The sequence below is a fragment of the Phyllopteryx taeniolatus genome, chromosome 12 (assembly GCF_024500385.1).
Source record: "Phyllopteryx taeniolatus isolate TA_2022b chromosome 12, UOR_Ptae_1.2, whole genome shotgun sequence".
NCBI classification, from domain to species: Eukaryota; Metazoa; Chordata; class Actinopteri; order Syngnathiformes; family Syngnathidae; genus Phyllopteryx; species Phyllopteryx taeniolatus.
In genome coordinates, this window is record NC_084513.1 from 14,161,779 (window position 1) to 14,300,779 (window position 139,001).

The 139,001-nt window shown below is 40.5% G+C and overlaps 5 protein-coding genes across 12 annotated transcripts; 1 reads left to right on the plus strand and 4 right to left on the minus strand.

The window, feature by feature from the left end:
• Positions 1 to 975: 975 nt before the first annotated feature.
• On the minus strand, positions 976 to 55,868 carry LOC133486501 (FERM, ARHGEF and pleckstrin domain-containing protein 1-like). 5 transcript variants are annotated; one of them, XM_061791775.1, is made up of 28 exons: positions 55,595 to 55,865; positions 51,143 to 51,349; positions 24,558 to 24,662; positions 24,417 to 24,459; positions 24,223 to 24,301; positions 23,006 to 23,103; positions 22,663 to 22,777; positions 20,691 to 20,838; positions 20,529 to 20,624; positions 20,290 to 20,453; positions 20,144 to 20,212; positions 19,992 to 20,067; positions 19,299 to 19,497; positions 14,495 to 14,664; positions 14,033 to 14,122; positions 12,181 to 12,314; positions 10,948 to 11,029; positions 10,619 to 10,856; positions 9,115 to 9,245; positions 8,954 to 9,022; positions 8,223 to 8,312; positions 7,875 to 7,957; positions 7,664 to 7,776; positions 5,891 to 6,054; positions 5,736 to 5,774; positions 3,552 to 3,659; positions 2,098 to 2,249; positions 976 to 2,017 (listed from the first exon to the last, which is right to left on the minus strand). In XM_061791775.1, the coding sequence occupies exons 2-28, from the start codon at positions 51,320 to 51,322 to the stop codon at positions 1,936 to 1,938; spliced, it is 3,117 nt and encodes a 1,038-aa protein (XP_061647759.1). In that variant the 5' UTR covers positions 51,323 to 51,349; positions 55,595 to 55,865; the 3' UTR covers positions 976 to 1,935. The 5 variants fall into 5 exon arrangements, with proteins under 5 accessions (XP_061647759.1, XP_061647758.1, XP_061647761.1 ...); XM_061791774.1 differs by having other exon boundaries at positions 14,483 to 14,664; XM_061791777.1 differs by lacking the exons at positions 5,736 to 5,774; positions 5,891 to 6,054 and adding an exon at positions 4,141 to 4,268 and having other exon boundaries at positions 14,483 to 14,664; positions 55,595 to 55,866.
• A 1,550-nt stretch (positions 55,869 to 57,418) lies between these two features.
• c12h3orf38 (chromosome 12 C3orf38 homolog) lies at positions 57,419 to 61,535 on the minus strand. 2 transcript variants are annotated; one of them, XM_061791780.1, is made up of 4 exons: positions 61,381 to 61,535; positions 60,486 to 60,661; positions 58,625 to 58,869; positions 57,419 to 58,150 (listed from the first exon to the last, which is right to left on the minus strand). In XM_061791780.1, the coding sequence occupies exons 1-4, from the start codon at positions 61,427 to 61,429 to the stop codon at positions 57,784 to 57,786; spliced, it is 837 nt and encodes a 278-aa protein (XP_061647764.1). In that variant the 5' UTR covers positions 61,430 to 61,535; the 3' UTR covers positions 57,419 to 57,783. The 2 variants fall into 2 exon arrangements, with proteins under 2 accessions (XP_061647764.1, XP_061647763.1); XM_061791779.1 differs by lacking the exon at positions 61,381 to 61,535 and adding an exon at positions 60,963 to 61,161.
• A 437-nt stretch (positions 61,536 to 61,972) lies between these two features.
• On the plus strand, positions 61,973 to 71,139 carry zgc:152951 (uncharacterized protein LOC569013 homolog). 2 transcript variants are annotated; one of them, XM_061792009.1, is made up of 11 exons: positions 61,973 to 62,216; positions 63,778 to 64,017; positions 64,109 to 64,235; positions 65,384 to 65,536; positions 65,678 to 65,866; positions 66,992 to 67,065; positions 68,058 to 68,255; positions 68,351 to 68,488; positions 69,296 to 69,385; positions 69,510 to 69,653; positions 69,773 to 71,139. In XM_061792009.1, the coding sequence occupies exons 2-11, from the start codon at positions 63,778 to 63,780 to the stop codon at positions 69,899 to 69,901; spliced, it is 1,482 nt and encodes a 493-aa protein (XP_061647993.1). In that variant the 5' UTR covers positions 61,973 to 62,216; the 3' UTR covers positions 69,902 to 71,139. The 2 variants fall into 2 exon arrangements, with proteins under 2 accessions (XP_061647993.1, XP_061647992.1); XM_061792008.1 differs by having other exon boundaries at positions 61,974 to 62,197.
• A 624-nt stretch (positions 71,140 to 71,763) lies between these two features.
• LOC133486603 (zinc finger protein 654-like) lies at positions 71,764 to 84,967 on the minus strand. Its single transcript, XM_061792007.1, has 11 exons — positions 84,515 to 84,967; positions 83,222 to 83,367; positions 81,785 to 81,866; positions 81,563 to 81,698; positions 81,259 to 81,461; positions 80,907 to 81,043; positions 79,761 to 79,902; positions 79,080 to 79,364; positions 75,934 to 77,016; positions 74,658 to 75,391; positions 71,764 to 73,569 (listed from the first exon to the last, which is right to left on the minus strand). The coding sequence occupies exons 1-11, from the start codon at positions 84,683 to 84,685 to the stop codon at positions 72,561 to 72,563; spliced, it is 4,128 nt and encodes a 1,375-aa protein (XP_061647991.1). The 5' UTR covers positions 84,686 to 84,967; the 3' UTR covers positions 71,764 to 72,560.
• A 1,680-nt stretch (positions 84,968 to 86,647) lies between these two features.
• On the minus strand, positions 86,648 to 115,378 carry htr1fa (5-hydroxytryptamine (serotonin) receptor 1Fa). Of its 2 annotated transcripts, none has more exons than XM_061792011.1 (3): positions 115,153 to 115,378; positions 89,722 to 89,831; positions 86,648 to 88,896 (listed from the first exon to the last, which is right to left on the minus strand). In XM_061792011.1, exon 3 carries the CDS (start codon positions 88,893 to 88,895, stop codon positions 87,702 to 87,704), a length of 1,194 nt encoding a protein of 397 aa, XP_061647995.1. In that variant the 5' UTR covers position 88,896; positions 89,722 to 89,831; positions 115,153 to 115,378; the 3' UTR covers positions 86,648 to 87,701. The 2 variants fall into 2 exon arrangements, with proteins under 2 accessions (XP_061647995.1, XP_061647996.1); XM_061792012.1 differs by lacking the exon at positions 115,153 to 115,378 and adding an exon at positions 109,650 to 109,705.
• Between the last annotated feature and the right edge of the window lie 23,623 nt (positions 115,379 to 139,001).

Genomic DNA, 139,001 nt, shown 5'->3' on the forward strand with positions numbered 1-139,001 from the left:
GCAATGAGTTTCATTAGCTCTGAGTCAATGTACTGCGCCACAAAATCCAGTGGCAGCCAATCACTTTGCACATCTTGCAAAGAATCATTTTCACCCTGAAATATGACTATTTACACTTGCAAACCTTTCTAAATCTTTCTTAGTTTATTTGACTACATGCGTAAGCAGATCTGCCACTTGAAGGAACTAATTACAGGTGTGCATTCAACTAAATGCTAACCACACGGCAGTTTAGCTAACCACACGGCACAAACAATACCGTTACATAATCACAATGTCCTCAGACAAGTACATAAGATTTGTTTTACTTTGCAGAAGTTACCAAAATGTGTCAAATTTGAATGTCATATCAAGCTAGAGATGTTACACGTATACACTGAAGTATCGTCTCAATTTTCCTTTGGGAGCTGCTGTAGAAGTCTTTTGCAGATATTGACGCCATTTTATTTTCACTGAAATGGGTGTAATATTGTGATATCACCACAAGATGGTGGGAGCAGTGTCCCCAAATGTGGCTCATAGGTCAAAGGTTTAAAAAAAATATATTTTATCATGTTCCTGAGAGGCAGAAATGTAATGTCATAATGCAAACCTGAGTTTGCGGGGTCTCCGAACTTTATCCAGTGGAGTCAACTTCAGCATTCATGCATGCATGGATAAAAGATGCAATTCAAAAGCAAACCAATATAAGTATATATATATATATATATATATATATGAATGCTGATTACTACATCACCCAACATTAGAGCAATCCACAGATACGATGCAAATATTGTCCCTGTAGGGTGCGAGCAGCATTGGGATCATCAACTGAGCAAAGTGATTGGTCAGCAAGCGATAGGACGTGGGTAAATCATTAGCGACGGAGGTTTCTGCAAAAACTTGATCAATGCTGACACCTACAGGTCACAGTTGTAAGCACACTCTTAGAGCGAGTGACTCCTCGATGAAAGATGACAAGTTGAGCCCGAGTACTTTTTAAAATTGCTTTTATTTCGAAAGCCAACCCTTGCTGGAGTCATTCTTCAGCACAATAAAGCTGTTGCATTTCATGTTTTAACACAAAAACGATTTTAAGTTATTTGGACCCATAAAAAGAGCTAATGCCTGAAGATGGGAGGCCATCTGGTTAAATGAGAAGCAGAGACGTTTGGAATTGAACGTTTCTATTGAGTTTTCAACATCATCTTTAAAGCTTTCTGTTACATTGTTTTGTCATTCTGATATGGTTGTGAACATTTTATTAAAAATGAAAGCAAAACTAACAAGTATTCAACAAGGTAACAATTGTCTGAAAATGCCACTGGCACTGACAACTGCTTCTTTGGCTCATTATTAAGCAAGCCTCAGTTGTCACCTTTTGATATTACAACAATACCTTTTACAGAGTAATCATACTTTTTTTTTTTTTTTTTAAATATGAAAACAAACCAGGCCAGTTGCTCAGCATTGAGTTTTAAAGGGTGTCCTGTTTTACATTGACTTGAATTTTATGGCGTACCGCAACAGTAACATTCTTCAGAGGTTTATAAAAAAAAAAATAATAATAATAAAAAAAAAAAAGCATTACAAAAGTCAAGGAGTGTGATATAAATGTTTGGCACCACAAGTGAAGTTTCCTGCAAAGTGAACGACAAAAAAGGCCATCGAAGAAAGTATACAGACAAGTTTCTACGGTTAAAACAAATGGGGGGGGGGGGGAGAGCACAATGAGGAATAGGAAGTGGGTGTGATTATTAGAAAACAGTATAAAATGACATCCTGTAAAAAGGTTTCAGATTTGAGCTGTAAAAATGCCTGAAGAAGAAATGCAGTCTCTGATGCAGTCGAAACCAGCGGACATGTCACCATTAGAACAGTAAAAAAGCACCAGTTTGTGCATGGACACACCGACGGATGTCACACGTGTGTGAAGAGAGGACGGAGTCCAGCTCAACGAGTGTGGGACTCCTTGTTGTTCTGCACCCGAGCGTGACTGGAGGGGGCTGTTGCACTGCGGATCACCTCCATCCACCTGCGGCCAACAAAATAACCCCAACTCAGCCCTCTTAGACATACAGTAAATAAATGTAAATAACATTCATTCCAGGTTACCTTTCGAAGGTGTATTCACTCTCTGACCGGAAGTAGTAGACGTGGGACTTGAAATGCAGTTTAAAGACGTAGTCCTTGTGGATGTTCTCCGACTCGGACGGAATGGTCACAGAGTAACCCAGCAGGGGAAGGCTGGCCAGAGGGTAATCATCCTGAAAGGAGGAGCAATACTGCATTAAAGCAAAAATACATTAGAATTTCATCCATCCATTTTCTATAGTGCGTGTCCTCATAAGGGACGCATTAGAGCTGGATGTCTTCAACGACCCTAACATGCATATTTTTGGAAGGTGGGAGGAAGTCGGAGTGCCTGGAGAAAAGCCACATAAGCATGTGGAGAGCATGCAAAATCCACACAGGATGGCCAGAGTCAAGATTTGTACCTCCAGCGTTTCAGCTGTGAAGCAGATGGACCACCATGCTGGCCTAAATTGTAATTTCAATCTTACAAATAACTTCAACATCACATGGACACTGACTTACCATCTTGATCTTTTCCCCATGTAACACATGAATAACCTACTTTAGTGGATTAGACCATGATTCTCAAAGTGTGGCACAGCCACCATAAGTGGAAGGTAAAAACAATCACTGAATTTAATACAAACAACATTAATTGAAAAGATAATACATATTGGAATGAATGAAAATATCAACTGATGCCAAGGAAATGAAGGGAGATACAAATTTAAGTACAGTTACACTTCAGTTGTATTTAACTTAATTATGATACATTTGCAGTAAATCTTTCAGAACCGTTTGTTTTTAAACATTTATTTACATACAATTTGTTTTAACTTATGTGCAATACATTTTAATACAGTCATTTAGGTACACTTTTTTTGCTATATTTAAGTGTTATTATTCAAACTGTTGAATATTTCACTGGCTCACAATAATGTTTAATCTACTTTTTAAATTTGACATAAGACATCGCTTTTTCTGACAGTATGTAGCTGAAGGTAAATTTGCTGTTCAAAGGCCTTACTTTAAGGAAAGGTGTAGTTCTGTAAAAAAAGAAACAATTATAATAAATAAATGTGTAGGTAAAAGTTTTTCAGTAACCAAATGGAACCACAAAAAAACAACTCCAGTTGAGTTTACATATTTTTCCTCAGGAGGTGCCAGTGAGCCACAGGAGTCAAGAATTTTTGTTCTTTGTTTGTTTTTTAGTTTAAGATTTTGGCAATTAAGTGGTGTTGTTTTAAAAATTACTAACAAGTTTAACTGCTTATTCTTGTATTTCTACTAGTTTGCCAACATCCACTATAAAACCGAAATGTTTTGGATCATGCACTGATAGCGACTGAGGTCAAGTGTCTACAAAGCATTTGACTTTTAGCAGAGGTGCAATGCTTTCATGCAGGAGAAGGAGAAGGAAGAAGGCGGATTAAAACTTGGCTGACAGTGAAGTGAGGGGTGTAGCAAGGGTATGGAGAGAGCATGGTCATCACCTGGTGGGACTTGTAGAAAAACAGGCTGAAGTTGGTGAAGACCACCCACAGCTTCTGCCAGCCATTGCTGTTCTTGAACTTTCGGAGTAGATTTCCCGAAAGCTGGTTCTAGGAAACACAGCACACACAACAAAGTTGAAATATGAGTATGAAAATCTGGGTCCGTTAGAATGAATATGTACTGTATAATTTGACTTTTTGTACATTGACATCATTACATTTAGGATTAACTAAATATAGCAGCAGTTTCATTGGATTTCTTCATTTTTGTAAATTATTATTATTATTATTAATTTATATTTATGTGTATATGTATGTCCCTTTTACCAAGCCACACCTATAGATCGAATTCCATGCTTACACTCAAAGGCCACTTCGTTAGGTACGCCTGCACAAGCCAATAAGATCCTAAGCAAGAGCTGTATCAAAAATATCCACCTTTACAAGTAAAAAATGCTCAGTTTTGATTTACGTTGTCAGAAAGGTATTGAATTAAGGTTGGGAAACACTGCATTAGGTTGTGCAAGTGTCCCGAATGTTGTGGCCAATTAACCCAATGAGGCCTGTGCTGTCTGCCTGGCTCTTTTACCTCTAGACTCCTGCGGGCTTCGCTAAAGGAGAGGCTCTGTACTCGGTACCAGCAGATAACGCACAGAGGTACTGGTCCCTGGCCACTGCGTGGCCCCACCTTATTCTCACTGACTGGACTAGGGCCCTCTAGCGTGGGGAAACGCACAGACGCGTGCGGGGGGAAGGTAAAGAAACGACAGACAGGGAGGGAGGACAGAAACACAGACACTGAGTAGGTGAACCAAAAGCATGCAGTGCAGTGCAAGGGTCAACAGCAGGAAAGCCGGCGACATCCAGGCATGGCTGTGAAAAGGACGAGTTACGGGGAGCCACAGAGGAAGAGCTCAACCGACAGCTGCAGGGCTTCACAGAGGATTGCTCCCAAAACATCAGTTTTGGTAGCGAGAGCTTAGTGACTTTCTGTTTATTTATAGACCCTCAGAGATTGCAAGTGGCTCAGAGTGGGGGAGTGAGGCTGGAGAGAAAGGGGAAAAACAAGGAAAGCCACATTTGTGAACATAGAGAGGGATTTCACGCAGCGTGAACAACATCCTCACAGTTTGCCGGTGGAAAACAGGCCCATGAACAATTGTTGCTCCTAATCTTAGTTTCATCTTCAATATGTTTTGATGGCAAACTCAACCATTCATGCCTTTACAGCCCTTGTCACAGTCATGCTCCCCGGAAAACTAAATGGAAGCATACAATTCAAAATACATATGAAATATAACAAGTTAAAGAAATATCAAAGGGAATTTAGAGATTAAAACAGGTGGGCAAAGTAGGGGTCACACATATGGCCTGCTCTGATCTTATATTAATTCTATGTTCGACTAATAATTTAATTTACCACTGTATATTTACGTCAACAAGAGTCCTGTAATGTTTTTTGCATTAATTTAGCTGCATTTCCCCTTTCTTGGTTTATTATATATATATTTTTTTAAATTCATTTCTCCTTAAATAATAGGTTAATTTATTTGGCAATGCAAATAAAAAAAAATGTACGTGCATTTGTACTTTTAAAAAATTAGTTAATTATAATGTCATTAATTACAACTAAAATAAAACAATATATAATCATTTTATTTTCATTTGTTTCACCTCATCTACTGTATCTATTAGTGACCCACCTGTTTTACAAAAATCAAATGTCCCTTTGAGCAAAAAAGTTCGCCTGAACTAATTCCAAATGGATTAACTGTTTAACCCAAGACCTTTTTCCATACAGTGTCTGCATTTGTTGTTTTTGCTTTTTATCATTATTCACTCACACTAACTGTGGGACTTTAATTGCTTCAGCATTCTTTTAGAAGCCTTTTAATATTTTTCATCTATTAAACCATTGCAAAAAGTATAGCTTTAATCTACTGTAAGTCATCTACATGTAATGAGGACACTAACAGGAAAAATAATAAGCCATAATAGGATCTGATGTAATTCAGAAACAGTAGGTTGAGATCAATCACCTATAGTACATCATGATAAATAATCAAAACCTACATTTTTCATGTCTGTGTTATTAATAATGTATGGCAGGAGCAAGTAAACTGACTTTCTGTCAAAAAATAGATTTTTTTCATTTTTTGCCCTATCCAGTAAAAATCAACTAACCTTATAGACTGACCGGTATGTGTGAGGATACTGTTCCCACTGGAAAATCACAGCGTGAATCAACAGATATCAAACAGTGAGAAACATAGAAAGGTGAGCGAGGCGGAGGCGAGAGAGGCAGGAGGTTAGCACGGAGCTCGACGTTTGTCCGGTACCTCCACGGCTATGTTAAAATCCACCATGGCCACGCTGGTGTTCCTGTGCCAGCACACGTGCACCATGGTGTTACCGCGGTGAGGGGTGACCCTCTCCGGGGAGGTGTGCGACGCCGTCGTGTCGTCTTCGGACTCCGCCTCCACTGAGAACTCCTCTGGGAATTCTGGGAAAGTCGGGAGGATGTTACTGCGAGACAATTGAGCGGGACGAGGGAAGGATTTGGGGAGAAGGAAGCTAGAGTAGACAATGTTTGGTTATTTACAAACTGATTTTCTTATTTGTGGTCATCACTGTGATTGAAGACAGACACTTGTAAGAAGATTGAGGATACTCAAAGCTGTCAAAAGGTTATGTTTCTCTCTTCAGTTGTTTGTTAACCTAACAAAAATAAAAAGTAGGCAGTTTTATTCTGCCTTGTTGACTACCTAAGTTACGCAACAATAAAGCAGAGGTCAGCAACTTGGTGCCCCCCAAGGACCACATAAGTAGCCCACAGCCTGTTCTAAAAATCGCTTACCAGTGATAGGACATTGTGATTTTGTAGGAATGTTGTAGAAGTGAAAATGTAAACACTTGCAGAGATTTATAGAAATAATGTTGCATATTGAAATTCATCTATTTCCTAACTTGTTAAATTGTTGATAGTTGTGAGAAAGTGTCAGTGTCGTCACGTAGATAAATATCATTAACGATTAATAATGATATAATTAAAGGTAAAATGAGCGAATTTGTTATTTCAGAAGCGTATATTAAACTAGTAGCTCTTAATCATTACCCAAAATCTAGCTCTCATTTTCAAACCGGTTGGTGACCCCTGGATTAAACATTGTTACTACTGGCTTTGCTGACCGTGTTTGTGTTACTGTTGAAACCTGGATTTTCATCTTCAGCTTTTATATTGATGAAATGACACCTTTTTGACAATTTAAGGCCTACCGTACTCGTAACTGTGCTTGGCGAAGCCAAAGTAAACTGAAATTGAGTTGTAGGTGAATTGAGTGTGACTGAAATACGCTATATTATTTTAACCAAGTAAAAAGCAAATGCATAATAATGGCCTGGATTGTTAAGAATTTGATTAAAATTGGAATGAAACAGATTGTTGATTTAATGGGTCTTAAAGCAAATTGAGTGCACTACTTGGCTGCAACCAGCAGAGGCGCTGTTGATTCAGACTAAACGTATTCAGTTTGTGTTATGAAGAAGAGCAAACTAAAGCTATGGATAGTTCGTAAGTAAGGCAATACAGTGCTCTCCTGCATATTTGTGATTTGTTACTTGTGAATTCAAACATTTACAGATTTGTTAGGGGGAAACTCTCCTCTGTTACTTGCTAAAAGACTCACCTAGTTTTGTGGTCATTTCCTGTTTTATAGAAACGTAATGCTTTCCCCCACCTTATGGCATCTATAGGGAATTAAAACCTGTTTGGTGGGGGTGTAAATTACTATTTTCACGATCCCTACACAATAGGGCTTGGTCCTGGGGGAATACTGTACCACACTCTCATTGAAACAGAAGTTCAGAACATTCAGAAAGATTCTCCCATCCTATTAAAAATAATATTAAAAGATTGATTATTCCTTTGCACCACAGTTGATCGAGGGCATTTACTCAAATGTCCATTCCTAATAAAAATACATTTGTGCATCACATCACATTGCACATATGTCTGCCCATACACACAAAATGCAAATATTAGTCAGAGAAAAATATTGAGGTCTGGACGTAATAGCGGGCTCCGTTCATGGTAATGTTGTACGTAAACTTACTGCTGTCAGTCAACGTGCAGCTCATCAGGTCAGATGAAGGCCCGTTGTTGTTTTTTGCCATTTCTACAGCCATCTCAATATCCTCCATCCACTTCTCCATTTCTGACAAAGAACTATAGAGAAGAATACACAAAATACTTAAGTATGGTAAATGCATCATGGTGCATGTGTGCCGCCATGAGATCTTTGGGTTGACCACTTCTGATCTTACCTGGCTGCTACCACCACTGACTGCCGCTGGCTGACCAAAGTGAAGGCGTGAGGAACACCCCACTCATCTTCACTCTCTCTGATCTGGAAAGAGACACACAGACATTATAGGGTGGTAAGTAGGACAGCGAGGACCAAAATAGACGGAAAAGGAGAGGTTGCGGGAGGGAGGATTAAACATGATGTGGTTATCCTAGAAGCACGAGTGTGTTTATGCATGTGTTTGTGTCAATTTGTGTTTGTGTGTGTCTAACAGAGCTCCTATTCTGCTGTTTGATGCTGCTTGTTTCCACTAACGACAGACTGGTGATGATCATTTGAACCATTTTGGGTCCAATTTGGGACTCACTGTCATGCCATGGAGCGGCAGCTGTCCGTGAACTTTGAACTGGTTGGTTGCCGTCATCCCTCGACTGCTGTACAAAATGACGTCGTTGAACTATAACCACAGAAGCACAGAGATGGAGGGGGGGGAAAAAAAAAAAAAAAAAAAAGAACAATTAACACTGTAAACCAAAATTACATAGGGTACTGTTGCACACTATGTGTACCCTTTGGTTTGTAAATTATTTAACTTCTATTAATAGTGAGCCTGTCTTTTCCCCTATGTCTTCTTTTTAACCAATGAATTGGCCAAAAGTAATAATTATTTACATTTTATGATAAGGCTCCCTTTTAACAATTACACTAGGTTGTAGCTCATCAATAGATAATTCCAAACTTTCAGTTATTTGAATTTTCCAAATAGTGAGCCCACACTTACTGTCCAAATGCTTGTAATCATTTTGTGCGGTTGGTGATTCTTTAAAGTGGTTTATCTTACTCTAAACCGGTAACTTCCATAGGTATGCAAAGCACTTAAAAAAAATATATATGAGCACTTTTCAAACCTTGAAAAAAGATTTAAGATTTTTTAAAAACCTGTGGGAACGCTGAACCATCCGAAATTTTAGAATTTTTTGTTGTTTTAACAAGAAAGTATGGAGTTATGTTTTTTTTTGTTTTTATTTTTTAAACACCACCAAAGGCCTTATTAGAAACGCTAAGATTTTGATCTAACATAAGAAAGTGAGGTGTTACCAAGAAAAACATTCGTTGCTGTAGGCCTTTTCCAGACAGTTTGCTAAGGCAGCCAAACCTGATGAATTCCTAACACACAAACAAAAACAACAACAACAAAATAATTTCAATCATGAGCAAAACAACAACAACAAAAATGGATTAAATAAATTCAGACTTACCCGACCAGGAACAACAAGATTGTCTACACCAATCAGATCCTTCTTCAGCTCCAACAGTTTCTGGAAGTTTTCCATCTTCACGATGCTGCCCTGGAGCTGCTCTACCACCTCGGACACGTCTGCCAGAGCAGCTGCAAGTAGAGTGAAAGTCATTAAAATAGATATTTTATATATCCACAATGATGGGTTTTGTGTCCCAATAAGTTCAAGAGAAACACAACGACACTTGTTTCTCTAGAATTGAGCATCCAGTTCAAGTATTTGATGATTTTTGTAGAGTTGTGTGATCGGGTTGGATGTGTTGTATGACGTGATTGATTGTTTTTGGGCATTTTTTTTCCTCCCTCACTTTTTTTGTACATTCACACAACTTGTTTTGTTGTAACTTATTGTAAGAATGACTAAAAAAAAATAAACCATTCATATTCATTCATTCAGTATTTAACTGTCCTCCAGTTTTCTACATTAGAATAGCTTAACAAATCATTAAATAATTTAGACCTCAAATATCTCACAAATAGGTTTAAATAATTTAATACCTACAAGTTTATTTTTGTTATTATTATGTACTGATCATATTCACCCTCCTCTTTTATTTTTATCTCTATCTCATCCTCAGGCCAAAGCCCTGTCTAATTAAAAAGTATTGATTTTGACGCTATCTTCTGGCCACTTGGTGCCAAGGAACAATGTTGAAGTTAGGGGCGGAGTGTCATTTAGTTAGGGCATTAACCTGTGTAACATAAAAGTAGTGCTTTGCCACCTCCTTGTGGTACACTATATTATTTATGTACAATATTATTATGTACTGGGTAGAGGTTGAACGACTAACCAGCAGAGTAGTTAACGCTACGGTGATTTTAGTCAAGTTAATTAATCAATGACGACATTTTTTCAGTTGTCAACTGAAAACTAGGCCGTGCAAGTGTTTGCCTTCAGCCTCAAAAACAAAAGCTCACTCTACCCGCTGTCTCATCCAATCACATTTAGACACCTTCACGGCCTCACAGACAGTCGGAACTTGTACAACTCTTAACACCAATTCACATAAGACGATTGCAGCGTCGCGACTCACCACAGTACTATAAAAAAATAAAAATAAAGGAATAATAAAAAAATCCCAATAGGCGGGAATGCTTTGCAATAATGCACTGTAATGACACTGCAGTTGTGTTACATGGCTTCTTGCTAGAGTTTTACAAGTTCCGACTGTGCGGCCGTGAATGTGTCTGAGCGTGATTTGTCATCGGACGTGTCAGGGTGTATGTGAGAATTAACCATTGCGAGGTGGTGAAGTCGACGCTTTGACTAGTCGTTTATACCCCCTATTACAGATCATAGTGTAATCACCTTCATTTCGTATACTGCAATCAACCTTACATTCCCTACAACTAGAATATTTGTTTACAAAGTAAAAACTATAAAATATACAAATACACATTGAATTAAACTACTGCATTGTACCGCAAGTGTCATAACTTGTGCTAAGTATCGAGTGTGCTACCTCTGCAGTCCCTGAAGTCCACATGTGTCGCCGGGTAGTGTTTGCACAGACGCTCCAGAATGTGCTTATAGTGCACGAGGCGGTGCAGAGGCCGCAGGATGAAGACGTTGAGGGGCACGTAGCACACCTTCTGAAGCTCAAAGTCCCGGCAGAGGCCTTCTAACCTACGTGACGTCCTGCACGCCTTCTCCAGTTCCGTCAGGATGTCACTCTGCTTATGTAGGTTGGCTGTCAGTGGCTGTGGATGGAGTCACATGTTAATGAGGCTGTAGTCATTCATATGGAGATGATACGGTTGAATTAATCAAAAATAAATAAATTAAGCTCACCTTCAAGCCTTGCAAGCTCTTCAGCATGACATCTCCAATGCGCTGGTAGTCTCCTTTAATGTGAGCATTAGATCGCCCTTCCCTAGAAGAAATATATATCAGCACTTTTAATTAGTCAATAACAGCAGTCCCTCAAAATCCCTTGAGGGTTAATCAACAATAAATCAAGAAATAAAACACTTCAAGCTGGATGAGTGTTTTCAAGACCCAAATTAGCCACAAGGTGTCGCCTTGAGCACAAACTCAAAATACAATACTGCACATAAATCACATCATCAGTATCAGTCTGTATTGTCTTGCATACATATCTTTACTGTCTTCATGACTTAAATAATATTTTATTTAAAGTTTTAAAAAAAAAAACTAAAATATTAATCAGGGCAGCACGATATTCTGGTGTTTGGCATGTCTGTCTCATAGTCTTTGGGTTCTGGGTTCGAATCTCGGCACAGGCCTTCCTGTGTGGCGTTTGCATGTTCTCCCCGTGCTTGCGTGAGTTACTCCGGCTTCCTCCCACATTCCCAAAACATGCATGTCAGACTAAATTGTCATAAGTGAATGTGAGTACTCTCAACGGTTGTTTGTTTATATGGGCAGGGTGTACCTCACCACTCGCCCAAGCTAGACTCCAGCTCACCTGCAACCCTAATACCAACAAGCATTGTAGCAAATGGATGGAAATATTAATCAGTAAATTAATCAGTTAGAATTCATGGTAAACCACTTCAAATTCATTTTATGTGGAAAGAGATGACATTGACCTCTCTCAGGTCCAACATTAGTGATGTTTAAAGCGTCTTACTTTCTTCCATTTTCATCTGTTAATGTTGTATAATGTCTTGGTGTCCAATAACCTTTGTCCATCTATAGTAGTACAGGTTACTTTGCGTGTGTCACATCCTGTCAGCAGATTAATTTATAATGTCATTTGGTGTTTACAGTTGCAACAGAATACAACAAGTGTAGGAGTAAACCCCCCCCCAAAAAAAACACTGCAGTTCTGACAGACACGCTGACTTAACACATGGCCATGAGTCAGTATCATGTGTTTTGGGGAAAGCACAACATCATTAAAAGAGATCAGACAGCCGAAACTCGATGTCTGCCTCATGCAGCATGCCTGTTGCCATGGAGATAACAGCTCCTGCTGTCATGAAGGCAACGATTCAACTAAAACCAAAAAACTTTTTTGTGGGTTTTTGTTTGTTTGTCAGGGTGTGAAGTGAGTCTCACCACAAAGCCAGCCTCTGCTCCACCTCCCTGAGAAAACCCGTGTGAAACTTGTGCAGCGGCTCAAGAGTGGAGAAAACAGCCTTCTTGAGAGAGTCCGTACTGTCCTCGTCTTGTCCTACGGCGTTCTGGAAAGACTGAAAAGCCGCCCCCCCCCCCAAAAAAAAAAACCAAGAAAACAGTGAAGAAATAAAACTGACGTTTCTCCTGTCAATTCTAAATGGAAGCAGTCAGAAAAAGATTCTTTTATAAACTGAGAATTTAGAAGTTGAAAGACGAATGAGTGTAAGCTGTGGAGACATAGAGTTGGGCCTAAAGTAATACACTTATAAGAATTTGTTGAATGGGTATCTTCTGGCTGGAAATGAAAGTGGCAAAAGACTAAAACATGCTAGAGATATTAATGAAAAATATTGCCCAATGTCATAAGGAAAATTATTCATATCCTGCACAATTTTGAGGCACCACCATCTTCTACACCCTTCTCAAGGATCCTGGTAATTTAATAAGCATAATCTAGAACATTCTAATCAATTATACATTTAGAACATTGCATACTGTATGCTTTGGACTGAGAAAGTGTCTGAATAATTTAGGATTTTACTTAATTTGTTTTACTTTTTGGCTTCTTTTGTGTCATTTCCAGCTAAGACATGCAAATTAAAATCCACTTCAACACAACATTTGAATATAAGCTCTTTCATTACATTATTTTTAAATAATGTTCATAAGCACAGGGGGTCGAGATAGTCGTTACAGTGTCAGCCTCACAATTCTGAATGGTAGGTTTATTGAAGCCTCTTAATTGTCTATAGGTGTGAATGTCAGTATGAATGGTCGGTCTTCTATATGTGCCCTGCGATTGGCTGGCAACTAGTCCAGTGTGTACCCCACCTCTCACCCAAAGTTAGCTCCAGCTCAAATGCTATACAAAATAGATTGGATGGAAGTATATTAATAATTTTGGGTTTGACTGTAAATTCTTTCTGAGTTCTACCTTAATGAAGAACCAATAACTTAACTCACTAATTCTTAAAACAGTCATTTGTTCGACTGGAGCTCTTACAACAGAGTGTAATAAGAATTTCCTCTTGAGGGATTATAATCAGTATAATAAATTGGAAATTCAATTACATACAGGCATGAGAAGAGCTTTATTAAAAGGAGACAAGTTGGGAAAGGGGCTTTAGTCTTTGGGGGTGAGTTGCATCAGCAGTTCAGATGACTCCACCAGCTACGACTGGAGGGATTTAGAGAGATGGAGCGAGCGCATGGCTGGAGAGAAAATAAATAAATAAAAATGTTTAAAAAATGGGACATGAGCCAAGCCAAATATTTATGAGATACAAGAGAGTTTTTGCTGAAGATAGCACGGTAATAAAAATGTCACAGAAGACAGACTCATGCATGTTGAAGCACACTTTAGAAATATACCTCAGGCCATACCATTAGGAACACCTGCACAAATTAATGCAAACGAGTACAAGATTAGGTTATTGTGTTTACATTATTGAGGTAGGCACATCATACTGAGTTTTTTTTCTTCAGTATGATTAGTGGTGGGATGTAACATAGCACAAAACCTTGACACTGTATTTAGCTGTAATTATGTAGATTTTTTTAGGTGACTGCACTTTACCATTATTTTTGAGACAACCTGTTACGATGTAATGGATACAAAAATGTTATCTATTACAATCTGCCTGTGTCACCGCCTGCTTCAATGTCCTGGCGGATGCTCTGCCACGGAGCAACTAACCCGGAGAATCGATGTAATCTCCCCCAGAGGACGGCGCAAGGAGAAAACAAACTGTAAAGCGACACGTCAGGCAGTGGTGCCCTGGACTCGTCTTACCACGGTCACCACCTCCAGGTCCTTGACGTACGTCCTCTCTGTGGTCAGCAGTTCCTTGGCGATGAAGTAGGCCCTGTCTGTCGGGAACCTCTGCCAAGGCATCAAATACACACAATGGTCAGCAAAGAGTTCATGGACGTGAACTATCAAAAATTAAGATATGTAAAAAATGACCAAAAAAAATAAAAAATCGTAGGTATATTCTCTTTCAAGTGGGAAGTCACCAACTTTGAATATTTCCAAAATTCCTTAACTAAAGTTCCCAGGAAGAAAAATTCCAGAAATAATTCTTAAATGTTTTCCACTTGGACCCAATCCTGTTGTCCATGTAGTGGACATTGGAGAAAATCTAAATATCCAGAATCCAGATTAAGCAGGTAATTATCAATCTGATGTGTGCAGTCTTTACCAACTGCTGGACTACCTGCTTAATTTGTGTAAAGCACAAACCTTCCGGCGCACCTCGTCTTCATCATCAGTGCGAATGCTGCAGGCATCGTTGAGGAGTGGGCTGGTGAGAGGCGAAGGTTGCCGGACGTCGGGACTGTGACTGCCCACCTCCAGAGACGTCTGGCCATTAAGCAGACCGTGTCCGGAGGAAGTGAACAGGTACGGACTGTTTGTCAGTGCTCCTATTGGGGGGGGAGAGCAAGAGCGAGAGCGAGAGAGGAGTGAAAACTCAGCAATGGAAAGACGCATGATAAATTATTTGTTGTGGCTGCCTTGTGTTCACTTGCTTAATTAAACTGAATGAGTTGTAATCCTGTACGGCTCATCGAAAAACGAGCCAGCGACAGTTATTGACGGAATCTATTTGAGGAAGCTTCGTAGTTTCCCTTCGCTAAAAAGATAGCTGAGGCATATGCCTTCTAGAAGTGAAACATCAGAAGTAACTCACTCTGAAGTCCAGACAGCACCACAGGCTTAGTGCAACAAAAACATACTGCAGAAAGACTACACTAACAGGACACAACAATAGGTACACCTACACTATGAAATTCAATACATGACCTGTATCAAATATTCCACACTGCATCATACTAGGAGTACTGTAGTAGGAACTACAATAATATACATATTTTTGAATGCATACACAGTGTCAATTACATTAATATTATAGTCTTTGAAAAGACAGCATGCAACAGTTATTGCATTTGATCAGTAAGGTTTCATCTGGAACACCACAACAGTGAGCGCATTGACTCAACATTGGTCTGGGATTTACTGTAAACACTGTCGCGGGAAAGAGTGGAAACCACAAACCACGACAAATCTACAGAAGATTACTGCTAATAAGTGTTAGAGATGCCCTACAAGGCATCTCTAACATTCAGGGCAGGAACGATTACAGAAAAACTACAGGAAGAATGAAGGGAGATGTTTTACGCAAAAAGAAAATTCTTGGATGTGACTTAATAAAAGCCATTTTTATTGACTTTAATATCAACGTGAAATTCATGCACATCTTAAAACAAGCACCACATAAACAACAGAGAAGGTTGGGAGAGAGTGCAGAAAAAAGGAGAAATTCATGAAACAACCTTTAAGATTGTGAGACATTGAATAACAAAATGTGTAAAAAATTGCCAGACGCTTAAATTACAGCGCATGCAAAAAGCAGTAAGGACAGTGAAACATGAAGCAAGTCCCCAAAAACCTGGCACACTGCTCAAATTTTATACTTGATTAAAAAAAAAAAAAAAGAAATGATTCTGTCATTCCAGGTCTGTATGGGAAGGTTTCCTAAAACTGCAGTGGTCCAGTAACAAATAAGTAAGTTCCGCATTTACAAGAATGCCAAAAATGAGCTGAATCACAGCAGAACCGGGAACCTCCTTGTTTGGTTAACACACAATGAAAGACCCGTTGGGTTTATTGGACATGCAAGTTACTGCTTGGGTGTGGAAAACAAAAAAGAGATACAACAGTTTCATGCAAACGGACAAGTGCATAAAAAGGTGAAAGTAAAAGGACAACAAAAAGAAACAGGAGACAACACAAGGTCAACATGCAGACAGAAGCGCCCTCAAACCAGAAAGATTATAAAAGATGGAAACAAAGTGCATCGTGTACAATGAAGCTACTTGGTGTACCTTGAGATGATTGGTTTATACTCAATTCAAGTACAAACAGTGTGGGGAAGTTTAAACTATGGGACAAATTAACCTTCACTTCAGAGAAGTTCGGACTGATCAGGCCACCACTGGTATCTCATGTGACAGACACAGATGGGACACTTGATAAGGTACATTTGCACAATCTCATGAGATCCAGTAGAAGAGCTAAGTACAAAAATATTTGACACCACTGGAGCTACGAACGAATGTGTGGTGATTTGGATTCACTCGCAAGTCAGGTTGGAAAAAAACCAACTCCTGAATCATAATTTTCGCATTTGATTGAAAATGAATCATACGACGCATTTTGTTCTGATAAGAGCTGCAATCCAGCGAAGTTGCATAAATTAGGGTTAGGGTTAGGTAGCAGTTGTAGCTGATCAGGTGGCTCACAGAGCCGTACTATCCCCCTAGACGATAATCTCCGTGGGACAAGGCGTCCGATGGCCGAGAGGGACTCCACATATTTTCACGGCAGATGAATTGGATGAAGTTATGCAAGACTCATTCAACACATCGTGGCAGATAATTGACGAGAGCTATCCAGCTACTGCTAACTAGCAGCTGAGCGCAATAGCTGGCTTAGTAGAAGCGTATGTTTCCAGCCAGCCTGGATTTAAAGATTTTACGGCGCCAAGACTGGCGTAAAACAAACCACGGTCATGATACGGCAAGGGATCTTGGTTAAATTAAGCCATTTTAAACTAAAAAGAAGCGTTGCAACAGCTTTTCCTGGAAGAAAAAGCAGTTGCTAAAATGTGCCAGCCAAAATGTATTGTGCGTCTTTTCTGGTGTACTGACAAAAATCTGCGACCCCTCAAAAAACTTCAAATAATCAAATTGGATTTTTCATTTGTTGGGACAATGACACGTCTTTATTTCGGAATAGTACACGGGGTAACGATTTGATTGTGATTCGCTATTCATTTGTTACTGTCAATACAAATAGCGTTTGGGGAGTTAGACGGTGAGTCTGAGTTCTAGTCACCATGTACTGTAGGTAAATATAGGAACACTGGAAACACTTTGAGTATATTGTACCTGTTTTGTAAATGCGTAGAATATTATTGGGTGGGATTTTATTAGACTGGGCAGGTGTACCTAACAGTGCCCGGTAAATGTATGATTCTCCTCTGAACTGTAAGCGTAAAAAAGGACTTGTATCTCTTGTATCTAGTGCCTCGTCTGACCACAATTTAACATGGACATGTAAAAATTGTATTGTATACGTTTGTAGATTGCATACAAACAATCAACATGATGCAACAATATTTGCACCGAAGAAGACGGCGAAACTTGGACCCCATGCACTGCTACTTTCGTTTTTTTGCATTCCCAAGGTAAATCAGTGCGATAGTTTACATTATTGGTTCTGCAAGGTACTGGGTAACATTGCACAGTCACATGCTAGTCAACAGTGTAGACTACCCCATGATAAAAATGACATTACAGAGTTAGTGCCTAATGAGCACAAGGCTCACTTGGAGCCAAAAAATATCTAAAGATAGGGCCTTTTTTTCAGATTTTTCGTCCCTATTGGAAGTCATAAGGCATACTCGATAAACTTCATATTCAACAAGTCTTCCAAAATTGTTGCAGACTTTGTTCAGAGGACAAAAACAAACATTTGTGCAAAAGGTCTCCAGGGTACACAATCACGTTAAAGCTTAACATGGCACTGATTTTCTGGGACGCTTTTAAAAAACATCCTTTATTCATACAGGCTGAGAACGGGAAGTCTCCAGTAGAGATGGTCCTTAGCAAATTAGTACAAAAAAAGTGGAACCTCTCAAGACAAACACAATCCATTCCAGGATGACCTTTGACCTTAACACCTACAACTTTTGAAAAACAGTACAAATTCAGAGGTTCAACAGTACTTATTCCACTGATTCCTGACCACTGTGCCGGGGCGGGAAAAGATTCAGTTTCACTTAATTGGTCCAAAAATGTATTTGTATTAAGTACAAATAATATATCTTTGTTCATCTATCTATATCAGAAACCTATAGTGCTAGTCAGAACAATTAAATGGTCTTCTACTAGATCGCAGAAAGTACAATTAACCTATGTATATACCAGTTGCCAATCATATAGAATAATATATTGGCATTCAATTAAACAGGCCCAGATTTCAAACTGAGTGAGTAAATTTGTGATTAAATTGAGATATCATTATTATCTCAGTATAGATACTTTTTGTGACATTTCAATTTGACAGCGTGCTGATGTAAAAATCTGTGCCTTGGCTCAATAAAGGTTGGGAAACACTGTTCTATTAGACTAGCCATTGATTATCTGAAAGCCGTCGTCGTCGCTGAAGGTGTGGCATCCGTCCTCGTCTGCCTCCTCATCCAGCTGGAGGCTACCAAATGAAAACTTGTTTCTCGGTATGGGCCATGTGGCCTCAGCCACATCCCCAAATTTAAGTTGGCTGTTGCCATTCCCCCTATTGCTCTCGACCTCAGACTCACTGGACTCCGAAGCACTAGTGTTACAGCCTTCGCTCATCTGAACTGCCCCTACATGTGTGACACCAGCCTGCCGTTTACTCCCTGGACCGGTCTTAGATCTGCCTGGGGCTGAGAGCCCGTTAGCCAGCATGCGGCACTCAAGAGCAGCCATTCGCTCCGCATCGGACAGGTCGGGTGGGGGTCCTCGCCCGGGAAAGGACATTGCTGGATTTGGGTCGGCGTGAGGGCGGCGTTTGGCTTTGTGGTGTTTCCGAGAGCGATGAGAGCGGCTTGGGTTTGATTCAGTACTCGTGTAGCCATTTTGCTCAGCGTGACTGAGGAAGGTGCCCATAACAGGAGTGACGGGGACATTTGGTGATCTCTTTACTTGTTGGACCACAACCAGGCTGCTGCTGTGTTTATCTGTACTTGTCTTATGCATGTTGGGACCATCCAAATCATTACGCATACCATGTAGCGGTTCAGAAGAGCTAGAGTGGTACCTGTACTGCCTACTACCCTCAAACTCCTCCTGGTAGACTTGCACCGGCCCATTTATACTTCCAGAGTCTGACCCGTGCTGAAACACAACCTGCCCCTGAGTCCAACCAATCGAGTCCCTGCCTGTATTATAGTCCCTAACTTTGTCAATGCAGATGGAAGAGCAGCCGCCTTTAGCAGCTCGAGAAGCTGAACCTGTTGCCAGATGTTCAAGGTGAGCCGGCCGAGTCAAGTCTCTCGCTTCCGCATTCCCGGGTGGCGATTTGTCCTCATGGCCATTGTTCTGGTGAGCCGGGCTCACTGGAGCTTCGGGTGTTTCTTGTGAACTCACCAGCGCCGACTCCTTCCAGTGGTGCTGCGAAGGAGCGTCAACTCTGTCCCCGAGAGCACCACTCTGAAGTAGAGATTTAGCTCAATTATTGATAGTAAAAGCTTGTACAGTGAACCCCCACTATATCCTGGTTCATCAACCGGGTCCCCGCAGATTTTTAAGCAATGTATTTTTTTTTTTTTAACAGAATACAGCCAAGTGCAAATTTAGAGCAGCAAGAAGAAGAGGGCGCCCATTCAGTGTAATACAGTACCATGTTTTTCTGTTTTAATATTTGTTGTTCCCACAGAGCAGAGAGAATATATGCCCTATATATATTGTCCTCTATAAATGTGTTTAAGCAACTGGGAGGGGTAAAATTTTTTATTTTTTTAAAAAAATTTAAAAAAATCATATGGTCTATTTATATACTGTAGTGGTATATAGTATATAGCTGGTGGTTCTGGAACATATCTCCCACGATAAATGGGGGCTCACTGTATTTTTATTCATTATAAAAGTACCCTGAGAAATGGTGAAAACATGCAGGCCCATGTGTCCACTGTAGACAAACTCACTTCTTTTGGCACTTTTTGGTAGCGTGGAGAAGGCAAAGGAGACAGGCGGCTGTTGTGTTGGACTCGACTATGTTTCCTAGCAGACAGGATGTCAAAGGTCAGTATTGAAAGAAACACTCTCGCCGTGATGAAATATGTCAAATGCTTTTTACCTTTCGAATGGGAGTTTTTTAAACTCGGAGTCCCTCACAAAGTCAATCACCTGCTTCTGCGTGCGGCCGCTGTGGAGACATGCAAAGACACATTCAGTGGTGAGTAGAATTCTGAGAGGAAAAGTGCAGCCTTGAGCTTTTGTTACCTGAATCTGAAAGAGGAGCCTCGTGTGAACAGCACAGGCTTGGGCTTGGGTTTGGGTTCCTCAAAGAGTCGGAAGAAGGCATGGTATTCAACACAGATCTTCCAGAAGAGTTTACAACAGTCTCTGCTGGCCATCAGGAACTCCAGAGTGTCTTGATATGAACTCTGAAGAATACGCACCCCAAATGCTTAGCAAAAGTTGGCCTTTCTTATACAATTTGTTTCAGCGGAGAAACCTACATTTCCATCAGCCCTCAGCTTGATAAGGAAACGTTTCCTCTTGAAGCTCAGTTTACGTACTTTAGACCAGTTGAAGGAGTTTATCTTCGTGTGTCCCTACGGAGATTAATACAATCAAGTGAGCGTGGGCTCTAAAAGACCACCTAATCAGGTAAAGTTTACCTGAAAGACCATGACGCCCGTGTGTGCCACAGCAAGGCTTAGACGCGAGTCTTCGCGGTCTTTTGCTGGGTGGAGACGAATCCCATACATTTCCAGCCGGCGTGCCACTTCTAGCAACTGGAAGTCGGATTCGGCCGGTGTATGACCACTAACAACACAAAAGCCCAACAACATGTACTTACGTACTTGTTTTTACTGAAGAGAAACTAAACCACTGTATGGTTGAGACACAGTGAGGGCATTGTCATGTACAGTGAACCTCGACTATATTGCGGTGCATCGTTTGCGGCCCCTGCTATATGGCAGATTTTTAAGCGATCATTTATGGGTTTTTACAGTATACATGCAAGTCCAAATATAGTTTTCCTGTTTTAATATTTGTGGTTGCCACAAAGCAGAGGGAATACAGTATATGCCTATGAGTACTGTTGCATGCTGATTGTACAGTATGTGGTGCTGCTCCATGTGTTAAAGTGGCAGTTATTTGACTGTTTATAATTACTGTAATATCAATGCTATTATCTGTTAGCCTGTCTATGGCGATTTGCATTATATGTTAGCAATAAGCCAGCTGACTTTCAAAATTATATGGTTTTGTTGAACATTATGCAATTTTTAATTCCGTTTTGTTTTATTCGTCAGTTTTATGGTAAAGTTCAACTGGGAGTGGCAAACAGCTTGAAGCAAGCACGCTTTTGCTTCTTATTTGGAGAACCGTCGCCAAGGAACGCTTTTAAAGTGTGCTTTAATAAAAGTAAATGTCTTTAGAGTGAGGGGGAAGGGTAAAACAATAAAACAAATTTTGATATGGTCTATATTGCAGATTGTGGATGGGTCTGGAACCTTTCCTTCGTGATAAACGAGGGTTCACTGTCATCCTAATAATCCTTTGGTCGATATATTGAACTTGTAGAAAATGTTCAGGCAGCTTGCAAACACTAGACTTTAACACAAGGGTTACCAAAAGCACTGCATTCAATGTGGACTGTGAAAAGTGTGAAAACTTGAAAATTTGAAGCATAGTAAATAATTTATTAGATTTTTGCCAGACCGCTAAAATCATGATGGCACATTGTTTTCAAATAAGAAGAATGGTGTCGCCATCTACAATCACCTAGTACTGTACTTCACTAGTCAATAATATTGCCTCTTGTGTTAGCTCTAGTGTTGTTTTAGTGCTAGTGTACTATATATAGAGAGTTGTGTGCAGAGCTTGTAAATAATGTCAGACCAATTAATTAAATCTCATGCCATCCATCACTGATAAGTACAATAGTCTGAATGCATGCAGGTCGATTGTGTTTATGTACAATTTTGTGAAAAGTTGTCGAGAGGATTAAGTTTTCTAAATTCTTATCAGCAAAGAAGCGTTCCTTCCGCCTGCGTTCGTTGATTAATGAACAGCTTATCTTCACGTGGCACCACAGCTACGAGAACCGCAGCTTTAGTTATCAACTAGGAACGCCTCCGTGGGGGAAAAAAGCGAAAGTGAAAAGAAAGGAGTACATTAAAAGGAGCTCGTTTTGAGGAGCAGCCATTCACCCGCATAGAGTCCATCAGTTTGAGGAGTCGCTTTTGGCTTCAATTCAAACTGTGAAAAGGGACCCTTGACTTCACACAACACCCCAGAACCCACCCTAAAAATCTGAAGAGTGCTGACAACAGCTGTGACTTATTTGGTGCATGAACACAGAATTTCACTGAGCAGCAGACAAATTCAAATCCAAGTGGGGTCGGTAGGGATAAAATGCCTCACAAAGACTCTAGAGAATATACGACCAAGTCGTGCACATCACATTTTCTTGTGCAAGTCAGCCATTCCATTTGATACAAAACATTTAATATTCAATTGAAATATCTTTTTTGAAATATAAAAATTAAAAAAAGAAATCTTGCCAGTATGCTAAAACTTGGGTAAATTTATCTGTTTAACCATTGACCTTAAAAATAAAAAGGGCAGCACCATGCTTACATATTCATTGAGTGGAACTCCATCATCTTGTCAATCAAGGGCATCTGATCAGGGATGTACTTATTATTTAGGAGGTGTGACCGGCACTGGCTTTCCTCAAAGTCACCAATCTCAGCTGAAAAGTAAAAATAACAAGGATAAGTCAAAAAAGCAATGGAAACAATGCCAAAAGTGGAAAATGTGCTGCAGCTCAGAAATGTCATGTTTCTGAGAAAGCAACATGCATAGGAGGCCTAATTGATGACACTCTCGAGTCAGAAAGCCTACTTTTGTCTGTCGACTTATTGGTCTCTGGGATAAAAAAAAAAAGAAAAAAAAAAAGGGGGAACTCTTCAGCACTCACACTGCATAATGTGGGAGACCATCAGCGCAGCACTTGTGTCATTGCAGGTCAGACGCCCGCTGGAAAGATCCTGTTTGATCTGGAGGGCAAATAGATACCTAGAAAAGAGCATAGGTGGTTCCATTTTGAATGGTTTTCAGGTGATGTTTAGCATCAGACAACCTCAACAGTCGCACAAAACCTCCCTTTGATGCTGGTTGGCTTCCAATTTGTTGAACTGTCAATGAAATTGACATTTTGACATATCTTGGTGCCATGGAACTATGTCAAAGTGAGTTGAGGAGCTTAATTTGGACAAAAGTAGTGCTTTGCCACCATCTTGCAGTATATATGGCCAATTATAAACCTTTTTTGGGAGGAAGGCATATCATCTCCCCACAGACTTCCGCTATTTGCGCCGGGGCTCAGTCCCTATCCCCCTGCACAGTAGAACTTAAATAGCAATGATAGGAGTACTGTGTGTCTTTGAAGGAGAGTTTCATTACATTACACTACTGCTGACTTTGCCTTGTACCTTCCATTCTTCCTTCAGTAATAATTATTAATTTAAATTGCCATGCAGCACAGCATTCCATCACATATTCGCGTTTCGCTATTTTCCAATTTGCCTTTTTGCATATTTCTGTTAGAACCTATCCTCTGTTATTGGGTGAAAAACTGACCAATTCTTTTTTTGTGCTCTATCTAATAGAAAAATATTGCATTGGCACCATCTTGTGGCATCTTCATGTCAAGGAACTATGTTGAAGTGAGGCAAGGCGCGTCATTGATTGATTCATTGATGATTGTCTAACAGGAAGGTTTTGCTACCATCTTGTGGCATCTACAGGTATACGCAATTATAAACCTTACGGATGTTTGCTATTCGCAGCAGGGCTTGATACACACTGTATTGTACTGAGCTGCCAGGATGAGAGTACCTCTCTCCTATGGCTTATGCCTATGAATATTTCCATACGTTTCCCTAAAAAATAAAAAAATAAATAAATAAAAAAAGTCCATACTCAAGTTAATCCTTCAGATGCTTGTTGAGTCTAAAGTTTTTTGCTACTCCAAAATATTGTTAGAACTACAATTTGTACAACTTTAGGAACATCTGTCATTGAAAGTTCCACTTTACATATGCCTCTCATTTCTTAAATAGGCATATTGCAAAGTAGAGTAAATGCCAAGTTAATGAGGCGAAGCTCGTATTAATAATGTGGAAAGAAACCCACCGAGTCAGCTCCTCCAGCAGCTGGGCATGGTCTGGAGGAAAATATTTCACAGCAAACCGCAACGTCGTGTGCTTCGGTCCTGTTAGGAACATATGAAGTAAGAAAATAGAAATTGCCAGAACTCTGTTAAATTTGCACCTTGATAAAAAGCTCCCTGTTGGAACACGAAAAAAAAGAAGAAAATAAATACTTACGTCTCAGCTGTTTGATAATAGGCTTGATAGGATCCAACCAAACCTGTGGAGAAGATAACATCACAATGTAAGTGGTCTTGTGAAGAGACATTTCCTGGCTTGATAATTATCCAGTTCACTTTATTTGTCCTTCTCGCTCACCATCATCTTTTGATGGTTCTGAAACTCCAGGCCGAAGTAATCGCCCTCGATGAGATTCATGTGGGTGCACACCAGGTCGAATAACACCTTGCCTGAAGCTTTGACCTGTGGTCAGAACACAAAAAAACACACACACACACACACATTGTGGACATGAAGAGTAGCGTTACATCCAATGACATGATGACATTTTACACAGATATTTAAATAACCAGTGTTGGGCAAGAGCGGCTCTTAAGGTAGCGACACTACGAGCTTAACTACATTTCTCAGTAGCGTGGTTGTAGTGTTCACAACATTAAATAGCTTTTTAGTTGCAAAGCTATACTTCCATAACCACATAGCAATAGCGTGGTAGTGTTCACGGAAGCTAAATTTCCCCTGGCACTTTTAAACCTGAAGATGCATCTAAGTTTGACATCACGCTAGCGCGCAACTGGGTGCAAATGGTAGAGGAAGGGGCAGAGGTGTGTACATCTCGTCAACCTCCATGGGTCATACCTTAACAAATTCCCGCTACTTATCGAGTCCTCACAGAACATTTATATGTTCTGATGATTAGTGTGCAACCCCAAAAGGAAGCTCTTGTCAAGATCCAAGTCCAGCACAAATTTAAGGACACACATTTCTGGTACAGTATGTGGAAATCAACAACAATCCCCAGCCAAACTAGTCATCATGACTCACCAAACAGCAACAGCTAACATAGCACTAGAATAAAACGGTGTGTGCGTGCGTGTGTGTGTGTGTGTGCGTCTGTGTGAAAGAAATTAAAACAGAAACCGGTAGGGAACCTGAGACGACAGATGAGGCTACTTTTCAGCGCAACTTTGGGTTAGGTTACTCAGAAATATTTTTTTGTGCAGGTTATTTTCTCAACAAAACTACATTTTTGTGGTCTTTGTAAATAATTAATTGGATATTTGATATCCTAAAAAGCAAACTATAACATAGGAGAACAATGCCCATATTGGCTTCTACAGTATATCACATTTTTTTCAGTTAGGTTTCTTCAGTTAAGTTGATAGTAACACAGTGCTGTCAATGCATTAGTTCAAGAAAGCTCAAAAGCTAAGATTCATGACAAGGCAAAGATTTTAGAATTAAGTGTTCATTTATAGTCTACCCTAATAGCACAATTACAAAACCTTTAAAGAGGCTCCACCCAACTAAAGTAGAGTTGATATAGTTTAGCTACTTTTGACATGTTGTTGTAACTTAGCTAAAGTGCTTCACAAGTCTACTGTTCACAAAAATCAATGACATCCTCAGCTAGTCAAGCTACATTTACAGTAGAATAGCGTAAAATTTAGTTGGCCAAGCTACTAAATTTTCGAAGTAGCTTGTCCAACACTGTTAATAACAACCAACTAGACTTCAATTGCCCCGTTGTAAACCAACAATACAAAAGGAACATCCAGAAACAAAGGAGAATTCCACTTTGGCGACAGGTCAAACCCCTGGAGGTTAATGACACAAAGCAGAAAACAAGTCTAAACTCCTCCATGAACTCCACCCCACTAACAAAGGCAACACTACAAAGCCAACTTCTCGGGCTATTGCCGCACAAGTCGCCTACAGTTTTATGACAAACTTTCTGTACGGTTCCCTCCGCTGTGATGACATGCAAAACAAGGCAAACATGGACACTAACACTTCTATGGCAGTAAGGTAAACGCACCTCTCGTGGGACACAACAGCAGCATTTCGTGACTGGTCTGCACAAGCACAGAGTGAGTGAAGATCCCCCTGACTCTGCTAATGATCTACTTTTGTGTGAGGGAATGTTTCCAGGAAGCTGAGTCTCCTCTAATTTTACACCTAAAGACAGAGTTGCTGAAGTGGAAAAAGAAAATCCCTTGTAACAGCTCAACCAAGTCTGATGTCTTGAGGGTGTTGTGCCAAGTTCCTTTTAATGCTCCATCAATTAAAACAAGCGCTCCATCAGTGTAGTGTAAAATCTACACTTCCACACCCAAAACTATAATCTTTCTTTAACAACCCCCACATTCCTCCCCTCACAAACCTCTCCACACCCGATCGATAACACGGTGTACAAACATCAGGGGCATGCTGCATTGGAACATGGTGTAATGAAAACCGATGAATTGATTGTGGATTAATTATGTTGTGAAAAAACAGACAAAATGGGAGTGCACTACTTTGCTGGAACAGCATAGACGTCACTGATTCATTCTCAACTAACTTGTGACCAGAAAAACAACAAGATGTACATCCTGCAGAATTCACTGAACTGTGTAGCATTAACCTGCTTTGACACTGGCATAGAAACAGCCGTTTAAAACATTCACTTTGCATGTCGGAGAGGAGCTAAGTTTGTAAGATGAGTTTGAAAGGATATTAAACTGTTTGAGAGGCACAGTTTGTGGTATACTTATGATTTAAACTATTAATAAGGAGGGCAATTATAAATATTTTCTGTTGGCATCAGTTACTCGTTTTTCTTTTTAACTATTTACAGCAGGCTCAGTCCATATCCCTCACAAATAGCGGGGCTTTAGTGTAAACATTTTTGTTGTTCCACTACGGTGAACATCATTTTGTGAGCAATCCTAAATAGGAAGAGGCTCGCTCTATTATTGCCCAACTATTACTCTGCAAAGTTAAGGGCATCCTATGCAGACAAGCAGCTGCTACCATCTGATGATAAGGGTTGGAGGAGTATGGCCCAAACAATCACTGGCAAAAAGTCTACTGTTCTTCCTCACAGACTGCTGCAAGCAAAGTGGCGAGACATAATCATATGTCTGAGCATAGGCTTGGGAAAATACAACAGAATGACACTTAATGCTGTGGCGAGCAGATGTCGAAGACGCGGTGGGCAAGTGGGCTACATGTGCTTGAATCACCGGGCCAACCACCTGCCATCACTCACAGTCAGGATGCCAGTGAGTGTGGTCTTGGTGCTTGCAGGTGTGCCACACATTGGCACTCCTCAGCACTTGTGGGCGGATTTTTTTTCCCAACCAACCGGGCTTGTTTGACACAGTCTGTGACAGAAATCTATTTAAGTGACTAATAGTCAAGCAAGGCATTCTCTGCTGGCCTGAATAGAAGCGCAACATTTACAACCTAAATTCATATATTTGCTCCATGAAATTTTATTAATTATTCCCAACAGTCTATTCTCTTCATTTTATAGCATATCTCTTGGCTGCACTGCTTCCAACAGTGGATATTAGACCCCGCCCCCCAAATCAGATTTCAGCCACTATGTGCTGCCATGTCAATCTAATCTGCCCCGGCCCTTCATAATCAGTTGTGCTGTTTGACGCAACTTAAACTATATTAGCAATGGGGGCTGTTTCTTGAACCAATCAGATTTCACATTCATCCTCATAGGGTCAGCCCTCAATGACGACCACCTTTTAAGGTCCTCTGATTCGTTAGTCAGAGCAAAACTTGTCACAGCCAATTTCGACTAGCAAAACAGGTCTGTACTGATCTGCACTCAAAAATAGATGAAATAATCAGCATCTCTGTTGAATATGATCTATTTGTTCCACTAACATGTGTATGTGTTCACTGTGATGGGTTAAATGCAGAGAACAAATTTCGTGTGCATGCATGCATGTTCATGACAATAAAAGATGATTCTTCTTCTTCTTCTTCTTTATGTTTTTGTATTGATTCTGAATTGCTCCAGATGATGTACGTGCCACTGTTGTGTGCTGTTACTGTATATTACATTTATGTATAGTATTGATGGTTTCTATAATTCTATAATCTATTATAACAATAATGGTATGAAAAGGTGGCGTAAGTCTCCACTAAAGGCCCAGCCACAGCAGGAACTGAACCAGCAAACAAGTTGAGTCAGGGTCTCACAGTTTTCATCTTCTGCTCATGCACATTTTCACAACATTTGGCCATCTAGAATGAAGAAACTAAAGATCCAAACCATCCGGATGGTGTGAAATCAACACGCATATGCTCTCTTTGTGCAGTCATTGATGTTCCACTTTCATTTTATACAAGCTAAATTTCAATATCGGAACACAAAGAACAAAAGGTGAAAACAATAAAAGTTAAACGGTGCTTTTGTCAGACTGAAGCACTCTCATATCCTGCCTTGTAAATCTACTGTCATTGAAAAATAAAGCAACATCCAATCCATCCGTGCGTGAGGGTGCAGGCCGATTAGATTTGGGGGCCTGATTAAATGCAGCTGTTGCACTTCAGAGACACGGTGCAACCACTCTACACTGCAACATTTGAAACAATAAGGCTGTTTGGAAAAGCTCTTCACTCAGAGATTGACGGTGGTCATGCACACACTCACACATCATTCACTCTCACGTCTTGATGCGACAGTATAATATCGGTAGTGGCATATCAACATGTCTTGGATTCACATCTTATAGCATTTGGAACAAGGATTTTTGTAACAACGGGGTGTAAGAATCTCTAAATTTGCACCACTCCTGTTTTCATTTGAATGTTGTACAGAGCAGCAGTTTTAGAGTGTGGTTATTATGACGTCAGACAAGATTGCAGGTCCATTCATTCTTCGCGTGAATGCCGGTAGGTACCTTGATGATGCAAGATGCAATCTGGCCAGTTGGTGCTTGGGAGAATGTTTAGGATTCGATTTTTACGGAAGCTGGGGCCCCTCCACATTTTGTTTTTGTTGTTCATGAATGGCTGAATGCCCACTTCCTAGGAAGGTGGACGGGTCGTCATGGTCTGTTATGATGAACCAGCCAGGAGTGCAGACTTAACACCATGCGACTATTTCTCTGGGTTTGATTAAAGGAGCAAGTCTACTGTACCAAATCAAAGAATTTGGAACAACTTGAAGGGCAAACATGAGAAGTTATGTCTTCCATCCCACAAAGGTTTCTGGCAAAATCAGTTAACGCGATTCCTGAAGAGCTTGAAAAGTTGGTTGCAAATTATGGTGCCCTTCTCATATCCACTTTTTATAACGATTCATAAACTAAAAGACAAATACAAAAATATGAAATACGAAAACAAAAATAAAATAAATAAATAAAATCACAGTAAATAAATAATTGAAGCCCCTGTAAAATGAAAGGAAATGTCTTCTAAATTGTACATATAAATTGAAGCTTCAAAATCATGAAAAATAAACTATCTGCTCTAAAATGCTCAATGCACTGAAACCAAACCCTGCTTAACATTGTCAACTGTCAATCAAATACCATTGCTACGACCCAGAAACATGGATGCTACTTTCTTATACCTACACATAACTATATGTTTGAGCCACAACAAAATATTGGCTTAAAACCTTTGGTGGTTGGAATGTAACCCACCAGGTCGTTGCGAGGCTTTCGCATGCTGCAACAACGAGGCGCTCTAAGAGAGTCACGGGGGGGGGGGGGGGGGGGAGTGCTGTGCGTGGCCACCCCAAAAATCAGGAAAACTAAAATGGTAAAAATCTGTTTAACCCTATATCTCCACAAATAGGTACAACATGGGGTCACAGGGTCTTTAAGTATTTTAAAATAGTTTCTTCAATCAACATGTATAAAATAATTGTCACCAATACAGTATACTGTACATAAGATGCACAAGTTAGCCTCTGCATCTTTATTCTGTGTAGGACGGGGGGAGAATGTAAAGGGTATCAGCTCGGCTCATTAGGTTTTGACATAAGGGCGCTGTTTCTGTTTACGTGTATCACCACTTGAAATCATGCTCGCACCACTACACTGACCTCCGCATGCCCCCTCCCCCGTTGATAGAGGATGTCTAAACAAAGATGACAGCAATGTCTGCATACACATCCACATGGGCTTACACTGCAGGGCAAACTACACCAAAAACCTCACCCAAACCCCCACCTTTAGTCAGCAGCTTCTAGCAAATACCAGCCATGAAAGGTCAGGTACATCATACTGTGTTGCTACTTTTCCCCTCCAGGAGATGTTGGTATGGCCCAGTTCACCAATGATGTGCCAGCCTTGGCAGGGCTTACCCACACCACCCCCGACACTCGGAGGATGTCTGTATGGCAGGGGTGGTAAGCACACTGCCAATGCCTGTAGGCTCAAGGGGGAACAAAGAGAAGCTTGTCACAGGGCACTAGAGGAATAAATGATGGCATTTGAGTCAGCTGCTTATCCATTGTCGGGGAGAGTATGGGCTGGGATATAAAAACTGGACTTTCCGAGTATTCCGTGGCCTTTCTGGCTTGGATCTAACTGATGGAATAACGTAGCGTTCGTCGCACAGCGGGAGGCATAGACCTGTGAGGAGCATCATAAGAAGCTCAAGGTCAAGGATGACAGTGATTTAAAGGCAGGGATGTGCATTGACGGGATGCATCTCGAGCAAAAATATTGCCAAGAACATTGATTGTCACCACCAGTGCAGCAGACAAATCTGGATGCGATTGAACTTTATAAGTCAACCGTGGCGTTTGCACTCTCAGGGTTGGGTTCAGATTACTCAAGTGCTTCCAGTAGCAGGAATATTCATTCCCACACTGTAGTGCTTTTATAGAAAACATATGTGAATACTACACTGACTTCCTGGCCCCATTTCCCATGGGTTCAGCAGTACCCCAACTATTTACCACATCATATATGAGGCATCTCTGCACAGTGGGGTCTTGGCACGTACTGTATGAATGGATGTGCATGCATAGGTATACACACGCTGTAAGGGTGGGGTAGGACAGAGAGGTCAGTGGCAGTGAGAGCTAATTGTGATTCAGGTCATGCACGGCTGAGGTTCCCGGGGTGGCTCAACTACAAGCTGCAAGCTGACAGAGAGAGAACGGAGGGTGCAAACCTGCTGATAATCACACGCATAGACTCTCGCCCAGCATGTATGGTTGCTCTGTCACACACACGTTTGTCAGGTGTACGCTCTACAACAACAGCTTTACAGGAGCCCTTATCTTAATAGGAAAACAAAACTGGGCCAATGGGAGAACATCCAAATAAGGACATTCATTGCTTGGAAAACCTTTTGGTTTTTTACTACCCAACAACAAAAACATTTAAGGAACGGTGACGTGGGGGCTCCCACAGCTGTCAAGAATCATCCCCTCACAGGAGTCCTGCCTTAAGGTCCCGAGAGGACAACCGTGAAAATAATGTCCCCGGGATTCCATGGGGGGGCTTCAGCCACTATCCACAACCACCACCAGCAGCTAAGAGCCTTACATGGCTACAAACGTATCGATTCTGCATGAAGAAGAATAATTAAGCAGGCATCCTGAAGCATCCGTTAAGCTTGAATAATGGTCCAGAGCTTTGTGCAGGGACTTCCCGCTTTTGGCTAAAGCTTCATAGATCAGGGAGATCTAAAAGTTGTGGGTGTGCATATTTACTGACTGACTGCTCTAGCAGAAAGGAAAAGGGAGACTCCTTGGCATGCTTAAAAAAAAACATTGTGGTAGTATCTCACACATGCACTGATGTGAGACGCCAGTAAATGTTTTCATGGTCGAAGTTAACTGTGCCTTACTCATTAGAGTAAGCAGGAGGGCAGAAGAAGGTTTTAAGACAGCCGGAATGACCCAAACGACTGGCCTCTCCCTTTCATCTTCCCCAATCCTTTTCAGAATGCGGCAAATTCTGGACCCCCTGCCGCTTGGTCACCACAGCAAACCCTAACCCCTGCAAAGGATTAAAGTCACTCACAGAGTGCATGCTTCGCTTCACATTTAAGGACAGTAAATAAAGGCAGACTGAGAATCTGATTGAAATGTGTTAATCATACGCATTTGGCATTCGCAGGGATTCCCAGATTTCTAAGATCAAGGCTGCAATTCAACTGATCATTTATGTATTTCAATAATATGGAAATGTTATCCTTGTATTGTCATTGTTAATTCATGAATTAATGATTACACAATAATATGAAATATCATGACTCCAAAGGTGTGAATAGTGTCTATAATAATTTCTTGAACATGACACCCACAAAAAATTCCAAGCAAATATAAGAGTAAGGATGGGAATACTGAAGTCTCAACTAGTTTGCTGTCTAGAGAAGGACAACATGGCGTCCACTATGGGAAGCCACTATGATAGCTCCTTTGGGCAGCATTATTCTGCTCAGTGCAACATCAATAGAGGAATCAAGAACACCGCTAATACAATTCAAAGAATAATAAAGAATCCATTAATTGATCATTATTTTTCCCCATAGTCAATCAAGAACACAAAATTTAAATGCCTATCCCTACACGAAACCTTCTTTGATTAAAAATCCTTCTAAAATAAAACTGAGACTTGATGAAAATCGTGACTGGAGCTGAAGTTAGGACTACAGATGAATAATACAAGCATGAACGACTATCAGCTGGCTAATCACAAGATTAATTGAGTGAAAAGGAGCGACAAGCCCCTCTAGGTCAGACCAAGGAGAAGCGATGACGTTTCAACAACACACAAAAACTTTTTTTCACCTCAAAACCTGCCGGACCTTCAAATACCAGAGCAACGATTCGAGAAGATTAAAAAGCGACATAAATGACATCAATGAACGTGTTGCTGACGAATGGATCGAAAAACAGTCATCACAAATGGTCGTCTCTCAAAACAGCATGTTGCTAGACGTTTGTGTTCCGCCACTATATTGTGAATGAGTACAATTCTGCTTCGTAGTAAGGTTCAATACTATCAGATGTTTTAGTACTAATTAGGCCACATCCACTTGCTTCAACACGGAGGATGGATGGGACTTTAGGAGCTCGAAGAATGGATGGTTTGTTGCTGCTCGCCCTGCTGCATGTTCCTGCTTTTAACCTTAATCTCCACCAGTAATAAATAATGACAGCAGCACATGCTGCTCTCCAGGAGGGGCCAATCTATTGGCCTCCTCGAGATTAGCCTTAAACGACTTAGCCAAACAGAGTGGCAAATCCAGAGGCTCTCTGCCCTGTGATGCACACTCACTTACCGTAACGATGCAGAGTGCTCGTGAGTTGACACATTGAACTTGATCACTAATGTGTCACACAGCAGGGTAAAGAACTGCAGCAGAATCTGTAGCTCCTTCCAACATATTTTGGTAGCAGTTACATATGGCAATGGAAATGCAAAAAAACTCAAATTCAAACTGAATTTAATTTTTAGGTTTGGTGGACATTGGGATTAACTAACTCAGAGGCCAAACATCAATAAAATCCGATGTAACGTTTTAATCTGTTTAGGATTAGCCTCTATCAGGGAGGAGCATGCTACAGGTTTCCTAGACAGAATACTGTAATGCAACAAAATCAACAGTACAGTACTTGCCTAAGGAATTTCAGGTTCACTTTTGCAAGATAAAACAGCATTCACAAACTACCCTATTGATCAATTTTCTGGACAGATTAATCAATTTATAAACTGGAGACTATCCCAGTTGATGGTGAGAAGTGGGGTACACACTGAACTAATCACATGTCAGTCACGGTGCTGATTACATGTGCCTCGTTTTCACCAAGCGGGATGATTTAGTTCAGTTCAGTACGGTACATGTTTAAATTGGTCAAAATGATCAACCCAAACCATCCCACTATTCAGTACCTCTCCATTGCAGTGCTGGTCACACTGAAACACTTTGGTATGTTTGAGAATTCAGAATGTTGTCGGAGAATTGTCCACCTCCTTGTATTACAATCGAAGGAAGTAAACGGCCAAAATACAAAAACGCTGTGGATTTCTTTAGACAGGCTATCTAAAAAGAATAATATGATGTCACACAGACTTACTAGCTGAGATGGCTATCACTATCCCGCCTACATATCCAGTACTGGAAACACAGCACTGATCAGGTTTTAAGAAACTGTACTGCTTGGTGAAAATATGGTCATCATTCAAAGTCACATCAACATCTGCTGGCAATTTAGAAATTCCACTTAACCGTTATAGGGTTGCAAAATTCCTGGAATTCCTCGAAAGTTGGAAACTTTCCATTGGAATTATAAAGAAAGTATGAGAATAAATACGGATTCATGGGAATAAAACCGGGAATTTGACCACTTCCCGTGGGAATTTACCAGAAACTTTCCAGGAATTTGCAACCCTGAACAACATGTTTTTTGAACTATTGATGGAAGCCAGAGTACCAGGAGAGAATCCATGCCAGCACAGGAAGAAAATGAAAACTCCACACAGAAATGCCAGAGTAGAGATGGCTGGTATGCTTACCAATATGCCACTGTGCTGCCCGAAGCCAAGTAAATATATTGTGATTTTAGTTGCTCTCACATTTATAATGAATTGCCAAAGTACATAAAATCTTAAGATGAGAACTATGAGCCGCCTTTAGGGCAGCCTTGTTGCCTGGCAACAATGCTGGCTAAGTGTAGACAGGGAACGAAAATGTGTGGAGCGCACATGTGTCAGCCTCACAGAAGCAGTCTGTAAATCATCTGTAAATCATAAACTTTTGGACAAAGGGTTTTGCCACATCTGTGGAGTGAAATCAGACTTTTTTTTCCCGGGGCAAATCACTACTGACACAAAGAGCACTTGTTGGTAGAAGACCTGCATTGAGGAAAATATGGGCTGAGGCCACCTTGTGCTGAGCGAATAAGCGCTCATTTTCCACAGAAGTGACAGGGACACACATTACGCACAGGGGTCGATGGGAAATTGTGCAGCGACATAGGCCGGCAGCTGTTGCTCCATGTCTGTAGCCCACCACTTCTGGAAGGATTTGGGACCTTGAGACATTTCAGAGAACTGGACGTAACCATGGCAACATTGAAAGAATTTTAGCTCTTAATAAATGAGGGGGAACAAATGTGAACTCATTTGGAGGAGCAGGAAGTATGCTTAAATGTAACTATTATTTTCTAGTCAAATGCCTCTGTTGTATTATTGTTGGGCGTTGGGTGCAATTTGTGTCCCTGCGTGACATAATGATGCAATTACTGTGACCACATGCATGGATTTTGGAGGATAAAGTACAAAGGACGCTAAGACCACATCCTATTTTGAGTATTCTCAGGCACATCCAAAATCACTGGCTGAGAGGTTAAGCCGACTAGCTGGGCTGTGATAGCACTACAAGCACGCACAGCAGGCACACTGGAAGCATGCTTGGCCATGCTGAGGTTTAGGCTTTACTCTCAGGAAGAAGCAATCATCCTGACTAATTCAACAACACATCAACAATAGATGAAGCAATGCTATGAGTTCCTCTGCTTGTAAGAGGTTTGAAGAAGTACAAGTTGAAGTGTTTTGCTTTGGATGCAAATGGATTTTAGTCTCGTGAAGCTCGCTCCCTTTTACGCCAGGTCTCCTAGGTTACGGAAGAGTATGCAGCATGGTTGCCCTGTGCGGATCATTTGTCCTGGCGTAGATTATCAAGGAGAGAGAATCTCTCAATGAATGTTCTGAACTCCTGTTTCTATGCTGTACTAAACAGATTCATGCAGCACAGGAAAATTATCGCCTATGGAGCTAAATCTAGCTGACGTGACGTTCTTCTTAGGGCACTCAATTGTGCTTTTAATTGCTTCAAGACACAACTAATCAACTCCATCGCTGATTGAGGAGTATCTGTAACATTTGCACAACCATTGTCCCAGATTATCGCAGTACTCGTCACTTTAAACCGCATACACTCCTTGAAGTCTCAGCGCCCTTTGCACAATGGTCATTGCACCGGACTATTGCGATATTAGCCATTCGAACTGAGGACTCTGCATCTTTTTGCACAATTGTTGTTTGTTGTTGTTTTTTGTTAATGTCTTTATGTCTCCAAAGTGTTCTGTAAATTGACTGTCTGTTGTACTAGAGCGGCTCCAACTACCGGAGACAAATTCCTTGTGTGTTTTGGACATACTTGGCAAATAAAGATGATTCTGATTCTGATTCTGATTATTATGCCCATCCCCAATTGAGATGCATTCAAAGTTGTATTTTCGTCATTCAAGTGTGCTTGAGTGTATTACTTCAAAGGGAAACGTAATACAATAAAAAAATAAATAAATAAACGTGTTCTTAAGTAATCACTGACCATCATTATTTGTCCCCACAGAGCTGTGCAGGTGCATTGAGCATCCATCACACAGTCAAAATAGCCCTGTCAATTTATAGCGAAATGACTGCTTCCTCTATGGCCTGACTCGCATTAGCCACACCTGCAAAAGATCCAATCAAAGAGCTGTACCAACGATTCTGCCTTCACAAATACGATAATGGTCAGTATTGATCAAGACTCATAATTAAACAATGTGTTTATTATTAATATACACAATAATGTATAGTATCTTATTATTATTCTAGATTGTGCAGGTGGATTTACAAATATTTTATTACTCAATCTCCACCTCGTAAAACATCATGCCAGGCCTGGGATACTCTATATGCAAATCCCTTCATAGCCGGTAGTAGCAAAAAACAGAGATAAATAGATAGACAAATAGAAACATAGATATAGATGGATAGATAGATTAAATGGATGGATGAATAGATGGACAGATTAAAATATTAAACATCATCTATAAAGGTCTTTTTTTTATTTTTTAAATAGAATAAAATAGAGGTCATAGTTCCAGTGAATTTTTAAAGTCCAGAATAATATACATGCTGATCAATTTGCTAAATGTTGACAGTACGGAGTTGAGGGAATAAATATTAGTCTTTCCCTCCTAGGGTGGAATTAAAAAGCCACATGGCATGTGGGAGGAAGGATTTTTTCAGTCTGTCAGTGGAGCAGGGCCGTGACAGCAGCCTGCCATTGAAGCGGCACCTCTACCTGGAGATGGTGCTGTGCAGTAGATGCTGTGGGTTGTCCGTGATGGACAGAAGCTTGTTCAGCATCCTCCTTTCTGCCATAGGTGTAAGGCTATGCAACGCTGTACAATTGCAATACATTAGGGCGCTCGCCACCACAGACTGGTAGAACTTCTGCAGCATCTGTTTGCACGTTAAAGGAAGCCAGTCTCCTGAGGAAGTACAGGCAGCTCCTTTCCTGTGCATTGCATTAGTGTTAGTTAGTGTTGGCAGTGCAGACTAGCCTTTCATCCAGATGCATCCCCAGGTAGTTGTACATCAGGACAGTCTCAATTTTTGGAAACCTTTCCTGAAATATGCTTCCACCTCTACGCGAATTCTCCAGAAAACCACAAGTTTCAAAATACACCATAAATAAGAACGTGGCCTTCTTCAATTGTAGGCGCATGGTTCACATTAGATTGTGCAGTATAATTACTACAATTATGTTGTAGTCATTTGAGCTTAGTTTTACTAATCGAATGCATGTGCAACATACTGTTACAAATATCCACATTCGGGACCACTCTCTGTTTGTAGAAAAAACAGCTAAACTCTAGTTTGGATTTCAATCAAATGACTAACACCGTAAATGACAGTAAAAATACAGATCTGTCTTTCCAAACTATATTGCAGAAAAACTACAGTCACTGGCCACAATTTTAAGTACACCCGTACAACTTAATCAGAGATGTTTGCTTTTACAAATATTTATTTCCAATAAAAATACACATTTTGGGATCTTCCTGTGTGTCTGAATTAGGTGGTGATTGGTGAGCAGAGATGTGGAAATTATAAAGTACTGCTCTTAGAGTGGCAGACAAGACACTCCCCTCAGACAAATCCAATGAAATCTATTAAGGATCATTGCCTGGATGCCCCCTAATGACCGTGCTTTGATTCTTTGAGCTGGACTTCCTCACGTCGGAAAGAACTTCAACAGTTGGAAGAGGGAAGCTTAAAGAATGTCAAAGAATTTTTACTGACAAAAAAGTAAAGTGAACCTGAGCTTAGCTGCACTCTTGCTGCAGTACAGAAGAATCTACTACTTGGCTATTCTCTGAGGTGCATTACACAACTGTCCTCACTTTAATACCAGCTGCAGCTACCGGTTTTCATTCTTTATTCGTCACACTCGGAGGGGGTAATCGCTATTGTGTGTGTATGTCTTTCCTCGCTTTCAAATTTTCTTCATCCCAACCTTCCCACTCCCATGTAGCCGCCATTTCCCGAGAGCCCCAGATTCAATTACAGCTAAGCCTGTGGCAGCACCCAGGTGTCCAGGTATAGAAATGACAGAATTTCATATATATAGGATATATATGTTAATAAAATACATTTTTGGATTACCACTGACTGACAACATTTCAGTTTTGATTACTACTTAAAGAAACAATGCATCATAATATGACTTTAAAATAACATCTTCAATGGATGGTGTACTGTACTGGCTTGTAATAAGCAAAAGTGCAACTCACGTCATTGCCATGGCAAGCCAGAATTACATGCTGTTGTGGTTGGTGGATCAGCCAAGACCGATTATATTTGTTCACTGTTAAAGTCATTCTTTACATGTTTGCAGTGCTTTGCCGCACAGAAAAATTACCCAGCTAAGGTGTTGAAAATACTACAGACTTACCAGTTTAATTTGTTCCGAATTACTATATTAAATCAAATTTCCCCATTAAATTAATGGAAATGCCATTAGTCCCAATAAACATTACATTTTTTGAATAAGGAATAATAGCACTTTCTTGTAAAATATAAAAACACAATAAAAGGGAATATAAAGAATGTAATGAGAGTCAATAAACTGTTTTAATATAGTGTAAAGGTCACAGAGTTTGGGAGATTGCACCAAACATCCATGAGTATTTGTGTGGCTTTAAACGGCGTGGCCTGAGAGTGACGTCAGGAGCTCTGACTCCTGCTCCTGTTGGCCATTTGCCACACGGTTAGTTCAGATTATTGCCTTCACCATGCTCCTTGTGAGTGTTTTCATTTTGTATTTGTATGTTTGACCCATTCAATAAATGGCTGAAAGTCCATTGCAAAAGTCGCAGTCCCCCCCCCCCCCAGCCTCCCCACTTCACTTGAGTGGCAGCAAGGTGACAAGAAAAGTGCAGTCAGTGCTCCTAGGTACAACAGGCACAACATGATCTGCATAATCTTGCACTGTTCCGTTCAGACATGCTAATTATTACCTGAATCTCAATGAGAAATTCATAATTTATTAAAGGGGGCCGTGCCGCTGCTCAGATGCAATCCCAGACGGCTTTTATTCCTTATTTGCGAGCAGGACAAGATCACAGACAACCGGGGCCAGGAGGAGTCAGCCACACCCGTCAAATACAACCCTGCTGCTACGGAGTCAATGGGAGACCGTGCCGCAGTTGAGGAGCTTAATAAATGGATCAGAGAGATTTCTCAAAGGGGAAGAAGGTCCAATAGAATAATGCATGAACGGGCTGGAAATGTCATGGCATCCACATTGGTGCATCTGTCACAATGGAGATCACAGGTTAGGTTTCTTGGTAAACATAAACCCACAGAGTGAACTGGATCATGAGGATTTTCCACAAAAGGGACATCCATGCATGGTTACCATAGGAACAACATGAGAGATTTCCAAGTATAATACTTGGCAGGCCTCCCCCCCAAACATGCACGGTATACAAAACAAACGCTGTATAGAAATGTTTCATTAGTGTCTCGGCGCACTTTAAATATTCTGCTTTAAATGCCAATACCATGGAGGCTCTTTATCATCTAAGGTGGATTTTCACAACACTTTACAAAGTGTTGCAAACCATTTTTGACGCTTTTAAAGCATATTGCTGGTAATATTTGTTGACTAGACCTGCATATGAACTGTACTAGGACTATACCTTCGTATGACTGTGATTTTACGCCTGCTAATAGTTTAAAAATAAACAAAAAATTTTTTTTTCATAAACTTATTTCAACAACAATGTTAAAAAAAATCCAATGAAAGTATTAGTCATTCATACAAAAAAAAAAGATCAAATCTTCATCCGTTCGTCTATGTACTTATTGTCCATTAGTGATGGTGGTGTCCTCTTCTCGTATCTGATATTGAGTCCACTTTTCCCTTTTATTTTCAAATGGTATCTCTTGTAGTCTTATTTTGTATGTAACATTCTCCATTACAAAAAATTCTTCCACCATATACACCGACCGCTCCTTGGTTGGTGGTTATACTTTATACCATAATCTCGCAATTTATAGCTGATAGCAGCACTTCAATAAGATACTCATCCACATTGTGCATTGAGTCTCTCGATAAGTTCCCTAAGTAACGCATCGTGCGTTTTTGGTATGTCGTATCCTATAATACTTTTTAAACTATTTGATATTTTGTCCCAACATACTTTTATTTTTTGGGGCAAAACCAGAATATGTGCATAGTCTGCAACGATTTGTCCACATGCTCTCCAGCATGGTTGATGGATAGATATAATTTCTTTCTTAATCTTTCTTAATTTAAAGTTGTTCTATTGAGTGTTCAAATGGAAACTTTTTACTTACAACAATTTTAGCTGCCCAGAGCCATGAGAGTACACAATACTAGATCACCGCGCCCGCAGTTATTTAAAATGAATAACTTAATAATCAGTAACAGACCAATTTGTTTGTATATCGGGTGACGTATTTCTTTGTTAATTAAACAAGCTATGAAACAACCCCCCAGGCCTCCGCTTCTCCCTCTTCTTTGAGTGCAAGAATCACTGATCATCATTAATCTCCAAGCCTCCCATAAAGATTAAAGAGTGTTCCCAACATTCCAAGCATCTTAGTATTCTCATCAGCTATCAACCACCACGCTATTCCCACTCTTGCTCATCTTCGGTGGCTCCTGCTCTTTGCGACGAAATTACATTGCCAGGATATGAGGGAGGGGGAGATAAGCTACCCGCCCACCCCCACCCACACCCCACCCACACCCCCACCCCAACCGCTCCCCCGAGTGCAGAATTTCAATTTACAGCTATGAGAAAAAGGCAAGCATGAGTTCATAGATCATGTGAGTAAAGTGCAGACAAACAGCTGTTGCAAGGATGACGCAAAACTTCCTTTAACGCGTGTAAATTCACTGGAGAAATGCATGCCACCCCAAACGTAACTAAGTCAACCAACAATCATTTAAAAAAAAAAAAAGGGAAAAAAAGTTATTTTAATTACTGTTACCTTTGGCCTCTCGGTCTCTAAAAGACTGTTATAAATACTGTATAACCTTTGAGAAGGTGTGCTTGTACCCATGCCTATGTTGTACTGTGGGTAACTGGTTTTTTTTTGGGGGGGGGGGGGGGGGGGGGGGGGTGTTGTTTTTTCACACTTTTACAGTTGTGTTAATGTTAAAAAAAAAAAACAACTGTGAGGTGCATTTGTAAGGTGGCTTTTGTTGCGCATTCTTAGGGCTGGGGCTATCGAATGTTTTTAGAATTTGACTTGTTGTTTTTCAAGCCAGTTCTGCTTTGTAGTAGACACATTGCACTTTAGCTTCAAGAGTGAAATGATCCCAAATTTTGGACATTCTCTGTATTCTACCCACTATTACCTCCTGGCTTGCCATAATCGTGTAGTCTTATTTCTCCAGGAAGAGATGCCCGAGTCTGCAGTAACATTAGTCCGTGTGGAAAAATTATCACTACGAAGCTTCCAGGTAGAGATTTTGCTCTAGTATTTTTTTTGTAATTGAATTGAGTTACTTGAATAATCATTACAGCTCTACGCCTCATTTTTCATTAAAATCAAAATCATTTAAAGAGTGTTCTACTGTTTTAACTTACAATGACAACTTCCTTAAAAATCCTACTAAAAACATTGCCCATTCAGTAATTTTTTTGTTCAAGGTAAGAGTCTCTTTCTATGATTTCCTCCAGAAAATAAATAAATAAATTGGAAGAAAATGGTTAGGTAGATTTTCCTATCGTCATGAACATTCAATTATTTTTGAAATTTTGCTGGAGCATTGGAGAATAGATGTACAGAATAGTCTCATCCTAATGCATGAGAGATCATCAATATTAACAGCTGCCATTGTGACAAATTATACTGTACAAGGTGGAGATTTAGGAGAATATGATAGCACTTATTTCACATGTTCCACAGGACACACACGCTGCCATGACAGCTGACAGCAGCGCCTTCAATAAAAGTGACACCGTAGCGCAGCTCTGTTATGGAATATGCTTTCCATAATTGGTTTGTGGCCGAGTATCCCCATGCTAACACCCCTCTCTGCGCTATGCGTGGAACACCTCCTAACCCCAACACACGCTCCTCAATTTCCACCACCACTACTACTTGCATATCAGTGGAAGACTCTCTCCACTGACGCTCCTCACCCACCTTTGCTGTAGCCATGGTAACCCACACACAGGCCGCCTGATTCCGTCTAACCGTTCAACGATTCAGCCGGCATTTAATTGTGATCTACTGTATGTTCACAGAGGGACTATAAAGCCCTTCACGGAACGTTACTGGCCGCTTTTCTTAAAAAAAATGAAATAAATAAAAATTACAACAGCTTGAAAGCTGCTAGACGCTGTCATGCTGGGAAAAGAATAAGAGCGACATACATCTATTTTAAGAGTCCCCAAAGTATGAACAAATAAAATATCTTCAGTGACTAGTGAGACATGGAAACGATTCCTGGATAGTTGCAATCCCCAACATTATTGCCATATCAAGATTCTCTTGATGTCTCCCTTATGAGGCTGCAATCATTTTATTGGTTGACATGGGGGGTATAATAAGAGGAGGGCATTTATCAGCACACTTTCACCGTTCCTTCATTTGCATTCCTCATTAAAGGCAAGCCCACTCCGCTGGTCGGAACGGTGTTCATCACCATCTCCTTAGATTTAAATCAGCCTTGCACTTTCATTCACAACTGCAGGCCGACAAAATCAACCTGAAACCAACCATCTGCATTAAGGTACTGAAATGATACCATTACTCGTATTAGAGAATGGGAGGGAAACGCTAATGGATTTTGAAAACTCTGTAACATGATACAAAAGAGAGTTTGGTGAATGGCTGCTTCCCATAGCTCCTCAAAAACTGCACCAACCAATCAAATTCTCTTTCAGCCAATGAAACCTTGCAACAACAAAAATCTGCTCCCAAATCATGTCCACTGTGACTAAATCACTGTGCCAGTTCTACGCCTGGAGCAATGTAAGCGAGGAGAAGCAGACTGCATCCCCACCACGGCGACCAGGTTTAAAAGGATTTAGCGTGCCGCTCCATGACAAGAAAAAGAAACATTCAACCCCACCCCCAAATCTGAGCTCTACCATTTCTCCAAGTCAACATGTCATACTTAAAAATACACCGCATGAAACATGAGCTACTGAGAACCTTTGGTAGTCTGAACTAATAAAGCAACTTGAATGAAGCTGGTCTTCCTGTTGAGAATTTGGAGTTCCAGAATTCAAAACTATTTAGGGGTATATCTTGAATACCTACATATCAAACATATTTATCCATTCACACAATTTCTATTGCATTTGTCCTCATTAGGGTTGTAAGTGAGCTGGAACATATCCTAGCTGACTTTGGGCGAGAGGCAGGGTTCATCCTGGTCTGGTCGCCAGCCAACTGCAAGGCACATATAGGCAAATAACAGGCAATTCAAAGTTTTCAATGAACCCAACGTCCAAGTTTTTGGAACATGGAAGGAAACTGGAGTCCCCAAAGAAAACCCACCCAAGCACAGGGAAAACTCCACACAGGAAGGTCAGACTCGAGATTTGAACCCAGAACCTCAGAATTGTTATGTGCTAACCACTGCACCACTCGCTTTTTCAAACACATTGAGTGTAAGAATTCTTCCAAAAATGTGCAGGCAACGTCCTAAGATTCTTCATTTGTCACCTGCAGAATCAATGAGTGAGTGGCTTTGACATAAATGAACTGAATAAATGGATCAAACTCAACTCCGTTAGTGTTTGAGCGCGTAATTAATGTTGCATTAGAAATGTATGTAAGCGGAGTACAGTCCAGTGAATCCCCCCCATACTTGCTGTTTGGCACTAGTGAATTTTCCCATTTGCAGATTTGTTGGGGGAACCTATCCTCTGTTATTCTCGGAAAAATTCACCTATTCGCTGATATTGTCCTCTGGCCAAGCAGTCATTCGGACATTTTTTTTATTTATTTTTTTTTTGCTTTAACTTAGAAGCGAAATTTGAGATATGAGCGCTGTATGGTGGCAGTGAACTCAATCCGATATATATGCAGAGCCTATTTTCGCATTCGGCAAAAGAGGTCGAAGCACTTCCTCCTGGCTCAGGTGAATGGCAAGGGGGAATGCACCCGTAGGAACTTTTTTTTTTTTTAAAAAGCTGTCACCACGGAGCCACCAAAGATGACAATACCCAATGTTTAGGCTTGGTTCGTATTTAAATATCATATCATATTTCTATAAATAAATGATTTACATGTATTTAACTTTTATCTGACGACGCCAGCCATAAATATGTATTTTTAGCAAGCTCGTGTTCAAACTATCACATCAACCTGCTGCTTTGCTAGTTATTGCGGCATACACAGGAAGCCCGCTAACTTGTTATTTGGGTTTGATCACGCGACGTTCCACGTGTAGCAGACTGAACTCACTTCACAACAAGCAGCAGTTTGGGAAATAGTGAACAAGTCATCAACAAAAAGAGGCTTTAAGCTGATTAATGCCACTCCCAGTTAAAGTTTACTGTCAAACTATACATAAAACAAAAATTTAACAACCACATAACTGTCATAGCATTGTCTAATAGAAAGAAAAGTGCTTTGCCAAAATCTTGTGGTATTTATAGGCAATTAAAAACCTTCTTGGGCAGAGCGTCAATGTTCGCTATTTGCGGCAGGGCTCTTTGCTAACCTTAAATCCTGCAGATAGCGCGAGATCACTTTTTTGTACTTTTTAGGTTCCGCTCCAGTTTGCAGCAATCATAGAACACACTCATGGGACAAGCATACTGAGGAGCGAGTTGAAAGAAGCCCTTCATGATACAGTCAGGTCCTCATCGCCATTCAGCTGGTAACAAGGCACACTGCAACTCCTCTAATTGGGTCCCATCACAGTGAATGGGCGACAGTATGGTGACTTGATAAGCACACTTTTGACTATAGTGAGAGTCCTACTGAAAGCCAAATAGGCCCTTTATTTATAGTCCTCTGCTGGCCTGGGTGGTCTCTGCTCAATTCCATGCTGTAAGCATACTAGTGGTGATGGGAATTTGGTGGCTCTCTTCCAGCATTTGATTCAAAATGATTGTTAAGCTAGTGATAAAGAGCAAATCTTTACTGTTGCATTGGGTTCGTAGAATGTGCTAACAGCTGTCTATCCATCTGTATTCTTGACTGCTTAATTTGAGGCAAGCCAAGGGCTGCAACCTATCCCTGCTGACTGGTGAAAGGCTGACTGCATCCTGGACTGAGCGATTGTGAATGAGTATTGATTCATGGAGAATTTATCCCACACCAGCTGAACAAACGTTAGCTATGAAAATTATTACACTTCGAAAGATGAACTCTATAACTAATAGGAACTTTTTGGACCCAACATCCTATACTATTCTGTATATGGTGTGACAACCAAATACAGTAATTGTACGAAGCATATTTATTGTGTTCCCTCCAGGGCAACACGAGCTTCAGTTTTTCTTTCCAAGCCTCTATAGACAGATTAGAGTATTATAGGCTATAATGATGGATTATCCTCTGATAACATCAACTGAATACAAACAAAGACAGCAAGAGGGGACATTGAACATCTCGATACCCTGATTTACAGTATGAAGTTGCCAATGAAAAGGCGGCGAGATTATCAACATCCCCTAAAAAGCACCTGCGTTATGCGCAGCCCAATGTCAATGTATGGTGGGTTTCAGGCAAACCAATTATTGTTGCTTTCAATTGTAATTGCAGAAACACAAAAAGTGACAGATTGTAGAGCAATAATATGACTGTGATGGCACAAAATCAATTGTCACAGTACATGGAAATGCCAAGAGATGAAGGGTTACTTTACACACCAAACCCAGGCTGTAATGTGCAAAGCAAAGGTCACGCACACACCTTGCAGTCCACACTGGCTCGTTATGGTTTAATAGAATGTAGATGAGTAGAACCTATTCCATCCTACAAATACGCTAGAAAAGGTATGATTTACTAGGTTTCGAATGGTTGGTGCATGCGTTGCTGATGTCACCAGCATTGAGAATTCCAACACTTTCCCATTTAATGTAGCTTAAAAGCGTTTCAGCATCCCATCCCCCGTGTTATCGCACTCCGCACAGGCAACTTTGAAAACGCCTTGAGCAAACATCTGCGTCATCACTGATGAGTCTGAGTGGATGGGTTTGAAGTCTGTACAAGCAAAATAGTTCACTTTTAGCAAAGGACTTTGAAGAACAAACAAGAATTGCAATCAGTAGAGTGGAGACCAATACCAAATCTAAACATATTTGAATTAACAAATTGTACACCTTCTTACTGTAGATAGCCAGTGTAACTAAAGTTCATGAACTAGTTCATATTTTGGGCGAACGTGAACTGAACTTAGTTCACTTCTGCTTGATGAACGTAACTGAGAACGTGCTCATTCTGGCATCAAAAAATGGTTTTTGAACAAAGTTCATTTTCATTCAAGAGTGCCAGGTTTTGTTAGGGAGTTCCTTGACAAACCCGTCTGAATCCACTATATACGAGCCTTCATACAGTTTGTCGGCAGATAAACGCCGTATTTGGCAACCGATGCAGTGCGGCCACGGCTGCCATTTATGGCAGGCACGTCGCAGCAGCGTGAGAATGCGAGGTGCATTCAGGGACATTGCTTAAATGGGAGAGTATGTGTTCTTTGGTGGTTCCTTTGAAATACCGTACATAATCGGAAATTATTTGTATCGTAATGATTTAATTTGTATGATCACACTGTCATGTTATGGAATTTATTTTGTTTTGTCATATATATATAATATATAAAATAAAATATTTTGTTAATACTGCATAATCAGCCAGAGCTGCTAGGAATGCAAAGTTATCAATGTCCTTTCACCATCGTCCCTGTCATACTATGTTGCGTGTTTTTGTTTGCACATTAAGGACACAAGACCTGTTTTTGTTTTAATTCCTCATTAAAAAAAAAAGATCATTCAAGCAACGCGTTTTTCCTAAATTTTTGAGATTGCAGGGTGAAAGCTGCAGCTGGCTACTAGTGTGGACTGAATGGGTGGCAACAATGGGAAAATTAAATGCCACTATTTTAAGGGTAATAGCCCCTCAGCAACATACTGAGAAAAACAAAAAATAACTATTAAACAGTTCATTTTTGGAACAGTGAACTGAACTTTGAACTAGATTGCGTAGAAAATAAACTTTCTCAACACTGTAGATTGCACCCTCCAGCATACATTTTTCACTTGGACATTCAGGAAAACTGCACTTTTTGCAACCTGTGAACCTTTATTCTCATCCAGACCTGAATTTAATAGGTTCTTCCTTGGCTCATCTACTCTACTGTTATTCATGTCCGTGTGGCCAAACGTCATTACCATCTACATACGTGTGTTCCCAGTCAGCAGGGTAAGTAGGCCACAGTATGGTATGTGACGAGATGGCCCCTTTTGTTTCTCAACCATCTGATACCCTGCCCACTCAGCTGGAAACCTGCCTCTTTGAACTGCTGGGAAAAAAAAGAAGTGTAGACATTTGGTATCATTTACAGCAGAGGAGGTTTCGACCTTATACCTTCCGTAACTCGGACTATAAAGTCACGGGAGCAGTCCTGGCACCTCTCTGTTACTTGATTAAAAATTCCATTAATAATTGACAAAGTATGCTGTCGAGCAGCGCGTTTTCAAGTCTGAGGTGTGCCACCTCTGGGGGCTGTCAGTGGCCCAGCAGCTTAAGAACAATAAAGAAAAAAGACCTGACTTTAGCTATTGATTTTTACTTTCTGTAGTAGAAGAGGATACAATGTCTCGGGCAAAAAGAAAACTCCTCAAAATAGGCTACATGCATAAATTTGTTAATACTTCTCGTTGTCCTACAAGGAAAAGATTAATAAAATCCGAGGGAGTCAGCAGGTAGTTACAGTAAAGTTAGGAGTATGTGTTTGTCTTCGTTGTGAAGACGCCTTCAGGCAAAACAAGATAGGGCTGAATTAATTTTTTAGGACATAATGTGTGTTAAATTGACTGAATAAAACTTCCATTTGCTTGCGCAGCTCTGTGACAAAAGCTTTATTCAGGTCAACGGCAATCTACACCATAACGGTTAGTGCACTGCTCTCCATTTGGGGACAAGCTCGACAGTGCTGGAGGTGAATTTAAATTGTACATGTTTGGGAAATGGAAACATTGGCTGACAAGAAGTAAAAGAGCACGAGTGATCTTTATTTATATGTAGCCTGAAGTGTTTTATTTCCATTTCAATCCATTAATTATGTCAAACTTTTATTATAATCCCAACTATTGGTCTCCTGTGTAATATTTTGCTGTAATAAGAAGGACAAGGTGTCATCAAATTTCAGGTGATACTTCGGCTAGTTTAAACTTCTAAACTTTTCTTCTCTCGACCAACAAAAGGTACCCAGTTATCTGGAACGCACTGATTTTGCATGAAATGTCATTCAGTAGTGTAAATTGAGTGATTCCAAACCCAGTCTTAGTTGTGGGGATGAGGCCCAATCAAAAATTATTGAATGTGAGAATCTTGCAACCATCATAATCAATAATAATGCAGATGTTATAGGCAGCAATCGGCACAGTCAGCTAAAGACAACCCCACAAGTTTCATATGTGCATTCACGGAAGAGCTCATAATCAAATATGGTTTATCTGAAGTTCAAAAACGGGTATACATTTTATTTGAGCACAAAATGAACCACGCATCAGTTGCAGACAAAACCACTCCGTTTAAAGAACAAAACCAACAAAACATGCATTTCACACAAAACAAATAAAAACATAATTCAATTCAATTCAAATTTACTGTAAATGAATGTGAATGCTATTGCCTTTCTTTTGGGAAAATGCCACTCTCATCATTTTCACAACAAAGTCTGTTCATTTTCTTTGTTTTTGTGCCTAGAATCCTTGAAATTGCTAAGATACAGTACGTTGAGTGCACGTTTGCCCATACTTGGAAGTGGTTGAAGTAACATGGATGCTTTTCCTACTTGTTGGTCTATTGCGGTCATGGATATGAACAATGGATAGACACGTCCCTTTGAGTTGCGTAATTAACACGACGCTAAGCTAGTAGGGGCAAAGTGTCAACGCATTCCATGTTTGTGGATGGCACGAAAACCCAAATACCAAAAAAGCCTGCACATTGTGCTGCTTACAGTTGCTCACGACGCCATACAATCACAACAAGGGAACTGGGAAACCCCTTTCCATAGATAAGAATTTTTTGGGACTCCTTTTTCAAATGTTTTGTATTAATAGCATATGCTTTGACATTCACACAAAACGTGAAGCTCAAGTGTTCATTCATTGCCTTTGATGGGAACTTGGCCACCACGTAGGCAAGTCGTTTAGCCAGGCTGCTATAGCACGCTGGTGTATCTAGTAAGAAATGACAACACCTTCAACCACATTCATCAGCAATGCCAATATCCGTTTCATTACTCAAAAACAACATGAGTCCTGCCAACTTACATCTTTATCTTCAGTGCTGTCCATACATTGTGGATCTATTTTTATCCCTGCTCCTTTTGAATGCGTACCCTGTCTACAGTGAGGAACAGAGCTCAAATGGATCTGAGTGGGTGAGACGATCTGCAATTTGCTTTCACGTTCTGTGGTTGATCTGCTGGTTTTATTCTACAGAGCACCACATTTTGTAAACGCAGACCCAAACAGCCTCTTGCATGTTTCTCACGTTTCCGTTGGAGTTTTTGTAGGTTGAAATGCCAAACTTTTTAGGCGGACACAGGTGACACTGCATGACATAGCTGTTCTTTTAATAGAACATTCATCCATTTTTTTATACCGCTTTCACTAAATCGGGTCGGAGGTAAGCCAAGGTCTATCCGTAAGGTAAATATAGATTTCTGCCATGTTTTACACAAGTCACTTCGAAAACTTTGGTTGTCTGGGACCGCACGAAGACTGTATGTGGTCATGTGACTGCCTGCCTCTTTGATTGGTCAATTGGCGTTAAACACAACGAGTAGTTATGTTAGATTGGTTATGTGACGCAAGAGTTCCTGACGAACCAAACTAGATCGTGCAAGCAATAACAAAATCCTGTAATAAAAATACAAGTAAGGGGAATATAGCTGAATGAAACAGTAAAACTATGTAAAACTAAATGTATGTTGCATTAAAACTGTGACAAGTACAATTTATCCAAAACGATACTTGAGTAAATCTCTCTCTTTACTACTCAGCTCTGATCACACGGTCTAGTCACATGGATCACAAAGCAGTCAATCGGTGTCTTCATTTAAAAGCTGTGCATTGGGGTTTAGCTTGCATCACTCATGCTGTAGAAGCGTCGACTTTCTGCAAATCCTGTCCTTTATGTTTATTTATGCAACTGTCAATCCATAGCTAATCAACATCAACATGAACAACATGATTTTCCACAAGAGAGCATTAGCAAATCCTCACTCCACCTGCATGCCAAATAGACGGGGCACTTGAACATAACGAAGGTAGTCAGCAGAAGCTGTTCGAGACAATTTAATAGATGAATTATGACATGTACACACTAATACGATCCCTCCAGTTTCATTAATGAATTGAAAACATTAACATCATGCAGTTGCCATGCCAACCTGTTACCAGACTCTTCGGCCCAATAAAAGCAGGAAATGTTTTGGAAACTCACCGAGATGTCAAAGAGCTCCTCTGTGTCATCCAACATATGGACCCTGACGGTGACATGCCTTCCGGCGGGCATGGCCGGGGGTCTGTGAGCCGGGTCTAGTGTACTGATGCCAAGAGTCTCCGGGGCTCCGAGACGGTGCCCTGCTCTCGACGTTACGGGCGCCGGGTCGGGATCTGCCATGTTGCCCTGCGCTGCTTACTGCCCACCCTGCACAGACAGCAAGAACGGCATCAGGGGTGACGTAGATATGCAGTGAGCCACGTAACTCCACCCCCTTGTTCACATTAACACAGTAATGACAAGAGCTGGATTCGTGCTGGACTGTTAATGGTCGCCTGTGTGAGAAGCGATTAGTGGAAAGAAATATTAAACGTGTTTCTGATTTCAAGGCACAAATCAGACTGTGGTAATTTGATTTGACATTGAAATTACACGGCTGCGGTGTCAAGATCTGAGAGTCAATAAAAAGGCAATTGATTTGGGAGGCTTGAAGTACAGTATAAAGCTACAGATATATAGTTGGCGTCAAGGGCATTGCAGCAAACACAGCAGACCAGTAAATCAGAAAGACACATTCCCATAAGCATCTTTATATTTAATATCAAAATCAAAGGTTAGGAGTGTGGAGTTTGTTTGTCTCCTTTGAAAAGCTTAGTTGTGGACAATCCCCCCTATGTTTTTGAAAACCTGTTCAAGACGCCCACAAACCCCCTCCTCCTTGAAGCCATGCTGCCTTGCTCAATGCTCTCCTCAGTGCACATTCCATCCGGCAAATGTCATCCCGGGTCCTTGCCAGGTGGTGCATCCGGGTTCTGCGCCCACAAGTGTGGGGAGGCGCTCACCGCCGCAAAGGTGTATGCCTGCTGCAAAACGTTTAGGGCCCAAAATGGATAATGCAATCCAGCAGAGTGCATCAAGAAAACAGGCAATGTTTTGAGGTGACACAGAGTACATAATATTTTTATTTGGAGATATGAGTGATTTGCGTTACGAGCGTAGTCAATGAATGAATTAAACTCGTACCTCAAGGCACCGCTGTATACATATTGCAGTGGTTTACCTACTTTTACACATTTTGGGGAATTAATGAAGTTACAATTTTATTTGGCAGTACAGTGATCCCTTGTTTATCACGGGGGTTAGTTTCCGGTCCACCCCCACAATAAGTGAATTCCGCGATGTAGCATCCATATTTTTTTTTTTCCATTTACAGAGTTTTAATTTTTCATTATTGTTTCCATGACTCTTATTCACCTCTACTCATAAACATTTCATTTTCCCTTAAACACTGTTTATACTCTTAAGCACACATATTAACAGTATTTAAAATGAAGGACTAACCATTAAAGTTGATGTCGATTGTACTGCGGCAAGAGCACTGCGGCTGTCACCCAGATATTATTTCCGTCCTTCTTTATGAAGCAGACCGAAGATTCATTTATGCCATAATGGCTATAGACAGGCATAAACCTTTATTCAACTGGTCGAGAAGTTCCATCTTTACTGCGAGATAGCTGCTATTGCTAGCATCTTGCTCCGCCGCTAACTGCCAGCCAGCAGGTACCTTGTTTGGGCGGCATTGTAGGGCTTGACATAAAGTATTGTAACGTCTTCCAATGATAAACAGCGAGACGATAAACAGCATTACCGTTGAGACGTACACAGTCAACAAACTCTCTCTCGGCTTCAGAGACACTGAATTATCAGCGCTCAGCACAACTGAGCTTTTGTACTGTACTAAAAAGGTGTTTCATTCCCTGTGTTTCCGTGAATTGTCATTTGTTTTTTTCCATGATTTAGCTAAAAAAAAATGCTTAGTTCACCACAGCAATTAAAACAAAAATGTAATTATCAGCAATATGAATATGATTTTTAAAAATCCACGATGCACTGAATCTGCAATAGGTGAACTGCGATATAGCGAGGGAAAACTGCATACAGTTCTATGATATTTGATAAATTGCATCCGGTAGCATTGTAGTGATTAACAAGTCTGCCTTACAACTGAGAGGCAGGGCTCTCGATTTGAATCTTAGCCCTTGGGAGGAGTTTGCATGTTTTGCCTGTGCCTGAGTGGGTTTTCTATGGGTAATCCAGCTTCCTCCCACATTCCTAAAACATGTATGTTAGGTTCATTGAAGACCAATTTATCCATAGGTGTCAATGTGAGTGAAAGGTTGTTTTTCCTCTATGTGCCCTGTGATTGACTCGGAACCAGTCCATGGTGTACCCCACCTCTCGCCCAAAGTGAAAAGAAGAAAGAAAGTTTGACCCTAGAACAGACTATCTCAATTTATATAGATTATTATTATTTTTTATTTTTTAAACACAAACAAGTCAGAAGTTGGCCCGCATTCCACAGCAGATTGAGATGTTTTTTGTTCTTCCAAGGGTAATTGGAAGGTTAGGGAGTTATAAACCTTAGAAGGTTTATAACTCCCTAAATATGCTACAAGATGATGATAAAGGACTACTTTTATCCAAATGAAGCTCCAAAACTCAGTTTAACATAGTTCATTGGCACCAAGGTGCCAAAAGATGGCAGGAAAGTGCTACTTTTGTCTAAATGAAGCTCCTCAACTGACGACAACATAGTTCCTTGGCACCAAGATGCCACAAGATGTCGCATAATCACGAACCCAAAAGAGCAAATAGGGGAATTATAATGGAGGGATAATGGATCAATAAATGTAATTTAAATGTGAATTTTCTAATGCTGAACCACGCTTCAACTAAAACACTTATTTACATGATTTTGGCACTCTCTCTCTCTCTGATGAAAGAAACGTGATGCATCCATCCATTTCATACAATTTATCCTGTTCAGGTCACAGGTGAGCTAAAGTCCAACCCATCTGACTTTGCGCAACAGCCAGGGTCCACCCTTTACTGGTTTCCAGGGCTGGACGCATATAAAGAAACAAGTGAAAATTACAAGCCCACCTAAGTACAATTTTAATCTTCAAATAACTTAACATCCATCCATCCATTCATCTATCCATTTTGTACAGCGCCTGTCCTCTTAAGTGTTGGGGGTCAGTTGAAGCCTATCTCAGCTATCATTGGGCAAGAGGCAGGGTACACCGCCAATGAACCTGACACGGATGTTTTCAGAATATGGGAGGAAAGCAGACTACCTCAAGACAGCCCACGCAAGCATGGGGAGCACATCCAAACTCCAGATTCAAACCCAGAACCTTTGACTACGCAGCAGACATGCTTGTACTCTCCAGGTGTGACGCAATCACTGAATAAAAATAAATGCAATGAAAAACGAATATAATCAGCTTGAATTACACGCAAATGTCTCATGTTGGGCGCATATGTACCAGTAGCCTGATAAACCTGACATGTGTTCAATGCAAGCAAACAAACATTTCAGATCAACACTGGTGAAATGGATGTCTGAGGAAGTGTGTGACACACACACACACACACACACACAGCCTGCCATGGTATTAAATGAATCACCTGGTCATGAGTCAAGGCCAATGACTTCCTCTGAATAGGTCACTATGCAGAGACCTGAACAGTTTGTCATTGTACACTGGTGGCACATTGTTGCTCGGTGTCATAAAGCAAAGTGGCCCTGCATGAAAATTCCAAAGCCCGTGGAAGTGTTTTCCATGGAAAATGACCCTGCCTTTGAACATGCTGGCTTGAAATTCCCCACTAGTGTGTAATATGGAGCTGTAAAAAAAAAAAAAAAAAAAAAAGCTGCTGTCTTAGAGACTCTCCTGGGCTGGAACAGTGGTTCTTCTGTGTGTCGGGGCAACACACAAGGGCTCCTCAGTGAGGGTCAACACTGCACAGCTGGAATGCTTTAGTGACAGCTGGATGGCCACAGGGCCTTCTGCACCGAAACAACCAGCTGTGCCAAAACTGCAACCACAGGAGCATCCCTCACTCACACCGGGGGTGTGGTTGGATCGTGACAAATTCCCACTGAGATTATTTGCCAATTGGAATTCTGTCATCAAGAGAGCAGCCAAGCAACACCAAGTGGATATCTATAGAAGCGGGGGATGCAATTTAAAGCCTCCGCGGGGATAGCGTGGGATTGAATGGAGGAATCCACCGGTCCGATTTTCTAATGTAGGTTAATGGAGCAGACTGGTGCAAAGCTCAGCATGCATGTTTGCATGCACCATGTGCAACGCGAACTCGACTCACCTGGTCAGACAGTGCAAACTAGAGTACGGCTATAAACGTGCATTTCCGTGCATGTTCGGCTTCGGAGGAAAGGCGACACGGCCGCAGCCTCCGCAAAATGTATTAATGTCACGCAAAAAAACCAGAGGTTCGTTAATATGGTGAAGATTTGCCTTAACTGTCTCCCACGAAAGCCACAGGATGACGGAACAACCACGGACGACTTAACCCTAATCTCCCCAAACAAGTTGGATCACTTCCTTCAAGAGCACACGGGACTTGGCGAGCTCGAAATCTTACCCGTTTTCCCCCTTGGAAATGCGTCTTGTTAAAATTCCACACCTTTGGGTTCCCCGGCCGAGTTGGTTACATGGGCGGGCCAAAGGTACACGCTCACGCAAGTCCAGGTGACTTTTTTTTTTTTTAGCTGCTGCTCGGACCGGAGAAGAGACTTTTTGCGGTCGCCATGGCGGACGTCAGAGAGAGAGAGAGAGAGAGAGAGTGAGTGAGCGAGCCGGCGGTCGCAGACGAGATTACAGCGAGCAGAGAGCCCGATTTACTCCGTCTGGTTTCGGTGCAAAGGAAGGCGGTGCAGCCGGGACGAAGAGGCACACTGGAGGAGCTACACCCCCACCTAGAGGCCAATCTGGAAACGTCACTTTTAAAACTAGAAAACCCTATGGAGTGGATTTAAAAAAAAAAAAAAAATTGGGGGGGGGGCATTTTATTTTAGGGGGGGCTTATCAGTTTTAGGACCCCCCCCCTCCCCGAAGCCCCCCTAAAAAAAGGCCAAGCGACGCCCATGCTACACATCTTTGTTCAAATGCCAAATTTTTGTTATAGAAAACTGAGAACAAGACAGATAATTTAAAATATTTTTCCACCACTATTGTGGCCTATAACCTGCGCAACACAATAGACAAACAATCCCCACTTTTTTGTGTTCCATAGAGCTCCATGGTGTGTGCAAATTTAATGGCTTGGAAATTCTCTTGTAAAATGTGACCATAAACAAATGTCAGGAAAAGCCTGCTAGAAAATCTGAACTTTATTTGGGCTTCATCAGAGGCACTTTTTAAATGGTGGCAGGTGTGTGCTGACTTCCATTTAGCATGAGTTCAAAGCAATAACCCACAATTGTCCCAGAAGCATTGTGGCTTGTCAATATGTATTTCAGCAAACTCCTGTCTCAAACTATTTCACTGATGATTGTGAGTTTTCCATTCAACATTTCATTTAGAAGGGTACCAACAACGCTGCCTGTGCCGTGTGTGCAATAAGAACACTGCACCTACTGTGAAACGAACAGCAGGCTCAGTTCTGTTGTGGGGCTGCTTTGGTCAATCTGGCACAGGACGTTTTAAACCTGTGCTGGGCACAAATAAATGTCAAGACTATCAAGGCATTCTGGAGTGTAATGTGCCGCCCAGTGTCAAAAAGCTTGGTCACATTTGCAGGTCATGTTCCTTTCAACAGAATAAAGACACCAACACACAGCTTATTAAAAACAACAACAACAACAAAAACCAAGAACGGCTAAGAGTAGAACAAAACATCGGACTATTCTATCTGAAGAGTCCAGATATAAATACTACTGGACATCTGTGAAAGAAGCTGAAACATAGTCTGGAGAAGCCACCCTTCAAACCTGAGAAGATGGGAACAATTCAATCATAAAGCGTGGACAAAAGTACCTTTTGAGACTTGTTAAAAGTCTCACTGAGTTACAGAAATCATTTGATTGCAAAAGGTTGTGCAATCACATTTTTGTACAGGCCAATTTCATTAGTCCTTTTTTTAGTTTCATGTTATTTTCATGATAATTGTGGGGTTTTCTTCCATTAACACACAGGTACCAACAATTTTGTCCACGTGCTCAAAATTGCCGTGATGTCTTCCATGATTTCAATGTCATACCATGCTTCAACATTCCCTGGCTCGGCTCAGCACACTAATCAGGCTCAGACACATTCCAGAATCACCTCAATAGTCCAGCATTTGTCATAGTAGCCATGGAAGACTTCCTGTTGTCAGCTGGCTTATGGAAACATCTGATAACGTGATTGTTCGTTGGTGACAGTATAACTCTGGAACACGATTCAATTTCAGTTGAAATCCGAAGAATCAATATACAATAATTGCTTTATTTGATATGTTACATATTTACATGTTAGTTGTCATGAAGGCACAGATCACACAACTTAATATGTTCCACAGTAAAATAACAGACATTTCTAACAGAAATATTGTATAAAAGCTGGTAAAAAGCAAACATTTTAATGCTTTAAGTAATATAACTGATATTGTGCATCCGAATCTATTGATAAACACACACTGGCATCATTCTACAAAAGGAGTTCTGTTTCCAGCTCACTTTTTAAACACAATATGCCTTGGGCAGGTTCATGAATAAAACAGTGTTTTTAGTCAACCCCCTTTGTGTGAAAACTGTTAAACATGATATAATAAAATGGAAACAGTCTTAAACGTCATAAAGTACAGAGCATCTGTAGTTCAGCGGAGTTGTAAGTCAGGGCTGGTGCCGTCATCTGCGTTCCAACCAGAGCATCCTGCCCTCTGATCTTCATGTTGACAAACTTGATCTTCCAGCTGTTATTCTCCAGCGGTGAGCGAATGAGTCCAAATATTTGCTCGAACATGCCGAGGCAGGTCGTGTCTCTGTGGATGGTCCCGGCAACGCCCACCAGAACCAGGCCGTGGGGGGAGGTCAGCGCCTTGAGGCCATGCGGCTCCAGGTTGGGGCTGAAATGGAGACGCTCCTCCTGGGTCAAGGCCAGGAGACGACAGCTGACCAGTTCGGCACCCAGGAACTCTTCCGTCTGCTCATTGCCAGCTCTGAGAAAGACAAGTGCAACTTTATAATACAGTGGTGCCTTGAGATTACTTGTTCCGTGACCAAGCTCCTAACTCAATGTACTTGTACAGTGGTGCACCTGGTGGTGTAAAAAGAATTAAACAGTTTGTGAATCATGATTTCATGCTTTAATTCAATGTAAATTGTGCTGCTCCTTCTAGTGTGCACGCCTTGGCCACCAGGGGGCAATATAACACATACATACTACACAGATTTAATGATGAAACACAAAAGAAATCGCAACTCATTATATACATATACAATAAACAGCTTGAAGAAAGCACTTAGCCTCGTTTTTGATGAATTGTTCACTAACTGCTGCTTGTTGTTAAGTTCAGTACTACTATTTAGCGTTCAAAGCTCAAAATTTTGCTTGCAACTCAAACTTTTAAGTCAAGGTACCACGCTGCACTAGTTATTGAGATGTACTTGTATATCAGTATTGACAAGGATACCTGGCAACAAGGCGGAGCTTCACATCTGGCCAGAAGTGTTGTGGTCCCCAGTCTTGAGGTTGCTGGCCAAGTGACGGGTTTTGACTGTTCAACAGTTGGAAGAACCAACTGCAGAACTGCTGCCCTAGGACCAAAGTGTCACAGCAAATTTCAGCCTTCACGTCTGCTGTCTTCACTGCTGTGTTTGGCAGTGGTCTCTGTTCGGTGTCATCTGTCGCTCCTGGATTACGTTCCTCAACCACCGTCTTAAAGGAACCACAATGATGATTTTTTTTTCACCTACTAAAATAATTATGTTATCTCCAACAAAAAAATCAAGTCAAAATATTCAATATATTATGTATATAAATATACAAATAGTTGTCTCTGGAGTGCCTGCCAACCCATCGAGTGTGAAATACAACCAAGTAAATCTGCCTACAGTGAAACCCCGTTTATTGCAAATTCACCATACGATTTCAAAAAAATGTTTTAACCCTCACGCATGCTTTAAACACATTCAAACATGTTAAAACACACTTTGCAAACACATTATTAACATATTTGAATACACAGAAAAATTGCAAGCATAAAATGTATAGAAAACACTGTAGCGTTTGTGTAAATGCATGTGCCTCTAAAGGGTGGGTCCTGGTGTGTGACATTGGCGAATCTGCGTGTGAGTGTCTGGACGTGAGCTGTGGCCGACAACAGCTCCAGCATCTTTCTATATTTAGTGAACGAAAGTGCTGTAGCTCTCCTTTCCAACATGGGAGAGCATCACAATAAGTAAATATTATACTTTACACCGATCTGATCGGACTGATCGGTATTGGCCGATAATTAGCATTTTATGCTGATCGGCTGATCAGATTTAACGTCATAAATCACTGATCCTATCAATGACATCATTGATCGGCTCCGCAAAAGACATTTACTCTGCGTCGCCATCGTGTACAGTATATTTGAATCCAAAAGCTGGTATATTTTTAGCCTTGTCTCGTGTCTTTTGACGTAGTACTGTAAATATCTGACAGCCAATAGTTATTTAAAAAAATATATGTCGGCGGTGTGGGACAGACAACTCGTAATGCCCGGATCAGACCACAAGACAAATTTGTCAGACTGCTGCAATAAAATCTTATATTCCGATACCACCACATCCTGTATTTTACAATCACTGGGCTTTATCTTGACAACTCAATTGCGACCAGATACACTTGTTACCATGGCCACGACAACAACAATCGATCCTGTCGTGTGTATTATAATAACAAAATGGGGGGAAATGTGTGCTGGTGGTCACCGGTGATCGGGAGAGCACATTAATTCAAGGCTTGCTTGAGATATGTTCTCATACTTTTAATACGATACCGCTCGTAAGCAGGCAACAAAACGTAATGTAGCTTAGCAAGCTAGTGCGAGCACTAACGGTTGAACCAGCATTCTGTTGAATCATGCTCTAAATTTTCGGCGTCTGTGAAGTAATTTAATTATAATAAAGTAATTGTAATAAAGAATGGAGTACACAAGTATATACAGTAACTGAAGTCATTTAGACACATTGCTCCATCTTGTGATCGGATCGGTGATCGTTTTTTTAAACTCGGTGATCGCCCCCTAAAATCCTGATCGTGTAAAGCCTAGTATATCTACTGTGAAAGCCTATTAAAAAATTATTACTTGACTAAATTTTTTAACAAAAATGTCTTGTTCCTTAGGGTATTTTGACAAAAGCATGTCACAGACATGTTACTGAGACACCTTGGAACGAGTTTAAATTGCGAAAAAAACCGCACAATATTACTCCTTTAAAAGGAATGACAAAGTTTATTTCACGAAAACGATCAAGATCAATAAATCCTTCTCCTACTGTTCCCACCTGCGCTGTTGACCAGAGCTCCAGCGTCCTCTTCACCAACTGGTGTTTCTCGCTACTGGGGGGCATCGCCACCCCCTCTTTAGCCAAGTATTTGAATATGATGTCTCTGTGAACCTTCTTCCTTTTCAGCAGTTCCTCTGCATCTTTGGTGAAGGAAAGGATTGTTTCTCTGGCCTCTGAATAAAAAGAAAAGAAAAGAAAAGAAGAGGACAGACGATTACACACTTATTTTCAGTGCAAAATCGACCCTGGAAAGAAGTAATATTGATATTGTTTGGGATTTAACGTGATAATAATTTTTCTCGTTCCTTAGAATCAACCATGTGAAGCTGATTAAAAAAAAAAAGAAGTCCAGATTTGTTTTTAATAGCGTCTTCTGCAGTAAAGTCATTTCAGCAGTGGCTATAAAACGAACGAGGGTGTCGTTACATTGAAACCTTAACACACATTGCTAACTATCACAGAGAAGACATTTACCTATAACATCTTCCACCACAATCATCTTATTGGTAACGGTGTCACTCAGTGAAAGTAGGTCCACTTTCGACATCAATTTAAGTATTTTTAAACATCCGGACCGCTCTGGTTCTGACAGAGGCGACATCTTCTTCTCCACAAAGTAAGCTAGGAGCCTAGCACAACAACACTGCTGAGTGCGACGCCATACATATCCGGGCAAGACAAGTTAGGAAACCATTGTTCCGGGATAAAGTCTGCGATTCATTTTCTTGCAAGTAAAAAATTCTAACGTATAAATGCTTTTGTATCAAGAAAGAGTTTATCTGATGTTAAGGGCAATACAAGGAGTCATGTCTAATAAAAGAGCCACCAAATGGGTAGGTCTGAGGTTGTCGCTACATTAAAAGAAAATGTAAAAATAAATACATCAAATTACCGTTCACCAGCAAAGTTATACTGTAGTATAATATATAATATCCATCCATCCATTTTCTGAGCCGCTTATCCGCACAAGGGTCGCGGGAGTGCTGGAGCCTATCCCAGCTATCATCGGGTAGGAGGCGGGGTACAGTTCAGTACACCCTGAACTGGTTGCCAGCCAATCGCAGGGCACATATAAACAAACAACCATTCGCACTCACATTCACACTTATGGGCAATTTAGAGTCTTCAATTAACCTACCACGCATATTTTGGGGATGTGGGAGGAAACCGGAGTGCCCCGAGAAAACCCACGCAGGCACGGGGAGAACATGAAAACTCCACACAGGTGGGGCCGGGGATTGAACCCCGGTTCTCAGAACTGTGAGGTAGACGCTCTAACCAGTCGTCCACCGTGCCTAATATATAATATAATAAGTAAAAGTAATATTTATTGTAACTATCTTTTTCTTAAACTTCATCTTCACAGCATTAGTTAGAGTATAATATTTAATATATCAACAAAGATAAAAGTAATATCTGTGGTTAACTATTTCTCGCTTTTCGGCGTGTTCGGATGTTGGTATTTAGATTTACGGGTGCTATTGAACGCATCATTAAGATGAGTAAGCTAGCCGCAGTAGCTGTTTTCGGTTAATTGTTGACGTGTGTGTTGAGCAGTAAACGTTCGATTCAGCATACAGTAATTCTGTTCGCTTTAACCTGGAAAAAAAAAACTTATGTCAATTTATTTGCTCAAGAGGACCAATACATTCGATTGTGTCAATTAATTATTAATAATCGCCACCGGAAAATTCGAACACGATTTACAGGTAATGGCAGTATTTCCAGGTATTTGACGTGTACTAACATGTAACAGCTTGATACTTTGCAAATAGTTGCGCACTTATGTATTACTTATGATTATGTTAGCTATTATCTCTAAGTCGTGCACGAAAACACCATCCAGCGAGTCTTAAAAGAATGTTGAACCCTAGACCTTGTACCTAAATGTTGGAAATTGCTTTTACTTCAGCTCTGCTGCTGTCATGAAAGAGAGTGTGTAGAGAGAAATCATTGCACTTGCCTGTGTGCTAAAAAATAAGCACATCTTAATCCGAATAGAATAATGTCCTAAGTCAATAAGAAACACCAATGTACTTGCTACAAATTCGTTTTTTCCATCATGTCTATGTAGTTTCTAAATTCGTTCAGGTCATTGTAATGTGCAAAGGTTGAATCGAGGCAAATGGACTCTTCTTGTTTGTTGATTTTTTGTTTTTTTTTCCCTTCTTGTTTTCTGAAAACGTTCAAAAAGGACTTAGGCAACTATTGTATGCTGTTAGGTTAACAATATGGAGTGCAGCCCGACACAATATTTGATTTGACTAATGTTTACAGACAGTTTGTGGCTGTCTCCATTTCTGTCTGATAAAGTGTTGGATAACATCACTGGGAGGTGGTCGTATTATTAAAATGCATATTATTCTCCCACACTAGAAGAAATAGAAAGTCAGTGGAATGTACCAAGCAATTCTTCACTCAATTTATATAAGTCATATTACCTCGTTAAAATAATACAACAAATATTGTGTGTGATGCCCAATCGAAGACATTTTCAAGACCATACTAATTTTAAAAATTACGTAGGCACTTCCAAAAAGGGAATATCTTGTTGACGGTTCGCCGTTTGACTTCCAAGTTGTTCTAAAAAAAATCCCCTGGGGGTGCTCAAATGAAAACCAGATGAACAGGCAATGCTTCATTATGAATTATCTTATCTACCACATGTAAACAGAAGCAAAGCAATGCAAAACTTGTTAGAGCGTCTGCCTCACAGTTCTGAGGACCGGGGTTCAATCCCCGGCCCCGCCTGCGTGGCGTTTGCATGTTCTCCCCGTGCCTGCGTGGTTTTTTCCCGCGCACTCCGGTTTCCTCCCACATCCCAAAAACATGCATAGTAGGTTAATTGACAACTCTAAATTGCCCGTAGGTGTGAATGTGAGTGCGAATGGTTGTTTGTTTATATGCGCACTTGCAATTGCCTGGCGACCAGTTCAGGGTGTGTCCCGCCTCTCGCCCAGAGTCAGCTGGGATAGGCGCCAGGACACCCGCAACCCTAGTGAGGATACGCGGTATGGAAAACAAACAAACAAAAAAGCATCTGCTTAATTTTTTATGAACACTTCAGCTTTCTGCTTTACTGTATTTTAATGTTTGTCATTGTGGTAGTACTTGGAGAGCTGAGTATTTTTCAGGTGGTATTTAGTGTAAAAAGTTGTGGTATACAGTAGGCTCACCAGATTTTGGGCATTTGACTTTGGAAGTGCCATCGTACATCAATGTGGAAACAAAAAAAGAAAAGAAAATTAAAACAATGTTCTCTGCACTGTTGTTTCTGTTTTTGCTGTAGATGGAGGAGTTTATAAATAGTGACAAGGGACGGGTAACCATCTATTCCATCGAAGGCTGCCCACAGTGCCGGCAGGCTAAAGCTATTCTGGCTGGTTTGGGAGTTCCGGTATGTGACGTTGATCTCAATGAGCATCCAAAGCTACAGGCCCCTGTGAAGAAGCTGACAGGACGGATCGCAGTCCCTCAAATATTCTTCAACAACCTTTTTATTGGGGGCAATGAAAAACTGCAGAAAATGGTGAGGAGACAAAACGTTTGATAAAACAACACATTTTGGCTTGTGAACTCGGTCGGCAGAATGGAGTTGTTGATCCTTGTCCCGTTTAAAGGCTCCAGAGGAGCTTCAAAAGTTGGTGAAGATGGTCAAGGAAGAACCTCTTACAGCCGACACGCTACCGCTACCAGAGGGGAAACCATCACAGGGTGCTGCTATGGACACTGATTGTGGTGAAAAACGTATGTGGCACAATGTATAGTTTTGAAATAAAGGAGTTGTGGAAGTTTTGGAATAAGGGGCATACATAACTAAAGGATGTTACATCAGAGATATGTACACATTTGACAAGAATACAATGCAGGTGGGACTTTTGCCTCTCAAAATGATTCGAACTATGTCTTTATGGCGCTTCCTGCCAGAGCTATCATTGCACACTTACAGTTGTTAGAATATTAGCCAAGTGGTTAGGAAACTTGCTGGCACATGTGCAACGTTTGGTCGTTTCGAAATTAAGTGTGTTAACAGTGTGTTAATCTCCTGTAAACTAAAGTTTCAAGGCTAGTCGAAAGTGCGCTCTACAGAAGGACATTGTACAGGGGTATTCGCAGGGGATAGGGACCGAGCCTGACATTGACTAGTGAATTTCGGTGAATAATCAATGCTCCCCTCAAATGTATTAAAATTGACTATATTATTAGTTTAAACCATAACCATAAATAAAACTGTGAAAGCATTCCAAATGCTTATCAATGTCTTCAAACATTACTGTAGCCTTAAAAATACAGTACATAAACAACTTACAGCTAAAGATTCTGATAATGATGATGAATTACTGGAGCGGTGCAGTCTGCTGTGAAGCAATTCACATTTGTTTTGCAATATAAGAGAAAATTATCAATAGGTGAGTTTTACTGTTAATAAAGGAGGATAGCGGCCATAACAACGAATATTTGGGGGTTCACTGTAGTTACAGTTATATGGTCTTTATAGAAGTGAAATGATAGCGCCAAAATCATAGTATTATAATATAGTTACAGTTGTCAGGGCAATGTGCTTCTTGACAATATTGTTTTTGGTTCAGTTAAAAAAAATAATACAGTATAGGACACTACTGTATACGGTATGTGGCGCCTCAAAACATTGTTTCCTGATAAGAACACCAGGGGTTGCAGTTTTTGCATTGCAACAAGTCGGTATACGTGCGAGGGTCAATTGCCAGGTGTGCGAGTGTGGTCGCTGACTGTATTTCTTCTGCGATTGTGCAGTTTTGCTCGGTGTGCAGCGAGCCTTACTATGTGAGCATAATGACATGGAAGTACAGTGTATGAATGCGAGAAATGACCTAAAGTGTGCAAGTGTAAAGTTTCTATTGTTGTACTCTTGTCAGTTATTGACTGTGAGAAAGATGGCTTGGCTGACCTGGTTGCGGAACTTAAAGATGCCAATTTGATTGGCACTCAGAGAATGGGGCTGTCTTTGTACAAGAAGAGCTTCTCGAAGGACCAACTACTTGCCTGGCTGCAGAACGACAAGGGCATGGGTAAGCAAGGCTAAAGATCCGTAGTAAAACTGTCCCTCTTGTTTTTCTATATGTAATTCCAGTCTGAAGCTCATGTCCACAAAGGCGTGGTCAGTCCAGTTTGGTCATGTCGAGCCTTGACTGTAGCCCTATGTGTGCTAGACCAGGGTCAGGCCCTGGGTGTTGGCCAGGCATTGTTGCTGAAGAAGTACATGGTCATTGCCCGAGACCGTGGGGAGTCGGATAGCAGATTTGGAGCAGCCAGCAGGGACACGTTGTACAGGTTGATGGAGGACGACCCGCATTCAGCGCTGAACGCAGGACAGACGGCATCCTGCACCCCCGCCGAGGGTAGGTCGGGGTTCTGGACCGGCTGTGGCCTGTGTTCACGTGTACCTTTTATGCTCAAGCTGACTGTCCTTCAACCTTTTTCAAACTCTCTTTTGTCGCTGCTGCTTGCTCACTTCATAAGTGTCTTTTGGATTGCCGTGTGTCACCTGGTAGCTTTGGTGGTAGGAACTAGATTTTGAACGATAAACTGTTTGGACGAAAGTCTTGGGACATACTGGTCATCACTCTTCATTGGTCACTCAGAAGTTGGGGTCAACCCAATCAACTAGCTGAAGAAATAGGAACATTACAGAAAGAAACAATCAAAATGATTTTTTATATAGAAATGAGCTAGGACTCTGTCTTCTGAAAAGTATTTTCCCATGAGTTTTATTTTTTTAAATTGAACTACATTAGCCTACTGAAAAAAAGAAAAAAATTCTACAATATTCAACTTTAGTTACATGGATCTCATGGGCTTTACTCACTTCTAGTAAAGACAAAAAAACAGTGACATGAATTCAGAGATAAATTACATAATATTCAAGAGCACTCAATCTAACACCTGTGTTCTCTAGGTTACATTGTCTTCTGTAGGTTGAGCAATGTGAAATAATAATGCAAAAAAAAAATGACTTGATCCTGTCTGAATCATCAAAAAAATAATCAACCAAAATGCCTCAGTTGATCTAAAATGATCGGCTATTCGAACGTGATTGAAATACTGTTGGTTAAAGAATAAGGATATGTCCTAAAGTGCAGTGCAAGTGAAGCCTATATTTTACCACCATTCTGCTTTGGTTTGCAGTCTCGCTTTGTACAGTATCTTTTAATTAACGCTCCAAACATATTTGAGTGTTGCTGATGAGTTTGTTGTGTTTTTAACTGACTTTCAAACTAATCTGTGCTGCACAACAATACTGTCTCTTGAGTGTCAGTGGGAAGTACTTTCCTCTTGCATTTCATTAATTTTTTTTAAAATACTGCCTATCATGTTAAGGATCACGGGCGAGCTGGTGCCAATCCCAGCTGCGTGAAAGACAGTGTCCACCCTGGACTGGTCCCCAGTCAGTCACAGGGCATTGTTTGTTATCATGTCTTATAAATAAATGCATGTTTTTTGTTTTTTTTCTCTTCCTCTCTTAGCGGCTGAAATCTCCTTGCTTTTACGTGAGCTGATTCTCAAGTTGTTCTCGGAGCATCTCTCTGCTGACGGCAAGGTGATGCGTTGCTTTTGTTAACTCGTTGTTTTATCAGCAAGTGGTCCTCGCTTTACGACAGTTTTATCCACTTAAATCGATCAAGCCATTTTACCATATTGCGCACAATATTTGCGCATTTCAGGTTTATAGTCCTTGATCATTGGCCGGAATAGGGATACACCCCTACGTTTATTATGCCAATGGCTTTCGCTGTCGAGGTTGCTGGAGCAACAAACTCCAAGTAAAATTACCCAGCCTGAATCTATGCGAGACACCATATTATAATTTCTTTGGAGTTTTTTGACTTGAAAATGTACTTGAGTAACTAGCTTAAAATATCACTAAACCTGATATTTATTGTAATGTGTCATTTTGTAAATAAAACTGTCACTACATTATTGTATATTATAATAGCAATATAGTGTCAAGACATCGTATTGAATCAATTAAACATCAAAAATGAAATGGAGAAAAAAAAAGCTGTCAATATTTTGTCACGCGAAACTATTAAAAGTGAGGGTTTTCGAAAAGCTGATTCATGAGAGATTTAAACATCGATCTATGTGTAATCACTAAAACATATTGTTTTATATCAAGAATATATGGGGCCAGTTCCAGTTCAGACAGGGCCACCGCCACTTGGCTCACGGTGGGCCCACTAAACAAGGCTTAATGTCAGATCCTGAAACGAGCAGCAGGTGAAGGTGTCACTTTGTCCAAATACTATTGAAGAAAAGAAACATCTTTTACCCATTCCGATGTCCTTCACACTTTCATTAAACTACACACATATATTGAATGATGACACACACACACACACACACACACGAGAGAGAGTCAAAGTGATGGCATTGTACCCTGTGAGCTATCTTCATAAAAATGGTTTCTGTTCTTGAATGGAAGTCTTCACTTCAATCACATCTTGATTGTTTAATTTTTAAATCCACTGTGTGTGAAAGTGCTGAAAGGTAAAATCCTTTGTTCCAATACTGATATTCTTTCTCGTTCAGTCGGTGGACTACAAAGGCATGTCAGAAAACCCAGCGTTTCGGCGCTACTCTGAACTTGCCATTCAGCTGCAGAGGGTCAAGCTCCTCCCGTTGTCCCGGGAAGAGACGCTGGCCTTCTTCATCAACATCTACAACGCCTTGGTCATCCACGGTTACCTCCGCATGGGGACTCCCACCAACAAGTGGCAGCGATACAGAGTAGGGCCTGAACCCTTTTAACCGCCTCATTATTGCCTAGAATCCTCCAAAGCTCCGACCCTTTTGTATCTTTTTTTTTCTTCTTCACTTTATAGTTCTTCAACTACGTCAGCTATCTGATTGGTGGGGAAGTCTTCACCTTACAGGATATTGAAAATGGGGTTCTGAGAGGAAACAGGAAAGGTCTGGCGCAGCTTCGAAGACCCTTCTCCAAAACAGACCCACGACTACAAGTATGCCGATAGAAATCTCAGATTATTTGATTTACTGACAACAGACGACAATCGAAAGCAATCTGTTTTGTGACACTCCCTAGATTTCAAGTTGTTAGAATTGTTGACTGTCATACAAGTGGACGCCAAAGAAACTCACTGCATAATAAAACTAAAGTCTCAAAGTGTGGTACTGTACTTGTACCACTGGTGGTATGAGGGCTCCCTCTAGTGGTACACAAAATAATCACTGTCAAAGTACAGTTCAGTTGTATTTAACTTTTGAGTAAAAATTGTTAAGAGTAAAAAGGTGAAAAGTTTGAGATCCACTGATCTAGTTGATCATCTATGTATTACTATAGCGGGGTTGGCAAAGTATGGCCACATATTGCCCGCTACATTCTTTCACTTGGCCCGCCAAGTATTTTTTTTCAAAAACATGTTAATTAAAATTATTCATAAAAAAAAGATTTATCTCATCAAATTATTGTTTAATTGATTTATTGTAAATAATAAAAATATAATATAAAAAGCACGGCACGGTGGATGACTGGTTCTGCCTCACAGTTCCGAGGACCCGTTCAGTTCAAATCCGCCCTCGCCTGTTTGGAGTTTGCACGTTCTTCCCGTACTTAAGTAGACATGATTTGCTTTAGCGGACCACATAAAATGGTGTGGCAGGCTGGATCTGGTGTGAGAGCTGAGATTTGTTCACGGCTCGCGTGATGTCACACATTTTTCCACTGAATTTAACTTTTGAGGTTCCATTTGTCCTATAATAAATAAATTGGCAGGGCTTTAGTTTCACTTCTTCCTTGATGCCCCTAGGTGGCGCTCAAAGATGTAGAACCGCTCATTCACTTTGCCTTGAACTGTGGCGCTAAAGGCTGCCCCCCCATCAAGACCTACACACCGCAGGTATGTTTCCAGTGCTTTTATCTCAACCACTTCAACTAAACAAGTCTGTTTAGAATAAAAAGTAAAGTAAACTTGACTTAGCTTCTACACCCAAACTAAAATTTGTTTTACTTAATTGGGGCAGGACATTGACTGCCAGCTCCGTACGGCAGCCGAGGCTTTCTTGGAGAATGACGACGCCTGCGTGGTAGATTCGGGGAAAAAAGAAGTCCGACTCAGTCAAATTTTCAAGTGGTACAAAGTCGACTTTGGAGGAACTGATGAGAAGGTAGATGACGACAATATCTAGTGCCCTGATCTCCCACCATTGATTTTCACAATGGCCCCTTTAAATTAGCCGTGGAGGCTTCAAATTCAGTTCTTGGTGCTCCTCTGTCTTTCTTTCAGCTGCTGAACTGGGTGCTGAAGCACATGAGCGACTCCCCCAAGAAGAGCAGCTTGAAGGGGCTCCTTTCTGCAGGGAAGACCAAAGTCAGCTTCCTCCCGTACGACTGGAGCTCCAACAGCAGTCACTGAAAATAGGCTGACGTCCTCTCATAGCTCTTTTATGTCCTGACGATGGGCTTCCCTTCTCTTCTTCCTCTCTTCTCTACCGTTTATGCAAAACCCTTATCAACGGTGGGAGGGAACCATTTGCACTTTTCCGTCTAATTGTACTGCTTTTTCAGGTGTTACACACGCAACACACTGTTGTGTCGCAATATAATTCAGAGAATTTGCACATAATATTTTAATCCTAGACATATCATCTGCATGATATTTAATCATTTTAATGCAACATCAGAAACTCAGGAGTCTTGCATAACCTAAAATGGATAACTCTAATTAAACAGGCTCATTTTCAGAATTTTCTAAGAGTGGATCATTTTCAGCCCCAAAAAAAGAATTTTAGTGTCAAATTAGCTGTAGTTTTAACACAAAGGTTAAATCAAGGTCTGATTTGTAATTATTTTTTAAAAAGGTGGTGCTCTTTTGTAGGACTGAGCCACAGAAGCACAGAGAGGGGAATTGCTGTGCATTCCCTCACCTTGATCTTCCAAAATGTGTTGTGAAATACATATCAGAACTTCCATTCACAGGATGTCTACTTTGATTATTCCTAAAACCTTTGTATGCACGCACACAAAAATACAAAACACCTAGTGTCCATATAAGGTGATGTGTCCCAGTTCGGTTGGACCTGAGCTTAAAAAAATGGCATAATAATAATTCTGTTGTCTTCTATATGGTAGCTCTCTGTTCATTGTGTGACCCGTGTCCATTGCATCTTAAATAATCATTTATAAATAAGCCTAATAAGTAGTTTCCAGTTATAGTTCTTAAATGATTGATGCATTACTTTAAGGCTAAGGTTCACTTTGTGTCGACCATATATATATATATATATACATATATATATATATATATATACATATATATATACAGTTATAGTTCTTAAATGATTGATGCATTACTTTAAGGCTAAAGTTCACTTTGTGTCGACCATATATATATATATATATATATATTTCTTTGCTTAATGGTCATGATGAATCCTGTTTTACACCTACAAACTGCACCAAAGCCATAGCAAAAGCAGCATGTTGAATCCAAAATGCATGTAGGAATTAATGCAGCCTGAAATCCTTGAATGCACTGCCTATGTTTCTGCCTTGTTCTTGGACTGTACATTTTGTAGAATAGTTCTTATATTTCTTCCAATGCAGGGAGGGTCATTATTAAAGGACATTGTGTTCAGCCACTTCTTCTGCATAGAGATGTTTCCTACTCTCATTTACTCAAAGTGATCATTTATGATATGCAATTAATATACTTAAAGTAGGCAGGGCTGTTTATATTGAGAAACCTGTACATTTCCTTCACCCCTGGTATCAATCCATCCATTTTCTGCACCGCTTATCCTCTATAGCACAGGTGTCAAACTGCTGGCCCGGGGGCCGGATCCGGCCCGCCACGTCATTTTATGTGGCCAGCGGGAGTATGCATCAACTTTGTTTCTCGCTAAAATACCAAAATTGCAAATCGGCTTCACTTTTAAAAATGTTGAGATGTTGCAAGCATTTTTTTGTTACCAACCCCCCTTTTAAAATAAAATTGATTCATACTGTAGTTGAACAGTTTTTACTGGCTTCTGATTTCAAAAGTAATTATTCATTAATTTGTGTATATGTAATAATATGAGGCAATCATATGGCTTTGCAGCCAGAACGGCCCTCCGAGTGGAACCATAACTGCGATGTGGCCCACGACTAGAGTTTGACACCCCTGCTCTATAGGGTCACGGCGTACTGATGATGCAAAAAAAAAAAAAGTTTAAATACATTTTGTTTAGGAATTAAATATGCAATGCTTAAATAAAACAAATATACTGAATTGGCTCTATTTGTTCATGTTTAATTAAACAGATTTTAGTCACTTTATGTAACAAAAATAGTTTGGCATTAAACCATAATTCTTTTTTTTGTTTTTTTTGTTTTTACATTTGTACACATAAATAACCTAGTCTCATACATAATAAAAAAAAAAAAATATATCTAACATAATGACCTTGAAGATTTGTACACAAACAACAAAGTGGCCCATTTAATTTTGTGTGTTGAGTGAGTGAGCTAACTCTTCTTTCCTACGTAGTGAAATACTGAGGCGGTCTGGGCAGATTTGGATCATTTCATATCGTTTTGTGATTGCTTGAGTAAATACCTCCATTAAATTTTCCATAAACTTAATCACTATGTGTCAGATCTTGAAAATAAATACACATGATATTACTCTCAAGCCTTTTTGATTGGCACGCTCTGCTCAAGGGTGATGCATTTGGAAGACTGTCAGAGAAGAATGAATATTAGTACCCAAAACAGATGAATTTCTTTCAATCAATTTCTACAACTTAGACTGACTTTTACGGACTAGCTAGCAAATGGCACAAGCGATCCAAGAGGATGTGGCTCCTTGGATATTTTGATGGTTCAGATGACGAACAAGCACTGAGAAACAGTCAGAGCCTTATTGGCCCACATACTGTATCTGGTTGGTCAATGTCTAGACTGAATAAGACCAAAAAAAAATAAAAATATCAGTGTGTTGCACTTCAGTTTCAGTCCTCCTCGTATCATAACCAAAGTAAAAAGAAAATGTACATATTTTTGGTCAAACGAACAGGTTTCGATAAGGCGTGTTAAGTTTCGTCTTCAGAGTCAAAACCAAATAAAGCGGAGCAGGTGTTGAGAGCTTTGTGTTTCTGGAGTTCTTGTATGCTGCTGAAGGAGGCGAGACACTTATCGCACCTATGTCTGATCTTCTGTTCATGGTTACTTTTGCTCTTGTGTGTCTCGTTCCTTGCCCAATGATCCACCTGGCTGTGAGAACTACAGGGCTGACTTTGCGGGTGAGCGTCCTTGTCCATGTCTCTCCTCTTGCGCATGGACAGCTGAGACTCGTCCATGTAGGTGGAGGGCGGCAGCCTGGTGAAGTGCATTTTGTAGAAAGGCGCGTAGGAAGGATCTTGAGGGTTGAAGCTCTTGTGCTCGGCGATGAGCGGCTCCTCCAACTTCCGGACGACCTCGGACATTGTGGCAGCCTGCTCCAGGTCCTTGACGTTCAAGGGATCCGGAGGTGGCTTGACACAGGTAAACCTGAACTTCTTTTTTCGATGGGGTTTGTTAGTGCTTCGTTTCGACACTTTGCTTTGTTTCGCCTCCTCGAATCCGTTGACAGGCTTTTGGCTAAGCTCTGCCGCCTTCAAAGAATCCGCCCCGGTGTCCGGCGCCTTCGCCTCACTGACTCTTTCGCTGAGATTTCCGACAGTAGATTTCTCAACTCTCAATCTATCCTGTTTCATTTGCTTGCTCTGTAGCCATATCTCCTCAAACTTCACCCTCTGCTTCCACGGAGCCTCGTCGCTTTGCCTTTGCTGCCGGTTGAGACCCAGCTCCAGCTCGTCCCTCTGAGGAGCCGGGACGTAGTGTCTCCACTCGTGGTCGAAGAGGCTTATTAAGTTGGAGAACTGCTTGTCGCAGTTGGCGAAAGCGCACACGGGACTGAAAGGGTCATGGGTGCTCATGTGCGCTTTCAGTTCCTGCAACGTCAAGAAGCGCTGGTCGCATTGCGCGTGGTAGCAGAAGTGTGGCAGGGAGGGGTCGTGGCGCCTTATGTGCTCCTTGTAATACTGGACAAACTGGAGGTTGCTGTTGGAAAGGAAAGCAACAACAACAATACGGTAAGAGCACCAAAACACTCACTGGTACAAGATCAACAAGATGGACGAAATCAATTCAAACACATACCATTGAAATCATTAACAGGATGGGAAGTTTATTTCTTTTTGCATTGCCAAATAAATTAATGCACGGTCGGTGATTTACTAAAAGACTGTACAGCAGAAATGGCAAAATACTGACACTGTACTTAAGTAGAAGTACTGATGCTGTGTTCAAAAAAACTAAACCCAAAAAAACCTGGTAAAAGTAGCAGTACTGATTCAACCACAGTGGTGCCTTGATATACAAGTTTAATTTGTTCCGAGACCATGCTCTTATCTCAACACATTTCCCCATTAAAATGAATGGAAATGCAATTAATCCATTCCAGTCCTTAAAAAAAATAGGGGTGGGGTGGGGAGGAATCTAATTAGAGGCTTGTAATTAATTACTCAAATAATCACATTTTAATCATATAACAATATTTGTGCTAAAAAGCAACATGGTTTAATTTAAATGGATTTTAGAGCTGTGTCACAGGAATATTATTAACTCTGGAAAAATGCATTGAATTGCATTTCAATACAAAACAGTACAAAATCAAGAAAATATCCCTGGCCAAAATTAAAACAGACCTAAAGTCAAAGTGCCATTTTAGGATTTTTTTTTTCAAAACAGTATTGCCTTTAAATGGTTTCTGTGTGGTAGTTGGAAAGTTGGCTCACATGTCAGAGAGCTGAAGTGCTTCAGTGGTATGAAAACTCCCTTCTGCACAATTTGTACAAAGCCTACTTTATTACAGTATTTTAATGTTGCCGATTATGGTGTCACTCGGAGAGGCAAGTATTCTTTTAGGTGGTACTTGGTGTAAAACGTTAGAGAACTGCTGATGTCATTTACGATAGTGATGAAATTTCTTTTTATTTTTCCTCCACAGAGGTTTGAAATTTCTGACTTTCCTGTTTTTTTCCCAGCATAATTCCCAGTTATGTTTTCACTTAATAAGCAATTGGCACATTCAACATGTTCACCATGCATAACCTCTGCATTGATGAATGAAATAGTTCAATTCTTACCGAAAGCAGAAGGTGCATTTGTGCTTGGCCCAGATGAAGGTCTTATCCAGCACCTGGTCTTCGCTGAGGTGACATCTGACGGCATGCTTGGTAAAGTTGCTTCCGTGTTTCAGGAACACCCGATCGCAGGACAAGGAAGGGCACAGCAGAAACTTGTAGATCACGTTATAGCCGTTTTCTCCTGCCTGGTCCACTTCATCCTCCTTTCTGGTCACAGGAGCTTTGACGACGACCAGGCCGTCTTGAATGACGACCTGGTCGTCCTTAAAGTCTAACTCTGTTGTGGTGGTGTCTTTATTCAACCTCTTGGACTGGGCCTGCATCTTCCTGATGACAAAGCGGAGGTTTCGGATGATTCGATCTTCCCTACTAAGGCTGGAAACTTTGACTTTGCAATGTTTCCGAGGTTCCTCGTTTGAAGTCTTTTTTTCACTGTGAGCCTCAGCCTGCTTACTCCTCGTCCCGTTTGTGGTTCCAGCTCCCTCGGCATCAGAGTCTTTGTGGTTCTTGCACAGTTCCTCTATGTGATCCCAAATGTGCTTTTTGCCTACAACGAAGTGTTGGAAGCATTTCCCGCAGATTATACACCTGTTCCGCCTCTTGAAGTGGGCAATGGAATGCCTCAACACATTCAATCCTTTATAGTTTTTCTTACAGGAGCTACAGTAGTAACTCAAATGAGCATACTTTTGTCCTCGTTCAGACTTTTCCTTCCACGTCCTCACCACTTTCACCTAAAACAAAAGACAGCTGATTAATATGATATATAGAGAATAGCCATACAAAATTTAATTGAAAAGGTACTTGGGGAGGGGGCATGTATTGTATTTTGTGTCAATGTATTTTTAATCATTTGTTTATAATTTTTGTGCCTTGCATCAAAATAAGTCTTTACATGAAAGCAGTCTTAAAGCAGATTTAAAGGAGCAATTTGTCAATTTTAAAATACAACCTAGTTAGACAAACCCAAATTAATGAAATGATGATTTTTCTTTCATGGTGAAAATTAGTTCCTATAGTGTATAGTTTTGGCTTTAAGTGACGAGGGCACAAGTTTATGAATTGACTTTGGATGGTGACAGGTCACATCATTACATCTTTGAAGGCAGATGTGAGAAATGTCAGTGATTAGGATTGCATGTTGTCATCTTAAAAATACTTTGAATTAAAAAAAAAAAAAAGAAAAGAAAAAAAAAAGAAAAAGAAAATTAAACTGCTGACAAGATAAAACATGGGTCCAAACAAATTTGGGGATGGTAATAGTAAAAATACTGACCTTTCTGTTTGATTTTTTAGTGTCGTCAAGGATTGGCGGCCCTTCCACAATGTCATTATTGAGTGCGTAGGATTCTGGAGGGTGCACTGTGTCACTGTCACTGTTTATAGGCTTTAGATAGTAACTGTGCATCAGTTCTATTGGAGAGCTCTGTAATTCCTGGAGTGGTCCATCAAGCTCGGGGTCAGCTTCAACAGCTGGGCTAACAGTCTGAGGCTCAGCAAAAACAGCACAACTATGGGAACCTTCCGCCAGGGTTTGACCGCAATCCTTTATGTCCTCGGGTTGTTTCTTCATCTGTGGACTCTCACGGTCATTCTCCAGGTGAGGCATTTGCTGCTCTGTGCTTTCTGTTTCAGATTTCTCTACAAGCCCAGACTCATCCTTGGGGAGGGATATTTCATTATCAGGGTAAGAGAGTTCCCATCTCTGGGCAGGCTTCCTGCCCCGCTTTTTCCCTTTCACTACGACCACCTTCTCTTGGATGGTTTGAGGCGCCTCCAGCCTGGGAAGACCTTGCAACCATCTCTTCTTCTTGCCTTTCCTTTTAAAAATTTGGCTCTTCACACATCGGGACAAATATTCTCTCTTTCGATTGACGGGGAGTTTGACAGAAGTACAATTTTCCCTCTTAGTGAGATTGTGTCTTAGTGAATATACAGATTTGCTACACAAAGACGTGGGTTTGAGATTGTACATGAACTCTGGATCATCACCTTGGTCCATGTCCTCATCAGACAAAAGGTGGACTTTCCTTTGCAGTCTCCTGCGCCATTTTCTCTTCTTCACAGGAGCATTACTTGACAAGCTTACCGTCTGGCTATCAGAAGTATGTTCCAGTAGAGGGGGCTGTTTCTCAGATTCAGTCCCAGCGCACTTGCTGGGCAAGTCTTGAGCGCAAGAATCATTTACGCAGACATTTGCCAGCTCCTCATCACAGCAGCTGTCCTCCTCCTCTTCTCCCGTCATATCATCGATAAGAACATCCTTCATAACGCTGTCATTTATCAACTCCAAGCAGCGGTTCCTGAGGGCCAGGATGCTCCAGAACTCTGGGTCAAAAGAGAGACGTTCTTTCAGCATCTGAAATATGAAGAGATGCAACATATTTACAAATATAACTTGATTCCAACTATGGGTGCAACACGTTCCAAAAAACCTGGGACAAGTGGCAAAAAAAGACTGAGAAATTTGAGGAATGCTCATCAAACAACTGTTTGGAACATCCCACAGATGAACAGGCTAATTGGGAACAGGTGGGTGCCATGATTGGGTATAAAAGGAGCTTCCCTTAATTGCTCAGTCATTCACAAGCAAAGATGGGGCGTGAGAAAATAGTCGAAAATAGTTTAAGGACAATGTTCCTCAACGTACAATTGCAAGGAATTTAGGGATTTCATCATCTACGGTCCATATCATCATCAAAAGGTTCAGAGAATCTGGAGAAATCACTGCATGTAAGCGGCAAGGCCGAAAACAAACATTGAAAGCCCGTGACCTTCGATCCCTCAGGCGGCACTGCATCAAAAACCGAAATCAATGTGAAAAGGATATCACCACATGGGCTCAGGAACACTTCAGAAAACAAATGTCAGTAAATACAGTTCGGCGCTACATCCGTTACTGCAACTTGAAACTCTACTATGCAAAGCAAAAGCCATTCATCAACAACACCCAGAAACGCCGCCGGCTTCTCTGGGCCCGAGCTCAACGAAGATGGACTGATGAAAAGTGGAAAAGTGTTCTGTGGTCCGACGAGTCCTCATTTCAAATTGTTTTTGGAAATTTTAGACTTCATGTCGTCCGGGCCAAAGAGGAAAAGAACCATCTGGACTGTTATGGACGCAAAGTTCAAAAGCCAGCATCTGTGATGGTATGGGGCCGTGTTAGTGCCTATGGCATGGGTAACTTAGAAATCTGTGAAGGCACCATTAATGCTGTATTTTTTTGCACAATTGCAACCGGCATTACCAGATAACTAGCAACCCTTTACTGCTCAGTGACATTTTTTTTTTTTTTTTTTGCCAATGTCTTTATGTCTCCAAAGTGTTCTGTAAATTGACTGTCTGTTGTCGTACTAGAGCGGCTCCAACTACCGGAGACAAATTCCTTGTGTGTTTTGGACATACTTGGCAAATAAAGATGATTCTGATTCTGAAAGGTACATACAGGTTTTGGGAGAAACATATGCTGCCATCCAAGCAACGTCTTTTTCATGGACGCCCCTGCTTATTTCAGCAAGACAATGCCAAACCACATTCTGCACGTGTTACAACTGTTTGGCTTCGTACTAAAAGAGTGCGTGTACTAGACTGGCCTGCCTGCTGTCCAGACCTGTCTCCCATTGAAAATGTGTGGCGCATTATGAAGCGTAAAATACGACAACGGAGACCCCGGACTGTTGTACAGCTGAAGCTGTACATCAAGTAAGAATGGCAACGAATTCCACCTACAAAGCTTCAACAATTAGTGTCCTCAGTTCCCAAATGTTTATTGAATGTTGTTAAAAGAAAAGGTGATGTAACACAGTGGTAAACATGACCCTGTCCCAGCTTTTGTGGAAGTGCTGCAGCCATAAAATTCTAAGTTAATGATTCTCTAAAAACAATAAGGTTTATCAGTTTCAACATTAAATATCTCGTCTTTGTAGTATATTCAATTAAATATAGGTTGAATATGATTTGCAAATCATTGTATTGTTTTTATTTATGTTTAATACAACGTCCCAACTTCATTGGAATTGGGGTTGTATATACAGAATATACAACGCGTCCCAAAAAGATTGTGAGTATTCTAATTCATCCAAATCATTGTATTTTCAGGGCAGTGAATCGATCGCAACAGGACTGTCCGAGTTGTCTTAGAAGACGTTCACATCCAAGAGGGTAAAAATATATATATTCAGTGCATTGCAATTCTTCCCCCCGACGTCAGGATAGAGCGGAGGGAGGCCTCTGCCAGTCAACTACACTAATACGGGTGGAATCGCCCAGGTTAGTAATTCCATTTAGATGTAACAATGCTCATGGAGGCACCTAAAATCATGTTTGTTATTCGTTAGAGGCTAAATTATTGCATCTCTTTTCGAGGGAAGATGTGTCATTTTCTTTGGGACACGGTGTATTCCTTCTTTCTCCTCATCCCACCTGCAGAATTTTGAAGCGGACGTTGGTTGGGACAAAGCTATGGTGAGGATGAGTCTCCTGGTCAGGATGTTTGTACAGATGGTGCACCATTCGGTAAGCTTCCAGGCTTCGCTCCAGGCAGAACACGAGCAGGGCGCATGCTCGACAGATCTCCAGGTCTCCCGGCAGGAGGAAGGTAATGGTCTTGGAGACCAGAGACTGAGCGACACTGTCAGCTTGCACGTCACACAGCTGCAAGGCCATGGCACAAAGCTCCACGCAGACGTGCACTCCGTCGCCGCCCAGCTGTCCCAACAAACCCCAAGAAGACAAATTGTGCATTTAAAAAAAGTTAATTTGAAATCAGAAGCCATGGAAAACTGCATAAAGCAAATATTTAAGTATACAACATTGAATTAATGTTAATGTTAAGAAGGGATTTGGTGGGAAATTTTTTTTACGATATCTGTTTCAAAGGGAAGAAAAATTGCAATTTTCAGTACAGATTTTCTGCCAAAACATAAGGAACAAATCCATTATAAAATTCTGTTGCGACCAGATCTGGCCCCAGGGCCTTGAATTTGACACCTGTGCTTTAAGCGATACAAGTGGTGCAGGTTTACAGTTTAATTTGGATTCCCACATTGAGAGCACTCCCAAAATAATGAAGTATGTTTGGAGCGGCCAGGATCTCAGTCGCACCTCGTTGGTGACAAGTTTGATGAAGGGAAAGATGGCGCGGACATTCTTTGCAGAGGAAGCCAACTGCATGCACTCAGTCAGGAAGTCCTGTGTCGACGGGCGGGCTCGAAGATGCAACCTGCTCCAGATGAACACTAGGTCCCTGAGAGAAAGCAGTAGACCACTTTGATTCATAAGCATAGCTGTTTTAATATCATAATGTATGAACTAATCAACTATAAACCCCAATACTGAAAAAAGTCAAAAGATGTATTTATGCATGAAAATCAAATGTGTACTAGTGACGTAAAAATGAATAACTTCAATTACAGTGGAAGTCAGACCCCCTTGAAGACGTACAATTTGTAATCCAACCAGTGTGAGCATCTTGTGGATTAAGTCTGCTTGACTTGTTCTCCCCATTTTTTTTGTAATGCCAGCACAAAGGGAACATATGAAGACAGAGGAAAAGTATGTTGAAGAAAACAGTCCACGTCTCTGTCCTGGCTGTCTACAGTAGTACAGTATGAGCAATAATACTTGATCAATTTCATATATACAGTGCCGAATGAATATCAGTTTCCTAGTACATGCCAACGGAGCAAACACAAAGTGCATGATGTGTTCTTTCTCTGGCTTCCAACTGCGGCTTATTACATTTAGCAATAACTATAAAAGAACATCAGGTTCTTTTAAAAAGTCAAGGTTTTGGACTGTATGGGCTGATCTTGAAAAGGCAATACGAGCAAGGTGGCCTACAAACTTGGCTTGTTGAAGGATTTCCAAAACGTTTGACCCAAGTCATACAGTTTAAAGGCAATGGAACCAAATACTAATGAAACGTATGTAAACTTCTGATTTTGAAGAAATATTATAATAAATAATAGTCTAAAAACATCCTTCTCTCATTATTCTGGCATTGAGCAAATAGAAATAGTTTTGGTAATCCTACTTGTCCTAAAACAGAAAAGGTTTAGTCTGATTTCGTCAGTGAGGGAAAAAAGAAGAAGCTAGTATGTCTTTTAATATAGCGCGTGTAAACATCTGGTTTCAACTGTATAAAAATGTAGTCTGCATGTTTATATGGTAAATGGTTGCCTCCATTGCAGACAAATACAAAATAAATAAAACATTTTTAAAAAAAAGCTCTGCATTTCTAAATCTTACCATATGTAGTACATGTCACCCTTGTGTAACTGCTGGGTAAGGAAGGCTTTGCACAGTGACAAAAGGAGCTCATCTTTTTCGACTCGCTCTGTGTTACAGATGATCTCCACCGCATCCCGGCCATCTAGCTCTTCCATCTAAAGAGGAAGAGGTACATTATTTTAACCTCATCATCCTAACAATTCACTATGCGTTACCATTATTTGAAATTATTGACTTTACATATACTGTAGTATAAATTCAAAATCACTCCTATGTACATATTATTTGAGGTTGGCTGCCTTTTAGTTTTAAATGTTTACTTTTTAATCACACAACTAACAACTTGACATGCAAATCCGGTACTCAGTACCTGCTTGTGCAGGTGTTCATGCAGTGAGGCCTTGTAGAGACAGGTTAAGTAAGCTTGATGGAAGTACAAATGTTTTCCAGGCTTGTGCTTCTCCAGGCAGACTCTAGCCAGGGCCATAGCTTCATGTATTCTCTCACATGCTTGCAGATAGCGAATCCGCAGTTCCAAGAAAACAGGGAGCTCTGAGCTTAGGTAATCGTCAACTGTGCAAAGAAGAAGAAAAAAAAAAACAGTAGGATATACACTATTGCTATTAACAACATTTTTGTTTTGCGTTTGGTAACAAAAAGTAATCAAATTTTACCCTCTTTGGAAGGCAAATCTGTCTGATTTAGGATTGCTTGCAACACCCGATTCTCCCATGGACCACCAGCTTTTATGATCAGCTTTGCATGCTGAAGATATACATTCCTGTGCCTTAAAAGCTCAGCATGACATGCCTACAAAGACAAAAATGTACAATGATGAACAGGTCCAACAAAATGTTGATCTACTACTAAAGGGTAAGAGAGGCAAGATTTGTAACCTGATAGGAGTCTAGGATGTCTTTTAAAGGCTTTTCCCCAAATTCCTCTATGCTGAAAAACAGCAGAAGCTCAAAGATACTCCTGGAAGACAAGACAGTTCCATTAGAGAAGTGAGCTAAAGCAGTGGAAGAGCAATGTTGCATGGTTTTATTAGAAGCACAGAGAACCCCCACCTATTGGCAAACTCACCTACTAGTGCTCCCCCCCCTATGGGACAACAACTATTTTCACCCATCTGCGTACCTTTGTGCTTGTTCTGTAATGAGCCAAGATGCCGCCAAAAAGCGAAACGTGTAGATCACTATTGGCAGTGGCGGAAGTTAACAGGTGATGGCTAGCTCAAAGTCAGGTACAGTAAAGGGTGCCACACATCGAGCGACGGGGACTAATTCGTCACGCAGTGTGCGTGGTTTGAGAACTGTTTTCATGAGTGGCTGATCAGTTGGCCACTGTTTTGCCGCAATTCAAATTTTGATTCGCGGCTCACAATGTCACAACTCAAAGCCAATAAAAATGCACGAGTTTTCACACACACTGAAACGACATTTCCAGGTTTTTATGCAAGCGAGATACAGAACAGCCACCTCGCTGTCCCAAGCCAAATAATTGGCATATATAAAGCATCAAATACTGTGTTTTACATCAAAACTTAACTATATTCATAATGTATAATGTGCTTGTGGATGGCAAAGCAAAGCTTGTGACAAAAATGTACACGAACGGCACGTATCTCGGTGGGTAAATTCAAATGAATGGAGTCAGCAAGACGCCTTTAAAATATCCACACTTACGCTTTTATTCTCACTCGCGGCCTTTATCTTTAGCGACCCGCCTCTTCCTTAACTATTATTCTATCTTTTTATGGTTTAAGAAATGTAAAAGTACAATATACTGTCTATACAGCATCAAACGCCTATATAGGCCTTGTATTCAGGGTGTCCATATATCCAATCGCTCAGTGTGTGAGGTCTTTTCAGCAACTCTCATTTTTATGCGATGGTCCGGTCCAGTTGGGTTCGACTGCATCGCTCAGTCTACAGCAGGCTTAAGTGCCCAACTAAAGCTAGAGCGTTTGTGATACACTGCATGTATTTAAAAAATGAGAATATCTATGCATTACCGAGTCAAAAATGTAACATAAAAGCTAAATGTAGTTATTGATATTTTTATGGGTTGTGAAGCTGCAACATCATGCCAACATCTGGTGCCTCTATTCGAAATCAAATCTCCTGTAAGCTCTTTTATTTTTAAAGGTAATGTTGGAAGATGAGATTGAAATATAATAATTGTGGTATATTGAGGGTTTAAACTCAAGTGTTAATACTGGCAAGTCTAAAAAAATTCTAGGGGGCTATTGATTACTCACAGAATTTTGCTATTTGCGTCAGGTCTTGGTCCCTAAGGGGGTTCACTGTATAAGTAAAGAGAGCACTCACAAGGCCAGACGGCTGAGAATATTGTTGACGTGCTGACAGTCATCGGGGAATTTGGCCGTGGCTTTTGTGAAACCGCACAGTGCTGTCCGCAGCACCTTCAGTTGAGGAAGAGGAACCTGCCATTGGCCTGTGTAGGCTTCAACCAACTGTACATCGGGAACATGAGAATATCCACAAACATTAATAATAAAAATATTGCAATACTCCCTCTCACGACGAGCTCCACTTTCCAACAACCAGCACAAGAAATTGTCACATTCTACTCTGTTAAAGATTAATCCTGTATTGTCAGAGCAGTACATGTATTGTTCAGCCTTAAAAAAATAGCTTCAACAGGTGACCACGTGTTAAAGTCAAAGATGAAATTGCTAAACTAGAGCAGTGATTCCCACCCACGGTTCTATGGCAGATTGGCGTGCTTAAGTTTCACTTAATTGGTCTGAAAATGTACTACAAATAAAAACGTTTTTTTTCCACCTATGCCAATGACATATAGTAGTACAGACAGAATAATGAACTGTTTTACGAGTAGATGGTAGGAGGTACAATTAAATCTGTGCATCCACCTATTGCCATTCATACTACAGAACACTAGCTTTGTGCTCAATTTACCAGGCCCAGATTTCACAATAAGCAAATACATTTGTAAGAAAACTAAGCTGGAATCATTATTACTTTAGTATATATATATTGTATACTCTTTGTGACATTGTTGTTTGGTGGTGTGCCGTGAGATTTTTTTAAAATGTAAACTATGTGCCTTGGCTCAATTTTGGTTGGGAAATACTGAGCTAGTCAATTTTGGTTGGGAAACACTGAGATAGTCAATTTTGGTATCTGTCACCTTTTCAAGTGTGTACATATGTCTGAATGCAAATATTTTTTTTTTATAAACGGAGTCCAATATTTTAACCAAAATTGTTATTGGCGACTAAATAGAGCTTTATACAACAATAATACAATTCCCAGAATTAAAGTGACACTGCTCTCTGCAAGGCAACATTGGGTCCATGACGTTTGTTAACCACTCGTTAGCATCAAGCTATCACTGTAAACAACCAGCCCGTGAACCGCACGATAACGTTACTTTTTGGGGGAGTAACTTAACCAAACGTTTATCTTTAGTCTGTGTTCATGTAATATCTCAGTTTCATTTCTAGTGCCTATATGACAGATTTAGCATCAACTGTAGCTAACCAGAAGGCTAACGTCAGACAGGAAAGCTAGTGATGTTTGACCAGCGTCAACACAACGATACGCGAAGAATATCGAACGTAAATAGTTCCAACGTACCTCACAAAAAGCAGCGCAGTAGTCTTTGCTTTTTAGGGCGGACACATCGCTGCAATAACGACTGCACAATGAGTCTAGAGCTAATTCTAGCCCGTCCGTTTCTATATCACTTTCGCTGTCCGCCATACTGGCTACCGCATCCGGCGCATACTCCGAGTTGCCAGGTCGCATACATGACAGCCTCCAATCTGCAAACGCTCATACCTGGCATCCCAACAATTACAATCAATGTCGTGACTAACAAACAAAGACATCTGCGGCACTGACATCTTCATTAAAATACCGAAATTAAGCACAGCTACTTTATGACGCGCGTGTATAAGTAGCACACGCAACAAAAAGTAGTCGTGGTTCATCACACGACTTTAAAAAAGTCTCGAAGCAAATTTTTAGCTCGTTGCTGGGCCGTTTGTCGACATCGGTTGAAGGTGACATCTTCACTTCCGGTCAACACAAACACGCATCATGCAAAAGTGTTCACACTAAAAGCCGTGTTGGCCAAAAAGTACAAACTTTTGATAACTACACAACCTCAGGTTATCACACATTTTCACGACAGAAGTTAGTTTTCATTCAGATGGCGTCCCAGTATGTGTTACCTGAAGTCAGTTGATTTTTGATTTTGACACTACAAAATAAGCCCTTTTTTAATTTTTAAAGGATATGCACACACAAGCCTGTTTTAAATATTAACATGAAAGTCTTGTGGCGGGTTATCCATTAGTTTGGTCAAAAAATACCAAATTCTTGACCTTGGTGTTAAGATGCCATCCACCCGTATGTAAGAGAAACCCCATGATTTTGAATAGCTAGCCTTGCTAATGTTATTTTTCATCTAACATATACTAGCTCAGCAACAGTAAGAAATGTATTACATATATATTATAAATGTATTTATCAGATTAAATTGCTGTAGTGATAGCTAACTAGCTACCTATCCAGAAGAAATGAACAGTTAAATATGAGTGTCACAGCAAAGGGTATGAATACGTATGACTGTGTGATATTTCAGTTTTTCTTTTTTAACAAATCAGCAAAGATTTCAACAATTACGTTTTTTTTTTGTCAATATGCGGTGCTGTGTGTACATTAATGAGGAAAACATTTACTTCAATGACTTTAACAAATGGGTGCAATATAACAAAGAGTGAAACATTTAAGGGGGTGTGAAAACATTCCGTACCCACTGTACATAAAGAAAGTTACAAAAAAATCTGTCAATTGCACTGCATTATTTCAATCAGCCACAAGGGTGAGGAATAATATCACAAATGGGCACCACAGGTGCACACTTATAAGAGCCAGTGTAAGAGTTGTGTAGTATTTAAATTGTATATTATACAAATATATTGCATTTGTTGTGCTTTACAGTGACAGAACTACATTATACATTACTGCATTTTAATGAGAGGTGGTTAATGAGGTGTATAATCATATGTTGGCCGTATTATTAAACTTATATGGGTGCAGCAAATATATTATTATTATTATCAATATATATTACACGGTGCACTTATATTCCATACAAACCAAAAACATCCTGTTAAATTAAAATCTCTATGAGTGCAGCACAGTGAAGCTAGTGGTTAGCATGCGTGCCTCACAGTCCTGAGATTCAGGGGTCGAATCTGGGCACCGGCCTTCTTGCGTGTAATTTGCTTGTTCTTGAATATGAGTGTATTTGTTTGTCTCTATGTGCCTTACAGTTGCACCCTGCTTTTTTGCCTAGTCAGTTGGAGAAGCTTCAGCTCACCCTCAACCCTAATGAGGACAAGCCCTATACAAAATGGTTTGATAAACTAATGACATTTTCAGTCAACACTAAGCAGTGATAATGTGCAGGCGTACTTAATGAAGTACCCAGTGACAGTACTGTACAATACTGTAGAAAGAAAAGTGTTACCATAGATGTGTTGGCTTTAACAGCTCATTGGGTATATTGAATAATAATGACAAATCACAAAAATTGTATTATTTTTTTTTTGCGCATTTGCTTTTAACTAAATAATAGGCAAACCATCTCTGTTAGTTATTATCAGAGTCCATTCAGGTAGACTAATGGAATGCTCTGCTTCGTAACCAAATCTGTACTCAGAAAAAAAAGAAGCAACCTTGATACAAACATTAGTCTGAAGAATGTTTATTGGTGATTAATGAGAAGGTGACATACGACAAATTAACTTTATACAACGACCACTCATAAAGTCAGTATATGAGACACCTTATCGTTTCCTCTAAGATCTCTCTCATACGGTACACTCTCACACTTGACTAATCTCCAATATTTCCATCAACGTATTATCTGCCCCCTTGGAGGCAGTAAAGAAATACAGTAGTTGTTCCATTCCAAGTACTTGAGTGGGTGTAATGAGGATTTCTCCAAGAGTGATTTTCACATTGATTAAGTTAATGCGGGATAAGTGGTGGGAATGACCTGGAATTAAGTAAGGGTGCTAAATGGGTCAATGGTAAATAAATAAATACTTCCAGGACTATTTGAGAGAAACATACAGTACAGTTTGTGTAAAAATAGTCAAAAACATTTAGAATTGTGAGTTTTTTTGGGCTCCAGATACACTTTATTTTCTGTTTACAATAATAATATAAATATCTCTTCTCAGTTCGTCTTTATGCTGTACATAGGCTTTTCCAAATCATCATAAATTGCCCGCATCCCAGTGTTTGAGGGATATCAAATTAGTATACATGTTTTTTATAACCAATCAATGCTGTATTCATTAATATGAACCTTCAACTCTTGTGCATTTTTTTTCACTTGCTGTCTTTCAGCCAGCAGTTTGGGCAAGAAAGAAGGGAAACCATTAGATGGACAAGACAGCTATTTCAAGATCTTTAAGATGGATCACCAGTGCTCAAAAAGTTGGCATGGAAAAGATCAGCTATGATCCTTTTACTAAAAAAAAGAAAACAGCATGTCAGTCGTACCACTCACTCCAATTAACACGAAATATGAGGCTATTCTATTTATAACAGGTAATGGGTACTGAACACTTATTTGATGCAAATCTATTTTCTTATGCTTTGAGGCTGCTTAAGTGCCCCGTGGAGTGTGGCTGAACATGAGAGTCACTCATTTTCCACTTCATCTCTCTCTAAGGCAAGTCAAATTTCAGCCTTTTCCTCAACTCCAGTCACTCATTTCTACCAATCCGGTTACAAGTTACTATCAGAGGTAACTACTGCACCTAACCAGTCTTTGGAAAGCCTTTTTGAAATCCTCATTAAAGATGGTGTAGATGAGGGGATTGATGAGGGAGTTGATATATCCCAGCCACGTCAGAAAGTCAGCCATCTCCATTGACGTGCTGCAAGAGCTGCATGTGTTGACGATCACCTCCTTGACAAAAAAGGGCAACCAGCAAATGACAAACGCTCCGATAATCAAGCCCAGTGTGGATGCAGCTTTGCGTTCCCGTGAGCCTGAGATGCGTGGTCCTTGGGAGAGCTGGCTCCTCCGTGACTCACTGCGTGAGTCATGCCGACGGCCCTTGCAGTGGAACTTTTTGATAGAAATACGCACCCGTTCGCGAGGCGGCTCCTCCGTCGAGGGGTCGGAGAACGATTTATCTTGTGGGCTGACGGGGTCTGGACTCCGAGGTCCCCCATCACCGACGTCTCCAGCAGTGTAAGTGGAAGGGATCATGCTCCCGTTGGTCATGCACGAGTGACGGCTCGCCCTGCTGGCCTCCCGTCGCATGTAAAGGGTCTGAGCAGCTCGGTAGATTTTAAAGTAGAGGATGAGGATGAGCAAAAGGGGGATGTAAAACGCCCCGAGGGTGGAGTACAGGGTGAAGGCGATGTGATGGTGGAGGATGATGCATTGATCTTCCTGATCTGCGTCCCCTGTGTAGTACCGCCATAAAAGAGGAGGAAGCGAAATAAGGATGGACAAGAGCCACACAACGGCCACCATGGCTCCTGCCCGGGCCCCCGTGCGTTTGCGCGAGTACTCCACGGCATCTGTGATGGCCCTGTAGCGGTCTATGGCGATGGCAGCCAGGTGAAGGATGGAGCACGTGCAGCACGTGATGTCCACACTCAGCCAGATGGTGCACACCACCTCACCCATGACCCAGGTTTCTTTCTGAATGTATATGATACTAACGGGCATGACCAGAACGGCCACCAGCAGGTCAGTCACCGCCAGTGAGCAGATGAGGTAGTTGGCAGGGTGATGTAACTTGCGGGTGACGGCGATAGCTGTGATCACCAAGCAGTTGAGGAACGTGGTCAAAATGGCCAGCACGGAGAGTGTCACTGAAAGGATGATCTTCCTGGGAGGCAGTCTGGTGGTCTCCAGTGCATCATACTCACCGCTGCTTGTAGCATACACCGCTTCAGTACAGTTGGGAAAATCCATTCTGAAAGCAGAAATAAAAAATAATTATTTATGTCCATTTAATTATGTTAGGACTTTTTGTCATGAGTTGAATGGATGGGATGATTGACTGATTTTTAATTACAAATTTTTTTTGTTGATCAGCCTAACAATCCTAACACCAAGGTTAATAACAGTTTAGATTCATCATTTTGTAGCGCTTCTCTTGTTTGCACTGCTTCCGCTGAATGTATGTGGATCTTTTTAGGAGTAAGATTTGTTACATTGTGTCAATGTAATGGGCGCATCACGTGCTGACTTGAATTTGGTCTTAGTCCCAGTTCAAGCTTTAGAATACAATGAAAGAATGCACTGAATAAAATAAAAAATACAATTAATAAATATCATGAATAAATGAATACAGTGAAGTAATTTAGAGACAATATAGTGTGTGCATGCCTGCGTTTAAAACTGCCCCTCTGACAAAAAAAACCCCAGCCTGGCACCCTCCAGTAAAAATGGTCTACATCTGCCACTTTTTGGGAGGAAGCTGGAAAAGAACTCACACAAGCACGGCGAGAACATGTAAAGAGCAGAGATTGAAACCCAGAACTTCAGAACTGTGAGGCAGACATGTTAACCATTATATCACCGTGCTGTCCACCACATTTCAACATTCCAAAAATGTTTTAAACTTTTGAACTTCCCATAAAATTTAAAAAACATTTGTTTTATGCAAAATCTCTATTTAAGGAGAATGTTTGTTTTTTTTCCTTCTCAACTATGTTCAGGGCCAGGATCTGAAGCACTTCATGGCTGGCAGTAGTTTGAGATGTGTTATTTCAAACTCAAAACTATACACTCCTACCCGTGAAGTGTCTACCGCGTGACCCGCAGTGATTTTTAGACAAACGTCCTGCACTGATCCGTCCTCCGTGCGAGCTCTGCCATTACATCACCTCTGTCGCTCATCAGCACCTGGAATGGACAGCAAGAGAGAAAGATTGTGAGAAAGTGAGAGAGGTTAAAAAAAAAAAAAGCGCTAGGGTAAGGCGGCAGAGATTTTTAAAAAAGCGCTAGAAGGCGGCAGAGATTAAATACAAAAAAAAAATGTAAAAAGAAAAGGTAAGCAGCATTTTCAAATCAAGAAACAAATGATTCAGCCAAGGATGACACATAATTGAAGTCACAGAAGATCCATCCATCCATTTTCTATACCATGTATTCTGTGGTCGTGGACAGCTGGAGCCGATCCCACCAGACTTTGAGCGGAAGGTAGACTACACCCTGGACTGGTCGCTATTCAATCACAGGGCACACGGACACACAACCTTTCACATTCACTGTCACGGTCACTAAAATACATTTTTTTATTTTTTTTAAAATTGTTTACTGTTACTTAAAACAAGGCAAAATAAAATGTTTTGAGCCACATGCTGCTTCACCATTTCTAAAGACATTACCTTAACCCCACCAAACAGTTTTGAGATTAAAATTGTTAGCCAAATTGTCGTGTATAATTAAAAATGTATATTTCTGGATCTTCATTCTGGACCTGCAGTTTGCACCTTTCTGTTTGTTCACTTTCCAATAATTAGAGTTTGAATCCAAATCCTCAGGTAAGAGTGTCATTGCTGCTCTCCCTCACACTGGGCATAACTCATCCTGAAGACATGAGTGGGAACTGTTGCTATAGAAACACGAGAAGTAGACCTACAGTACTTTTAGTCTGATAGAAGCAGAGACAGCAAAACTCTTCGCAGAGACCATTTGATTCCCTTCTGCAAGACGCAGGGGTAGATCGGGTAGGGGGAACGAAGGGTACGAGTTTACCTGAAAACCTCTGGTAGTGCCTCTTGATAAATAAATACATGTGTCTGCGCACCATATAAAATATAAAACAAGATTAGTCATCCAATTGTGTAGTATGACAAATGACACCGCCCCAATTTAAATATATCAAGATGACTGTTTTAGAGAGATAGATTATCTGTCTGTCTATCAATCGATTGATCTAATAGCTACTTCATCAATACGTCATCCAATTTTATGCTATGGGTGCACACTGAAGGAAATATTATTGGAAGTTTTAACAAAAAAACCCACACTAGAGTTGCTGAGAAGACTCAGCCACAGTTGATTATGCTTCATTGACTGTGAAATTATTCTTTTTTTTTTTTTTTGGTAAAACCATTTAGGTTTTACAGCTTTCCTGGAATGAATTGCTTCCCTGATGTGAAAAAAAATGGCTGTTTGTTTCAAGGTCTTTAGAAGATATATTTTGTTTTCCATCCTTTGGATGAGGCTATTAGAGCTACCCATATGTATTAATGAAGATTACGTTTGTGCAGATTGACATAAGGTGCAGTTGGAAATGCTTGTGCCCGAATACAAATATAATTATACTGACTCTATACAGTCCTTTGACAGAATGCATGCACAGTGTCAGCATGTTGCTGAAGAAATCATCTGCTTTTGTCTTCAACTGTTCTAAACTGCAGACATTTTGTTCAAGGGCATCTGAAGATAAGATGCACTGGGCCAGTGTAGAATTAATTTCTCCTTTAGAAGGAGCAAAAAAAAAAAGGCTTGTGCAAAAATTCACAGAACAGGCAAAACAAATGAATTTACTGACTGTAGTGGTGAAGGAAATATTCCGGTCAGGTATATTACCATTAGCATAAGATGAGCAAACCTTTTCAAGCTTTCATTTGTTGAATGGGGGTATCCTTTAGCTTGAAATGACAAGAAAGTAGAGAAAGACTAGGCATAAAAATCACAATTTTCTTTTCTTTTTAAAATTACTGAGTCAAAAAAAATGTTCGTTTTGATTTTAAACTTATTCATACCATTTCTTAATACAGATAAATAAAATGTAAATGTACTTGAGTAGAATGTTATAGATTATGTTATAAACTACCAAGATCCTGTAGATTGTTTTCCTCAAAACATCAGTGATACGAATATTTTTTTTAAATGTAAAAAAAACTATGAAAATGGAGCATATACTTTTACTTATCACTCTGACCGTCTTCAACTTTTAAGTCTTTTGCCATTTTGTCATTTTTAGCAAAAACATACCAACATTTTATATATTAACGAGCATTAGTATATTCCATGTGATGAGATTTCCTTCATTAAATAGAGAGAAAATTAATGACCAATTAAGTTCTTAACTCCTGTTGCAGTGTCATGATTGTATTGATCAGAATAATGCTTCGTGGATGAGTTATCCCATAGCGTAGGTCTGTGTGGATGTAATTGAAATTTTGAAAGCTGACATTATGTTGTACTTCTTTAAACAACAAACTATAGTTGAGACAACCTAAATTAACTAAAAGGAGCCACGGTTACACTGTGTAGGGGAGTTCCATGTTGAAAAGAAATCATAACAAACTAAAGAAAAGCTGGTGTCAACATACAATGCATTTTGTTCAAATACCAAGCAAGCTGAAAAGCGAGGAAAAAAAATAAAAAATCCCTGCCAATTGTTTGACTTTTCAAATCATCCAACCTCAACCTCACTTGCAACACAAATGTCCCCCAAAAATATGTAAGTAGTACAAAATCACAAAAAGGCGCAAGGTTGTACAATAATCAAAAAGAGGGTCAACTCTTTGACATTTAATCTCTTTCTCACTTTCCTCATAAGAGCAGCAGGAAAGCTGCACTGAAATCTGCACATACAGGATAGCGAGAGTCTCTGTGTGGTTGTGAAAGAGGAGAACTGTGCTCTGACTGACATGTATTTGCATCTCCAGACAGCTGCAAATAAATAATGTCCGGACGATAAAAGGGCACAGAAACACTCCTTTGGCTTTGTCTGCTCTATCCGTTTAATATTGAAATGAGGGGACACAGCAAAAGGCACCTTGTAGGGTGATGAAATAAATTGAAAATCTTTTTTCTACTTTCATGATAGCGCAATTTATCACATGGATGTAAAAGGGAGACTTTAGTATAAAAAAAGCAATGTAATTAATAAATGCACACAAAGCATACACAGCATGTATTATTATGTCATTTCCAACTCTCCAGACAAAATTAGCGCTCTGCCGATGAATGAAAATTTTTTATATTTCCCTATCAAAACAAATGAATAATCCACCAAGATCTTGATTAGCAAACCTCCGTGGAAATGAAGAACATCCATCCATCCATTTGCAAGGCTGCTGATTCTTCACGGGATAGTAGGGAAAAAAAGAATAATGGCTCCCAAATATTATTTAGGAATATTTCTTCAACCAGCTCCTTACCTCTGAAGTATTTGTAAAGACTACCAGAGTAGAACCGTCCTGACCTTGACAGAGGCTATCTCCTCCTTCTCAATCATTCAAGCATGCAAAGATTCAGTGTACAAATTAAAAGTTGTTCCTCTGCCAAGCTGATCATTTAAAACTGTGAACATCTTCTTGTTCTTCATTTCTTTTCATGACAAATGTATGTGCCACCGCATCGCTGCGGGGGCTCGCACACATGAATGGAAGTCAAGCAGGTGCATTGACGCTCGCATGACTTTGAACATAATAAGGTGTTTAGCTCTACATGAGATTTCCAGCGCCCATGAAAGTGTGGCAAAAGTTGAATATGAGATTTTGAACAAATTCAGCCATTCCTTTATTATATAACTTGTGCCAAAGTTTGACGTTTGCTCGATTGGAATGAGTCCAAATCCAAGGTTTTTGCATTTTGCTAACTGGTTTACTGTATTACAAAATGCTGTACCTTGGGGAAAATTAACATTTGGTTGTGGAAAGACAGACAGACAAATACTGTAGGGTAAGGTTTTGCATGCATTACATATCAGCATGCTCATATCAGCATGGGCAGTGCACTCACTAGAAAGGATGCCTCCCAAGTGGAATAAGGTGACAGCTTTGATGCATCCACCAGCCAGTTAAATATCTGTTTTGTGATTCAGGTCTCCAGGTTGCGGTTGGAACATGACCTCAGTTATTGTTATCCTAATAGTGAGACCAAAATTATCGGCCGCTGCCGCAAACAGATTCATGAATAACAGTAGGTCGACCTGGCTGTGTGCGACAAGGGCACATTCCTCTGCAAAAAGCAATTAATGCACGAGACCACTGTCCCTCCTTTCAATCTGCGTGGGTTGAACACTCTACCATCGTATCTATTGACACGACTGCAGTGCAGTACATTCTCATTATTGTTCCAGCCAGTTTCTATCAAGCTTGTCTTCATTAGATACACGGATGTGCTGGAATTGATCCCAGCTGACTGAGCGAGAGGTGAGGTACACCCTGGACTGGTCGCCAGCCCAATCACAGCAGTTGCAGGCTCATCTGCACAGATAAAAAGACACAGGTCCTCATTTCTGTGGAAATACTATGACAGCTGCGCTTTCTATTGCAGAGTGGCTCCTGACAGGACACATATTACCTTTTACGGCCATATTTATACATTTGACATAAATGATGTACGCGAAAATGAATACATTAACAACCTTTGTACTAAAACAGTGTATTTGTCAAAGGGCATGCGTTAATTTTATCTAATCATTGTTAATTTTGTGAATAAATATTTATAGCCTAATTTGAATCAGTAAAACATGTCAATGTATGCAAATCACAGATAAGCCATATGGGAACCTGAACCCTCCCATGCACATTCTCTGACAGTGGGAGAGTTTTCAAGGCCACTGGTTATTAATAATTCATAGCTTCATGATTTAGCAATGAGAAGATGACTACCTTTTTATTGTAGAGCTTTGAGTTTGTTTACAATCAGCAAACATTATTCGGTAATTCAAGACCAATATTTGAAGCGTGTCTTCAACATTTCAAACTGGGCATCAATGCACTCATCAAGGGCAAGTCAAAATGGCTTAAAGCAAAACAAAACAAAAAAAGTAATAGGTTTTTTCCACCAACACCTGAGAAACCTTGACTTTTAATCCTCTGTGGTAACTACAAATCATCAGTGGGAATGTGGGAAATATATTGCATAAATGACCTACCAAAAATTCTTTGTGACATTCATCCATTTTGTATGGTGCTTGTCCTCATTAAAGTCGCAGCTAAGATGGAGTTTATCCCGGCTGGCTTTAAGGCGGGAGACGGGGTACACCTAGGACTGGTCGGCAGTCAATCGCATTCCACATATAGACAAGGAACTATTTACACTCACATTCCCACCTACAGACAATTTGGACTGGTCAATGAAGCTAACTTGCATGTTTTGGGAATGTGAGACGAAGGACCACTGTGTTTGGCTAAGGTGTGAAAAGATGGGGTTTGAGGTTATCGTGCGAATCTACAGCTGTCACATAACTCTTGTAAACGATGAACAATGGCGAAGAGGACTATCGGTGCTTACTTTCTCCCCAATAAACCTGTTGTGCCAGAGGAGACAAATCCTGATGAAGGGCCTCTTCGGAAAGTGAACTCTCCTAACCTTCACATCACCCCGTCCTTAAATCTTTGTGGATTATGTCATCAGGTCAAGGAGAGATGAAAAGGTGCTTCCTTTTGAACATAAGAAAGTACAACACTGTTTAAAATTTTCCCTAACCTATGTAATTGCGCAACAGCGAGTATTTCTGACATAAGTCTCTAGCTTGCGTTCTTCCCTTTTTTCTGTCCTTTTTCTCTCTCACTTGAAGTTTTATCCCTCGCCCATGTTTCTGTATTTCCTTTTGTAAAGGTTGGTCAGGAGTAACCTATGCTAAAGGTGGGTGAAAGGTTGCATCCAGGCACCTTTCCTAAGCATTTTTTAGAATTCGAACGACCTACCCTCCAAGTACCCCCTGGTCATCTTGTTCGGATAGTAAAGGAAATTGACTGACTCTGACTCGAATTCATTAAACTGCTAATTCTGCTGTCGATCTTGCAACATGTGGAAACATGAAATTTGCTTTAAATACTGACCGAAACATTAACTTTACATTTTTAGTATCTGAGCTGTATAACATGTTTATTATTTTTATCTTGTGTCAAAACTCTATATTCGATAAACTGTGAATTTAAAAAAATGGCAGTTTCTGTATTTATTGTCCGAGTATTGATCAGTAATACAGTGAAAATGAGAAAATTTGAAGATTTACTTCGAAGTTGCCCTAACCAGGATAAGCGGTGTTGAAAATGGATGGAGGGATGAACTTCTAAATTGATTTACAGTGTGTGCCCCTTAATACTCTGCTTATGCCTCTATAATTGAAGTTAGGGGCCACTGTGCTTCTAGTAAAAAAAAAAAAAAAAAAAAAAAAAAAAAAGTTAGTCTGGAGCATTAAAGCCAGCTATAAACAGGCACTGTGGAGGCTGGGATGACTGCCAAAGCAATGGGACACCTGGACTCGCTGTGAAGTAACACCGCTTAGTGACTGGCAATCAAAACTTTGAAGAAAAAAAAAAAAAAATCATACTTTATCTTCGATTTTAAAATGTGGCCACAAATGACTCTGTAATAACCTTGACAAGCCCAGCTGTTTTGATGCTCACGTCTCTGTAAATTACATACAGCACTCAGCATGTCGTTGCACATTTAATGTGACCCTCTTGATTAGAGCATGCTGCCCGTTTCTTTTCTGTCATTATTTCTGCACCATTTGCTGATAGCCCCATGCAGTTTCCCAAATCAGTGTGTGCTTTATTTCCTATTCTTTAATGTGAATGATCCTCACCGTCAACAAACAGATTCCGTCCTGTTTGTGACGTCCCAGCTGTCATGTCTCTGTGGCACATTTTACGAATCAACTTACGAGATACATTGGACCATACTCAGGAAAAGAAGCGATAAGCGTGCATGAGGTATAGGCATCAATCAGAACTAAACGTTAGGTGTCCTTATGATATAGCACTCAAGTTGTTTATTAGCTACCTCGTCATGTAAAGTAGTATTGGACTGTATCATGCACTGTCTTGATTGCACATTTCGCAAGGCATGGAGCGGGAATGTTTAGCACTTAAACAACACAATAACAGAAATAACAAAGCCACTTTTGCCAACACAGTGCATCAGATTTGTGTACATTTTGGACTGAAAATCAATTTGCTGTAATAAGGCTGTCACTTGCAGCTGAACAGCAGAAGCAATGTTTTGAGCTTTATCTCACAATGCACAAAGACGGACGGGGAGGCCTATTAAAGAGGCACGCTGGTCTCTGCAAAGAGGCATCAAAAAGGCCAAACGGAAATAAGTATCAAGGAACACTTTAACAGTTACACGAGGAACATCTGGCTGGGGATTAAAGAACTCACCGGCTACAAGGCTGCAGCACAACACCCGACCCATCGGAGAGTACCTCTCCGGACAACCTGAACCAGTTCTTGGCCAGTTGACCAGTACAGCAGTGGAACCCACACCTATCCTGTCCTTCCGGAGCAGGACGATACCCCAATCCAGCTACAGCAGCACCAGGTACGAGCCACACTGCGCAGTCAATGCAAGGAAGACAGCGGATCCAGATGTGATGAGTGGAAGCGTCCTTAAGGCATGCGCAAACCAGCTACAGAGGTTTTAATCACCATCTTTAACCTCTCGCTACTGCAGTCTGTAGTCCCCACCTGCCTTAAATCAACCACCATTGTCCCAGTACCCAAGAAGAACATAGTGAGCTTCCTGAATGACTACCACCCAGTTGCTCTAACACCCACAATCACCAAATGTCTGGAGAGACTTATCCTGTCATCCAGAAGATGCAATCAACAGAGCACTCCACACAGCCCTCACACACACATGGATAATGCTAACACATATGTGAGGATGTTGTTTTGTGGATCTCAGTTCGTGCAGTTGTTAACGCCACAGGACATAAAAAAAACCTAGAACCACGAGGGTCAAAAATAGCTTCAACCACCAAGCTCTGACAAGCTACATTGCCCCTTTTTTACATGTAGGCTAAGTGCAATATACTGAACAAGAACTGCAATATTTTTGGAAGAAAAAAAAAGACCTGTGCAATACCGTATGTGAATACTGTAATAGCATAACTACCATATAATATGGTCACTCTCCCAAATGTGAACAATTGTTTGTACATAAATGTTTTTTGATAATTGTGTGCTCTTTTTTTTCTACCTTAATGCTACAAATTGTGAGATGCCGAACTCATTTCCATTGTTTCTCTGACAGTGGCAATAAAGTTCTTCTATTCGATTCTTCTATTCTACATCGATGCTAATTGTTAGCCTGTGTGCCTATGGAGTTTCCCATTGTTTATCATTCAGGTAGCAGAGGCTATGTGGTTGCTTTAAATACACAATGTGTATTTGTTCTATGTTTAGTTTGACAGTAACCTTCAGCTGAGAGTAGAAATAAACAGCTTGAAGAATATTTACAACATTATAGCTTCCAAACTGCATATAGTGTTCGTTTCTCAAGTTTGTGCTCACGAGTGAAAACAAAAAAAATCAGCCGATTGACGGCTCTTATCTCGGAAAACTGATTAGTCGGGTCACTCGTATCGCAAGGGCACCACTGGAACAACAATTTGAAGCAGTATTCCTGAAATAAGAATGTGCTTTACTATATTTTATTATATTTTAGTTTAATAGTACATCTGAAAATTAATGGGACAACAATAATAGATTTATTTCCGCATAAAAACATAATTTCAGTAAAACAGCTTCTGCACAGTGATGTGTCAACCATTATACAGAACTATAACATTGTTTTTATCATCCAAGCTTAATACAGATCCACCTGTTTAAATCCTGTAAACACATTTCTTATTCAACTCAATTCAGTCGTCAGGAGGCTTACTCCCAACATGTGCATGATGCAGATAGTGAGAGGTGATGGTGACGAAGTGTGCATGTGTGTGCGTGAGGGTGCGCCGTCCGTGACACACATCTAGCACCGCAGTCAAGCTTGAAATGAGGACACGAGTCACTGAGTAAGAAAGAGTGGCAACAAGGTGCATGAGAGCGTTGTTCTCTCTTAATCGCCTTCATGTGAAATGTAGATGAGTGAATGTGTCACAACAAATAGGACACATTCATTATTAATGTGTAGCTATACGCACTTTCCTTGTGGACACTGATACTTTGTTTATGCTTGTGGAAAGAATAATATTTTCACAGCTTTTAACGTTGTTATAGTGTAAACTACTGTTTTATACTTTTTATGTTTGGGATTGGCAGCACGGATGGTATGCCTCGCAGTTCTGAGGTTCGAGGTTTGAATCTTGGTTCTAGCCTTCCTGTCCTGACACACTGACAGATTACAATTATTGACTTGCTAGCCACTCTGATGGAAATTTATATCTCCAGGTTAGTGAACAAAACACAATAAAAAGAAAAAAATCATGTGTATAAATGAAAGGTTCCACTCTTTGAGTTTAGTAATGCAATGACTCTTTGATTTTTGTGTATTTTGGTGGTCATTTTTCATTGTAAACTAGAATTATAAACTTTTTGGTGCAATAACTTGAACCTTCTAAGAATCCGAGACGTCGGCTAATACAGAGACGTATGTATAAATAATGCCAGACTAAAAAGAAATAACATGACTGGACTCAACATTAGGTACATCTGTACAATCTAAGGAGATCCTCTGCATGACTGTTGAATATTTTACTTTTTTTTTTCTTTTTTTAAAACTACTATCAAAAAAGGGTTACATTTTCCAAAATTGCTGATTTGACATGCCATGGTTTAAGTGGCACAATTTCCTTTTTTAAATTTTTATTTATTTATTTATTGGTAATCCACTTTGGGCGATGGCAGCATAAAGAGAAAACAAGGTATACAAATGCAAAGTCTACCCACACAGCCAGTGGGAAATCTTGAATTAATTCATTCATTTTCCATACCGCTTATCTTCACTAGGGTCCTGCCTGCCTGTTAACAGAGTATGGTGTGGTGCAGTAGAAGTACTCAAGTTCAGAAAAGCAGGAAAGACAAGGCAGGAGTAAAAAACCCAAAATGTGCATTGACAAAAAAAAAAAAAAAGGAAAAGGAAAAAGTCTGCTAGATGTCAATTAAAAGTCGAAACAAAAAATGAGACTCTAGGTGCATGGGAAACAAACTCTCCACCTATTACAACAACACAGTGGTGGGCCTTCAGTCGGGACTTAAGAGTCAAGATTCAAGACATTTATTGTCATGTGCACAGTAAGAAAAAAACATTATAAACCATGCAATAAAATTTTTACTCAATTTTCCCTTCACAAGAATAGGAAAAAAAAAAAAAAAGAACAGATAAATAAAATGAAGCAAAATAATAATACTAAACAAGGAAAAGACTAAAACGGCATCAAAATAAGGACATTGAGAAACTCAACTGGGGCATGAAGTGCAGTGTGCGTGAGTTTGTGTTACAGCAGTCAGTATGTGTGTGAAGTTAGTGGAGGGTACTTTAAGAGTTGATGGGATGATGAATCAGGAATCTAATGTCTTGTGGAAAGAAACTATCAGTCTAGTGGGCCTTGATTTCACACTCCTGAAGCGCTTCGCTGAGGGAAGCAGTGTGAAGATGGTGTGCGGGAGATGTGTAAAGTCCTTACAGAAACACTTAAATGAACGGGTGTCAGGAGAGCGAAACAAACATGTCAAACAGCCACGGTAGCCATCATTGGACCCGACCTAATCCCCCTCTGAATGTCATCACTATCAAATTGAAATTATAGAAACATAACATTTTACAAAAACACAATATGGCAGCATGCAACTGTGCCACATACAGTTTATCATCTGGACCAGTTCAGAATCAATATTTCCCTTTAGGGGTTGCCACAGCGCGTCATCCTTTTCCATGTAAGCCTATCTCCTGCATTCGCCTCTCGAACACCAACTGCCCTCATGTCTTCCCTCACGACATCCATCAACCTTCTCTTTGGTCTTCCTCTAGCTCTCTTGCCTGGCAGCTCCATCCTCATCATCCTTCTACCAATATACTCACTATTTCTCCTCTGCACGTGTCCAAAACATCGAAGTCTGTTCTCTCTAACTTTGTCTCCAAAACATCGAACCTCGGCTGTCCCTCTGATGAGCTAATTTCTAATTTTATCCAACCTGGTCACTCCGAGAGCGAACCTCAACATCTTCATTTGCGCCACCTCCAGCTCTGCTTCCTGTTTTCTCTTCAGTGCCACTGTCTCTAATCCGTACATCATGGCTGGCCTCACCACTGTTTTATAAACGTTGCCCTTCATCCAAGCAGAGACTCTTCTGTCACATAACACACCTGACACCTTCCTACACCCATTCCAACCTGCTTGGACCCGATTCTTCACTTCCTGACCACACTCACCATTGCTCTGGACGGTTGACCCCAAGTATTTAAAGTCCTCCACCCTTGCTATCTCTTCTCCCTGTAGCCTCACTCTTCCCCACCACCCCTCTCATTCATGCACATATATTGTGTCTAACTTCAGCTAATCTTCATTCCTCTGCTTTCCAGTGCATGTCTCCATCTTTCTGTTCCTCCACCTGCTCCCTGCTTTCACAATGTCATCTGCAAACATCATGGTCCACGGGGATTCCAGTCTAACCTAATCTGTCAGCCTATCCATCACCACTGCAAACAGGAAGGGGCTCAGGGCTGATCCCTGATGCCGTCCCACCTCCACCTTAAATTCGTCTGTCACACCTACAGCACACCTCACCGCTGTTCTGCTGCCCTCGTACATCCATCCAATCATTTTCTGAGCCGCTTCTCCTCACTAGGGTCGCGGGCGTGCTGGAGCCTATCCCAGCTATCATCGGGCAGGAGGCGGGGTACACCCTCAACTGGTTGCCAGCCAATCGCAGGGCACATACAAACAAACAACCATTCGCACTCACAGTCGGGCAATTTAGAGTCTCCACTTAATGCATGTTTTTGGGATGTGGGAGGAAACCGGAGTGCCTGGAGAAAACCCACGCAGGCACGGGGAGAACATGCAAACTCCACACAGGCGGAGCCGGGGATTGAACCCGGGTCCTCAGAACTGTGAGGCTGACGCTCTAACCAGTCGACCACCGTGCCGCCTCCCTCGTACATGTCCTGTATTATTCTAACATACTTCTCTGCCACTCCGCATGCAGTACCAGTTCCTCTCTGGGTACTCTGTCATAGGCTTTCTCTAGATCTACAAAGACACAATGTAGCTCCTTCTGACCTTCTCCGTACTTTTCCATCAACATCCTCAAGGCAAATAATGCATCTGTGGTACTCTTTCTAGGCATGAAACCATACTGTTGCTCACAAATACTCACTTCTGTCCTGAGTCTAGCCTCCACTACTCTTTCCCATAACTTCATTGTGTGGCTCATCAACTTTATTCCTCTATAGTTCCCACAGCTCTGCACATCACCCTTGTTCTTAAAAATGGGCACCAGCACACTTTTCCTCCATTCCTCAGGCATCTTCTCAGGTGCAAGAATTCTATTGAACAAGCTGGTCAAAAACTCCACAGCCACCTCTCCGAGATGCTTCCATACCGCCACAGGAATGTCATCAGGACCAACTGCCTTTCCATTTTTCATCCTTTAATGCCTTTCTAACTTCCCCCTTACAAATCATTGCCACTTCCTGGTCCACCAGACTTGCCTCTTCTACTCTCTCTTCTCTCTCATTTTCCTCATTCATCAACTCCTCAAAGTATTCTTTCCATCTAGCTAGCACACTACTGTCACCAATCATAATATATTCCCATCTCTATCCTAAATCACCCTAACCTGCTGCACATCCTTCCCATCTCTATCCCTCTGTCTGGCCAACATGTATAGATCCTTTTCTCCTTCTTTAGTGTCCAACCTGCCATACATGTCATAATAAGCCTCTTCTTTGGCTTTGCCACCTCTGCCTTTGCCCTGTGTCGCATCTCAATGTATTACTTTTGCCTCTCCTCGGTCCTCTTAGTGTCCCACTTCTTCTTAGCTAACCTTTTTCCTTGTATGATTTCCTCTACTGTGACGTTCCACCACCAAGTCTCCTTCTCTTCTTTCCTGCCAGAAGATACACCAAGTACTCTCCTGCCTGCCTCTCTGATCACCTTGGCTGCAGTGGTCCAGTCTCCTGGAAGCTCCTCCTGTCCACCGAGAGTCTGCCTCACCTCTTCCCGAAAAGCTGGACAACACTTGTCCTGTCTCAGGCTTGGGACTGGCCTACAGTTTGCACTGGCTTGTGCCCCCCATAGGGCTGCATTAGAATCAATATTCCCCTAATTACAAAAAATATAAAATATGTCATACTCACCAGAGATGCTGATTATTTGATGTGTGCAGATCGCTACAGACATGTTTTGCTAATCAAAGCTGGCTGTAAAAAGTTTTGCTCTGACCAACCAATCAGACGATGGAAAAATGCTGATGTTTTTGTGGCCCAGCTAACTGGGCCTGTGAGTATGAAATTGAAATCTGATTAAGATAAGTAATTGCTAATATAGTTTAAGTTACATCAACCAGGGTTGCTGATTCTAAAGGTCCTGGGCAGATTAGATTGACATGGCAAAAAAAATCTACCATCCACATACATATTCTGGAAGCAGTTCAGCCAAGAGAAATGCTAGGAAATGATGAAAATACACTGTTGGGAATAAATTAAAACAATTTAATGGAAGAAAATATTACAATTTAGGTTGTAAACATTGGTCAGTGATTCTGATAGCGTTTAGGTCAGCAGAAAAGGCCTTGCTGTTCCGAACTGAGCTCCCGCGACTGCTACAGAACAAATCGGAACCAAAAACACACAGACTAATGACAAGTTAGCAGAACACGAAAAGGGAAGGAGCTGATTGGCTGATGCAAGAAGAGCAGAGAACGGATGCAGGCAATATCACAACAGGTGGACGATGAAGGCGAGGACAAAGGAGACATTGGAAAACAACACAAAACTACATAAGACCACATACGAATAAAACATTGTTAAATTCATGCCTCTCCAATGTGTTTCTCTTGTTTCAGACCTATGTGTGTATTGATCGTTAAAGTAATGATCCAAAAAGAAGTCCCCCAGACCAGCCATTATACTTTTTTTTTTTTTTATTGAAGGTCGCAGCTGATCAAACTCCTCACCAAGAATGCAGATGCACCACTTAGGATATTACATAAATTTTCCATTAACCATGAAACAAAAGATTTCCTTTGCAACCCTGCCTTTGGGTGGTCTCAACAAAAGGCCGCTGAAAAAAAATGAGAATTTTATCTTTAAGAAACATCTTTTTCAGACATTATTGAAAGCTTCACATTGGGAATGTTTTAGAAGGGATACTGTATACCCCGTTGACATCTGGTACGACTGCAATTTGCTTTTTCACACTGCGGCACATCTACTTTGAGTGATTGGGTTTGTCATAGTGGCCCATTTATTATTGAGGCACACCTCTTCAGTGTCTAAGCCAAGTTTTTGGGCAATATCCCATGAGCGGTATTGATGATGTACTGTAGCTATAATATCACGGCTCTGATTATCTTCGACCGAATCACAGCTGTGATATATTCAGTACATCACAACGCCATATATGTATTACACTCAAATTCCAATGAAGTTGGGACGTTGTGTAAAACTACAATGATCAACAAATCCTTTTAAACCCACACTACCGGTCAAAGGTTTCGGAACAATTTTTTTGAATAATAATAATAATAGTAAATTGAAATTTATGCAGTTTAATTTCAAATTTTACTCTGAAATCAAAGAATAGAACAAATAAACTAACACACTTGTGGTACTATTTTTAAATAGGAAAATCGAATATTCCCCAGAAAGTTCTTCCCAACTCTGTTTTGGGAGTTCCCATAACTGTGTGGCACTTGTAGCTTGTGTTGCATTCACTCTTTTGTCCAGTTTGAGTTTAAGTCTGGAGACTAGCACCATACGAGAATGAATGAACCAGCTTCAAACCTTTGGTTGTTTGTGGTAAGTCAACAATGTATGCGTCTAAGTCGGTTTGTTTTAAGCCCTGCCTAAACCATTTGGTCATTCCCAAATCCCCCCTATCCAATAAAACAAACATGACTTAATTTAAAAACGGCAATATAGCGGGGGTACGAACAATGAACCGCGATTTAGCAGTGTAACACTCACTTGCCAGGTCGATAAAATGTTTTAGAAAATTACAAGCGCTCACAAATGGAGATTTTACCCTTTCCAAGACACAATTGTTATCAAGTGTCAGATTGTCTCACGAAATAATGGAAATGGAACTACAGAGTAAGGGAAAAAAATCGTCCAACCCAAAAAAAAAAAAAAAGATTTATATAGCACCCACAATGTGTTTTCTAAATGAAAAGCACCATATTAGTTGTAAAATAGCCTATTCAAAGAAAGGGCCTTTTTCTGGTACACTCAGATGTGGAAAGACTTCATCGCACAAAATAATAGGTTATGTTTCAAACAAGGCGGCATGGTGATCAACTGGTTAGCACGTCTGCCTCACAGTTCTGAGGACCCGGGTTCAAACCCCAGCCTTGCCTGTGTGGAGTTTGCATGTTCTCCACGTGCCTGTGTGGGTTTTCTCTGGGTACTCCAAGTTTCCTCCCACATCCTAAAACATGCATGGTAGGTTAATTGAAGACTCTACATTGCCTGTAGGCGACGAGTTCAGGGTGTACCCCGCCTCACGCCTGCATTTAGCTGGGATTAGGATCCAGCATACCCGCGACCCTAGTGAGGAGAAGCAGGGTAAAAAATGTTTGGACACCCAAAACACTTCAGAGAATGTCTTTTTTCAACATTGAACACTGTGTCAAATGAGGATAATTTCAGGGAAACTGTTTAAATCCTGTTTGGACTCTTTAAGCAATGTTCCACTGAGTTTTTTTTTTTTTTTGTCACTAGCATTTTAAATGTGGAGAAAAAGAAACAGCATGTCTGGCTTAGTACTGAGGAGGAGGAGGAGACACACAGAAACTTGCTGCTGCTTTCCAAATAGCTCCAGGGTGATTTGGGATGTAGTGGTACATTTGTGGCCATGTTTGATAACATTTTGTGACCTCTAACTTCCTCTACTTTTTTTTATCTGAAGCAAAAGATTGGTTTGTGGCTCCTGGGTAACGGCTATACTCACATACTTCCACACCAGCTAAATAAAGAATATTGATGTGGAATGGGAAATAGTTGTGTGGTGTTGGAATATACACTGGCACACATTCTCTTATGACGTCCAATACTAATCATATACAGTACATATACATACTGTATACTGTATGACTACTAATACTTTGACATGATAATAATTTGAAATAGTGTATTTTGACTGGCCCTGTCAATTACTGTCGACAATATTTTGGTGAACTTAAAATCATTTTAGGGTCGTAGCAAAAATAACAATTCTCAATGGAAAACAAACAGAGGGGGCATGTTCTAGAAAATGGACTTTTTGATAGCTTTTATACAGCCAGTTGGCACTCTGAAATGCCTATCCACCCATCAAGTGTGAAATTAAACTAGTCAAAGTAAATAAGTAGTTTTTCATCCAATGACGTGACCAGCTAGGCTTTGCAAGCTTTGTGTTTGGTGATGTGTCCACGCGCCACATATACGCAGAGAAATGCCAGCAAAGGTTTTGACATATCACATACTGTATGAATAAAGCTTAAACAGGTACATGAAGGTATTCTTACGTTTCCTTCCACTTCTTGCACACTTACACCGCGTCGAGTCCACTGTTAAGGACACAAGCCATCATCATCACAGAAAGGCTTTAAAATGTAGCGCAAGGATTTAAGACATTCAGGCTCAGAGTAGCTGCAAGGGTTACATGTATTAAACAACATTAGAGGTGTTATCATATGCTTACAGCAGGTAGAATGCACACAAACAACAACTCCCCTCGCATTACCATTTGTTTAGCTCACAACCAGCTTTGCCTAAACGCAGCCTGCCCATTGCAGATAAGATGCACTGAAAACAATCCAAACACATGAAAGTCAGCGGTAGTATGGGGGCCTTTTCTTCACACGACAGATTTATTTATTTATACAACTATTATACTACTTTGTGTTAAAAACTGTTTCCTGTTTGACTTTGGAGGTCTTTTATAGACAGTCAGGTTCAATTGGACATTTGATTAAGCAATGGAACGCTTCCAGCCATCCATTTTCTTTAGTGGTTGTCCCCATTAGGGTCGCATGAGTGCTGGAGCCTATCCCAGCTAACTTATAACAATTTAACAATTTAGAGTCTTCAGTGAGTCGAACATGCATGTTTTTGGAATAAAGGCGGAAGCTGGAGAAAACCCGCACAAGAGTGGGGAAGCAGAGTTTGGAATCCAGAACCTCACAACTGGGATGCAGACGTGCTAACCACTAACTAACTAACCACTCAGTCACCGTGCTTTGGTACCATCAAAGTCAAAGACAATCCGTTTCATGGTAATTTTTCCAATTAATTTTCAGGTAACATTAATTATTGTCACAACTTTCAACAGAAGTTAATAACAGTACTACTAATGCAGTATGTTATCTGCGGAAAAAACACTCGTCAATGCAGAATGATAAAGGATAAGAACATTTATATTTGAAATTGAAATTAAATGTAATTTTCTTGAAACCTTTGTGTTTTTGTTTTATTCATTATCTTACAGGACTTTTTCGACAAACCATTTCCACACACACACACACACACACGCACATACAAACACACCTCATGTTGATGTGCTGCTGGCACAGGCGGCCATCTAAGGTGCCAACCATAATTGGTTGTGCATCTTGCTCAAGGACACCTCCACTTCGTCTCCAAGAAATATGTCACTGATTTATGCAGGGTTGCGTAGGGGGAAAAAAACTCTCCGTTTCCTGATTCTCTAGCGAAAGTGCAAAAGGGTGCTATTTTGTCAAAAAAAAATAATTTCTCATCTCTTATTTTTCACAGGCGCGAAAAGCTAGTTAGCTGTCATGAGTATTACATTGCAGACAAAATGTTTCCTTTGTATTAGTCCGAGTTTCTATCCATAACCATCGCAGCTTGCATGCACATGGTGTTTTTTTCCCGCATACTTGGGCTCCCTATCGCTGCTAGTTAAGGTCTTTAACAATCATATTGTCCTCATTCATCATGGGAATAACACATTTGCAGTATAAAGCACCAAATTATTTTAATCACTTGGTTCAGATTCTGCAGAGCTGAAACCTTTTCAAAAACAAGCATTTGATTCCTTGCACCAAGGAGTTTTGAACAGTTTTTGATGTTTGGCTGACATTATGTAAAAGTTCCTGAATGGATTTGCATTGAAACTGGTTGAAGGGCACAGAATGTAAGCAGCAGTAGTAGGCAGTGTAAAGCTCATTAGGATTTTTCTTACAGTTTCATATAAATCGATCCATCTATTTTCAAATGCTAATCCTGTTGAAAGTCACGGCAAGTTTCCAAGTTCTGTGATCATTTGTAGTGAAAGGCAGACTACACACAGGAATGTTCTCCAGTCACCTGCAGGACCATGAAGGAATTTGAACAGAAATGTCATCTCTGGATGGATTGACATTGCAGGTCTGACCTGCTGCTTTCACTTAGTTTAGATTTACCACCGGTGTGTCTGTGAACTGCAACAGACCTGCATATGTAGCCTACTGTATTTGGCATTATTTGGCTTATTTCAGTGACATCAGTATTATCCGAGCTCTCCAGTTAGAGTGCATAATACATAAATGCTCTACATAATTGAATAGACAAGGTTCGAAAACCTTGAGTTTCCTTTCAGAATCAATATTTTCTGTGGCATACGATACTGCAAAATACTCCCAAAAATATAAATTGATTGACTGTCAATATGCACCAGTGGTGTGGAGTGAAGGCCTTCAGAGCCTTCTCTGCTGGCCCTAAGACTATCAAAATCAATGACCTACAATTAAAACTTAAATTATGAATTGATTGATATTTATTATATTGAATATCACAAAACATAATATATATAATGTATAATAATTTCTTTCCAACAGTTTTTCTTTCTTCATTTCATAGCGGTTCTGCCCATCTTCCAGTCATGTACACTGTACAGTACATGTAGATTTCATTTTTGTCCAATCAGATTTCATGTGATTTATCTGTTGCCAAGTAAATGTAATCTGCCCAAGGTCTTCAGAATTCCAAGTACAGGTGTCAAACACACACACAATATTTGGCTGATCAATCGGATATTTTCAGAGGATGAGGTGGGTACAAGTAGAGATGTCCACATAAATATTGTGACGATTGATTGCGTTTTTATGACATTAAGCTATATTAATGTTTTTCTCTATAGTGAGCATATAGAGGAGTCACCAGAAAGTCGCCAATGAAATTGAACTATGATGAATCCAAGTAACTATACAAGCGTTTCACAAATTAACATCCACATGTGACAAACAAAATAGCAGGTGGTCGCCTGGTGGGGAAATTAGATATTCTCTTCTGACATAAGCGATGAGAAACAGTAATTTATTGCACAGTCTTGTAATGCATTAGCCACTAAGAACAAGAATCGTGCTGAAACTGAGCAGGTACTTTTGTAAAGTATGCAGATTGTGATTTACAGTTTTGTGCGCTATGATAAAACCAAACTTTTTTAGCCTTACGTGAAAAGCTGGCCACCTGTTGTGTCTTTTGGCAAAGCTACGGGCCTCTCAGCCTAGTGCACTCCAAAGCAAGCTGCTCATTACAATTTGGCCACCTCCTGCATCGTCGCAGGGTTAGCCAACAAGACTGCACACTAGTGATGATCATGATAATGCCTTCCAGTTATCCACACAACATTGTGGAAGCCGATGCTTTGGATTCACCAACAAGCAGGAAGTACGCATTGGGGTCATGAACGGAACAGAGAACCGGACCCAAAATGCACGACTCCAATACAGATGGACAGTTTCAAATAAGAGAGGTTTAATATAAGAGTATCCAAAAAACATCAAAAATCAGAACAGGGTCTAGTCTTACTATGACTCTGTGACGCGGAAACAAGGAATGCTGGAACGTGACGAGGTACAACGAACTGGCGACCAGAAAGAATGAGACAGGAGGTTAAATGCATGGAGTAATTAGGGTAAATGAGGCACAGGTGGAGAAGATGCTCTCAGGAGCAGGTGTGTACGAGACAGGGGGAAAACAACAACCAGAACACACACCCATGACACATGAAGGAATTCATGTCTTTAGAAAGTATTTTCATTATTTACCCGCACCATCTAAGTTGACCACTATTCATGAAGGAGGCCCAGTGCTTTTGCTTAATAAGTTAGCAGTACATCAATTTGAAGTATAAAGGATGAGGTGGTGCATGCCGAGAGTAGTTAAGTCACCACAACCACACGTACGGACGCACACACACACGCGCACACACACACACACACATACGTCCTGATTCTACCAGCCTCCCACACAAAGTTAACAGCTTTGAAAATAACTACTGTGAGTCGCTAAGGTCACTGAAAATCCTCATGTGATGAGTAATGGACAAGTGTTGTACAGTGAAATGCATTTTTCAAACACTTATCAACGTTTGAGTCAAAGCTCAGGCACTAAAATCAGGTGCACCCATCCGTGCAAAAATAAAAGAGTCCCTGTTTATTATTCACTGCTAAAATGTTAGGTCTATTTAGAGCAGCTTCCAGAGGACACTTCGACCTGGTCTCTCAGGCTGAGAGTCGAACCTACAATCTTCGGTTTGGGAGACGACCGCTCTCCCACCTGAGCCGTGCTGCCACTAATCTGTACTGCAACACTCCTACTATTGTTTCATACCCCTATTTATAATATAAGTTTCAAATGGTCTTTTATGCTCCATGCTGTGTTTGTATAGGTAAATAAAGTCGGTTATTGAGATCACATTCGTTCGGGGAGTTAATTGTTGGGATATAAGCTTGTAAACACCCTAAAAATCTTCTACAAAATGAACACTAATGTTGTCTCTTTATAACAAGTTGACATGAACTCTGTCGTCTTTCTGTCCGTGGACTCTAATGAAGTCTGAAGGGAAATTAGCTGCTTGCCAGAACACAAGGAAAACGAACAATAAAATAATACAAACAAATAAAAAATGAAGCAAAATTTGCAGCTCTTAGCAGAAAAGGTAACAGTACAAGTATTAAGTACAAGGCTTATGGCATTGTGCTTACATACGAAGTACGTTGATTATAAGTGGGTTGACATTGGCACCTGAAAATGAAAAATCTGAAGAATTGATTTACTTGAGACTGAGTGTTTGTACGGTTGTTATCTGTAAGAGTCAAAACATACAGTGACCTGTTTGGAAAAAACAGATTGACATTTCTGGTACTAAATCAAGAGTCACTGATGTAGTGGGTCGCTCGCTTGGCTTTCATTCAGGCAGCGTGGGTTCAGTTCCCATTCAGTGACGATGTGAATGGTAGTCTGTCTCTATTTGTTCTCTGTGATTGACTGGCAAACAGTCCAGTTACTCCTCTCACTCAAAGTCAGCTGGGATAGGTTCCAGCTCCCTTTGACCCTAATAAGGACAACTGGTAAAGAAAATAGATGGATTGATGCTACTAAATCAGACTAATTACTGTTGTTTGTGTTTTTATCAGTGTTTGTGTTACTTCTGCGGAAAAAAACAACAACAGTAATTGAATATATACAGAGAACAGCTGCCATTTGCAGTAGACAGGGACCAAACCATGCTGCGAGTAATTGACGCCTCCCCCCACCCCCTAAAAAGGATTTATAGATGCCCTAAAATGGCAGCAAAGGAATAAAAATGTATAAATGAAGCTCCTCAACTCATAAGGTTTTAGCAATCATAAATATTAAATAAGTTTGACATTTACCATTTTCTGAGTAGATTGGGGAAGGACAATCATTCCTAACACATTCCACACCACAGGATAACTGCCCAGGATAATATTTTGAAGGCATTCGAGATCGTCCCTTTCCCAACTAAGAAAAATGCTCAAATTTGGCCTGATTGTCAGAATGTATGCATGTACCTCACTTTAGCACAACCACAAAGAAAACTCCTCTTCAGAAAGATTCAGAATTTCAATATGATGACATTTAATCTGCATTGAGCTGTGAGCCAACGCTGTATTCTCAAGTGTTCATCATTAAACTGTAATTCAAACATATAATGGATCTGGAACGGCGGCACGGCGGACGACTGGTTAGTGCGTCTGCCTCACAGTTCTGAGAACCGGGGTTCAAGTTCCGGCCCCGCCTCTGTGGAGTTTGCATGTTCTCCCCGTACCTGCGTGGGTTTTCTCTGGGCACTCCGGTTTCCTCCCACATCCCCCCCCCAAAAAACATGCATGGTAGGTTAATTGAAGTCTCTAAATTGCCCGTAGGTGTGAATGTGAGTGCAAATGGTTGTTTGTTTATGTGTGCCCTGCAATTGGCTGGCAACCGGTTCAGGGTGTACCCTGCCTCCTGCCCGATGATAGTTGTGATAGGCTACAGCACTCCCGCGACCCTTGTGAGGATAAGCGGCTCAGAAAATGGATGGATGGATGAATGGATGGATGAATCTGCAACTGCAGACGGTCTTAAATTAAAATAAAGTGGCATCACATGACAACTTGTCCTTATCAGAATCGAGTAGTATTTTATACACACGCAAAAATGCACTTTCATTAAATTCAAGAAAATAATACAAACATAAATAAAAAATGAAGCAAAATTTGCAGCTCTCAGAAAAGGTAACAGTACAAGTATTAAGTACAAGGCTTGTGGCATTGTGCGTACTTCCGAAGTACTTTGACTATAAGTGGGTTGAGTTTGGTACCTGAAAATGAAAATTCTCAGAAGTGATTTATTTGAGACTGAGGCTCTGTATGGTTGCTATCTGTAAGAGCTCACTTGGAAGGGTGCGTCAAAACATACAGTGACGACTTTGGAAAAACAGATTGACATTTCTTCACTGATGATGTAGTGGCTCGCTCGCTTGGCTTTCGTTCAGCCAGCGTGGGTTCAGTTCCCATTCAGTGACGACGTGATTGGTAGTCTGTCTCAATATGTTCCCTGTGATTGACTGGCAAACAGTCCAGTTACTCCTCTCACTCAAAGTCAGCTGGGATAGGTTCCAGCTCCCTGTGACCCTAATAAGGACAACCGTTAAAGAAAATGGATGGATGGATGCTACTAAATCAGACTAATTACTATTGTGTTTTTATCAAAGTCTTTGTGTTACTTCAGTAACTGGATATGCAGCGAACACCTGCTATTCTCGGTAGATAGGGACCAAGCGAGTAATTGATTCCCCCCCCCCCCCCCCCCGCCCCTCAAAAAAGAGTTTATAGATGCTATAAAATGGCACCAAAGGACTGAAATTGGATAAATGAAGCTCCTCAACTCACTTCAACATAGTTTCTTGGCACCAAGATGTTAACAAATGACACCAAACCAACACTGTTATTGCTTTGGCCTGAGTGCAATCAGCAAATAAGGGTCAATGGGTTCCCCCAAAAATCTGTCGAAATTGTTTTTTAAATACCAATGCTTGATATGCTATAAATATGGGGATTCACCGTATGTATCGTTAGTGTTAGTATAATTGCCTAAAGGCCAATTCATACTTTCTGCATTGCGCATATGCGGTTTCATTCATACTACACTTCGAGGTTCATGTCGGTATGCGTTCTACGCATGCGCATTGATGCATGCATCCCTGCTGCGTGCTTGTACATGCATAATCCAAATGCTGGCACGCAATTGTCAGGAGTTGAGACATCTGGCTCTCTTTATATTCCTTATTTGAATTCTAAAGATGTGGATATCGCCAGATCTCGCCACACAAGCGACAGGCGAAGCAGGCGCCATTGTTGTTTTTCATTGCTCTGACGCATGCGTGGTTAGCGCACTTCAATTGTGTTCAGTCACAAAAATTGGGGTGCGTGCGGTTAACTGCAGAGAGGCTCACAGGGGTGCACAGGGGTGGATGACGATATTACAGTATGTCACATGCACTAACGCGCACCCTGTGGCAATGTGGAGGCAGAAGGTATGAATTCGCTTTAGTCATTTTAGACCTAATGTCACAATAGCAATAAAAAACACCCATGTACTTGCTAAAAAAACACTTTCTTTATGTCTGTGTAGATGATCACTTATGAGAATCAGAATCAGAATCAGGTCCAGGTCATAGTAATCCGCAAAGGTTGAATAGAGGCAAATGGACTTGTTTGTTCCAATAACAGCAGCACTGCTATTAGGCTAACCATATATCATCTTTATGCTTTACTGAAGTCCATCCATCCATTTTCTCTCCAGCTTATTTTGGTTAGTCCCAGCTGACATTTGGCAAGATAAGCGGGATAATGTTCTTGAGTTTTTTTTCATCCATCCATCAATTTTCTGTACCACTTATCCTCACGAGGGTCGCGGGCCTGTTGGAGCCTATCTCAGCTATCTTCGGGCGACAGTTTTTTTTCCCCAATGAACCTAAATTGCTTGTTTTTGGAAGGTGGGAGGAAGCCCGAGTACCTGCAGACAACCCACGCAAGCACAGGGAGAACATGCAAATTCCACACAGGAAACCCGGAGCAGAGGCTCAAACCCAGAACCTTGAATCTCCGAACTGTGAGGCGCATGTGCTAACCACCGGGCCCAGACTATGTTCACATTTTTTTTAATAAAAAGTTTTTTTAGTAACATCCAGTATATCAACTATCACATCTTGACATTATTGGTTCTGTTGGCAATATATGGTACAGTGAGTTACTCTGTGCTTCCCACTCCTGGTGCGTACAGTGCGACATTATTGTGCCTCTTCGAGGTTTCCTCCAAGTCACTCAACACATTTCCCAGATCAGGAGATTGAGATAAACTGCAACACCCACTCTCCCCTCACGTTAAAGCCCCCCACCTCTTCTTCTCATAATAGCCCACTCATCAATCTCCAGTCAGTCATCACATTGTGGAATGGAGCTCTCTAACCAGACATTGGAGCTGATGGACATCACAGGCAAGCACGCAACCACCACTGCTTTTATCATGACATATGATAAAGAAAGCATCTCCTTTTTCTTTCTTTTTGTGCTGATATGGGTGTGTTGCTTTGGAAAATGTGGGCAAAAGTGACAATCGTGCTTCATCATCAGTGGGAAAATTACTTTTCTTTATGTAATCCAAACCGCCTTCAGGCTGCAATGGCACACATTGCAAGAAATTGGGAAAGAGAACAAACTCACAGAGGAAATTAAGAATTTGACATGGTCACGTGCCTTGGAGGCATTGAACTGTATGCATGGAAATACTTGTGTCGAGCTCTGATTAATCAAACAATGTGCAAAAGACATTGTTCACAACAATGACTGCTCAGCCAATTAAAAAAAAATGTGCATGTCAGCTTGGAACCACAGCAAATGCTGAAATCGTCAACTTCACAATTTTGCCTGGCAGATTGCTACATGACAAGTGTGCCTTTGCTCCGTGAAACACTTAGTGAGTAAAAAAAAAGAAAAGAAAAGAAAAGAAAAGAAAAACTTACGCGGCTTAAAACGGGCATCTTGAGGAGGTAATTGCATTCCTTGAATGTGAGTGTTGTCCATTCACCTCACTGCGTCTTCCACGCACGCCGACACCCCTCCACTGTGGCGACCGAGGGGCTGACGGACGCGCCCACGTGAGCGCGCGTCCTGGCCGCACCGAGACGCGTGGCCGTGCACGGAGGAGGAGGATGAGGAGGCGTGAGGACGAAGATCGCTCGGTAGCGCTAATCAGGAGATAAGCGCTTCTGTGGCAGCTCCGTCTGAAATGCTAAATTGAATAAGTGAGTCTTTAGCAACGATTACAAAAATCAAATCAAGTCTTTCCGTGCGTGTGTGCTTCTCGGTGACCTCTTCAAACGTTCAAAAAAAGAGGCTGGAAATAATATGTGCGCCATCGTGTCAGATTAAAAAAGATTGAATGCAGCAGAAGAACAGCATAAACACAGCTCTTAATTTATAAAATGAAAAAGACCCCCAGTGATGTTCGATATCACCAATTTCCTTTCCGACCTAATACTTTGTGCATATACACCTAATGTGTCCCCGGATTAATAATAATTCATAATATTACCGCGATAACGGTTGCTCTTTTTCTCTCTTTTTAAGTACGTTTTCATTTCGCCGTGGCTGTTTGCGCTGTATAATTTACATACTAATATGTCACCACTTTAAATGATCTATTCGCGAAATGCGGAACATCACGCGACCAAACCCGGAAAACAGGACTTCCTGTGTATGCTGCGCTAATTAGCATGGCTACGGGTTGATGACGTGATTGTTTGAAACCAAACTTTCTTTATGGCTGGTGTCTTCGGACAAACGTTGAATCCAACTATCCATTTTCCATACCGCCTATCCTCACTAGCGTTGCGGGCGTGCTGGAGCCTATCCCAGCTATCTTCGGGCAGGAGGCGGCGTACACCCTGAACTGGTTGCCAGCCAATCGCAGGGCACATAAAAACAAACAACCATTCGCACTCACGTTCACACCTACGGGCAATTTAGAGTCTTCTATTAACCTACTATGCATGTTTTTTGGAATGTGGAAGGAAACCGGAGTGCCCGGAGAAAACCCACGCAGGCACGGGGAGAACATGCAAACTCCACACAGGCGGGGACGGGGATTGAACCCCGGACCTCAGAACTCATTGGGATCAGTTCCCACTCAGTAACGGTGTTGAATGTGAGTGCGAATGGTTGTACGTGTCTATATGTCCCCTGCGACTAAGTGGCGACCAGTTCAGGGTATAGTCCGCCTTTCGCTCGAAGTCAGCTGGGATAGGCTCCAGCACCCCGTAACCCTAACCAGGATAAGCGGTGTTGACAATGGATGGATGGATGGTTCCAAAATTAGAATTGATTTACTGCTGATAATGTATCTTTGGTCACCTATCTACATCAGCAACGTATCGAGACTGGCTGAACAATTGCTTTCCCACTAGATGGTCGAAGGTACAATTAACCTGTTGCTAGTCATACAACAGAATAATAGCTTTGTGTTCAACTAAACAGGCTCAGCCTTCACACCGAGTAATTGTATTCATGAGTAAATAGAGACAAAATCCTCATTATAACAGGATGATCCACGGTTGCTCTGAATAAGTGAGGCTGCAATCCGACAGCGTAGAGAATGCAAAGAAGCAGACTGCACCATATAGCATTGGCTCATCTGCTCTCTACTACCCAGCCCCTGGAGCCAGGCATTCCTTGCAGAGTTTGACACACGCTGAGCTCTTTGTCAAGAAATGGTAGAATATAGTATCACATCACTTTGAGGAAACGAAAAGGTCACCGCCACCATCTCACCACCCACTGAGGTCTGCAACCTCGGAAAGATCGTGGACTCCACTCTCTCGTTTCAGTCCCACATCAAATTGGTTTGCCTTTTTCCATCTCAAAAAGTGTAAGTGAGTGTATGGAAGTCTGCAGACTTATGGACATTATAACCAACAATAGTACTCTGCCACATACCCTCCTTGCTCTTTTACTGCTAGACTATTGCTGGTTTTCCTAAAAAAAAAAAAAAAAAAAAACAAATGAGTGTAGTTTCCTGTATCTGAGTGGATTGATGGATTATTACATCCCCAGTTATGGGCTAATTTCACTTACCCCCAGGTTTATACTCGTTTTGAATCACTTGCAGTACATTGCTGAACAGAAGGTTGAAGTATGGTGGCCCTAAAGGGTAAAAAGGCTCATTAATGGACTACGATTCCTCTGGTTCAACAAAATGTTTGCTCCAGGTGCTGGCCACCCACTCTATACCACAGTCTTACTACTTTGAATGAGAGTCCTCTCATTTTAGTTTTATACCAATTTATATTCTTCTTTTACACTCACATTCTTCTTCTTAATAACTTAATCATAATACCTGTTATGAGCGCTCCAAAATTCAAAAGAAAATGAAAAAGAAAACAGTTAATCCCTGAATTGCGAGCTGTACCGAGGTCTCGCATGTTACTGTTTACTGACACCAAGCATGATGGTAGGTTTAAGGTTTTAAGAAAGAAAGAAAGGTCCTACTAAACTATTAATACTTATTATTCTGCTAAACCATCGAGTCATATGGCTTATTCTCCTTCACTTGTTGGTAGTTGCCTAGCACCATTCAAAGCAAATTAACACCACCTACAAGTCTGGAGTAGCTCATTAGTGATTTTCTCTCATTTTAAGTTTAACTTATTTAGCAGCCCAACAGTAATGTTTTTTTTCTTCTTTTTTTCCTCTCCCCTTACTTACACGCAGTATTATTGAAGGGAGGAAGAAACAACTCTGGCATTTCTGCTTGGCCTCGAGTTGAGTTGGTTCACTAAGTCTTCCTATTCAAAACTGCAAACAAAAGAGAACATTTCTCTTGTTTCTTTCAAAATAAGTTCACTTGCTGCTTTGTGGATGATAGTCTTTCACATAGCTTACGTAAGGAAAATATAAAAGACTTTGGACCCAAAAGACCTAATCTACAAATGTGTGTGTTGACAATGGGTGAGGGTGATGATATTAAAAGAAAGTCTTTGAGAAAATTCGCAGCCACTGACATAAAGGAGAATGATTTTAATGTTTTATTTTTTTGTTTGAATGTTTAAGTAGTCCTGCTGGCCAGTTTTAGCACCCCCCACAAAATATGTTACCATCCACCATTGTCCTCATGTGTAATTATTTTTTACCTCATCAGTTTGATGATAATGATAACTGATTATGAGCTCAACATTATAATAATTGTATTTGTGACATTTCATCATGATACATTGGCTGTTCCATCAAATCGATGCCATTTGCATCCCCATTAAACAAAATGTATAAATGCACGATAAAATTAATTATAAAATACATTTGTTATCAAGTAAAGTGTCCTGCGTATAAATCTATTTGCATATTTAATAACTAGAATTGATCAGATCATAAATAGTGAAATAGTGTGATCCTTGAGAAAGTTTCAATTTTTTGTTTTGCACATTTATGTTATTCCTTATGCCAACTCTACCTTAAGTATATCTAACACATTAGCCCTTTGAAAAATTTGGAATAGTCCACAAGTCACGTGGTCCACGGGAAATTGCATCATTCAGATGCTCAGCAGGCCAAAAGTAAGTTCACTCATTTATTTTTCTGTAAATTCAATGATATTTCAACTAGGACGAGAGGGGTTGAAATCTCAGCTCAGTCCTGTTACCCAAATTTTTATTTTAAGTTTATTTCAATTTTGTTGTTGTTGTTGAATCACTGCAATGTGCTTATTGACAGCATGTTATTGACTTGGACAATGTATTTGCTAATTCTGTGGTAAAAACTCAGTCCTGGTACTCAAATGACGAGTTACAATAAATGAAAAGGTTAGAGAAAAATTGTGGCAAGACGACGAGCCCAAGAGAAAATGGGGAGATGACGAATATTACAAATTAAATCAAAATGTACATTTCGACGTGGCGACATTCACACATTCATACAAAGAGAATTTAAAATCTGTGTTGATGAAATGGTGTTTATGAAAGAGTTGGAATAAGTAAGGCTGAGCCAGATTACATAATGGTTGTTCTATTGTCATGTTGAATGCATCTTCATTAGTATGTGGGAAAAACAGTGATTAAAAAATGAGCTGGCTCAATATCTTAAGTTGGAGGTGTTGTGATACATTTCCCATCAATCTCTTCGCTTCTTTCCTTGCGAGAGAGGCGCAGAGTGACCATCTGGATACTCTGAAATATTCCCAGTAGCTTTGTGCTTTTTTTTCTTTTCTTTCTTTCCAACTGCAGAACATAGTCAGTGTTTTTATAGCTACAGTATATTCAACAGGTCGTCGTTATTGGCAGTGTGTTTCTGGTGCAATTCCCAATTGCACGTATACAGAGACTCAGTGGAGTGAAACTAAAAAGGGCAGTTTGTGTCAATCACGCTGTCTAACAAATATAGAAATCAAATCTAAAAATAGCGACTAAAGAAAGAACATACTAAGGGTACTAAAGAAGGCATAATGATTTATTTGGGGGATGATAATAAGTAGAGGTTTACTTTCATTCTGTTTGCTTTGTGTGCCAATTCAAATATGTTGTCACTCTGTTGTTTATTTTACTTATTTAATTGCCCTGCAACAGAGATGGCAAATGTACTCACACTCTACTTATTGTACTGGTGTATTGTATTGTACTGTATTTAAGTTTAAGTACAGATTCTCTGTTAAATTCTCTTAAATCGGGCAATAAATGAATCATTTGCATCGTTATTAATTGTCCCTGTTTCACGTTCCGCCTTAAAAGTCCCCAAGATCCCAATCATTTCACCTCTTTCTACAAGGAGCCTATTTATGAGAACGTAAGGACAGGGAAGTACAGATATATGTTTTGAAATACGTATAGGGAGAAAAAGTAAAACGTTGTCAGAAAAGTAATGATACTCGAAAAATCTACTCAAGTACAGTAAAAAGGTATTTGTACTTTGTTACTTCCCACCAATGGCCCGTAATAGAGTTCAGCGGTGTTCAAAAGGGGGGTGCTGGAAGACTTTATGAGAGGAGAAACAGCTTGAGGACAATAAAGTAAAATGTTTTCACACCTGTCTTACTAACTAATATGTTAATATGTTATAGGTTCCAATATTACTTCCTACCCTGGGGCAAGCAAAAGTTTCTTAACGAGAGCCGCTTAAAAACATCTTATTGCCAGCTTTTCCCTATTCAGGTTCTCCGTTTAGGATGAGTCTTTGCCAGATGTTCCCGTCGGTGACTTCTTTCCGCCTAATTTTGTTTAAGGCTCATTTCCATAAAGGTTTAATGGACGGATGTCCTTTCTGAGCGCCTAATTTATTCAGTCATGTGGCGGGCACCGAGCTGGGTTGGCTTGCCCATCCAGAAGCTAGGTTAATTAAAAACATTTACATACTACAACATTGATAGAGTCATTCAAAAAGCAGCACTGTGCGCAGTAATTCATGTTTTAGGTGTCTGAGCCTGTTGAGACATAAAAATTATATGACTGCAGTGAATTTTTAAATTGGTACTAAAATGTGATTTGTGGGGCCTTTTGGGGCTTTAATGTTAATTAAGTAGCGAACAATTTAAGTGAGAATTTAAAAAAAAAAAAAAAAAAAAAAAAAACCCAACAACGACGAAAGCAACAGTAACAGCTACAACATAATGTGTGGGTAAATCAGGGAAGTAGCTGTTTCATGTTCTTGGAGGAGAGGCTAACTAATATTCCTGTCTTTAAATTAAATGCAGAAAAATATTCTTCCAATTACATTCCAACTTTTTCTTGAAATCGCCTGCCCTTTCTTAACGGTTGTCTTTTTCCTTCATCAAATTAAAGACTTAAAGACAGGTTGAGCATAAACAGACATTGTTCTCCCTAATGCACAACACAGAAAAACCTCAGGAGCTGCTAAAGACATCAATTATAAAGAAATCAATCATTTTCAGTCAATACTTGGGTGTTCTAATCCTTATGGATTCATGTTCCTTTTGTCAGTTATTATCACAGGATGCGTCCGAGTACGTTCCTTGAATTATCTACTGTTTGTTTGAAAAAAAAAAAAAGCTATTTAAATGAAATGTCTTAGACAGCAGTCATTCCCTCAACAACAGTCAGATCACTCCACATGTGCTAAGATGGTTTTAGCCATGCTGTCAGTCTACTTGGACTTGGGAACCGTTTGAGGATGCTGTGTTCCTAAGTGCCTCCATGGAAACAGAGGTGTATGACAACCAGCCAATCAATTTAAAACTTGTGTGGTTTAGCTAATTAAAAACGACACCTTTCAGAACACCCAGAAACGGGAATTGGGATTTAATTAACTGCTTTGTAGATCCACAAATGTGTCCATTTGAATACATCTAAAAAAAACAAAAACAAAAATGTACCGGCATTACCAGACAACTCGCAACCCTTTATTGCTCAGTGACTGTTTTTTTTTTTTGTCCATGTCTTTATGTCTCAAAAGTGTTCTCTGTCAATTGACTGTCTGTTGTCGTACTAGAGCAGCTCCAACTACCGGAGACAAATTCCTTATGTGTTTTTTTGGACATATTTGGCAAATAAAGATGATTCTGATTCTGATTAGTAGGTTGCTGTGTGTGCACAACATGCTGAAAATATCACAATATAGGAAATATCATCTGTTTGGGAAGCTGAGAATTGGCTGTTGTTGATAACGGCTTCATCCTGTATATCTACTCACCTTTGGTATGGTGTTCACCCCCCCCCCCCCCCCCCCCCCGACAATAAAATGTGTTCACAAAGCTCACGTGAAGTATTTTAACAGTACAGTTGAGTTGTGTCTGACATAAGAAATATTTCCAAATGCAGATTTCCAAAAATAAGAAACTTTTGTTTATTAATTATAGTCATTATGATCCCACAAGGGGAAATTCAATTTACTCTCTGCTGTATATATATATATATATATATATATATATATATATATATATATATATATATATATATTTGCACAGCACACAAAGAATCGGGCCACACACATGCAAGCATGACGGAGAGTGATAGGGCAAGCAACCAGGCGCTACCACAAGGAACAAAACAGACTAAATAATATCATGAAAAGATCTATGGGTGTTATGCTCACCACTAAGATATACTGTAGGTCTTGTCTGTCACCGTAGGTCTTCTAATTAAGTACAATGTTTGTTCATGCATTTCATATGTAACAAAGTATATATAATGTAAAGACACACTTGTATAAAGAGCAGCTTAGAACAAAAAGAAAGGAACATTCTGAATATATTAGGGGAGAGGCAGATGGGGCAATGAATAGAAGATCATCCTTCCATCAACGGGGGGTAACAGTTTTCAGTCTCTTCATGCATCTCAAATGCATTTGGGGAGTGAGCCACTTCCACTTGACTTGAGCACAGTTCAATATATTTATCACTTGTCTTGTCTTCAGGTTAGAAATGTGGAGTTGAGTAAGCAAAGCACCCTTTTCTTGAGGACATGCAGGTTTAACTTATCATTTTCATGTTGGAGAAAAGGTTTAGTTCAAGTTTAGACTGCTAGATGTTTGCTTAGTACAGGGCTGGACATTTGAATACATGCACATTCTTGATCAACTATGGGCAAAATAACAATCAAATATCAATTGATTAAAGAATCTCTATAAAAGTTCTGAAATCCTATGTTGTGTGAGTTACTATTGAGCAGAATAAGTGTTAGAAAAATACATGCCTTTGCATTGAAAATGCAATTTCCATTTATTCCATTGTCGAAGGATGGTTTTGAAATGCAATCTCAAAGTACCACTATTTTCATTTTGGCAAAACTCAAATCTTCCAGACCGATCACAAGCCTACACCACAAAGTCACATGTCACATCTGTGGAAGATGCAGATTCTGTTGCTCAGAGAGTTGGCATCTCCTTCATTAATCAAGCTTTGTACTGGAGGTGCCGGATGCAAAGTCAAAGTGGATGCATGGCGCATCAAATCAGTCAAATAAATAAATAAATGAATAAATAAATAAAATCTTGTCAGAAAAAAAGTGACACCCCTGCAGAGATGCCAGCCTCTAAGGTGTCACAACAAAGCTGTGCTGATGACAATGACGCAGCCGACTTGTGTGCCAGTGAACATGTGCTTGGTTCTGTGATCAAATGATACACGTCAAGTGACAGTGAGTGAGTGAATCTCTTGATCACCTGCCATCAGAGCACAGAATCGTTAGCCGCGTTCACAAGGCTTTCCCTAGCGCATCAAAGACATAATGGTACAAACCACCATTGATTTGTGAATGAAGCAAATTTTAGTTTGAATGCATTGTCCAAAACAAACACTCATTTCGCCTCCTACAAGGTTGCCTACCAGGACCAACACAGATCCTTAGAATCAAATGTTCCGTCCATGGCGTGGGAATGGTCGCCAAAGGCAGACAGCTATGCGAAGCGACGCAACTTGTGTAACAAATAAGATTTGCATTCATTAGTGATGAGTACATTTTGAGAGACAGATGAATGCTGCCACATATTTAATGCCGCTTGTGAGTACATTGAGACGAGATCATCACACTTTTTGTGACATCGGTGGTGTGCCGTGAGATTTTTATGATGTAAAGCCGGTGGGAAACAGTGGCCTAAAGTCCAATGTTTCCCCATGTATTTGCAACTCACCTATTTGGGGATTTTTGTGCTTAGAGCAAAACCAGGTGTACTGACCTCTGCGTGTATATTAAACTTCTTTTTTTGAAACTGTCCATTTGTTTAGGAGTTGTGCATTTTTGGGTCCTACCCTCTGTTCCGTTCATGACAGCTCCAGTTACCTGCCACCCTAAACAGGATAAGCGGTGTAGAAAATCAATGGATGGATAGAACTAAAGACGTTTTATGCAGAGTACCAAAAGTATATATTACAGTAGATTTGCTACAATCTGATTTATAAATTGGATTAGGCAGTTGACAGCAAATGTCAAAACATCAATTAAATATTTCTACCCAGTGCCTCAGGGGGTGCTTTGTTCAATCAATGTTCTTTCAACAAAATGATTGCTGTATGTCAAAGTAATAACCTTATATATTTTAAAGGGTGTCTGTTTTTTTCAGAGGTCACGTATCAGATTAGTAGGTAATTAATCCATCTGTGTAGATATGATATTTTCAGTGGTGGGAGGTCAGGCAATAGCCTCACTGCTGGCCTAAATGCCATTGGAAGCACATTTACAAAATTTTAATATTTGTTCCATGAAATTACATTAATTTATTCCCAACAGTCTTTTCTCTTCATTTTGTAGTGTTGGTCTTGGCTGCACTTCCTGTATGAGGATTTTGGATTAGTTTGTCCAATCAGATTTCAGACTATTATGAGTTGCCATGTCAAGATAATCTACCTCGAGCCTTCGGAATCAGTAGCGCTGACCCATTTACAGTAACTTCATCTATACGAGCCATGGGGCTGTTGTTTCCTTGACCAATCAGATTTTAAATGCATCCTCACAGGGCCAGAGCGCTGGCCTTCAATGATGTCAATATTTTTCCCCATCCTCTGATTGGTTGGCAAAATATGTCTGTAGAGATCTGCGCACATAAACACATTTAATAAACTGCATCTCTGGTGAATATGATTCATTTTATTTAATTGTTTTTATATTTATGTCGTGTTATTAGATAAATGTTGATTCTGAACCGCTCCAGATGAAGGACGTGGCACAATTTACTTTTATATAGCATTTTTGTATCATATTGTTTTTTTTTTATAATTTTGGCGGGATAGTGGTGTTGTTAAGAAGTAGATTAAGTCAAGTAAATCCAATCTGAAGGCCCAGGTACATGCCTGCCACTGTATTTTCAATCAATGTTAAACAGGATGAGTGTTGAAACCAGGAACCTTAGTAAAGTTACTAGGGATGGGAAAATGTCAGGATTTTAAGAGTAGTGCTGTATAATTTTGGAATGACCACATCTGTAGAGGTGTTATGGAGTAGTTGTGATTGAATTATCTTTTGGAAAATAGTTTGTAGTTCATACAGTTGAAGAGAATAGAAGGCAGTAGCAGTATTCCAGCCTCATCAGCTGATGAATTGCCCTTCAGTTGCAGCTGCTCACTACTTCCTTCACATACAGTATGTTAAATGCATAGTCCGAATTTCCCCTTTGGGATTAATGAAGTATCTTAAATGTAATCGTTACATGCATTAGCTGATAAGGCTTTGGTGCTTTCTGGCACCATGTCAACTTTCATACAAGGTGTGCATGTATCTCTGGGACTTGTGAGATGCATGAGTTGGCTCATAGTCGTGGACCTAAATAGTCGAAAGCCCTGAAACTATAAATTGCATAAAACTCATAACAAATCCTAAAGCGAAAGAAATAAAAAATATCACTCCAGTGTCAGTTACTTTCCCACATTTGGCTTTGAAATGAAACCTGAATGGATCCAAATAGAATTAAAAACAGTTTCCAAGGTGTAATGGTGAGATTGACAACCACACGCATGGCCTTGGTAAGATGTTCTTCATAGTTCCAAAAGGCTCCCCCCCCCCCCCCCCTTTAGGAAATTGTCTCAAAGTTTACTTTCTGCTGCAGTCATTGTTGCATGTGCAGAATTGTGCACCTCAGGGTGTTTTTGAACCTGCTTTGTCATTTGTGAATACACGAACAGCCTTTCTCAAACTTTGTGTAGGACATTTTATTGGGTTGCAGATTGTCAGTTTGATGCTCTAAGCTAATTTATTGATCGGCAAATAGACACACGGGTTTCTTAGCATATAGATGTTTGACATGTTGGTTGTATTCTTTGACATTAGTTGATGTATAAATGCATGTTATTGACACAATATTCTTTATAAGGGTGACCTAAGTAGCATGGTCTACAGGAGTTAGCACATTTGTCTTAAGGTTCCTCGGTTTGGATCTTGGTTTGAATCTGGGCTTCAGCGAGTTCAATATAAATGTGCATGTTTTCTCCAGGTACTCCAGCTTCCTTACATTCCCAACGCATATATGTCAGGTGCACCACCCTTTGCCTAAAATTAGCTGGGATAGGCTCCAGCTCATCCCTAATGAGGACAAGCATGATAAAAAATAGATTGATGGAGTCTTAGCCAACTTTATCATCTTGGAGGCTTGAGCTTGGTCCCAGACTGTGGAGTTACTATATGCTAAAACCACTGGTTGCCGAATCTCATCTCAACATCTCTCTGCATTGAGATTGCCTCATTTTTCAGGCCCTTGATTGTCAGCACCTAGGGGGTACCGGAAGCTCAGAACAATAAAACACAATAGAAACAGCTGACTAAAGTGGATAGGTGTTTAAGATTTGGGACAATGCACCACATTACTCTGTTGTGCTGCTCATCCCACACAAGCACGTCCATAACAATTGGGACAGAGTTGCTTATACTGTGTTTGTGTTATTCTGAAGGTGGACCTAAATTAGTGGTGTAGATGATAGTGACTTTCAAAACTTTTGAACACAAGACATAACACCCATAACCTCTGTCATCCATCTCAGTGGGCTGACTTTAAAGTCTCACAACGCATGTGAAAGGTAATAAAACGCTTATCAGCAGTATATAGCCTCAGGACATCAAAAGCAACATCAAGATCAGCACTTCTCAGTAAATTGATCGCCATGGAAAAATGAATTAAGAACATTTTGTTTACAGCGTCTACACTGTCTGCAAATGCCTTTTTAGGATGTAAAAAATCGGTTGCACAGAGACTTATAGAAATGTTTCTGAATGAAATGGGAAATTCTGAAAATTGCACTTTCCATGTAGAAAGTACAGTCGATAGAGTGTTATAAGAATTTTGATCACATGCCGTGCTCCATTCATTTAATTAAGTCAGTTCTACCAAGAACTTTTTCTTTGTAGGAAAAAGAGGCTGTCATTGGAAGGAGCTTGTGACGGATGGATGAGTCAACTATGGAAAACAGGAACTTAATCACAGTTCATGTCTCAGCTGGTTTCTCTGATTTTGATGATTGAGATAATGTGTGGGCTGTATCAGGTATGTGCTCTTCTTGGTTGAATAGCATAAAAATGACATAATAAATGAGAAGACCTCGGTTTGAGAAAAAGTCAAGAATGCTCTTCCCATTCATTTCTCATTGACCTAAGTGACGATTGTCTGTCGGCCAATCAAAAGACTGAATTAACTGGTGCTACCCATTATACCAGTGCCGTTGGTAACAAGCCGGGAGATTATTTTTACACTATACGACAGCTGGGAATGACATAAGGGAAGGGAGGAGGCTAACTGGATGACACAGGAGGGCATGGCAGAAGAGGCTGGGTGACAATAATAACAAGACAACACGCTGCACGCAGACACGGGATAAGCGTTGTCCCAAATGTGTCCAGAAAGTAAAAGACCAATAGAAAATAACGACGTGAGTGTAATAGTTTTGACATGGAATAAGAGAAAATTGATTGGAAATATGACAATTGCCAGGTATCTACGAGCTCTTACCTGCTGATCACCAGCAGGCGTCACTACCCCATTTTTGAATCTCAGCACCCGAAGCTAGCTGCCTGACTGGGCTCTGAGCGTACTGTCTGCACAGAGCCATATGCTGCCTTCCAGTGATATGCAGTTATGACGCAGCAGCAAATTCTCAAATTCTTATATTTTTTTCATAGTGTCCCCACTTTAATGTTTAAGATCATCAAACAAATGTAAATATCAGACAGTTAAAACCCAAGGGAATTAAAATGCTGTTTTTAAATGATAATTTCATTTATTAAGGGGAAAAAAAGTCAGTTATCTGGCCCTGTGTGACAAAGTAATGGCCCCTTAAAACTAATAACTGGTTGGGCCATCAGCAGCAACAACTGAAATCAAGTGTTTTCTATAACTGACGATGAGTCTTTCACATGCGGCACGGTGGCCGACTGGTTAGAGCGTCAGCCTCAGAGTTCTGAGGACCCGTGTACCCCGCCTCCTGCCCGATAGGCTCCAGCACGCCCGCGACCCTAGTGAGGAGAAGCGGCTCAGAAAATGGATGGATGGATGGAGTCTTTCACATCTCTGTGGAGATAATTTGGACCACTCTTCCTTGGAGAATTGTTTGAATTCAGCAAAAATGGAGGGTTTACAAGCATGAAAGGCATTACTATCAAGAATTAACGTTCTTCTTTTTTTTTTGTCAAACTGAAATGTCTAAAAACTAATAGGTGAAATCCATCCATTTTCAACACCACTTATTCTGGTTAGGGTCACAGGGCACTGGAGCCTATCCCAGCTGACTTCAGGTGAAAGGCGGACTACACCCTGAACTGGTCGCCAGTCAGTCACAGGACACATATAGACATGGACAACCATTCACATTCACAACGTCACTGAGTGGGAACTGAACCCACACTGCCCACACCAAAGTCAGGCAAGTGTACCACTACACCATCAGTGACCAATACGTAAAATATGTAAAAGTTAATGTTGCAACATCCACCAAAACCAACTACCCGTAAGTGAAACATTAAACTAAACATGAAGCCAAATAATTTGGTCCAGATGAAACGTGTAGCCATATTCATTCAACAATATTGCTGTAAAGCCCCTTAATTCCCTTGAGACATTGTCAAAACCTTGCGATCAGTGGCTCTTTAGTTTGAGAATTGTCAGTGCATTACTTCCAGGATGCCATAGGTTTTTCCAATCAACTCCTGCCCTTGTGTTCTTCCATCTGTACCTCATTAATTTATCAGTCTAGTAGTCTGACCTGATCCCTTTCTTTGCTCTGCCAATCAACACTCCGTTATTCCTTATGTCAATCCACCTGTATCGGCCCTCTCTGCCCTATTTTCTTTGGTACACTGCCTGCCATTGTATTTTCAAAACAATCCCATCAACAACTAACCTGTCTTTCTTGGCTGTTGACGTGGTTTCCTCAGCCAATTGATTAGCAGCCATTTCTCATGGCCTTCTAACTCTATTGCATTAGCTTATCAGTTCTGCCTGCCCTTAGGTTTTCCAAACATCTCGTCAGGCTTGCCTGTTCCATTCCCTTTGTTTTCTCAGTCAGTGGCGCAGCCGAACTTGTTGTTGACCACACACATAGAAATTTGCAATTGTAAATATTGAACAGGTTTTGTTGTTATTGTCTGCCCAGAGTGTTTTCTGAGCTGATTTGGGAGGGTAAAACATACTTAACATACTCCACACCAAAGGATAATTCCTCAGGATAATCATTTAGAGACATCTGGCAATCGGTCCTTGAGTGACTTTGACCGAAAAAGGGCAAAATGATCAAATTAAGCTCATTTATCGGTATGTGTGTAATCAAGATCTGTTTGGGTTAATACTTGCTGGATGCTGTCGGTCCTTGCTAGTGCAGTCAGGGCCGCCCCTGGGCATAGGTGACATAGGCGGTTGCCTAGGGCGCTATCTGCTGGAGGGGAGCACTGCCAGCGCCCTCCTCCTCAGGAAAAACATTTAAATAAAATCCTAAAATATTTTTTTACATTACGTTTCTGCCTTGAAAATAACAAATAAAATTACAAAATAAACTAAAGTAACTGTTTGTCACTTGGCAAGTCACTTCACATCTCAAGTCAGCAAAGGAGCGATCGTTTTGTGTAAAGAACATGTTTTAGCTAGCTAGCTTGAACTAAAGTAAGCATTAGCTTAACACGCTGATATCGGGTGACCAGACGTCCTCTTTTAGCCGGAAATGTCCTCTTTTTTGAGACCTAAAAATGTGTCTGGCCGAAATTTCATACTAGTCAGGGATTCTCGAAGTACTACGCCCCCACCTCTTTTCTTTTTGACACAAAACCTCCTCCTCTTGTGTTCTACCAACTGTCTCAGATGTTTTTTTCTCAGCTAATAATTCCCCTGCTTGCCCTTTTGTTTTTCCATGGGTCTTGAGTGGAAGTTAGTCCTGTTGTAATTTACATCCATTGTTTCTGTCTTTCTTGGACCAACTTGTATTTTGTTCTACCGATCTCAGAGGAATTTAACTTCCCTTTGTTTATCCTCCTGTACTCATTAAAAAAAAGTGCTCGCCTGCTGCTCACTTTGTCTTTGTCGGCCTAGCCGCCTCCAGCATAAAACAAACTCCACTCTAACTTACTTACTCAAAAACATACACACAGGCATGTAATACAAAGCACCAAATAAATAAGCTATATTAACTATTGTCAGAATCACCATAATGCACACATACTTTCTCATAAAGATTCCTACAAAAACAATGTTGCGAGGCGTGTGGAGCATAAAGACTTCATGTGAATGTGCTAGAAGAACGCGCCCACCTTACAGATTGTCAAATAGTGACTGGGCTCCTCAGTGTCTCATGTGAGCAAAGATAACAGATATTATATGTTAGGCGATACGAAGAACACATACGATGGCGCCTTGACTTGTGAGTTTAATTCATTTTGAGACCACTTTCGTAACTCAAAACACTCATCTCAAATCATCTTTCCCCATTGAAATGAATGGCCATGCCATTAATCTGTTCCGTCCACACAAAAACCGCCAACAATTTTTTTTTAATAAGAAAAATAGTACCCAACATTATTTTACTTTATAAGAGATATAGTATAACATTATTAAATTAAATGAAAAGAATTGGGGGCAGCACGGTGGTCGACTGGTTAGCACATCTGCCTCACAGTTCTGAGGACCGGAGTTCAAATCCGGCCTCGCCCGTGTGGAATTTGCGTCTTCTCCCTGTGCCTGCGTGGGTTTTCTCCGTGTACTCCGGTTTCTTCCCACATCCCAAAAACATGCATGCTAGGTTAATTGAAGACTAAATTCTCCGTAGGTGTTCATGTGAGTGTGAATGGTTGTTTGTTATATGTGCCCTGGTATTGGCTGGTGACCAGTTCAGGGTGTACCCCGGCTCTCGCCCAGAGTTAGCTGGGATAGGCTCCAACACGCCCGCGACCGTAGTGAGTATACCGTAGTGAGTATAAGCGGTACGGAAAATGGATGGATGGATGGATGAATCTCACTGCCTATTCTTGTCACGCTGTGCCAAGAGGCATGATTTTTCAAAAGGTCATTTTAATAGTATTCTACTATCAGGTCATAGAGACATTTTTAACATGTATGACAAAAAAAGTGTGTTTTTTTAAAAACTGCAAACTCCAGCTTGAAAGGGTTGTATCTACCCCAACTTCAATGCTAGTTTTGTTGGCCATTCGATGGCGTTTTGCATTGTGTATTAGCATTGAGCTATCAGACTTTTGTAAGTTATGGTTTTGGCAAACATATAATTCTCTTTGTTTTGTCTTTAAACTTCTACTGGAAAGTGCAATAAACAGTTAACGCACGCATGTTGCCTCTTTTCTTCCTGTTCACTGTCTGCTGCTTGTTGTGAAGTTTGCTGCCACCATGAATTTTAAGAGTTTACGCTTGGCATATTGTCAGACACCGTAGTAATATGATTTTTAGCTCATCAATTAAAAGAAATGTTGCAAGATATGGGGAGCGGATGTGTGTGGAAAAGTTTCACGGGTTAATCGTATTGTGTTTGGATTTTCTTCAGAGCCAGATGGATGCAAGCAGATGGTAGAAGCGTTCAGTTCATGGTGGAATGCTGTAGTGTGGCACACCAGAAGGATGAAGTGCTGCCATATTCGAACGGAGTCGCTCCTTGCGGAGTTAGAAGGTAGGGGGCTCAAAATCGAGGCTGGTTGCTGTATTGTCTGTCCATGCTGCAGGAGCATGACACAATTTTCAAATTACACAATGGTAGAAGGCAAAATATGGATTTACCTGCAACATAACAGTGTATTTTTTGATCGCATTTTGCAGTTGATGCAGTAGAATTGGCACAATTCCTTAAATACTACAAAGAGCAATTTATTTGAGAGGAGAGCTTTAATTTAATTAACTGGTCACCTTACACCTTAGTCTGGAATTCCAGACCACACAATTTTATTTGATTTCTGTATTAAACTATGTTTTACCTTGTTTTGTGTTCATTGTGGAGACTACTGGAAGAGTGAAATTTCCCTTGTGGCTGAATAAAGTGTCTATCTGTCTGTCGAGTATGAATTAGTGTTTAAGGGCGGGTTAAGGCATGCACCACTACATTGCCTTACATGTTTTCATTTATTTTGGTAAATCTACCTAATTTAGCACTTTTTACAATGCTGTAAAACCATGCTGTATTTTGTTTGTCATATATTTTTATTAAGTATGTGATTTTGTTCCTTTTAAATCCAGTTCTCATGGCTTAGTTTGTCTGAAGAACAAAGCCGCTGCACACATGCGGTAGAAATGCTAAGCAAATCCAAATTGGGTGTATCAAACTGAACGGTATTGTCTTGTGGAAATGTGGCGATGGTAAAGGAAATTAAAGCTAAAGTGAACGCCACACCCAGCCACTAACTGGGGCAAGCCAAAGTGGACGCTGCTAATTGAGGAATAGCTTTAAGGTTCCATAATTAAATTACAGACATACATGGTTAGTGTTGTGGCAATATTTTGAAACTTTTACTGTAATAAACACTGGGAAACACAAGAGTTATCACAAGAAGGAGGAGTGATTGTATAGAATGCAGTGTACGTGGTCTTTGGAATAGCTTGGCAGCTGTTGTCACACTAAACATGCTGTTGTTTCGAGTACATGGAAATGGCAGTGGCAGTAGCCCCGGGAATCCACAATTGGTTTTTAAGGTAGAGAAAACTGCGGTCCTTCTACTTTGAATAGAGACTCATTTACAAAGTTATGTGTACTTCTACTTTAAGTACAGAATTTAGAGTATGCCACCTTGGCTTAGAGATACAGACAGATGCGGGTACAGTAGCCAAACGTACTCACGTAAGAGTACTGTTACTTTAAAATACTCTGACTCAATTAAAAGTAAATCGTGACAGTAAGTAAAAGTTAAAAGTAAGTTGTCCTAATCAATATTTGGGTAAGTGTAAGTACTCACTGAAATATGTAACTTCAGATTTATGTATTTGTTTGTTTGTTTGTTTATTTATTTAAAATATCAGAACATTAGCAATAGACAAAAATATAAAATAGGAACATGCAAATCCTGACATTGCCCAAAAATGGCACTTTACCAAAAACAACAATAAAGAAAATCTTTATGAAATAACATAAATTAAGACAGATCCAGCAACAAGAAATGGTCTTAAATCAACTTTCTTAGAAAACCGCAACATGTTTTCTCTAGTTTGAAATGGATTTCTTGTCGGCGGAAATGTCACCATTTTCTCTACCATTTTGTATAGCACTTATCCTTACGCAGGTTGAGAGTTTGAGCCTATCTGTAAGGTCAATATAGATTTCTGCCATGTTTCACGTAAATGAGTCACTCGAAACTTTGCTTCTGTGTGGTCATGCGACTGCATTGGCCAATTGTCTCTGACAACCCAAAATAGATCGCGCAAGCAATAATAATTACGTGTAGCTACAAATACAAGTAACGCACAAAATGTAAGGGATTACAAGTAGCGTTTCTTCTTACCCAAAAAGTGAAATGCATGTTGCATTAAAACTATTCTGAGAAGTTACTTAAATAATGGAGTAAATATAGCTTGTTACTATCCACCTCTGGATACGGGCACAATTTTTAATTCCAACAAATATTGTGTCTTTTACTCTTAATCCAGTAACCCAGTGTAGCTGCTGCCTCAATGTCTGTGAGATCCTTCCTCATCCAATCAAGTCCCTGCCAGTCCTCCAGTTCTCCAAGCTGTATCTCTTTAATTGATCTGTCCTAACGACTCAATTGCCTTTTCTTCCCAGCCAATCAGCTCCTTGCCAGTCAGTACGTTCTTCCACCTGGATCGCATTATCATATCAGCCCTATCTGTCTCGTCCTTTGGTTTTCTCTGCAAATAAATAGCGCTAGTTCTCCTGTTCGCCCCTTCATATTACCTCATCAGTCCTGTCTGTCATATTGTAGTGCTGCTTAATTTCCCCAGTTGTAAAGTGCTTGTGTTTTTTGTTTATCTTGATTCTGGTATATCATGGCAGTCCCACTCAAAGAGAGCATAATAATAATTCATCTTCATGTATGTCTGTCCTCTTCACTGTCTTCGGAAATGATACCTATGCGAGAGAGTCTCACAACAGCAGGCAAAATGCACCTCAAAACCGAATAAAGGATGTTGAGAGACGTGTTGCTGTGAATGACAACTTGTATTTAATTTCCGCTCCTTACTGATTCAATTTCACCGTTTCAAAACCACACCTTAGGAACACCAGCAGCTGCCATTAGCATTCTTTGGTGGATGCTACACTGTGGTTGAAATACAATCAATCTTCTAATCGTACTCATCTCTGCACGGCAACATTTTTAACATTGTAGTTCATGCAGTTTTTTTTCTAAATTCTTAAAATTGATTTCATAAAACCATGTTGGGTTATTTTGTTCTTATACTTATCCCTGTGGTATATGATGCAATAAATAATAAATACTGTGGGCCTTGCCTAAAACTCTACAAAACACTCATTCCCAAGCTAGTGCATTACAACAAAAGGCTGTGTGGATTCAAACAGTTCTGAATATTTTGGTTTCACTGATCACAGAGAGTTAGAAACGATCAAGACGTGTTTTGTTTACTTTGCAGCTGAAGCTGTTGTGAGAAAATTTCATTCTGTCAGTTATAGAAAGTCTTTCATTTCCCACCTTTTAACCACTAAACAGTAACAAACATACTAAAAAATTATAAGGCTTACCCGAATTGTCACCTGGTATTACCTGCACTTGAGTGAACAAATGCCCTCATTGATCAGTCACTATATGAGGACATTTATGAGATTTATTTTTTGGTGTGAAATTTTCATGCTTAGCGTTAAGATGTCTGGATGCTGCAATTTCCCCTCTGAAAAATGTAGCAGCCAGTGTCCATCCATCCATCCATCCATTTTCTTTTCCTCACTAGGGTCGTGGACTGCTGCAGCCTATCCCAGCTATCTTCGGGCGGGAGGTGGGGTACACCCTGAACCGGTCACCAGCCAATCGCAGGGCACATAGAGACAAACAACCATTCGCACTCACATTCACACCTACGGGAAAAGAGGCTTCAATCAACCTACCATGCATGTTTTTGGGATGTGGGAGGAAACCGGAGTGCCCGGAGAAAACCCACCCAGGCACGGGGGGAACATGCAAACTCCACACAGGCAGGGCTGGGATTTGAACTGTGAGGCAGATGTGCTAACCAGTCGCCCAACGTGCTGGCGCAGCCAGTGTCTTCACCAGAAAATCTCCAGCACAAACCTCTTAATGAAGAGTCAAGGTGAATGGATGTGTGGCCATGACTTAGTTAACATAAGTATTTATCTGTCTCAAAGTGGCATTGTTTTGTTTTGTTTTTTTCCAGAGGGGTGTGTGCTGTTAGCAACCAACACTGTGAATCAGGAAACATTACCACCTTGTGAAATTGACATGCAGCGAGAATGTGGTGAGGCTGGATGAAAACGACACATTTTGACAAGACTGACTGTCATGTAGAATGAAGATACAGTGGCGAGTGTGTATGCAAATGAGCCCAGTGGGTTCATCATCAAAACAACCTCTAGAAGTTCTCCACATTCTTACATATAAACCTAAGCAGTGATATGTTAATCTTAGATAGTTTTGTTTCATACACACACACAAATATACAGGGACCCTCTAAAGTTTAATATCACCGAAATCATCAGGAGAAATATGAAGAATCACCTTTATTGTCATGAACATGCACATGAAATTTGTTCTCTGCATTTTACCCATCACAGTGAAGACATACACATGTTAGTGGAACACACTGGAGCAGGGGGCAGCTGAAGCACCCAGGGAGCATTTCAGGGTATCAGTGTCTTGCTCAAGGACACCACAGCCATGAGTCCAGGGCATGTTGGAGGATGGTCCAGTCAGGGTCTTGAACCTAGGTCCCTCATGGTGGTAGGCGATGATCTTATCTGTTGGGCCAAGAGCTGCTGCATATGGGTGAGATAACAATGTATTTGCCTAAGACTTGCGTGAAGGAGCATTGGCTCATTTTTCAAGGTTGTTTATTGACCACCCTGTTCCAAGTTACTGTAAAAACCCAAAAAATTATGTTTGTCAACACAGAACTGGAATTAGACTTTATTGGAACATGGGAAAACAGTATGCACTCTCGCCGTCCTGGCTGCTCAGCACAATTTGGCTCAGTTGACAATGCAATGAAAGCTGCCTTGAGATATGAGTACCTTGACTAACGGATAATTTCACTTTACCAGTTTCTTGTCTTGAGACACGAGGAACAGTTGAGATACGAGTGCCCTTCCCACCCCCCGCCGCTAGATGGCGGGGGCAAACTTCACAACATCCGGCCACCATCAACTCACATTGGTTTCTCTACCGTGGAAGGACAATATCCGTTGGTGGGAGTAATGTGCTTATTAAGCTGGTTTGCCAACAGAAGAAAAAGGAAGGACAATACATTAGGTACAGACATGTTTTGCGCTCGCAATTTCTGTGTTTGCAGATTATGTAGAGCGCAAATGATATTAGGCTATTGCGTGTTTTTATACATTACAATACTGTTCCGTTTTTCTTGTGAAAAATATTTAATATATAATTAGGGGTGTCTTGGGCCTAGAGCGGATTAATTTCTTTTGTTTTCAATAGTCTTTTGAGCATAAACCCATTTGCTGTCAGTTTCAGACCAAAGAAACGGTTCCTCTTGATGACCTTCCTCAGAGCAATAACAACTGACAATGCGACTAATAGGATTGTGATAAATTCTTCAAAATGAGTATGTGTCACACTTTACATTCATATCAGGGGGTTAGCTGAGGTGACTAGTGAAAAGTTCTTTGCTTTCTTTTGCACTTTGAGTCCACCTCATCAGGCAAATTAGCCTTCGTTTTGGGTCCTTCTCTCTGATATGTGATGACTATTCCATCCTTTTACTGTCAGCCCTGTGAACTATGCTCTTTTCATCACTCCCACTTTGATGTGAATGTTTGAGCTCTGGTCTTTTAGCACACGGAAAAGAGACTCAAATGCACAGAAAACTCCAGATATCGTCAGTGTTGTATTTGTGCTTGCCGTACCGCAATCATATTTGTGTTATTAGACTTTTTTTTTCATATGTTATGTCATGTTAATCGTGTCTGTTCTTTGAGAGCTGACTCACTCTTCCTTTCACACGTTGAAACCCACAAAGCATGTGGGTGCTCATCAGTGTACTACTGTCATCCTCTTTTGTTTAATCTGCGCTTGTGGTGCCTTCAAAGACGGTTTTCAGCTTTGATTACCCACAAGTCAATTGGCCCAGTTACTGCAACGTTACTTCTGTACTACAATATAGTTATTAAAAATAAAAAATAAATAAAAATCTTTTGGACAACTGCATAATTCCAATAAAATCCATTGTTTTGTTTTTTTCCCAGCAAGGTCCATGGATGAATGCACACAAATCTTGTTCAAAATCTTCCCATAAGATGGGGCACAGTACTAAGTAATATCAGGACAAAATACAGTGTAGCATATAACTGTCTTTTTATAAGCACAAAGCAAATTATCTTGTTCCGCTTGCCAAGGGAGTTGAGCTAAAATTCATGATTTCAGCTCTGTTTCTTCTTTCTGTAGCTTTGGTCTGTCCTGGACATTGTCTTGAAATTCGGGAATAATGGTTTCTCTGCTTTGTGTCCTGAGGTTCCTCTCTTCAAAGTCTCACTCTCATCGACTTCAAAGAAGTTGAACTAATAAATCTTTGCGACATAGAGAAAGAGGTTTGCTAAGAGTGCATATACATTGCACTTCCCCCAAAATTTGTCATGTCATCTACAACATGGCTTGAACGATCTCTTCTCTCTCTTTTTTTTTATCATGCTGCTTGCTCTGGCGCTTCTGCAAAGAGGACATTTCCTCGAGAAAAAAGAGCATGACACTGATAGTAGAGAAAGAGTGCTGGAGTAATGCCGTATGTAATAGGTAACATAATTACTCTCATTGCTGTTTGCTGACTGATAATCTGAGTATTGACAATGCAGTGTTTTGAAATTTCACCAACATAGCCAGCTATTTCAGAACAGGCGACATTATATGAGTTCAAGCGTAAGGTTCATTCCCATTGATGGAATTTGATGACTAATATGCATACAACATTTCCTTTAAATGACTGAAAATGTCAATAAAACCCTTCTCACAATACCATCGAACGCGTTAAAATGTGGCAGGTTTGGAACTGGAATCAATTAACAAATTCATGTAGTTGTTTTTGCCAAATATTTAAAATAAGAAGCAATCCGAAACAAAGCCTAACCTCCTCGGCAGAAGTAACAACCATTCTTATCATCTCTGCAGCTGGGTTGTTAGGAAAACAATATACTCCAATATCCCCATTGTCTGATGGCAGCAATAGAGGATATGTAAATGGTAGTATGACTTGGTCTGCATGGAAAATACAGACAACAAGTCAAAGCAGAGAGCAGGATGTGGCTGTGAATGCACAATTATAGCCTGCAGCACACTGGAATTTGTCGCAGTCAAGACGACAACTTTATCTTAAAAGATTTTTCTTTACTCATTTTCACTGCACTGAACTTAAAAATAACAAAATTGGAGTTAGCCCACTCTAGTTGTCATTGGCTCATAAGCAAATTGTCTTCACGTTTAATAATGTTGAGATATTGCAAGCATTTTACAAATTGCCAAACCAAATCCCTTTTTAAAATGTATATGGTCGAATCGCAGATCCTCATACCTTCCCGTGTGGAGTTTGTATGTACCCCCCGTGCTTGCATGGGTTTTCTGCGGGCACTCTGGTTTCCTCCTCATTTAATTTTAATAATAACATTGGATGGATGGCTGGATGGATTAATGGATTTTAAAAAAATTCTTCCATGGACCCATCTGATCACTAAATAAAGTCTAATTTAAAAGAGTAATCTTTAGTGGAACTTAAATTACAGTGGAAGAAGATGACATTGTTAGAGCATATATTTATTATGTAATTGTCATGGATT

Excerpts from the sequence above, each read along its gene's own strand:
- LOC133486501 (XM_061791774.1), bottom strand. The coding sequence starts at position 51,322 with ATGGCAGATCCCGACCCGGCGCCCGTAACGTCGAGAGCAGGGCACCGT. Across the intron at positions 19,498-19,991 it reads ACCAAAAAGTGCCAAAAGAA|AGTGGTGCTCTCGGGGACAG; the intron begins GTGAGTTTGTCT and ends TCTCTACTTCAG. Across the intron at positions 8,313-8,953 it reads AGCAACGAATGTTTTTCTTG|TTCAACGACGTCATTTTGTA; the intron begins GTAACACCTCAC and ends CTGTGGTTATAG.
- c12h3orf38 (XM_061791779.1), bottom strand. The coding sequence starts at position 61,089 with ATGTCGCCTCTGTCAGAACCAGAGCGGTCCGGATGTTTAAAAATACTT. Across the intron at positions 60,662-60,962 it reads TGTGGTGGAAGATGTTATAG|AGGCCAGAGAAACAATCCTT; the intron begins GTAAATGTCTTC and ends CTTTTTATTCAG. Across the intron at positions 58,870-60,485 it reads AGCTCTGGTCAACAGCGCAG|ACGGTGGTTGAGGAACGTAA; the intron begins GTGGGAACAGTA and ends GGTTCCTTTAAG.
- zgc:152951 (XM_061792009.1), top strand. The coding sequence starts at position 63,778 with ATGGAGGAGTTTATAAATAGTGACAAGGGACGGGTAACCATCTATTCC. Across the intron at positions 64,018-64,108 it reads ATGAAAAACTGCAGAAAATG|GCTCCAGAGGAGCTTCAAAA; the intron begins GTGAGGAGACAA and ends TCCCGTTTAAAG. Across the intron at positions 68,489-69,295 it reads AAACAGACCCACGACTACAA|GTGGCGCTCAAAGATGTAGA; the intron begins GTATGCCGATAG and ends TGATGCCCCTAG.
- LOC133486603 (XM_061792007.1), bottom strand. The coding sequence starts at position 84,685 with ATGCGACCTGGCAACTCGGAGTATGCGCCGGATGCGGTAGCCAGTATG. Across the intron at positions 81,699-81,784 it reads ACATCCTAGACTCCTATCAG|GCATGTCATGCTGAGCTTTT; the intron begins GTTACAAATCTT and ends TTGTCTTTGTAG. Across the intron at positions 73,570-74,657 it reads AAATGCACCTTCTGCTTTCG|CAACCTCCAGTTTGTCCAGT; the intron begins GTAAGAATTGAA and ends CCTTTCCAACAG.
- htr1fa (XM_061792011.1), bottom strand. The coding sequence starts at position 88,895 with ATGGATTTTCCCAACTGTACTGAAGCGGTGTATGCTACAAGCAGCGGT.